General features: G+C 39.7%; 1 protein-coding gene across 5 annotated transcripts; it reads left to right on the forward strand.

Moving 5' to 3' along the window:
- The first annotated feature begins 24,939 nt into the window (after nt 1-24,939).
- Nucleotides 24,940-107,477, forward strand: LOC116040711 (vitamin D3 receptor A). Of its 5 annotated transcripts, none has more exons than XM_031286287.2 (9): nt 24,940-25,066; nt 81,312-81,459; nt 85,560-85,690; nt 94,186-94,370; nt 97,726-97,825; nt 98,961-99,138; nt 101,044-101,195; nt 102,372-102,488; nt 103,957-107,477. In XM_031286287.2, exons 2-9 carry the CDS (start codon nt 81,314-81,316, stop codon nt 104,208-104,210), a joined length of 1,263 nt encoding a protein of 420 aa, XP_031142147.1. In that variant the 5' UTR covers nt 24,940-25,066; nt 81,312-81,313; the 3' UTR covers nt 104,211-107,477. The 5 variants fall into 5 exon arrangements, with proteins under 5 accessions (XP_031142147.1, XP_031142148.1, XP_035863886.1 ...); XM_031286288.2 differs by lacking the exon at nt 24,940-25,066 and adding an exon at nt 25,599-26,150; XM_036007993.1 differs by lacking the exon at nt 24,940-25,066 and adding an exon at nt 26,485-26,795.
- The last annotated feature ends 23,148 nt before the right edge of the window (nt 107,478-130,625 follow it).

Consider the following 130,625-nt stretch of genomic DNA (forward strand, 5'->3'; position numbering starts at 1 on the left):
ATGTTAAAAGCTTTGTTTCAATGTCAGTGGGAATATACAGACTCACAGCTACTAATAAATCAGAAATAGCAAAAAACAACATCTTTTTACTCTCTTATTCTCTTCCTTTCACCTTATTTTGTTTGGTTTACAGCTACCATGATGTTACAGTCAGATACCACATCTTTAACAATGTCTATTGAGAGTGAAAGTAAAGGATAAATGTTCCTAGATGGTATTTAGGCTTTGATTTCAGCGTCCCATCCCATATCGGACCATGGGCACTTGAAACTTGCTTGTGGCCTGTGATCAGGTATGTCATCATTTTCCTTAAAGAGATATAGGTGTGTGCTAATTTGTCTTGTTTTAATCATAGTCGAAAGAAAGTTACCAGTTAACAAGAGAACTTTCTATTTAACTTTACAGGCTACGTGCTTGACAGAAGCGTCTTGCTGTGGTTTGCCTGGTTTGTTTTTAATGGGATGAGATTGACAGGAGGTGGTTCCAGAGTTGACCGCTGAGAATGTTTGTTATTGGTTGAAAGATTTATTTTGGAGATGAAATTGGACACAGAGTGTATCGGAAAGTTTAGCTTAAGCTTGTTTTATTTACCCCTCCAGTCTTTTCTCAGCTTACAGTGTTCCCAAAAGGTCTCTTCAATATGAACCTGTAAATGAAGGTTTTTAGTGAGTGTTTGCTGCCAGGTATTAGCATCAGTGTCGTGCACAGACTATATAAGGGCCAGGGGACTAAAGAAAAATGGGACACCTCTACGTCACACCTGCAGTGGCGGACTGAGGCTGTCTGAAGAGCAGGGGCAACAAAAAAAAAGGGCATTAGCTGCATGCGGTGGGGCACAAGCAGACAGAAAGTTTTCCAGCATGTAGGGCGGCCTATATGGCGCTGCATCACATTCTCTTCACTGAAGAGGCATCCTTGAATGCACCGCGTCGGTCTCGTCTCTGAATTGACCGCATTTTAACTAGGGCTGCACAATTAATCGCAATTGTATCAAAATCGCAATATGGACTAGTGCAATATCCAAATAGCAGGGGGGTGCAATATTTGTTAATGGCAAAAAATGTGTCAAACCATTCTGAATGAAGTATTGTAGTGCTGCAGAGACGTCCTGGGCCTACAAATCGTATCCTACAGATTAAAGAAAAAAATCTTTGTTTGGTACAGATCCTCGCAAAAATCACACTATAATCATTTTAATTTCTTTTAATGTTAATAATGTTCAATGAAAATGAGAATAATGATGCAAAAACGATCATTCCCTCCAATATCGTGAATCATATCGCAATCGCAATATCAGTCAAAATAATCGCAATTAGATATCTTCCTCATATCGTGCAGCCCTAATTCTCAGATAAAGAGGATTTAGGATTTTATTTGAAGACTGGCAAAGACCACAACTGCAGGGATTTGCTAAATTTTCTGGGAAGTATCAGCCAAATCCTCGGTAATACAATTTGACTACCTAAACGAAGTAGTTTATTTCCCAAACAACATCTAAAAGAAAACGGATATTAGCTATACATATTAGTTAGTTGTTTATATTTTGTATGTTATGTCAATAAAATAAGTGAATGAAGAAGAATCCTAATTTGTTTTTTATAGAAATGTGGATCTTTCAGATCAATTTCAGGAGTGCCTATGGTTAGCATTTTCCACATTTTATCGTGTCATGCAGTGTTGGACTCGCACTGGTCTGATCTTGGTCTTGACTCTGTCTCAACCCCTCAATTATTGGTCTTGTCTTGGTCTCGATACACTCTGGTCTTGACAATAACACTGGTGCACTGCATCTCATTCTCTTGTTGTCTCTCTTCTCGGTCATCACTCTGGAAGGCACTTCATCTCATCCACATGTGTGTCCACCAGTGTGTGTCCACCACTGCACACAGGGTTAGGTTCAGGTTTAGATTAAGCTTTCAATTTATGCTAAAGTCACAATTGGGTGGCACTTCAGCTGAACTCAGGAGCATCTTGAGAAGAATAGTGGGGGGTTTTGGCACAACTTTACCAACTAACAAGGTGCATGGAGAGGCGAAAGGAGTCTAAAAAGGTCAAACTCCAGTAACACTTGTAGTATACAGAACAACTTATGTGGTTCTCTCAAATGTCACACTAGGCAGGCATGGAGAATGTAAGTATCCCATTAGGGCGGCGGCTTATTCTGGGTTAAAGGTTTAAAAAATGTCACTTAGAACAAAAAGGCTAGAGGCAGAGCTGAACAAAATGATAGCCTACATGTGTGATGAAAACCGAACAGAAGTGAGGCAGAAGGCATTAAAAATGTAGCCCTCATCTGAACTTAAAATATCTTGGAAAGAACCTCAAACAACCCCCATTTATGTGTCCAAGTGCGCTTAAAATGTTTCTTTAAACTATTTTATATCCATGCGGTCTCTTATCCAACATGACAGCACACTTATCTCTCTGGGCATTACAGGTGAAGTGTGTCCAAATATCAGCCCTCCGAGCCATCATGCGTTTTATCTGCCAATATCTATTATTATCAATTATCTATCAAAATAACGCCAACATTTTCCTATTTATATTTTGTAATTTGTATAGTCACAGCGTGTACAAATAACAAGGTCACATGAGACACAGCTGTCTTCTAACTTTATACAAACTGGGAACTATATTCTCAGAAGGCGAAGCACTGCAACTTTTGCTACTTGGGCGGAGTGATTTGCTCGCAGCAACTGAGCGAACTCCAGGCGAACTCTCTGCTCCTCTCCTCAGGTGCTGCGAGCAAATCACTCCGCCCAAGTAGCAGAAGTAGCAGTGCTTCGCCTTCTGAGAATATAGTTCCCAGTATGTATACCATGGCTTCGTCCAGTGCTTAGCACCACCCAAGACGATTGTGATTGGTTTAAAGAAATGCCAATAAACCAGAGCATGTTTTTCTCCCATCCCGGAATGCAGTGTGGACTAGCCAGACCCTCCTGGTGGTGGAGGAGGGTCTGGCAATGCGATACTACTGTCACTGTGACCACACAAGCTCTGATTGGATCCTGCAACCTCACTTCAACCTGGCAGGAAGGCAGGGATAGTGTTCATATGTAACACACACAGCCTCAGATTAACTCCTTTCACCCTGCCTCCTTCGCTCCTTCCTTATAATCTCCCTTGATCTCATTTTGACACCTCTCTCAATCTCTCTCATTCTAGTGTGCAGGATGTGGTCTCATGGAAACCCACATCTAAGGATTTTTATTCACTTTGACACACCCCCTGCTGATCACTCCAGTTTTCTTATTTTGTCTTATTCTCATGCTTTCTTCTTTTCAAACATCCTGTATGTGCGTCTTAATATTAGCACCCCCTCAGTTCCCCTGGGCAGTGACTGGCCTTTTTTCTCCTCCTCCTCCTCCTCCTCCTCCTCCTGCTCATTCTTTGTTCCCTCCATCATCTCGCTCCCTTGCCTCCCTCTCCCTCCACACTGTTTGGCACGCAAAGCTCCTTCACCGCAGTTCTGCCACATGTGATTTTGTCACCCAGTGTCCTCACTTCACACCTGCCTGGCTCAGTCACCCTGTCCGACCTCCACAAAGGAGACAGTAGTAATGTAAAGCAAACAAAAACCATCAACTGTCATCCTCAGCTCTGGTAGGCTGAGGTGGGGTGGAAGTAGTCTTGCATTGCCAGACCTTCCTCCGCAGTGGAGGGTCTGGCTAGTCCACGCAGAATTCTGGGATGAAAGAAAAACATGCTCTGGTTTATTGGCATTTCTTTAAACCAATCAAAATCGTCTTGAGCGGCGCTAAGTGTATAGCGAAGCCCCGGTGCAGCTGCAAAATAGCCTCTGGAAGGAACTTGTTTTGGTGGAGCGTGTGTACGTTCCATGGTTGTTTTAGTCGTGCAACAGAAAACTCAGATTGGACAGATAGTCTAGCTAGCTGCCTGGATTCAACCTGCAAAGATCTGAGGAGCAGTTAACCATAGTCCTCATAAATCCTCCGGAGTTTAAAATTACAACACAAAGAAAGAGGAAGGTGACGGACATCCGGCCGAAAAGAGTGACATCCGGCAGAACCGTCGTGGATATAGACTAGGGTGGAAGTCACTCCAACAACACTCTGTTAGGGAAATCAAGGATACCCAAAGGAAATCATGACTTCATATTTTGTGTTTGGTCACAGTCAATTTAAGCCCCTTTTACTGAGATCATTTAATTGCTGTTATCTTGAGATTAACAAACATTTTGGGCTTTTTCGCTGCGTTGTTGCTCGAGAGTTTATCCTAGTTTAGTCTAACTGAACTGACTGAACTTTAGTCACAGTCAGACCCAGACACTGTGTCAACAACATATAAAAATGTCACAATTGAGAAGAAAATTGCCAGAAAAAAAGATTGAACGGCATTTTTTTACATGCATTTTATCTTAAGATAATGACATATTTATGAAAATAGTATGCAATATATGGAGATAAGGATAGAAAAATACATTTTTATTCCAGAAATCAAATTCCAGAATAATATTTGTTATCCTGAAACTGATCAAAAATAAATAAAATGAGAATTCTAAGACTTTAATGACTTTTTCCTCTAGTATACTTTATGTTGTGATTCATGTAAAGACAGTTTGAGATTTTTTTTATTGTCAATTGAGAGTGTTCAATATGTTATTTTATTGCTGTTTATTGCTATAACACCTCTATATTCCCTCTCTCTACACTACTGCAATTTTGCTGAGCGCACCACATAGCTGTTTTTATCTAATAATCTAATAAAAACACAATATTGGAAACACAAAAATTCACACGCTTCCACAACAAAATTTGTCCCAGGACTTTCCTTGGTGAATGCCTGCTGTCACACAGCTGCCCTGCATCTCTGCTCTCTTTTATTTCAACTGTCTTATATATTTACTCTCTGTGCCGTAACCAATGCGTTGCAGTGGTACTTTAAAAGGATCATTATTAACTTACCCTGACACTCAGGGCCTGAAATTAACATCTGCCAACCCACTAAATAACATCAGAATCAGAATCAGCTTTATTGGCCAGGTTTGCGTGAGTTAACACTCACTTAACATATAAGAATAAAAACAGAAAGGACAGTAAGAAATATTTTTTTTTAAATAATAAAAAAAAATCAGGAGTTACTAGCAAACGTAACGTGTTCTGAATCAAATTGTAACACACATTTATAATGTTGTGGTGATAATGACATATTGGTCAACTTAAAAGGTAACTACCTCCAATATAACCCTATGGGGTAATTGTGCATCGTCAGTTTGGTACACTAAAAGTGCTTTATTTTGCCACTGAAAGGTTTAGATTATTATTCTAAGTGTCTGGCAACATTATGGAAATAATCCCTACAGAGATAGGTCTTTTTAAAAACCGCTTTAAGACCTTTCTGTTTAACCAGAAACAGCTCTGAGATCGCTAGTGCCAAACCCACCAGACTCCATTTAAAAAAAAAATACTTTTAGCGTGTATAGAGCCAACATATTTTCACATGTAAATTGGTAAGCTATGTGTTTATTTCAACCACAACTAGAGTTATGATGGTTGGAAAAGGGGAAAGACGACCCAAAACGGCTTTTCATAGTTTTATTTGGTTTCTGTCGACTTTGAATGAAGTGTATGTTACGATGCTAAAATTACTGTTTATTTACATGGAGTCTGGTGGCTTTAGCGAATGCAATTTCGCGGATGTTTTTATGTTTAAAAAAAGGATCTTACTCTTTAACAGAAAGGTCGGCCTCCCTAGAAATTCTTTCCTTAATGTTGTCAGACACTGAGAATATTAATCTGAGCCTGTCAGTGGCAAAACAAGCAATTTTGTGATCTTAAATACAAGCTGAACAATTGCCCTATTAACTAACATTGTAGCTTTTTTTGCCGCTGCCAACTGCAGCGATCTGACTTAGTAATGGACCAATGTCAAAGATGGTTGTTTCCATCAGTCACTTAGACACAAAAACATAGGAAAATAGGGTCCAGGTTGAAAAAAACCCGTTACCCTTTAAAGATGTAATCATATCTGCAATTATTGACCATGGAGCACATGAGAACTTACAAATGAAATTAAAAACAGCAAATATGTTATTGTTTTTGCAGGATTAAGTTTAGGCTTTAAGCACCACAAGCCAAGTTCCATCTAATTCCAGTGTGTTAGAGAGAAGGCAGACATGTCTTTGGCCAATAACTACAACACCGGGCAACTCACACCAAAACGATCTAGAAAAAAAAAAAACTACAGGTAAGAGGAAACATGTTTTGAGTTTGGGGTGAACTGTCTCTTTATGTTTTTTGTTAGCATTAAATGAGATGCTTATCAGATTCCTTATCCTAGAATGTTAACATTAGTGGCAAGTGTCTTCATAAAACACTGAAGATAAAGATATATTATGTGCTTGAACCTTCCACTTTCAGCTTGGCTTTCTTGCAGATTGGATTTTGCTTCCCTCCATAATAAAACTATGGACATATCACTAATCATAATAACTGGTATCCTGACTTACTCACCAATATTACATTCAATAAATTTTCAATCGATTTTTCTCTAAGTTTGGATACAGTTATGTACATCAATAATGATATGGCTGATATGAATGATATTCATTATTTGAATTAATATGTTGCAACATGCAATGCAATGAAGATCATTTCAGTCAAACTAAACTGATGGTTGGAATGCTATGCGACAAAGATAGAGATCATAGTTGTTGATGGTATACATTATGCCACAGATCACTTACAATGTGATAGTAAAAAAACAATTGTAAACCTTTTTATTTGATACCTGTCATGGTTGTGTATGTTTTATGCTTCAGTTTCCTGTTTTATTTTGTAGTCTGTTTTCTCCCATGCCATGTCTTGTTTTACTTCCTGCCTTGTGTTTTCCTGCCTTTGTGATTGTCTGCCCCACCCTGATGTGTTCCTGAGCCCTCGTGTCACCTGTCCCTTGTTTCACCCTCGTTACCTTGTGTATTTAGTCTCTGGTTTGTCTTTGTCTGTTGTCAGATCATTGTATTGTGTGTGTGTGTGTGTGTGTGTGTGTGTGTGTGTGTGTGTGTGTGTGTGTGTGTGTGTGGGCTTGTTTAACTATATTCGTGGGGTCCAAAAACCGGGAGTCCAGTATACTTGTGGGGTCCCGACAGCTTTGTGGGGCCAAAATGCTGGACCCCACAAGTTTAAAGGGCAGTTTGAGGGTTAAGACTTGGTTGTAGGATTAGGGATAGAATCAGGTTATGGTTAGGGTTAGGGTAAGGGTAAGGGTTAAGGTTAGGCATTTAGTTGTGATGGTTAAGGTTAGGGTAAGGGGCTAGGGAATGCATTATGTCAATGACGGGTCCCCACAAAGATAGTGCCACAAACCTGTGTGTGTGTGTGTGTGTGTGTGTGTGTGTGTGTGTGTGTGTGTGTGTGTCTGTCTATCTACCCCGGTTGTCTCGGTGTTCCAGTTTATTTTGATTCCTGGTCTTTTGGCTTCCTCAACATTTTTTGGAAAAATGTTTGCCTGCTTACTTCAGGACTCTTTTTGTTGTAACCCTTTTTATTTATTAAATCTTTGAACTTAATCAAATATGTCAAACTTACAGACGTAACCACATGTATTATTATCAAATAATTTAAAAAGTGTAATACAAGTGCTATACATAAACATATTCAATTCTAACCATATGTAAAACATAAAAAAAATTTAATTAAGAAGTTTTTATGAGCTACCTGCTTCAAATTTGGTTTCTTTTTTTAGTCAGCGTGACTTAATCTAATCTGAGTCACACACGGCACCAGGCCCAGAAACAGGCCTGTGCTTTATTCTGGGTCCTAAACTATATTTTAAGAAAACACACTGTTCTAACAGACAGCTGCTGAACACATGGCTGGTCCATCCATATTAATATATATATATATATATATATATATATATATATATATATATATATATATAGCTATAGAGCTCCAATTTATTTTTATTTTTTTTCCGACTCTTAGCCTGACAAGTGCCCTATTTTCACAGCATTAAATGAGGTGCTAAAAACCCAGGAAACAAGAGTTATAAAAAAAGAGCTTGTAGGGAGAGTAATGATGACCAACAGGCCAAAAACATCCTTGTTTTTTGCAAAAATATGTTTCAATGGGGCTTTTATCATTTCTCTTACTCCATTAAAAGCTGGTATTCTGCAAAGAGTACATTGTTGTAGGAATAGGTACATTCTTTGCCACGGAATATTTAACACCAACTTTTGATTGAACATCATTAAAAGAATACGCACAAATCAGTGTCCATCCTGCTGTTTTCTTAAGCCAATTCTGTGTGTTGACATTTTACAGATGCAAGACTTTTACCCAACAGCATCATTATGCATCCTCACACTCCAGGAGCCACTTACCAATGGGAGACTCACTCGAAAAAAGAGCTCTATTCAAACACCATGCAACACAAACACTGCTCATTCATTCCTGTGGAGCAGAAAGAGCTCTAAATCTGTCTGAAGCTGTGTTTTTACTCCCAGACTCCCTCCAGGTGGGACACCTCTGATCAAACCCACAGACTGCATACTGTCCCGAGGAGAACTCCCACAGACAGGCTTATACTGTAAGTGAAGACTGTGTGTGTGTGTGTGTGTGTGTGTGTGTGTGTGAAGAAAGAATAGCGAGACTGTCAGAGAAATAAAACATAAGGAAAAGCATCTAAGGCAAAAAAAAATACCTGTATGTGTGTTACATTCATGAATTTAATGACATATAACAGAATAAATATGTATTACCAAATAAATTTGTGACAAGACAATTTGTAAGATATGTGTTGGTAAAGATGAAGGGATTTGTTGTATTTATGCTTTCAGTTGTTTCAAGAAAATTCTCAGACCAACAGAAAATGGCTGCACGGGTCATAATAATGTAGATTTGCCATTTCCATTGTTGTAAAACAGCAGACTGTGCAGGGTTTGGTCACAGGGGAGAGTGTTGATGAGATTAGTGACAGATGTCACAGAGATGGTCTTGCAAACAGATGTTAACTCAGGAAGCCTTCATGACCTTTGGTTTTCTGGAAAAGGAATGCTAATCAATGTTGCCCTTCTCTAGCTTGTAACCACATCATCACCAATGTGTTCTACAGTGTGCTAATTGCAACAGTGAGGGTTGTGGTGTGTTAGACTTTTTAGTATAACATAGATCTCTGTTGTTGTATTTATGGTGTATATTAAATTTGGTCTATTGTTGTTTTACTGCACTAGCTGTATCTATGTTTTAATGTCTTGTATCGACTTGCCTCCTGTAGCTGCCTCTTGGCCAGGTCGTCATTGTAAATGAGATTTGGTTCTCAATTGACTTATCCTGTAAAATAAAAATGTCTAAAGTAAAGAAAAACATTCAAAGCATTTCAAGGAGGTTTGAAATAAAACATGCATCTGGCTACAGTCCCGGTGAAGGTGATTTTGACTTGTCTTATAAGAGGACAGGCACAGGTGAAACAAATTGCATCAACGATGGCTCAGTTCCATTATGGATACAGGCTATCTGATTGGTCAACAAGACATTTAGAATGTGCACAAATCAGCATGAAACCACAACCTGGGTACATCCCATGTCCCTTATTTGATAGCTCCTCGCTCCTCGCTCCTTGGCTGTAATAAATCATGAACCACACTGGGACACACAGAAGCTCTCCAACATATTTACATAAAGGGATTCATTAGATTAAACAACTTACAATTTAACAACGCTCTGGAGTTTTTATGTTAAAAATAGACTGCTACATGTGAAGTTTGCGGACTTAAGGTAGCTGAATCTGTCGATAGAAAAAAAGAATTCAGCAGATATCTTAGATACAACAAGATTGAGCTACCAAAGCAGTTTTGTGTTTATACTGTAGGTATTTATTCAGTTTGGGAAATTCCACGATCTCTACAAAGCTAACGTTAAGCTTAAGTTGGCTGACTAAACAGGGATGGACTAGAAATCAAACAAATTGCCCCACAATATGAATACAATTTGATTATACAGTATCGTTTATTTTGTTGGTAACCATAATATAATTGCAATATTACACTGTGATTTGTGAGGGTGTGATTTATCGTCATAATATTGGCAGTTCAGTGATGCTTATGGACCTTGGCGCAAACACCTCAGTCTTGGCCGCATCACTATTAGGCCAATAATAACACTAAATCCCACCCTCTCCTGTGATATTGCTTAAAGCTTTAGTGCGTAACTTTTTGATGTTATTGAACGTCCGTTACATTCAAGCCATTGCCAAATGAGTTGCTACAAAGCTAATTAAGAATATCAGCTCCACACAACTCTCTGTATTTCTCAGTATGGCTATGTTCAGAAGATTGTGTCGTCCAGTGACTTTCCCGTACAGAAGCTTGAGTGAAGATAATTACCTTTTCTGAAGAGTCCATCATGTTTTTTTTAATCCTCCGTGTTCTCCTTGGCTACTAGCAACTGCGTGGAGGAGGGGATGGGGCGTGTGCGCGATAGCGGAAGACTGTATCATGTGGATGCGCCGACAGTGTTGTTGTCATTACTTAGAATTCCTCATGGGGGCGATAGAAACTACACACTATAGCTTTAATTACACCTGTGCTTTTCGTGCTATCACATGCCAAAACATAAGTCCCTGTGCAATCATAAATAGTTTTTATTTTACATTTCAGTTTTTGACTGAACAAATTAGATATAATGTGTGTATATTGTATATTAGTGAGTTTAAGAAATGCTACTAGTCGGGTTTTTTGTTTGTCTTTTTACTTTTGGAAAGAGCAGGGCCAACTTTTTCTTTTCAAGTCTTTATGCTAAGCTGCTAGCTTCATATTTAGCGTAGCGACATTAGTGTGGTATTGATATTCTCATCCAAGAAAGCAAATAAGCACGTTTCCCAAAAGGCAAAGTATTCCTTTAACCTGTGGTCATTACAGTAACACAGTTTCACCAGAACATAATTATTTTTGGCCAACAGAAAATCAAATTATGCAGTTTCTTCCGCTAAGAAAGTTATTTCCCAAAGTGTGAAAGTTTATTCCTGACTTTGCAGTATTTGAATAGTACACAGTAAGTTAAATCTTTACCTTTGAGAAAATAATATTTTGTCTAACGCTTTCCCAAAGTTTAAATGATTTCTACTGTTCAATTTACATCACAGCCTCTCAGGGCTTCTACCCTGGATGAACAGTTCTTCCTGGGATTCCTCTTGTCTGATTGGCTTAGAAAGTCTTGGCCTGTAATCCATTCCAGGTTAAGTGGTTTTCTAACAGAGGAACAGTGTTAATGGTCTCATTTTAGCACTTTAAGAGTTGTGCGACCACACACTGGACTTCATGCTCTTTATTTGTAAGAGGTCTGTGGTGACTGAAAGCCCCTGAGTAATGTCAGAATTTTAACCAAGATTAAAGATTTTCTATTTTTATGCCTCCAAATTACAAGAAGTCAGTGTTTCCTGCCAGGGTGGAAAAGCTTTTGGAGCAGCATCATGAGACATTAACTTTCCACTGAAACCCAGACTAATGAGGTTCCTTTGAGGTTGGCAGCTTCTTTAGACAGAGTGGGTGACCCCCTGCAACCATTCAAAGGAAGGGATATTAGATTAGTAACTAATTACTGACTAGCGCCTCAGTCTTGTTTCACCGTTTATAATCAAAATCACTATTGGTGGCTGCCAAATGAAACACACGTGTATACTGTAAAAAAGGTGTTTCATTGTTTGTATACATATACATGTTATTTCATGTTTTGTCAACAAAAACAATTTTTTTGTCCAAGCATTGTTCTGATCTTACAATTGCAAGATGCCAGTTGATATTAGTTGTTATATAAACTTGGAAATTAGTTGGAGGGACAAATTATTTTTGTACCCTCAACTATTATTGTTACGTCGGCAGCAGAATTCAGAAAGAGAGAAAATAATTCATGCAACTAGTTCGCTCGTTATTTTTAGTTGATACAACTAAGCACTTTTTACAGTGTATAGAGGAACCTTTATTGCTTGTGACCCTTTGTCACAGGTTGAATGTCTAGGAGTTGTATTCAGTGCAATCGAAGGATTGTTCCATGTGAGCTGTTTTTTTTTTTATCACCCATAAAAAAGCAAAGAATAAAGAAAAGAGAAAACACTGTTTTATGTAGACGACCTGAAATTCCACAACTTCCGCAAAACAGAAAATGTGTTTTTACCTCAGAATTATGATTAATTACTGCATATATCTACTGTATGTGTCTGTGTTTAATGTCTGTGGCTTTAAATAAATACATAAAAGAGTAAGTGTGTAGTGAGGCGGCGGGTAAGTACATACAGGAGTGATAGAAACCGCATAAGTACATATAACCCCAGTTAATAGGAGTGTATGCACAGTGAGAACAGCTATAGATGAAATTATTACATGGGAAAGTTCAGTTTAGGTTAATTCTGTGCGTGCTTATCCCAGTGTCTGATTTTTTGGTGACAACAGTGTCTCCTCCTCCTTCTTAGGCTTCCTCTGCACACTAGCGTGCAACAAATACAACACGCAGGGAGACTCTTTGTCAAACATTTACCCAAGGCAAGTCAGGGAGCTTACAGCGCTGTGGAGCCCTCACAGACCCTGTTTCTATTCTCTCTTCGAGTCAAAATGCCTGACCAGACATTTAAAATGTAAGCTAAATTAATCGACATCAAACATTTACACACTTATAATTTTCCTGAACTTGACGATTTAGAGATCACCCTAAACATTTATACACGGATTGACTGAGCTTCATCTGTCACTCATGCGCTCAGGCCTACACACACACTCACACACACACAAACATACAACTCCCTTTTCCCCTGTCGCATGAAAAATGTAACTTAGGCATGTCAGGGAGCTTATTGCTTTGCCCCTGGAGCTCCAACAATACTGCTTTTCCTCTTTTACTCCGCAGCTTTTTAAAACTCGACGTTTAAAATATTAAAAGTGAGTCGGCTTGCATTGCATAACAGTTGGGTGGTTATGTAGCAGCAGCAGCAGCGCTTCATCTGCGGTGTAAATATGAAGCCAGAATGTAAAGGGAAAAGTTCTGCTCATAATGATTGGTTTTTGAAAACAGAGAGTCAATAATGTGTGTGTGTGTGTGTGTGTGTGTGTGTGTGTGTGTGTGTGTGTGTGTGTGTACCATTTCATTTTATCTAATGTATGCATCTGTGTGGAGTATGTCTATGTTTGTGTGTGTCTCTTTGTATCCCGGTGTTGCAGACTTGAGTCAGGAGGGGTTGGCACACCAGTGTGTAATTTTCTATGTATAACTCTGGCTCTGAGGCATTACGGTCAGGGTTGCCAGAATATGTTTTTCTTCTCATTTTCTTTGAAAATGAGATCTAAACTCACACACCACACACAAAGCAAAAATACACAAATTCTTGCAAACTGTCAACATATGGATTCAAACATAAATGCTCACGTGACTTCAGTGAACATATTTTGTTCAGCTGGCTATACAGCTGGAGAAATTAACAACACTTTTTTTCAAGTCACTACCTCTCTTAATCCTCTCTCTCTCTCTTTCCCCTCTGGGGAAATTATACAGGATAATGTGGAAAGCAGGTGAGCTTATCTAGATTTGCACCTGTTGTCGTGGAAGGAGAACAACACATATATGACAGTTTGTACTTTACTGTTGTATGAGCAAAAGGAGAAAGGAAATAACCTCAGCAATGTGCAGCAACACACAGACATCCTTAAGACATCCATAACCAAACACATGCAAACTGTGCAAACATGCACTCATGCATCCACCCATCCCAATGTACTTATAGACATGTAGTTGCCATCTGTTTGCATGTATGCAGAGGTCAAAAATCCAAAACAAGTCATAAGGTACTATTAATATGGCTGCATCTAGCGATTATTTAGTTTTATCTATGAATTATTTCTTTATGATTATTTGAATAATTGTGTAGATAAACAAAACAACACAAAATATTGAAAAATACTAATTATAATTTCCCCAGAGACCAAGGTAACTTATTGAAATTGTTCTTTTTTGTCCAACCAACAGTCCAAAACTCAAAGATAATACATTTACAATAATGCACAACAGACAAGAGCAGCAAATCCTCACATTAGAAAAGATGGAACCAGAGAATGTTTGGTATTTTTGCTTCACAAATTACTTAAATTATGCACTAAAAATGACAACACAGCACCAGCCATGGGTTAATTAACATGGAAGAGAGAACCAACTGAGACAAGAGGTTTGTCTGACCCAGTGCTAGTGAAATGATTGTCAAATTATTGTTGTGTTATTTACCCAAGCTAAATGGTGTGGTTGCAGTTTATCTTCCCATCTAGCTCTTTTTTTGACTCATACGTCACTATTTGTTACTGATTTTTAATAAGTGTATCCTCTGAAGTTTATAAATATATATACAGTGCTGCTCATAAGTATTCATACCCATGCTAATGTTGACTAAAAAGAGGAATAAAAAAATCATCTTTTGGAAATTGATCTTAATGCCTTAATTAAAATTTATTATTAATTAAAAAAGTTTTTTGTGAATGAGTAATGTATTGTAAATAAATAAATGTTCTTCCTTAAAATACAGGGGCCATAATTATACATATATATATATATATATATATATATATATATATATATATATATATATATATATATATATATATATATATATATGGTATATATATATATTGACATCTCCACTGTTGAGCAAATAGAAATTTTAAGAGACAAAGAATTTTTCAGCACCAATTTGTGCCTTTTCTGCAACAATTTATCTCTTTATTTATGTAAAAGGAAGTTATAAAAAAAAAATTGGGCCCCCCCCCCCAATTTTTTTTTTGCACTGGCCAGTTTTGATTATAGGGGGGGTTGTAACCCCCTCGGTTCAATGCAGTTGAACTCACTTCGATGTCATACGGACCGCTATAAGAAATCATTCTTCCATGGGCAATAAAACTTTTTAACACTTCATCACTGAGTGTTAGATAAGACTCATATACAGTACCTCACAATTCTGCACTAAGTGCAACTTGCACAAACATAGGTTTTACTTATATCTTTATAAATACTATTTAAGTAGTTGTACCTTTTATTCCCAACTTGTATATACATTTGCACATTCTTTCCTTTGTATTTTCTTTATCTTCATTTTTTGAATATTTAATCTTGTATTCTATCCTATTCATCATATATTATTTCTTGTATATTCTGTATGTATGCTGTGTGTCTGATATTTTGCTGCTGTAGCACGGAAATTTCCCAATTTGGGATCAATGAAAATCTATCTAATCTAATCTAAACTCAATTAATTCCAGTTTAACTCAATTCAGTTAAGATAAATTCAGATTGCTCAATTCAACTCAACCTTAATGGCATAGAACCAAAAGCTAGGTTGTCTATGCAATACAGCCAAATTAAATAAAAATGACTCTCAATATTAACTGATGCTATAGCAAGCAATACATATTACTAATATATCATACATACACATTCAGTGCTCTCTCCTAGAGCTTAGCAGGTGCTTCAGGATGCTGTGATCTGTGTCACATGCGTCTGCTCATGATTAGGACTAATGTTCATGCTGGAGTTATGCATTGCAAACAAAGAAAAGCATTGAGACATCCATATGGCTGCACTGAAGGTGGGCACACTTGTGTGGGCTGTCCTCATGTAAAACTGGGAGTCATTTAACAATTCTGCAGAAATCATTAAAGTCATCAAGAAATAGCTCTGCAGGGGACTAGATCTTAGCAAATAATAGGATCTGTGGTATAATGTGTGTGTTTTGGAGTTCTCTGACAAAAACAAAAACGGGGAGTTAACAAGTAAAAGAAAAAGAAAAAAAATTAAACAATTAAATAGAAATTTAACATGAAGGGAGAAAATTGCCTAAATGTGACAACTGTGATTGATACGTGAAAGTGACTGGTGCTGGTGCTTTTCAGTGCATTCCTGGCAAGAAAATAAACGAGAAAACAAGAAGTACACTGAATAAAGACGAATAAAGAAAATGTTGACACCGCACAGCCGTCAGTGGAAGGAAATGCCGACCAACCTAAACCACTATGCCAACAAACAAACAACAATGGTAGGTTGAGGGTGGACTGGTTAAAGCGAGAATGGCTCCGTTCTCTCCTTTGATACATGCTGACAGTTTCCAGCCGTGTGGAACAAGTGTGGGCTGTGTGGCGAACTACATAAAAACAGAAATCTTAGTGGTAGGAAATTGCCAGTATTGAGTCAAAGTGTATGATTTCATAGTTCGCTGAAATTGAATAAAAAAAGAACAAAAATGCCAAGCAAAAAAATCGAAAATAGGGGCCAAGAAATGCACTCTGAAAACAAAATCCTTACCCTGCTGGGCAGCTCTGCATGCTCTGTGTTATAAAAAGGCAGTCCTCATCTTTTAAATATGAAGTTTATATTATAGCAGCAGTTGTTAAGCTTGTTCTGGCTGGGGATCCTCAAGAGAAAGTGTGTCGTCTGTGGACCTGGGCTAACTAACACTGGCACTGCTGTCATGTGAGGATCCATTTTGGGTTCTGATGCAATGCTGGGGGACATGGGATTTGGGCTTCCTCTTCGATACTAGTGACAAATCCCACTAGGGCAGAGGTCATGAGGGACCAGAGGGAGAGGGAGGGGTGGAATGAACAAGCAGCAAAGCAGGGAAAGAAGGCAGACCCAAATGACTTAAAACTGTGTAAAATAAAATGAGGGGACACGCTGTAGACAACTATTTGAAATCGATGTTATGTTTTTTTTTCCGCTGCAGCAAGAATTGCTCATGCTGTGTGCACTGGGCAGAACGAGGTAGACAGAAAGCATGCGGGGCAGCAAGAAATGACACAAGAAAGGAAGACAAAAGGAAAGGGGGTTTGGTGTTTTGCAACAGCTTGACATTGATCAGGGTTGTCGAATGATGACGCAGCAGTCTGTTGACTCATTTGTCTGCAGTGTGCAGCCTCTCCCAGAAACTTTTCTTTCCCATTTGTCTACATATTTCAGATACACAATGAATACAACTTTGAAACTGTTGCTGCTATAGAGGAAAACGATTTATATTAGCAGCAATTTGATTTCATTTTCATACATCAAACCAGGGGTTCCCAATCTGTTTGGCTTGTGACACTTTACAAAATAGTTACGTCTACTTTGGGCCTCTTGTCACATGCTTCACAAATCCATCAATTGTTAGCATATACAACCCTCTAAACTCCTCACATGGTTTAGTTGTATTTGAGGCACAAAGAGGTCAAATAAAGTAAAGGTATCACTGCAGTATATATCTAATAATATCAGATATAGTAATAATAATAATAATAATAATAATAATAATAATAATAATAATAATAATAATAATCAATGTCACAGGGGACATATTTCTGCTGAGCCAGTAATTTTACTGGTGCTATTTTAATACCTTGAACGTATCAAAACGCTCAATCCACAGAGAAATACACAGAGTTTGTATTCAGAAACTGTGACTTTAAATGAGCCATGAGGACTTCTGTACGGTTGTGATGTCACAACTATACTATATCTAGGTAGAAAGTGCCACTGCAGTGCGGTTACAGTCATTCCCCGGCTGCAATGACGGTGCTGAGATGCAGAGAGCACAGATGCGAAAGACCTGGAAACGCTGACCAATCAGAGCAGACTAGGCTTTTTCAGGTGCTAAAAGGTGCTAAAACGGAGCATTTCAGACAGATGCACAGGTATATTCAGACAGACAGTATGAGAAAAATAATGTCTTTTTTTTAACATGTAAACCTGTTCTAATAGAAACCCAAAAATACAGACAAAGTACATACATAAAAGTATAAGCATAATATGGGACCTTTAAGTGAGATGTTGAATGAAGCACTTTTACTTGTAATGGAGCATTTTTATATTGTTGTATTATTACTTTTACTTAGTAAAGGTCCCTGTGTAGTACTGTTTTATGGTAGTATAGTGTTTTCCACAATGAGGGAACACAAATATTGCTTAAAAAGTTAACATTTGTTCTTCCGTTTCTTTTTTTCTTCTTTTCAGTGCTAGGGACACTGACAGAAGCTATTTTTGCTGACACTTGCCATACACAGGTGGTGGGTTATGATAGGGCTGATAAATGACTGTGTAGTTTTGAGCAATGAGCTGCATTCTGTCTTGCTGGAAGTGTCTGTACTGGGTGTGGATCCTTTTTCCTGCCCAGCCACTTCACATTAAAAGCTTCCTGAAGAGCTGAAATGAGTGGAAATAATCCATCAAATATATTTCCCCCTCGGCCAAGTGGATATAACACAACATGTATTGGATTTTATTTTGGATCAGCAGCAAAGCAAAAAATGAAATACACCCGAATGGCAAAAGCAAGCATTTTTAATTGCTCAGAGGGTGCACAAATAAAATGTGCTTTAGAGGCTTGAAAAACAAACATGGCATTAATGTGCAGTCTGCACAGGTGCTACATTTTAAGCTGCACCACTTCCTCAGGAAATATCAAACGTGTTCTAAAACAGAGACAAAGACATAAGAATGACACCAAAGAAACAATATCTAAAGGGTGCAAGAAAAGAATAACAACGTAATGTATGTAAAGAGCAGCCTACCAGTTATATTGTATAGATAATATGTAAATATGTAAATATTTACAAAACAGGGACTAACACAAAATAAAAAGTAAAGAAAAGTGTGATGAATTAAAACAGACTGGCGTCAGATATTTCATATTCTCGGTGGCCCAAACTCAAATTTTTGGTTATGCATTTATGTTCCCTAAGGTGGACTGCAGAGTCAGTGAAATATTGGTGGTCAAAGGTTTTAGTTTTATTTTTCCATTGGTCTCGTGTGGCTTGTGTCACCTTACACAAGGACAACACTATTCTGAAATTTGCTGATGACACAAAAGTCATTGGTCTGGGGATGACGAAACGCCATACAGGAGTGAGGTGGTCCGGCAACATGGTATGACAACAACAACAACCTCTCTCTCAAAAAATATGAAACCAAGGAGATGATAATGGACATGAGGAGGAAACTTCATCAACTGCTGACAATCCGTGAGTCTCAGGTGGAGTGGGTTAGCAGCTTTAAAGCAACACTAGGTAACTTTTCCGCTTGATGGTGTTTTAAGTCCCCAACGTCTCCTTCCAGGCAGCGCTGCGACAGTTGACTTCAAGGCACCTAACCCTAACCTTAACCCTAACCCTAACCCTAACCCTAACCATAACCATAACCATAACCATAACCATAACCATAACCATAACCATTGCCTAATCCTAGTGCCTTCCAGGCAGCACTGCCTGCTGCGGCCCCCCTACAGGTTGGAAGCAGAATTGTCCATTATATTACATTGTCCAGTTCATTCGAACTACAGATCCGCTACCCGATCTGGCAAACTTGCATAATGTAATGTAATGGACAATTCCGCTTCCCACCTGTAGGGGGACCGAAGCAGGAAAAGTTACCTAGTGTTGCTTTAAACTGCTGGGCGTCCACATCAGTGGTGACCTAGTCTTGCTTTGCCAGACCTTCCTCCACAGCGCTGCAGAGGAGAGTCTGGATTTACCCTGCAGAGATCTGAGGAGCAGTTAACCATAGTCCTCATAAATCCACCAGAGTTTAAAATTCCAACACAAAGAAAGAGGAAGGTTACAGATATCCGACCGGAATTTCAGTCGGCAATGGAGCAATCCCGGAAGTGGAACGTCATTGGTATAGACTAGTGGGGACCTCACCTGGACATGTACAGTAACATAACCCGGCAGCTGGTCAAGAAAGCACAGAAGAAGAACAGTTTTTTGCAATATGTCCTTACTGTAGTGTGTAGTGCAGGACCTCTAGGCTGAGGGACAGCTTTTATCCTTAGGCCATCAGACTGATCAGCATTCTAATCTCTCTCTCTCTCTCTCTCACTCTACCCCTGCCCACACCCTAACCCACCTCACCATACAGGAAGCTTCACTGCTTCCCCCTGCACACACAGTCATTGACATTTACCCGTCTGCATTGAGTTTGGCACAGATATTTCTCTATTACTCTGTATATTGTAAATTAGTTTATTTGTTCCTCATGTTTCCATGAGAATGACATTTTTCTGTGAGGTGCTCTCTTACATGCTGTCTATGTTACATCCCTCTTATATCCACATTCTTGAAACGTGTCCAACACATTTACTGCGTTTTTTATGTATTCCCTCCTGCAAGAGCACATCCAAGACAGAAGAACTGAAGCAGTAGAAGAATGTGTACAAGGAATTTGGGTATTTTAATTACAGAGCCATATAATTGTGATCCTAAACACGTTAACTAAAAAAAGAAATGTTGTTCTACAGTATATTCTCCTAAATGTGTGAAGTCACATCTAGTTCACAAATCACAAACTAGTTTCCTGATTAAATAAAGGGATAAAATCATGCAATACACAACTTGTTATTTCATTCAGTTTCGTATAAATGTTATCTATTACAAAATGTACATGCAATCCACTCTGGAACACTCAATCTTATGGATTTTAATCAAATGGGACTATATCAGCTGAAAACAGGACTCACTGTAGGTACAGTGTACAGTATCTGACTTACTGACCCCATGTTTCAGTTTTGCACAGCTATCAAATTTCCTTATGTCTGATAGGAAAGAATGCAGCAAATCTGTTGTGAATATGGCTCGGGTTTATTGATGTTGGAGGCCTATGATGACATTGTTGAGGAGTGGGAGGTCGAGGCAGACAGAGCTAAGGGGCATGACATTTTAAATGGGGACAGAGGAAAGGCCTGGTTGTTACTGAGAACACTCCTTCCCTGGGCTGTGTGATCCTCTGTGTGGCCATAGCTGCCAAAATATCCCTGAGAAACTTGTGGCACACAAGGGTGACACTGCTACCAATCTTCTCACCGCACACTGCAAAGTTGATCAAAGAGTGTGTTTGCCAACTGCTGCAGCATTCCTTTAGGTTTGTGCAATTGCACTGCTCCTTGTGCTTTTTGACTGCAGCTGAAACATCAGTGTGAGGACTGCATTCATCCAAGTAAAGGTCCAGTCATGTGTGAGAGCCAATGGGCCAGGGCTCGGCCTGCCTGCGACTATTTGCTTTTCCAGCTGTTTCCTAGACTCACCCTGTAAATGTGGGAGAGAAAGTGGTGTGTTGGTTTGGAGGTGGGGAGTGGGGGCGTTGAAGTGAAATGGAGAGATTCTGAGTTCTAGGAAGGAAGATAGTGAGGAAGAGAGAGCTACAAAGAAAGTGTGTGTGTTCAATTTAAGTGAGAGTGTCTCCTGTTCCTATTAAACTGTAGTGAGTTGCACAGTGGAAACACCCCTAGACAAACCAGGTACCTCATACAGTATACTCTGTCTCTGTCTCTCATACACACACAAACACAGAGGAAGATGAAATCCTGTGTGTGCATGCCCCCACACAAACACGCCCATATGCCTAGCTGCCCCTCATATAGACTGATCGGCCTCTCAGACACAAAGCCACAAGGGATGGCCTAGATTCCAGCGCATGCACACACAGGCAGGCTGCAAGGAAAATGATCACACACACACATAGGCTACACATTTGAATGTTAAGTTTATAACCCGTATAATGTATACAGTACCTCTATATTTTCCAGTATATGTGTTTCAAACATGTTGTTTCAACCCTATATTTGTAGGGTGGTGACACAGTTTGATGCATATGCTATAAGAGTAGCGTAATGATGGCGTAGCAAGTGTGTGGTCGTGCGAGAGAGAGAGAGAGAGAGAGAGAGAGAGATAGAGAGTGATGGTGGATGCGCTCAGAGCAGATAGCTGTTCAGGTGTTGGTGATAGGAGCAGAGGAGAAATTAGCAGTAATGTTGTCAAGTGGTAATAGTGGACGCTGAAACAGGACAGTTTTCTGTAAGACCCACATTTGAGGCCGTGGGATGTGATGGGATGTAACTTAGGCCTGGTCTGTTAAACAAAGTAACATTGATTACATAACTAAACTTCAGATGAGAAATTCAGAACAACAAATTGTTAAAAATAGCATGATTATATTTTGGAATTAAAGCAGTCCTCAATTATTTGACTCATTTTATCCAAACAATATGATAGAATTTATAATGTGTATTATTTGCTAGTTTCTGGGCTCCTTTTATCCCCCAGGGTGTCCCATTTCACATAACAGCATTATGTCTTATGATTGTACTTGTCTTTTAACTTTTGTGAATCAACTGAACAGAACTGAACTGAACTGAACTTAAATGTATCTTAACCATGTCATATGATAAGCTACTTCAATACACTTTGAGAACAAATATTACTACTACAGAATTTGTAGAATTGCAGATATTTAGGAATTCCCATTATAGACACCACCACTGACTATCCATGCAAAAATGTGGCCACAATTTAGCTAATTTCTCATCTACATTTACCCGTATACTAGGTTTCTACCAGGTCTTGTTTATATTCAGTTTATGAAAGTAAAAATAAGGTGTCACACACTCTGGCTCTATATGCATTTCTCTTTTTATTCTAATGACGTTTTTCACGCTCAGGCCTTCTTCAAATAAACAATCAAAGCCAACACATGCACTGATACTATATAGGCCACACCCTTGTCACACAGGTGATGATGATTAGATAATCATGCTGTTATTATATATTCAGTTTATAACAATTAGGTAAGTTAACATCGATGTATGCTTAATTACAAAATCCTTGTGATGTTTATTATCACTGGAGGCTTTGAAGAAAAAATATGAGGGGACAGCTGTGAGCTGTACAGAACCATGCTGTTTTAATTGGGATGTATGCATTTATTTGAGCTACAAAGGTTTCTTGTAGCTACAACTGGTGAAACCACATTCATCATTGTATGACCATAACATACTTATAACCATAACCATTTAGCTTTGACATTTATATGTAGCTAAGATTAGCATCATACTGATTGCAGTATGTATGTATGTATGTATGTATGTATGTATGTATGTATGTATGTATAATAGTAGCAGAGAGAGTGCAGGAGATGGAAATGTTAGTCTAGTCTCCTTGTATCATTGATCCTTTATCTGACTGAGGTTTGTGCAAGTTAGAATCTATGGCCCGGTCAACGGCTCTGAAATACAGTATCAGTAGCCTAATTAGCCTACACATGATCAGAAGTAAAATCGCAAACTCAAACTTTGAGCACAGCGCTCGGCTGCAATTTCGAGCGTTGCGCCACTCCAAGGGTAGCGCATTCTCTGAGTTGTCTCCACTGCTCACGCCATAGGAAAATAATGGCACAGCCAACGCAGCAGCTTTTTTCCTTCTGTCAGTTCCGTCCTGGATCTATAATATTCTCTACACTATAGGCTATAGCTTGGGACAGGGACAGGTGGGGTTAACGGGGCGGTTCGCTAGTCATTTGTGAATGACCACCAAATTAAAAATGAACAAATCACCTACTTGCTTTGGTAGGCTATAGTATAGTACTATACTGTGATTTACTGTATAACAGTAGTGTATGGTATAGTATAGCACAGAGTAAAGTAGTACTGTATAACAGAAAAATGTATAGTGTAGTATTGTAGAGTATAGTATGGTAGGCTATAGTATACAGAACTGCGTAGAATAGTAAGTCTAAAAGTAAGAGTCTGCTAGTAATACACAGCATTTGAAGAAAGTTAGATTACAGCAACATGGTTGCCAGTGTAGATGTTACATGCAGCAAACTGTGATAAACTTGTTGATGTAGCCTAACTGTAACAACATCAAACTCCATCCATGATGAATACATCTCCACAGTCGGAGAAGCCACCAAAAAAAGTATATTGCAACAAGTTCTGGACTCATTCACACTGCCTTTAGAAAGTCAAGAGCTTGACCTCCATGATGACAGTTGTTATTTCAACATGCCATATATCACATGGTGAATAAGAAGAATGGCTTTCTAAAAGCCTCCTTTCACACAGCACAGCACACAGCTTTGACATACCCTAATCTGTTCACAGAGAACTCAAAACCACCAATAAGCAAGCTTCAAGTTGCCTTTTTTTTCCATCTGTCAGAAAGGGGATAATATTGCCTGTCTCATTTGTACCATTGCATTACGGCAAGTTATGGATTACTCACTGGAATGTTGTCAACGTGGACCTTTTTGTACTGAAAGGTCATGGGTTGGATTCCTGTGACAGCCACATGGTCTAAAGTCCAGTTACGCACTCGATAAAAAAGACATCATAGTCCAACTTTTCCAGGCTGGCGCTGTATACTACATAGCCCATCAAGAGAAATGGCAAGAGATTTAAGAAGGGAATCACTCCTAATTATAGAGTGGGTAATGTGGTGATTTAAGTGCTATAAAAAAAACTCCCAGGGGTGACATAGTATAGCACCACAGGGCTCTGTCATTCCATTTGAATTCTTCCACCAAGTGGACAAATTAGCCCCTCTCCATATAGGTTATAGGCCTACACTATGGATACAGACCAGCTGGTTAGTGGGTTGGTGAAAATGTTTTTTTTACTGCTCTTGGTATGTGTATACTATCAGTTACCACGAGTTTCCAGGACCGAGAGATCAGAAAGAGAGAGAAGAGGATGCTGGAACGTTCATATATTATGTATAGGTAGACTAAATCATAAATAATTCATGATGAGAAATGTGGAGTTACAAAGTACATGCACCATTCAAAATTCAACATTGTCAAAACACAAATTTGCACACACAAATGTATAAAAGAAAACAATATTGTGACATTTCTCACCATCTCTCCAGTCTCTATGCATGCAAGCAAACGCCCTGAACATCGCATGTGTAGTTCTTTTCATTTATACATTTTTATGATTTAATTTAATTTTTTTTGATTAACTATTCTTTTTTGACGAAATTGTTTACTACCTATCAGGCTGTGTGGTACATCACGACACACCCCTATATGGTAAGGAGACAGCTGGAGACTCGGCTCGAGGCTGACACGCTTCGCGACCAATGGGAGCAGACACTCCTCCAGAGTGGCGAGCTGTGATTGGACACTGTGGGGATATTCTATATGTATAGATATGCCTGTTAAACCGTGGGGGGCGGGTCTATGGAGAAGTGCTGCCCGTGACCAGTCTGTCTATGTTGATACAGATCTAAAAAACTGGACTAACAGAGTGTCTGCTCACGTTGCCCTTCGCATGGACTAATGTAAGTTATTTTGCACTTTCCTGTACCTTTAAGAGTCTTCCGTATAGTGAAAGTGGATGTAACGTTATAATAGCGTTGTAGTTGTGCTTTTTCTCGTCTCGTTTTGCTAAGAAGTGCTTTCAGGCCGAAAGGCACACGCGCTTTTCAGGCCAGTGAAGTGTGCTGCTGTAAGCGTAGTGTTAGCTGTTGTTATTGCTCTCCAGCGTGCTGCAATATTTTGACATACCGCTGACACGAACAATATACTCAGTGAGCCGAGGCGTACTGTCACTGTAGAAAGACAATTTAACACAACACATACTAATATCCACGGTGTGTGAATATTAAAGGACATTTTCGTATTAACTGCTGGCACTGCTGCAATTCTTGTCAGCTAGTGTCCGAGCCCCGTTAACGTTACCGTTCTCTCTGTTCATGTGTGGAGAAAGGGGACAATGAAACCCCTTTTTAAAATGTGGCAATTTAATATGGCCGAATGTACAGAACTAATAACATTATTTCACAGACATATCATAATCCTACCCACAAGCTAGCGCTTCGCTCACTAACATCATCAATAATGGCTCTGCTTTTAGTCCCACGTTTTTCTAACAAAATAGCAAGATTCGGAGGGTAAAAAGCAGTGTGAACAATCATACAACTTGAAAGTTTAGTTTGGATGAACTCGTGCTGCATCATTTGTTGTGTGCCGAATGTCCCAGAAGTCCCGAAATGTTTCGCGAAAGGTTTAAAGTTCTGTTTTCATTAGTGTGTATCTCTGCTTGAGCAAGGCAACTATTACATTGCCAGATGTATTGAATCGTTTATTGGCGTCACAGTGTGTTCATGCCAGAAATAACGAGACGTCATCAGGACTCTAACGTTACCCAATTCCCAGCCCCCCGACTGACCGTTAGATAGCCCTGCCTGATCACTCCTGTTGACAGTGTTGTTTTACACGGAGAAAAAGTTTTTCAGCGTGGGGAAATTGTTAAAAAAAAAAAGCTGCCTTCAACTCCACTGGCTCGGAAATTTGGCGACTTGGCTCCAACATTTGGGGCCCCCTCTGCTACTGCACAAAGTGAAGGTTGATATGCCACATCAGGTAAGAGAGCATTCACTAGCTTGGTTTTGTGACAGGAACGCACTCCAGTTAGCATACGTTATGAGCTAACCGCTGCACATAAGCAAAAAATAAATAAATCCTGCAGCTTTTCTCTTTGTTTCCTCGCTATACCGAGTTTACGTGCGTTGAGGCCACATGGTATTTCACATTGCCGATTAATTTCGCATTTTAGCAAAACTTCTACACCAGCCCTGTCCCGGTTATGTTTTGCGTGGGGTGTTATTGTTATAGGCGGGTGCTTCCCTCCACATTCCACATGTGTATGCCTGCCTGCCTGCCTGCTGCAGGGCCAGTGCGCAAATCCAAAAACGTCGATAGGAAAATAAACGGAATTGGAGGTTATTACACTGCATTGAATTCCTATTATTTCAGAATTTGTCTGTACAGTGACAAGCAGATGCATGTTGTGGATGCGGGTTTACAAGTGCTTCTTCCTGGATGTTGTCAGTCTCTGATGTGGAGGAGGCTACTCCTCTTTGCAGGCGGGGAGGACAAAGGGACAGATCAGCATGGAGCTGAGTGGAGTAGAATGGACCCGGATAGACTTCTGTCGTTTTCACAGTTAGAGAAAATGTTGTTGTGACTATTCGGATTGGAATCATAGACATTACTGGACGTGGAAAAGTGATTATATTTGATTCTCTATTGCATCCTACATGTGTATTGTCAGATAATATCAACGATCAAGTCATCAGAGTACAATATCCAGTGTTATTGTTCATACAGTAGTCTTGCTGTTGTGGAATATGCATGGATATGCCATTCGTGATCTTGAATTATTGCTCCTCAATTAAGTATTATTTGTATTATGCATTTTCAGCTAATACGTTTCACTTTGAGGCTGACGTTTTAAACAAAACCATTCTGCTTTAAATAAAAATAGGTAATTTTTATTTTATTGAAAGAGAAGCATGTATGGGCATAATACATTTCTTTGGGTGTTTCCACTCAGGCTGCGAGTGGTTCCCTTGGCAGAAGAGAAATTAAACTGCATTACAATTATACTTACAATTATACAACAAAAGAAATGTTATGTGTGAATAGATGATTTTTCTTTACCCCACAGCATATAAAACACTATAGCTGTACTGCTGTTTGTAGTGCTGAGCTGGAATTACAGGGTCTGTTCCATTTTTTGTTGTTGTTGCAGCATTGACTCCGTCGGAAATGATGAAAGACAATATACTTTCTGTAAATCTGATGCAATGACAACTAAGAGATTGGAAAGTTAATGTTTTGTTCTTTAAAGAACATATTGTGTTATTTTGCCCAATGTGTTTTTAGTTGCACTATTTGTATGTATGCTTGTTTTCCTCTTGTTTTGGCACAGGCTTGTTGCTCTCCTGCTACACCATACAATAACATGATTCACTGATCACTTACCTCCCATTGGAGCAAAACCTTGTATCTCCAGGAGTCCATGGTATTATGCCTTTAGTAATGTAGCCTTATGTTTCTCAGTGTCACCCGCTCCATGTTGCCAGCGCAAGAGACATACATCATGCTCTAAATCCACCAGGTCGACGTACAGTTTGTCACCGTTTTATGAATCTGGAAAGAGCTGGGAGTTGAGAAGTTTTGTTATGAAAGGGATAATCACTTTGTCACTTTGCTGTGTTGTTTCCTTCATCTAAAGGTTCCTCCCACCTACCTATCACCTCAGTGGGGTACAAAGGGTCTCTTTCTGTAATGAGGTGCTTAGTGAAGCACATTGTTCTCAGGAGGTTTGTACTCTGCTGAGTTACAGGCAGGTTGCAAAATGATAACAGATGCATGGGAGCCTCAAGGTGCAGGCACACTATTTTGAAACATAAGCAAATTCCAGGCAATATGGAATGCATGTGTGCATGCAGGACACATGCGCACACACACACACACACACACACACACACACACACACACACACACACTACTACTTTAGCGATGTTTAACGTTCGCTACATAACGTTAGCAATATATCTTGTGTAAAATCCAGAACCGGCAGAACAGAGGGAAGTGTCAGGGAGCAGAGACAAAGTATTTAGATGAAGTGAGCTGGTTTGACCATGGAGATGGGATATGCTCGCTTAGCTTCACCGCAGTTGTGTGTGGCCGTGCACTAGTACGGGACTGCGGGTAAGAGGTTGAGGGGTGTGGCGATGACATCATCGACACGGACGTATTCGCTGTCCAAACGAAGCCAAAAGAGAGCCGTTTTCAAATTTTTTCACCCTGAGGCCTCAGGTTTCAAAAAAGTGCATTTTCAGGCAGTGCGTTTACAGAATTCGTGTGGACGGTCGGCCCAAACGATGCTAAACGTGCGTTTGCATCAAAAAGCGTCTCCATATGGATGGCCCCTTAGATGATCCAGGTTTAGCTGAAGGATGTTTTTAAACAACGGGTAGGCTAATGTGTAGGGATGTCCCAATCAAGTTAGTTTGGCCCTAATTTCGATCTGAATCCTTTTTTTTAATAACATTATATAATGATTCTGATACGTCTATTCACTTAAATGTTGATGAATTAAGTATCTGACACATTGAAATAACAACTGCAGCTACTAGGCCTACATTTGGCACTCCTTATATTTCATGAGCTAAGTACAAAACTGTTAAGTTTGTAAACTCAATTTATTGATGAGATGATGATGTGAATAAAAGTTTAACTTGGAGAATGCGACTCCTGAAATTGACTTGAAGCGATCCACTAGATAGAAGATGGGCACCGCACCCCCCAGGTAGATTGAGACCCGCCCAGGTAGATAAAACCCGAATTACATTTTTTTCTCTCCAATCAACGATGTATTTTTTTTTCCCAGCGCACACAGACCAGTGGCCTCCAGCCCCTCCCCCCTGTAAAGTCCCCCCCTCCCCCCTCAGAGGCTACCGTTAGTTAGCATGCTGCTGGTGGTCTTGCTGTGGGATAATCTGTACCACACTGCTGTGAAAGCTCCCCGAATGTCATTTTTAGAGTCTGGTTGTTCACCCTCTCCGCAGCACTATCCTCCGCTCCATCTTTATAATGGAGCTATCCACTAATCGGAGCTAATCGTTGCTAACCGAGCCTTCAGTTCCTGTTCTCGTTGCCTGTATTCATTAACTGTATGTATGGACTCGAGCTCGAGATTTCATTAAGTTGGCTGTAAAAGTTTTAAACTACAACTCAGAGTTGTTTGGATGAGAGAAATCTGTTCAGATGAAATCTTAACGAGTGCAACACGGACATGTACTGTACAAAACTGTGTTTAGGATCCCCAAAACAAGGATAACAACACAAAAAACAAACAATGATCTAACAAACAAAATGAGAATTAACTTTAGATAGCCCTAGTCTTATATGATTTAACAGGAGTTAGGAGGAGACAGTGTTGAGATTTATAATAACATGTACCTTTCTGTATGGATCATAGTATATTTTTAAGGTTAAGTTGTTAATACGTATAACATTTGGGCTCCGGGTAATCCAGTATTTTATCTGCTGAACCATAACATTTGACAAACCAACCCGATTTAATTGACAAAGCACATCCTGGCTACACTTCGTCTGTATAATCTTTTAGTCTGATTTGTTTAATATGTAAATAGTTATTTCTTCCTAAATTATCTGTTAATGTCATGTAGCCATTGTTTTCAATAAATAGTTCATAAACCTTCGTTTGACTAGTTTATTACCGAACCCAGCCAGCACGCGCTGCACCGTCACATCCTGCGCCACCCACCACCACAAATAAATTCTCAACCTGTGGGAAACACTGTAGAGTGACGGTAGCAATAATCTCACTCTGACACTTTTTTGTTTTTGCCTCCATCTTTTGTTGTGGCGTGCTGATTGCTGCAGTATTTCTGCTCTGCACTTCTGAGTTCTCCTGTCATTCAAACAGCTCAGTGCTCTGTTGTCTTTTCTCTTGAATTTTCCTATTGTCTGTTAAACCATGGTGTTCGTACTAACCAGTTTCTCTTCTGCTTATTTTTGAAACAACACAAATCACTCCCTTAGGAAAGACCTACTAGACACCAGTTGTGTGCAATGGCAAAGAATCACGGTTGTGCAGAATAAATCGGTAATAGAGAGGAGAAAAAACAGACCTTTGTCTGCTTTGTAGCATTCAGAAAAACGGATTACTCCTACTTTAATAATGCCGTTCTTCCTACAGCCCCAGTCTCCTCCTCTCCTCCTCCCTCTTTAATGTGGATGTGCTAAACAGGGGCTAATGGATTCTTTATGAGAGGTAATTGTATAGCTACAACATAAATGTAATAGAAGCTCTGGTGTTGTGGCTGGTGTGATTAGGTCTTGTTTGAAGCCCCTAGGGGGCTTGGCCTGATAAACGTCAATAGCGCCTACCATACAAGTAGTGCTTACAGAATTGTAAGTTCTCAGGGTTCGACATCTGAATGACTCGACGCTGGTGAACAATAGCAGACCATAGAGATCACAGGGCTTGTGCAGCATGTTGTGGGCAAGGGTAGCTTAACGCAACACAACACAAACACTGCTAGGGTTAGAGGTTCCCACGAGGCAAAAATGTATTCACCATTGTAAATGTAAGGCTATTTGGATTGAATAGTGTCTGCATCAACAGTGTAGCTTACGGAGACATGCAGTTTATTTTCTTGAAATGTTTCTTGTAGTACCATTTTGCCGGATGGGATGGGTTGAATATGAACAACATGTTTAAGACCCATATTAATTCTAGGATTGCATACATTCAATGTGCCAAGGGATAATGATGTATTAAAATGCAAATTTAATTGGCTGTAAGTCTACTGAATATTTGCCATTGTGACCAAGTTATCTCTTCAGTCACAAATCTGAGAACAGTCAGCCCTTCATACTGCCTAATGTTCATCAGCATCCATTTTACCTGTCAGGCTGACTTAAGATAAAGCACAGGCTCACTTTTCTTTTAGCAGGGCCTCATAGGGCTTAATGTGGCCAGAGAGCAGCTTAAATGCTTAACAGGTAAATCACCATCAGTCTGTATTTGCAGAGGTAACTTGGACAGCAGATCTGGATTCATATACCAAGTTCTAAAATAATACATACAAGAAACATATCTTATTGCCCCAGATACTTCTTGAGAGATGCCTGCTTCATAAGCTGTAGACAACATGTGGCCAAGCAAAAAAAGTCGTGGAATCAGGAAACTGTTTCTAACCCTAACAGGGTTTTTTGAAAAGATGCAGTGGATCCCTGAAAGTAAGTCTTTTTCATTCAGTGTAGGACTTTGTGTTGGCACAGACAGTTAGAGAATCAAGACCCACATTGCCTGTTCCCTTGCCACCCCTGTTCTCACACAAATTACGCTTTTAGAGGTTCATTATTTGCATCACATTTTACGGTTTGCATGCTGTGGAGGCTGAAATATAATTTAAGGTATTTAAATTGTCTGTTCACCAGCCATTGAATCAGCCTGCTACTAATGTTTCTATCCCATCTGTACTCCAGTAAGTACAACTAAATATAGATACTCTGTAAAAGTCAGGGATGTTTGTCTGTCATCTCCCATCTGCCTCCCAACGAAAGAAGTTCAATGAGAGATTTCGCCACAGGTTAGCAAAAACAAACCAGTAAAATGTTATTCGTGCAACTTGTGCTGTTAGACATGATGGAATAGTCCTGGGAAAAAAGCTTTGATATTTTAAAAGGTAACAACATTTACAATGTCACACAAACACAGGCCTTTTAAAATCAGTAATCCATGTCTGTATTTGGTTCCAAAAATGCACAGCTTATTCATTGACTTTAATTTGGTTTTTCTGGAATCAGACTACCAAACCCCACACTGAAAATATTTCCATAAGCAGCCAAAAGTCTGTTGCAACCATCACTGCCTTCTGTGTTTCCATTGATTTAAACTGAGGCTTTTTAATTAGACTGATGTGAGAGTTAACTTGGATGTGTTTTACTGCCACACTAAAAAGCACGGCTGGCTCATTAGTGCAGCCACTCATTAAACCTGGGAGAGAGAGAGTGTGTTTGTGTGTGTGTGTGTGGACATGTATGAAGTTAAAGTATGAAGAGTGTCTGTCTGTCCTGCATGGCTGCTGACTGCCCTGTAAGCCGTAGTCACTTTGTTCGCATTTTGTTATAGAGCTTTAGAGGTGCATATTGTCAAACTTGGAGAGAGCCAGGCAAGCTGTTTCCCTCTGCTTCCACACACTTAAAAATGAGATGGGAATTAATTTAATCAAGTAATAATATTCTACAAAAAGTAGGTGTTAACATTTCTGGATATTGCAGGGATTTGCCCCACAGTGAGAAGGCAACATAAAACACAAGCAAATGGAATTCAGCTTCTGTCTCTTTCTTGCTCACTCTTTCTGCGTCTGTCTGTTGAGGCCCAGTGTAAGGGGCTTTCAGTGAGCTACTAACCCTTCTCAACCTTTTTTTTCCCTCTCCATTCCTCATTTTCTCTTTCCTGATGCTACTGTAGCAAAGAGAGGGAGAGACAAGCCCACAGGAAGTGATTGGTTGTAACTCAACAGGCCCCCCACAGAAGGCTCCACCCATCTCATCCTGTTTGTGGGACAATTAGTCATCCTAAAGTGATGTGGCTGACTGGGCAGCATGCTGCATGCACACACACACACGCTCTAAATGCAGTTAAAGTGAATATCCTTTATTACTATTGTCATAAATAGTTCATGCCTCACTGTCTGCCAGCATCTTTTTGACACATGTAAATATACACCATGGATCCAGTGTAAATGCAGAACTGCAGGCCCAAGCCGACAGGACGAAGCATGTTCTTGCATAGAGCTATAACACTTTCGCTTTCTCCCTCTTTCACCCAATGCCAGTACTTAGACTTCAGAATAAAAAAAAAAAAAGAAAATTATAAATTGACATTTACTTTACTTTATTGTGCAAATGTCTCTTTTTATCTCCTTGGCACTTTTAAAACTCAAAATTGTCTCTAAAATGGGTGAAGATGTGACAAATAGGTGGCGGTAAGTAAGTAAGTAAGTAAACTTTATTTATATAGCACCTATCACAGACAGAGTCACAAAGTGCTTTACATGCAGCAAGATTAACAATTTAAAAAAAAAATAATATAAAATAAACATACAAACATAAAAACAATGATATCTCATTCAAGTGAAAGCTTGTCGGAATAGGAGTGTCTTTAGCTGTTTTGTAAAATAAACGATAGAATCGGTCACACGCAGCGAAAGGGGCAGGGCATTCCACAGTTTGGGAGCAACTGCCCGAAAGGAGCGGTCTCCCCGAGTTTTAAGGCGGGTTTTTGGGACCATCAGGAGATTTTGACCTGAGGAACGAAGCGTGCGGAAAGAGGAGTAAGGGGTCAACAAATCAGCGATGTATTTCGGCGTCTGTCCATGTAGTGCTCTAAAAGTTAACACTAGAATTTTATAGTCAATTCTGTATTTTACTGGAAGCCAGTGGAGAGTAAACAAAATCGGGGTGATGTGTGCCCTTCTGTTTGTTCCTGTTAAAAGCCTGGCTGCTGCATTTTGCACCAATTGAAGGCGGCTCAACGAAGATTTATTAAAACAAGTAAAAAGAGAATTACAGTAATCTAACCGTGACGAAATAAAAGCATGAATGATCATCTCCATGGTAGCTTTGGGAAGTATTTTTCTCAATTTAGAGATATTTCTCAAATGATAAAAACAATTTCTGACCAACTGTCTAGAATGACCATCCAAAGACATCGATTGGTCGAACAAAACACCAAGGTTTCTTAGGCTCAGCTGGAAGGAGGAGTCCAGGGAACAGAGGTGTAGTTTGATTTGGGGTAGTATATGTTCTGGAGCAATGATCAATGTTTCAGTCTTTTTTGTATTCAGTTGTAGATAATTGTTGTACAACCAAGTCTTAATGCTTGACAGACATTCCAATAAATCAGCTAATTTACCAAACTCTGATTCTTTGAATGAGCAGTACAACTGAATGTCATCAGCGTAAAAGTGGTAAGACACATTATTAAAATTACGGATTATTTCACTAAGAGGGCTAACATACAATAGAAACAAAAGAGGACCTAAAACCGAACCCTGAGGAACTCCGTATGACAAAGGGGTCATTTCTGACAAGATGTTGTTAACAGACACACAAAATGATCTATCACTCAGGTAAGAGGTGAACGGTCTGGAGATCTGTTAACAATCTTTTAGTCTTTTTTTTTTTTTTCTTACCTGTTTGTTTATAGTTTCATCATGTACTGTAGACAAGCTAGATTTGACAGCTTTATATCTGGTTTTGGATTTATAATTGCTCTTTAAGTCAGACCCCAAACCTGGTTTCTTTATCCTCTTTGTCAATCTATTAAACTAGGAGAAAGCTTGACTCCTCTTTGAGTCTATTTGTGCTTTTATGTATTTTTACCTCTTCTACTCTGCTGGACCTAATACCATTACAAATACAAAACAAATTTATAAATCCTGAAGACTATCTGATATTCTGAAGTTTCCAGAGACGCAAAATATGTGTCGTGTGAATTAAATGATGCATCTGCTACTATCAAATATTGGATATTCTTGATGTCTTGGAACCAGTGATTTCATCGACTCAGTGTCGTCATAAAGTCATCAAAGTGGAATTTGAATTTTCACTCAATTTACACATTATACGGTATAACTTTAAATAAAGTGCCGGAACAATTGTGTGATAATATCAGATGATTGTTGTAACTTTGAAGCTACGGAAATAACAGAAATATAGGGTTCAGGAGGATAAAGTCCTAAAATGTTAATTTAATGTGGCCTAAGTTTAATTTTACACCTTTCCCTCTGCCTCCCATCTTTTTGATCGGTTTCACTTTATAAAAAAAAACCCCAAAAATATTTGTACCTCAAATATTCCCTCTTTTCTCTTTCCCTTCTCTTTCCTTCACATTCTTTCATGTCTCTTCTCTCACTGTGAATTTGTTCATTTAGTGTAGTACACAAACCCAAGCTATGCGTGTGTGGGCTGTGTGATTATTAAAACAGTCCAACCTCCTGCCCCCCATTTTTGGTGAATGCGTCGTATAGGAACAGCATATGAAAAATGCAGAAAAATAAGGCTTTACTGATTTGATAGTGCTTCTGAGATTCATATCCTTGTTGATAGGTATCAGAATACAGTCTGTATATGTACATACTGTCGCGTACGTACAGTTGTCGGGTTGGTTACTAAATTGGTCATTTATTTAAATTCCTGGTAGCTGTAAAATCTTAATTAGCTGTTTTAAACATTTTCTGTCTCGTTATATGGTCTGTCTCTACCTCATTTTGCTTCTTTTGTCATTTGCCCTTCTTCCTCTCCCTCACTGCCAGCATTTTACGCTTGTTATTCTCATTCTCTGACACCCCCCCCTCCCGCTGTCGTTCTATTTGCCTCCTGTGTTTTTTTCCTTGTTATGGTTTTTCTGTGTCGCTCTCACCCATTCCCTTTTCTACCCCTGCTGTGTGCTGTATTATGTAGCGTTTAAGACTCTATTTGCTTTTGGCAGGAGCTGGAATCTGCTTGGGTCAGATTTGTTTTAGTGCTACACTGCTCGTGGCTTGTAGTGTATGCCCCAGAGAAGGAAAAACACTGCTGCACACACACTCGTACGTAGTCTCTCTCTTCAACATACAGTATGCACACTGCAAGCTGCCTTGCCCTTCTGACTGAATCATTCGAGGAAATGACGCAACTTGAAGACCATAAAAGAGATTAAATAGGTCTAGATTGTGTGTGTGTGTGTGTGTGTGTGTGTGTGTGTGTGTGTGTGTGTGTGTGTGTGTGTGTGTGTTTGTGCCCATGTACATGCTTACCTTTAGACTAGACATGGCGTCTTTCACACACCAAGGTAGTTTGAGAGTACATACATGTGTGGTCTATATTTCAACACAATATTCTCTGAATATTTGCAATATTAATTAAAAGCATTCTGCATTTGGCATACACAATGGCCAGAAATGAAAAGCCTTTCGATAATATATTTTATATAATACATTTTAGTATCAATCAGCATTCCGATTGTTTTAGCAGACTGGTGTTGGGTGCCGCTTGTTTCTTGTCTTCTGATTATTGTGAACTGCTTTGAGATAGTTTGTGTGATTGTCTGACTGGTCTGCTCTTTGCTCCTGTGGAGAGTGGCATATAATCTGATGGAATGATATTATGATAATGAAGTGCAACAATGCAATGGATTAGCCTACATTTTGATGAAAGCCTCTATGTGCCAAAATGTGATTTTAAATTACTGTAATGTTACAGACGAAGTGGTTTTAAATACATGGATTTTCTGTGCCAATGTGGCCAAAAATTAAAATAAATAATGAAACATGTTATTTATATAGTAGGCTATATCCTGATCTTGGGTCAACTAATTGGATATTTTTCACAGAATCAAGACCTGTTTTTTGTTCTTTTTATTTATGGAATCCAATGATCAGATATGTTCATTCCACAGGCTAGAAAAACAACAAAAAAGCCCTACAATTTAAAAAAATTAAAAATTAAAATTAAAATTAAAAAGATTGAGCATACAGGATCAGAAAGTAATCGGCACGTCTAATCAACACATCTGACACACATGGGTTGCAGAGTTGTTTTGTTTATTAAGTTGTTTGGCCCGGCTAACAAGGTTGGATAGAGAACATAGCTGCAGAAGCACACACACATACAGACCCATGCAGGGCAGGGAGCGATGCACACCAGTGTTAATAACATGAAGAGTAAAATAAAGCTCAGGCCACCAAGGCTGATCTTATAAACTAAAACTCATACTGATCAACATCATAAAAGTCTACTAAATGCTCTCTTTTAAACAAGCTGATGTGTGCAGTTGTCTTGTGACTTATCATTCCTATTTACTTATTACTTGCAGCTGCAACTGAGCACAATCACTGATCCTCTCTCCTCTGGCATACATAAACAAAGACAAACATGAACAACAAAAAGGAAACCAACTACCACCGATAATTTAATTTACAAGATTCCATTTGATCTTTTACCTGTGCCCAGGGGCCCAACAGGTAAAACCACACGCCCTGCTGCTATCATGGAATCAACTCACACATCTTCGGCTAGAACAGTGACATTACTGGTTTACCTTGCAGGCCACAAGGCAATACAATACATGTGAATAGGTGTGTTGTGTAGATATTAGCAGTATGTTACGAGTAATATTTTGCGACTGTTCTGAAGCAGAAAAGTATAGCTGTTCTAGGCCTATATTTATACATGTGTAACATAGTGCTACCTACCTTCTTTCTACTAAGTATTTGTGTCAGGTCATATCTCTACTGGATAGACTCGCTCATCTCTCTGGCTACTCACAGGAGTTTTGACACCAGTCGTTTTAACTCATTGCCTTTCCAAAATTAGACCCGTGGCAGTGCAGATGGCCTATTTACTGGGCTGGCTCTCACAACACTCACTTTTCAGTCACTCCGGGATTTTGTGGCCTTTTTTTTAGATTGTTGTGGCCCAAAATGCCTGATTTTGTGGGAGCTTTTGTAAAAAAAATTGCGATAAAAGTTGCAATGTCTTTTTTATTTTTGTTGCAATTAAGTTGCTAGAGAGATTTTTTTTTTTGTTGGTATAATTCTTTAAAAATAAAAAGGAAACTTATTTTGGGGAGAAAAAAACTACCCTGGGCTGAGTTTTCCTAGTAACCTTGCCAAAAAGGCTCAGGATGCTGCAAATGTTGGTATAATATGAAACGTATCAGAAACGGAAAAATGTACAGATCCACGGGCCGACAGTTTTGTTAGTTTTTTTTCCCTCTGTTGAGTGTACAAATAAATAAGAATTCAATACATTAAAATTATGTTATTTGTCTTAGTTAGGAAAGTAATGTTTAGTTAAGAAAGTCTGGTTCCTTTAGTCTCTTCCACATGGTGGAAGGAAGGTATAAGGTGGAAGGTATACAGTGTATTATTAATTCAACAACGGTATCGGATCAATATCGGGTATCGACCGATACACAAAGCCCAGGCATCGGTATCGGTATCAGGACTGAAAAAGTCGGATCGGTGCATCCCTAGACAAAAGGCGAGTGTGAGCCGGTTACCAATCAACATGAGGTCGTTTCAGCGGCTGCTCAGTTACGTTTAGCCGACAAAACGTGACCGTCATGCGGCGACGACAGTTGCGTTCAGACACCAAAATGGTGAAGATTACAAACACCCGTTTCCTGGGGGAGACTTGTTAACATTTCCTGGACATGAGCTCCCACGCTTGAAAGCCCTGTGTTTTACTTTTTATAGGGCAACATTTAAAATGTATTTTGTTGGCAAGAGATGCTGATTATTTTCTACTTGTGACATGGCAATATTTAAAATTTATTTTGTTTTAAAAAAATGCAAGTTATTTATTTACAACTTTTTTTTAGGAAACTCGCTTTTTACATTAACATTAAAATGTAACTTTTTTCACAAGACGTCTTTATTTCAAGCAGTGTGTGCTTTGATTTCAAGTGTTGGGGTTATTCAAAATTCAAAAAATAACCATAATTTGTTCATCTGTTTTTCTCAAAGATAAGGTAAGCACTATTTGTGTCTATCCTACTGTCTACTTTATTCCCTTATAATGCCCATATTTAATGCTGTCTTTTTTGTTTTTAAACTTTATCCTTGCATTGCTATAGTTTTTATATTACTCTGTCTACATCATTCTCTTATATTGTCCATATTTAATGCTGGTCTCTAGACTTTATCCTTGCACTATTGGACTTATTTGCATTACCACCATGACACACTCTCATAAAGCACCTTACCATACATACTGAATCACAGGGTCAGTCCCTGCCCTGTCACTGCAAGCGTCTCATGCTTATACATCCCTTGGTACATTCATGTGGATTTTTTTATTTAGTATCTTTTCTTTTATTGTCCATGCTATTCATGTGGATTTGTTATTTTATCATCCTGTTTGTGATATATGTGTATGTTGTGTGTGATGTCTTTAAATTGCTCATATTATGCTTTTTGGCTTTTCCCCTTTATTGTGTTATATATCTTTTTGTGCATGTTATAGGTTTACAAAAAAAAGCCCAAAGTCCACCCCAAAGGGACTTACCATCTTCCAGAGAAAACACTGTTCACAAACTGCTCCAAGCTGCTCTATTGTAGTCCAGCCTTTACTTCCGTGACAAACGTGCGTCACTTTGTAACACGTTATAATGCTCGCCTAGCTGCCAGCGTGGCCGCACTCATACTCTGCAACTGACAAGCTAGCAGTCACACAGGGCGTGCGTGCGTGTGTGTGTGTGTGTGTGTGTGTGTGTGTGTGTGCGCGCGCGCGCGCACATCAGTCACTCTATGCCATGAGTTGTGTATCACAGATAATGCATACATGTTTGACTTGCTGTGTGTGTGTAATGGTGTCCAGTGTGTATGCTGAAAGCTGACACAGCTGTTTCACAGTAACTGCACTGTTTTCTCCACACTATCTGCAGTTTCACTCCCTGGCTCTCCTCCAATCAACTTCTGCCACTTCACTCTATCATTGTTTTTCTCCGTCTCATTTTCTCAGATTTTCTCTTTTAGTCCGTCCTCCCACTCTGTTCCACAGTTTCACCCAGCGAGTGTGTTTGTAGCGAGAAACCAAAACTTGCGCATATTAAATTGGGAAGCGATGATCGGAATTGAAACCAAATCCTCTAAACGATTCCAAACGATTCCATTAAAGAAACTATTCTACTGGAATCGTAATTTTTGAAACGATTCCAAGTAGGAATCGGTTCTCGATGCCCAATCCTAATGGCTGCCCACCAAGAGCCAGGTTCTGTCCGAGGTTTCTGCCTGTTAAAAGGAAGTTTTTCCTCGTCGCTGTCACACCAAATGCATGCTCTTGAGGGAATTGTTGGGTTTCTGTAAATTAAAGAATGTGGTCTAGACCTACGATCTGTTAAAGCAACACTATGTAACTTTTACATAGTTACATAGTGTTGCTTTAAGTGTCCTGAGATAACATCTGTTTTGATTTGACACTATTAAAAAAATTTTTTTTTAATTATTATAGTAACAGCAAAAAACTGTTAATAATAAATGTTTAAAAATTTTAATTATGCATAGTAACAGCAAAAAACTGTTAATAATAAATGTTTTACATTAACCATTTTCTGAATAATAACAAATGTTCTTAGTTAATGGGATAAATAGGATAGGACTTAGTTTTACAACTGAAATAAAAATGTTATTACAGAGAGAAGGTACAGAAAAAAGGCACTGTTGTTGTTTCACGTAGTTGACAGTGATGCTCTTTAAGTGCTCTTTAAGTAATAAATGGAAAGCACAGTTATATTTACTTTGTTTGTTTGCCAATCCGAAAAATTATCCGATATGCGACTCCAAACCTCGAAACGATCCAAACCGTGACTTTTGTAATCCGCGTTACACCCCTTAATTTTAATAGAAATATGACTAAAAATAATAGTATCCGTGAATATAATATAATGCTAAAAATAACAGTAGTATCAGTAATAATAACAGTAATTTATAATTATATAATAATAATCTGATCCAGCCCTACCTATAAGCTTATAAAAGAGGGAAGTCTTAAGCTTACTCTTAAATGTGTGGAGACGGTGACTGCCTCCCGAACCAAAACTAGGAGCTGGTGCCACAGGAAACCAAACTGTAGTCAAAGTCCTAAAACAAACAGGGAGTTAAGATACCTGGCAGAGTGTCACTTGGAAGGATTAACACAGTTCTGAGAGGATGTATTATACAGACTACATCATTACTTTATTTAAAAAAAAGCTTCTTTATCAACAAAAACTCTACAGCAAGCATAAAACTGTTGTCATAAAATATTAGTCAAATGTAAATGTCCATGTTCTTTCTTTATTCCTTTCTTTTTTTAATGTAATGCACCAGAAGAAAAACACAAAAATCCTTCAAAGGAAACCTATTGATACTCAGTCAGGGTAAGATAGAGGCTTTTAGCCCCATCATCCAGGCTAAGAGACCCCTCATCTGGCTGGGAGCCAGGGGTAGAAGGGAGGTGAGGTATTTTAATTCACCGTAGGAAATTGTTTGCACAATGCAGAGTAATTGGTGGAAACAACTTTTGTGACATCAGACAGAGCTAATCTAACAGAGGAAAACTTAAACAATCTGGGTTGTCTCATAAAACCTGTGTGGTCTGAGAAGTTGCAAAGAACACTTAGAAACAGAGTTGAGAAGTAATGGATAGTAAACATTTGGAGAAATAAACTCTCTAATATTGACAGATACCACAGATGCGTTACTATGACCTGTCCAATTGTGTGCACAGGAATAAGGTTTACTGTTGTCGATGGTACCTGGTAGGGATGCTAATGATTAATCAATGATCGATTAATTGGTCGTTAGGAATTGAATCGATACTATCAAGATCTGACAAACAAACGTGTAGTTTCCCATCATATTCTAGCAATGAGTAGAATGGTGTATTCTCAATAAATATATGACAATATCTACAATATATAACTTTTTTTTAATGATGACTCAGCCATGTTGGGGTGCGCGGGGTCAGGAAGAAGAGAGCGGCAACTTTGGAAAATGAAGCGGGAGAAACGAAGTATTGTGTGAGACCATTTTGAATTATTTTCTTATAAGACTGTTAGCGGAGATTATTTTCATGCGCGTACTCCGCATGTTATTTCAACGTGTTTAATACGTCTAGGCCTTTACGTGCTTATGTTTAATAGGCCATGCAATCCTGTCAGAAATGTTGTGGAAATAACGCTTTGATTGAGGAAGAAAACACATTTGGTATTGTTTAAAATACAAGCATAATTGAAGTTTGTTTTAATTACGATTAATCGCTTGATTGATCGTTAATGTTACCAATGAACGATTAAGGAAAGTGCTTACAATTTGCAACCCTAGTACCTGGTACCCCCATCCTCTCTGATATATTTTCTGCCATCTCTTCTCGGCCGATGATTCACATCCTCGATATTTAGGAGGCAGCCCTACTAAAGGCTCTTTAAAACCGGTTTCCCTTCTCACCACGTTTTCACTGATCACTGACCTTTCTAGTTCATTGTATTCTATCTGATTATCATTTCAGTGATGTTATCTATCAAAATATTCACTGAAAAAGTAAAATAAACGTAATTTACACCTGCAGCGATAGTTGTGTCAAATCGATCACAAAAAACCTTTAGTGCTCATGTCAATAATGTGGTTAGGCAAGTTTGGATTTTGTCTGGACGCATGTCTTGTTGTCTGTGCAGTTAAATGTAAAACAAGTTGTGTTTTTGGTAATCTTATAATCATTTAATGTGTGCAGGTATTTAGTGGGAATGCTGTTCAGCAGCATTCCAACTATTGTTATCCTGTTCTTTATTTTTTATGTCTTATTCCGTACGTTTTTTTGGCTTTCCGTAACTTCTGCATACGTTCAGCTATTAAAACCATTCAACTTTTAAAATGTTCAGCTCTTTCAGCTAATGATGGGACTTCTTCAACTTTTTTTCTACTATTTATACTTTTTAAAATATTAAGCTTTTTATGACTTTTTTTTTAACATTGAAGTCAATGAGATCTCATCACAGACTTCAAAGGGTGTTTTCACTGGTCATACGTTACCATGACAACCCTTTCACAGACAGTTGAATTGAATACTACAGGCAGTAATATGAACATTAGTCTACATCTTTAGTGTTCCACTTCTGTCTGACTGTCTCTGTCTCTCTTTGTCTGTCTCTGTCTCTCTGTCTCTGTTTGTCTGTCTGTCTGTCTCTCTCTGTCTCTCTGTCTGTCTCTGTCTCTGTCTGTCTATGTCTCTGTCTGTCTGTCTCTCTGTCTGTCTGTCTCTCTCTGTCTCTGTCTCTCTGTCTGTCTCTGTCTGTCTCTGTCTCTCTCTCTCTCTCTCTCTCTCTGTCTCTCTGTCTCTGTTTCTCCCTGTCTCTGTCTGTCTGTTTCTGTTTCTCCCTGTCTCTGTCTCTCTCTGTCTCTCTGTCTGTCACTGTTTCTCCCTGTCTCTGTCTGTTTCTGTTTCTCCCTGTCTGTCTATGTGTCTCTGTCTCTGTGTCTCTCTGTTTGTCTCTGTCTGTCTCTCTCTGTCTCTCTCTGTCTGTCTATGTCTCTCTGTCTCTCTCTGTCTGTCTCTGTCTCTCTCTGTCTGTCTATGTCTCTGTCTCTCTCTGTCTGTCTCTGTCTCTCTGTCTGTCACTGTTTCTCCCTGTCTCTGTCTGTTTCTGTTTCTCCCTGTCTCTGTCTCTCTGTCTGTCTGTTTGTTTCTCTCTGTCTGTCTGTCTCTGTCTGTTTCTGTTTCTCCCTGTCTCGGTCTCTCTCTGTCTGTCCATGTCTCTCTGTTTGTTTCTCTCTGTCTCGGTCTGTCTGTCTCTGTCTGTTTGTCTGTTTCTGTTTCTTGTTTTTTATTCCCTCTTCCGTACGTTTTTTGGCTCTCTGTAACTTCTGCATACGTTGAGCTATTAAAACCATTCAACTTTTAAAATGTCCAGCTCTTTCAGCTAATGACGGGACGTCTTCAACTTTTTTTCTACTATTTATACTTTTTAAAATATTAAGCTTTTTAACACTTTTTTTTTAACATTGAAGTCAATGAGATCATGCTTCAAATCCTTCAAATTTTCTTCCGCTCCCAACATTTTCAGCCCCTCCATACTTTCACCTACAGTTCTAAATAAAGAACCTATAGGGTTCTCTCCCACTCATTAGCAGGTGTGGTGATCAATGATCAAAGAGAGGCTTTATGAGTGCTAAAGGAACATCTGTGGTCCATACAGATGATAGTGTAGTGGATAGGGCACATGCCTTTGGTGTGGGAGATCCGGTTTGAATCCCACTGGGTTACATCAGTCAATGTGTCCCTGATTGAGATGTCATTCCACTTTTTCAACTATTCTCACTACTTCAACTTATTCTTACGGATTTAAGCTATTCAACCAGTTTAGCTTTAACAATTCAGCTATTCATATTTTATTTTGGCTCTCTCTTTTTCCTCTCCTCTCTTTCTCTCCTCTCTTCTCTCCTTCTCTCTGTCCTCTCTTTCCTTTTGTTCAGCCCCATTCTTTTTACCTAATATATTTCACATCTCATATCAGCTAGATTGATGCTTTTTCGTTCTATGCAGTGTCTGATAATAATACAAAGTATTTCTTCTTTCAGCCGTTTTAGGTAATTCATTTCAAATTTCATCTTTCTGACAGTATTACAGTTCAGCTTCAAGCTTTTCTAACAATGTATTTTAGCTCTTCACTTGGGTAATGCAGTTTAGCTTCCAACTCTAACAATTTTCCTAATTTTTTAGCAGTGTAGTGCATTTGAGCTTTAAGATTTTTCGTACTATTTGTTTCATATTTCTGCATTTGTGAGTGATTATCAGTTAGAAAATATACTCAGACCTCACAATGTTCTACGTCTTTTGTCATTATTCAACTTTTGAAGCCAACAGTTCAGTTTAGCATAAGCTTTTAACTTTTTAATGAAATTCATACGTATTAAAACGATTTCCACTTTTTCAACTATTCTCACTACTTCAACTTCTTCTTACTGATTTAAGCTATTCATCCAGTTTAGCTTTAGCAATTCAGCTATTCAGCATTCCCACGCATTTTCCGCAGGAAATGCATTTTCTAGTTTTCCCTGCAATGCTGCTTTGCAACAGCTATAATGTTGAGTTTATGCTCCTAATGCTGTGCTGACATTAGAGTCAATGGCAAAAAGAGGAATGTGATTATGATTATAGATATGAACACGTTGAAACATTAGTATTTACTGAGATCTGCTACATAAGAGGGGCTCTTCACGTAAGCAATGAGGTCAGACATTTCTTTGGAAAATGTATTCATGTCAATGTCGCAAGGTAGATATGCCAACAAGTGCTAAACTGATGCAAAGATCCGGCTGTTCCGGGCTTACCGTGTTTATGGTTTAGGTATGAAAAGAGAAGTATGCAGAAACTTACAGAATATTGTCAAAGACTGCACACAATAAACCACTTTACTATCCTACACCACAACATGGCATCATGACTTTGCATAAACATACACGCCACTTTCCTAAAGCCAAATGGCGTGTTATCTGTACGCATTTTGAGCTATCCACGTGTATGTCTACGCTGTATACAGCGGATGTAAACATACACACCACGTAGCGTCGCCAAAAAAAAAAAAAAACTGCGCGACCCCGGCTCTCCCAGGTGAAAGTCCTGTCCGCCACCCCAACCAACCTCCGTCCTTTCATACTACTCGCTACGGCGATAATTCACATGTAATGTAGGTCAATAGAGGCCAAACATTGTTGATAAACACGCTAAACAACGATTATGCGTCTTGATAACACGCAAAAATGGCATACGAATTGGCGTGTCATACATACGCCACTTAGTGAGATCAGTCTGTACACCGTATTGTGCTATACTAAAGAGTGGGGACCCTGGTGCAGACAATCTTTTTCAATGGCAATACTTTTATTGTGACCACATGTAGGCCTACAGTATGTATGTATGTATGTCTGTATGTATGTGCAAGTGTAATATGTGTATGATTGACATTTAATTTTTAATTTTTTTTTAAATGGACCCATGACAAAAATAAAGAAAACTGAAGTAAAAAATTAAAACCTTTTGGCCAGGTCTCACCCAACCTCACATTTGTTTTCTCTCCAGCCTCCCTGCTGGCAGCTTTGACTGGATTCAGGATCAGTTACATAACGCTGTCATTCCACGAATACCTTGTAACTTAGCTGATTTTCTTTCCTGCGCATTTTGTCTTTGAATCAAAGATTTAGTCCTTTATTTTGAGGAGTCACTCGGCATTACATGCGTTGATGCCCTGATGTATCATCTTGCTGTCTGTACTGGCTGATGAGTTCATAGTGGTCCTCATCTCAATATATATAGGCTAATATATGTATATATATTTCTACACAATGATCCCTGTTCTTTTTCTTGTACAGTGCCTAACTATATAAAGATACCAGGCAACTGAAAACCCTGTGTTAATATTTATAAGGGGTGTGAGTCATTAACACCAGCACTCATGGCAGTTATACACATTTGTGGGTCTAGTCCAATGCAATTAGCAGATACCTGGTGATGCATATTGTTTTCTCCTTCTGCACCTTTCTGTGCCTATCACCACAGAGCCAAAAGTTTCCAGCTAGTGTGAATTGTAAACAGCTTCCCAAGTCACTCCATCTACTTCATCTTAAAGGGATAGTTTGGATATTTTGAAGTTGTGTTGTATTCAAGATGCAAGATTCAAAATCCTTTATTAATCCCACAACGGGGAAATTAGCACTGTTGCAGCAACAAGTGATAGGGGGAAAAGTACAAGACACTCTAAACATAAACAAACAAATATGAGTAAAGAGAATAAATAGTAAAATGTATTTACAGTTTTGCAGTATTGCACAGTCACATTATTATTGCACAGTTTATCAGTCCTGGTGTGTGTGTGTGTGTGTGTGTGTGTGTGTGTGTGTTTTGTCCCTGTGGTCTACTAGGAGCAGTGCTGATTGTAAAGTCTGACAGCAGCAGGAATGGGTATGATTATGAGGTACTTAATACATACAAATAGTTGGTGTATTACAGTATATGGCGGTTGGCACGCCCCCAGTTAGAAGAAGCAGGCATTAGTAATGTGCTGCTGACGACGGGGGCAGCAGAAAAACATTTTAGCCACCTAAAAACAAAATAATCATGACTCTTCAGAAGAGGTAATTATCTTCACTCGAGTTTCTCCGCGCAAAAGTTGCCGGACGACACCATTTTCTAAACATAGCCATACTGAGAAATACAGAGAGAGTTTTGTGGCGCTGATAGTCTTAATTAGCTTTGTATCAGCTCATTTGGCAATGGCTTGAATTTAACGGACGTCGAACAGGTAACTTTGGCTAGTGATAAAAAGTGACATACTGAGTACTGACTGAATTTAACTGGACAGCAGAATGATGTCAAGAACGGTGTTTTGTTTGTCTGCCACACCAACCCAGTAATCGGCCGTCGGACAGCCTGGCGAGGTCAGTGACTCGAGTCTGTTCGGTGTGTTCCGACCCGTTGTCCATCGGAGGGGCCGTCGCCTTCATTTGGGCCGATTTGACATGTTGAATCGGAGGGCGGGCAGTCGGACTCGATGCTGGGACGAATGACTCTCTCAATCTGATGAAAATCTTTTAAAGTGACCTTTGTCGATCTGAAATGAAGACAGATTCAGTAACTGTATGGCCTATTTCTCGCTTAAAATGTTTTCAGAAACACGTTTCAGTGAACTATTTTCGTGAAATACGAGATTGTATTTCCGAACGAGCCGCCATTATGGCCGGCTGGAGAAGCCAGACCCACGTGACTCGTTCTTCATTTCTGGTTTTCATTTTAGCGCCTCCTGCTGTTATGGAGACGTGTTACGTCTCGCACACACGTAGAACATACGCTCGGCGTCGCTTCGTTGTGTTCCGAGGCACTTTTTTGACCAACTTGGGGAGACTGATCAGTCTGAATGCCTTTTCTGCCAACGGTCGGACGTTGGGTTGGTGTGTCAGAGCCATAAGACAACATGCAGTTTCATTCCAATGAACATAATACTGTGTGTCTGTGTGTACATGGTTGTGTAAATGTGTGCATGTATACACAGCCGCCGAAACCAGGAGAGAGTGGTTATGTTTTTTCCGAGACTTATGCGAGTTTACCCAGAGAGGAAAAACCAAGCAATAAACAATAGCCACAACAAGTCCATACAGAGTTAATGATTTGTACTCTTTCAGCTTCTCTCTCTCTCTCTCTCTCTCTCTCTCTCTCTCTCTCTCTCTCTCTCTCTCTCTGTGCTCTACATATGGTGTTGGTTGGTTGTGGTTTTTGTATTCTGCAATTCTCTGTATGTGGTGATTTGGTGAAGACCTCGAGCCTGGCTGGGAAATGTAGAGCGCTCAGCTTCTTTTGGAACATGCACGTACACATGTGATTACACAGACAAATCCATGAATTCAGACACATTTACATAAGAAAACCGACTAAACGTTTGCACACTTTGCGCTGCCTGATCCCTCCCTTATCCCACTTATTTATAGTCGTTCTGTACACCGCAGAGTTGAAACTGTCACTCAGAATCAGATTCTGCTTTCACATGTGGTGATTCAGACCGCCTGTCTAAAAAAACAGCCATCATGTTTGACAGTCATGTACTTCATGGCTTCACCAGAGACTTGATTCACGGATCCTATTTTGACAGTTGCTTGTACTTGTGATTATGTGTTCCTGTTCCAATAGTGAAAATGTGAACATTTTGGTTGATGAGGCTCTTGTATGACTTTAAGGGTGTGTCACTGTCAGTAATGCCACGTTTTTTTTCCTCTCCGCTTTTCACTCCGTCCCCTTTCAAGAATACCAAAAATGTCAAGAAAACAATCCATAGCAGTGGCAGTCAGGACAACTTCAATGGCTTTTTTCAATTGAAGGAATGCCATTTGAAGATCAAAAGAAACTCCGGTTACCAGTGATGCCAGAGACTTTTCATATACAGGAAATCATTACTTGAAACTAGACAAAGCATTTATTTGAAGATCTTCAAGAGAACAGAGAACTAGAGTAAAATAGAGGCAATCCTACCACATTAAAATAAAATTTCACTTTGCATGAAACATGTTACATGTTTTTGGATGATTTATTTATATTTTGGCATTTTAAGCCTTTATTTGATAGGAGAGCTTAGACATGAAAGGGGAGAGAAAGGGGGACTGACATGCAGCAAAGGGCCGCAGGTTGGCATTGAACCTGCAGCCGCTGTCGCGAGGACTGAGCCTCTGTATAGGGGGCGCACTCTCTACCAGGTGAGCTAACCAGGTGCCCCTTGTTGCATGTTTTTGGCTTGGTTGGCAAGGCATGCTAGGTTTACTGATATCACATTGTAGGATTTCTGGATATTCAAGTTTTAAAAAATTAAAATACCTATGTATCACTGCCATTTTAGTACATTGCATAGTGCATCTTTAAGCACAACTATCCATGGGTTAAGTTAAAGTTGCTGTCAGTAAAGAAGTCAACATTTGCATGAGAGAATTACTCAGGGACTTACTTTTCCAATCAAGCACACAATTCATTTTCTTTGGCCTAAGTTTTTCTTGCCTGGCTTCTATCATGTTCCCTTCAATATTGCCCTGGTCCCAGAGTGATCGAAAAAGCTGTGTCTAGAAATCTATGTAACCCTGCAGGCTGTGGAGCAAATCCTGTTTCTTCTCTACTTTAACAGCTTTTTTTCATCTCTAGAAAATTATGACAATTCTGTCACTTTTTTGTTTCTTAGTTGGGCAACAGGCAAGGGTGCTGACAAGGACAAAGTAGGAGTTGTCAAACCAGCCAAGGCTGGAGTTGGGTTGCTTCTCTACAGGGACTTCTCACACATACAGTACATGCGCTTGTAAACACACACACACACGCAAGCACGCGTGCATGCACGCACACAAGCACACACACACACACACACACACACACACACACACACACACACACACACACACACACACCTTATTCAGCGATGTCCCACAGTTTGCAATCAGCAGGAACTCAAGATGAACAAGCATCTAGCAAGTGTTCTTTACATGCACACTTGAACGTAAAAACAAACACAGACTTACATTTTTCAGTCTGTAGACTCCCTTATAATATTACATCTTGATTTGAAAATACCAATTATGGAGTTAGAGTGGCGTCTATGTCGCCTTCATCGTCTGTTCTCTGAAACAATGAAATGTGATATTTTGTGTGGAAAGCAGAAGCTGATTGGGGAGGGATTTTTTTTTATTAAAGTAATATAATACTGTTCCTCATGCAATAGTCAGTAGACAACACTTGCCAAATAAGTTATACTAATATTATTTAGCTTGTCATAGTTAGGCTATATGATGTGCATTGCCTCCTCTTAATTGTTAGTGGCTCAGTGCCACTTCACTGTTAAAATAACAGCAAACAAATACTGCTTTAAAGATAGGTGGTTGTTTTTATTTAATACCAAAAATGTGTAAAGCAAAACCTGTCTTCAGAACTTGGTACTGTTGAAGGAGCTTCGAAGGAAAACTTAAAGGCAGCATTAGGTAAGCCCCATCAGTTCTGGGAACAGAGGGGTAAACATGTTGTGCACAGTATGATGTCTATGTTCTCATTTGAGTTCAGCTATGTTTATATGTACAGGATGTGCTGGAGCTGGTAACTAGAAAAGAGGAAGGGAGAGAGCGAGAGATGGAGCGATGGAGCGAGAGATGAGTCATTTTCTCTGTCAGACACTGTTGTTTTCCACTAAGCACTGTTATTTTCGCTCATAAATGGATGCCAGGTAGTTTTTTCCATTTCGGTGTAATTTTATAATGGGGGAAGACTGTGGTTAAACTTGAAACATTTGCATGGACTTGTCCCTATGTAACCCTCTTCTCTCTTTTTTAGACCAAACATGTATTGTGAAGTTATCAGAGCCTTTTCTTTGAAAACAGCTGCCTTATGAGCCTAAAAAACGATCCTATTAGAGTGGTAAAAGTGAACCAAAACAGTAAAGTTGCGGGCCACAAACAGAAACAGTGAGCTGAAAGATGCAAGTGACCCCTTTCAAATACAACTTATTTTCTTAGGACTTGGCTCATGCTAATGGTTAGCACAATAAACATCAACTGCACCATTTGTCACTCTGTATAAGGCAACAGTTAAATATCTGCAGTGTAAAATGTGATGAATAAAGTAGTGAGTATTGTTCTTCTGGGCTGTGCTTGATTGGCAGTCTCTGGCATTGAAGATGCCATCCTTGAAACCTCCTTTTAATACTTCTTGACAGCACACGTCGACAGTCTCTGCTGCAGACTGCAACAGTGGTTGCATTTCCTACGTCGTTTGCGAATTCATGGTGTCGATTAAAAAAATGATGTTGATATTTTATCAGGCAGTCCTGGAGAGCCTGGTCAGGTACGGTATTACAGCTTGGTTTGGCAACCTCTCTGTGCAGTTGAAAACTAAACTGTTACGATTGATTCATACTGCATGGAAGATCATTGGTGTTAAAGAGCACTTATCCATGCAAAGTATTTATGAACAGGCTGCTTTGCGACAAGCAAATAGAATTGTTAGCGACACGTCTCACGTTCTGCACGCAGAATATGAGCTGCTGCCATCCGGTAGGAGGTTTAGAGTTTCTTGCTGCAGACTTAACTGTTTCAAAAACTCATTCATCCCAGTGTCTATTAAGCTCCTAAATAGCCGCAAGCAAAAGGCAGAACAGGCCTGCATGACGATGGAGAATTGTAATTCTTGTACTTGTGATCTCTCTTTTTTAATTTATATATTTTGAGCAATGTTTAAGTAATGCATTGCATGACACCATGTTGTTTTTTTTTATACACCATCAGGACCATAGTACGGTCTGTTGTTGGTATTGTACAGTATCTGTTGTTTGTACATGCTGTCTGTGTTGTTTGTTTTTACTATGGCTGCAGCATGGGTTAAGTGCCCAAAACAAATTTCCCACGATGTGGGACAATAAAGTTAATCTTAAATCTTGAATCTTGACTTCTCTGACACTGGACAGGGAAGAATCAAGTAGTATTAGACTAGCGGCAGAATGTATTAAACCAAATCAAAAAACAAATGGGATGGAATTGAGTGGGGTAATAGGCATTCTGTGTTGAATTGGAAGCTTATGTCTGTGCTTGGATCTGAAGGAGCTCTTTCAAGAGGCCATTTGCACTCAGTTAATCTGACTCTTGAGAGTTTCTCCTTTTTCACAGTGGCTAATCTCTGCCCTGCCACTGCACTGCAACCACTTCTTTCCTGCCATGGCTCGTCTAAGATTATCTGCCGGCCTCGTACAGTGGAAGCCATTGTAGAGAATGACATTCATCCTTTATTTGTAGTACTACATTTCTAATACATTTCTCTTGTGTTGTTCTTTCACATAACTAAGACTATTGAAGTGGAAAAAATACGCTATGTCAAATTATTCCAAGGGACATACATGAGGGGATACCCGGTATATTCTTTATCTTGTAAGGGGTCTTTGTCTGAAAAATGATTGAGAACCTCTGCTGTAATGTATGTTTGGATATACGTATAACTCACTCTCACATAACTCATTACTACACGTGCACAGCTTCCCCCCAGCCTATCCTCATGGAGTCAGCCATATTCTACATAGCAAATGATATTGCTTGGCAAGTTACCCACCAGCTGATTCTGTGTTCTTTAATGCTCATCCATGACGCGACACATACACACACATGCATGCCTTAATTTGACAGGACCTCTAAAAAGAAACATTCGCAATGTTAAATCACATCTTAACTTAACTAACTATTTGCCTTTTCATGGCCAACTGAGTTGTCACATTAGTCTTGCTGTTACCTTCACATAGTTCTTTAAGGACGCATCTTTGTTTTGTTTTCTTTGATCAGTTTATAGTCTTGGATCATAGACTGTTTTAGGGCTGATTCTATTTTTTAAATGAAATTTTTTTTTTTCGATTTGTCAACTAATCTAACGATTACTTTTTTGATTAATCTAACGATTAATTTTTCAATTAGCGATTATTTTCCCATTGCTCAATTATTAACAATTTACACAAAACAAATTTCAGTAAGGTTCAAGTTGTTTAACACTGCACTGTTCAATTAAAATGAATTAGTAGTGCAACCTGAAGCCAGATGTAGGCTATCAATCCAACCACAAAATAAAGTCACTTTCAGGAGGAATACACAAATACAAACTTAAAGTAAACAGAGCAAGTGCAAAAAGAGTAGCCTGTATTTGCTTTTTTTAACAGTAGTAGGTAAAATAATGAATAAGCTCTTGTTTAACATCCAAGCTCTTCTCCCTTTAATCTTACAGTAAAAAAAGGTGCAATTTTAGCAACATATGAAATCAGATGTATCAAATAAATCCAACATAAGGCAAGTTGCAGCGTCTAATATAACCGTCTGTAATCGATTGGGTCACTCATGATGATGGTAAACCAAAAAAATAACACTGCCGACTGACAGCGTTTGATGATGCTTAATGTTAAGTCATAGCGGGGCCCGTGCTCGTTGTGTGTTACAAATGGAGGCCTTTGTTGTTATCAATGTTGTCATGTCAGCTGCTGTCTTTTATTTCTGCAACATAGTAAAGAAGCTTCCTTTACATTTGTAGCCACATACCAGCTGATTGTTAATTATTTTTTTATGATTTTATCAAACCTCTTGACAGTTGGTTTGACCTAAAAAAAGTTCTTCGGAGCGTACATTTTGTAACCGGGATTATTATCTATCCTTCCATTGTCACCCACTACATCACAGAATTCTGTCAGTGACGATAAAACTGGAAACAAAATGTTGCTAATACTGGCAACAAACCTAGTCTGGTTCTGCAGTTTGAACTGAAATTATGAGGAAGAGCAGCAGCTGTATACTGTATTTAATTTAAGAGACCCTTCTGCTTCACTGAGTGCCAGGCCCTTCTCCTTCAGAGCTCCTCTCATTTTAACAGCTTGCCAAGCCACATCAGGGAATTTGAAAGAGTTTTCAAGCACAGACTCGCGATCCATCACTTCAGTTTATTATATCCTAACCCCCGCCCTGACCCTGAACCATGTCCGTTATCACAATCGCCTAGTTTTTATGAGGCGGTGCTCTCATGTCTTTCTCTCTATTCTCTCTCTGTGTTATCTATTTGTTTATTTTCTTGTTGAACGGAATGTTTGTTTTGCTGTTGTAAATCTTGCTGAGAGCATCCTGTTAAATGCACTTCAAATTCCAGTGATGTTTAAATGTAAACTTGGTGTGTGTGGGTGTGTGTGTGTGTGTGGGTGTGGGTATGTGTGGGGGGGAGTGGCTGGCTGGCTGGCTGGCTGTGTGGCTGTATTGATTTACACCTGCATACTTGGCAGTCTAGACAGGCTCCCACACAATACTGCAGTGGAAGATCAACTGATACGTGGCTTAATTCTGCTATTAAAACTATTATTACCTGCTCAACAAAGGTGCTGGGCCATCACCGTGCCCAATGTGTCAAGTCTAAGAATGACAGGAAACTGGAATCAAAAGGTTTAGCATGTAGCATACCTTGTGTGTAAATGAATGTGTTTTTATTGTGGTTTTCATAGAGGATTGTCCGTTACATATATGGTTGTGATTAGACTAGTACTGAGTTTGACACCATTTGTGTGTATTACTCTCTCCTCAATCCATTGCATGCTCCCGTTAACACGTGGAAATGATACACACAGGAATTCACCTCTGTCGCTTTAGAGAGGATGAAGGTAGCTATGAACTGTTGCATACCAGGTGGGCTTATCCTGTTCTTTTGGCTGTTAGTGGTTCCTACACAATGGCTTCCCCACACACAAAGCACAGCGCACTAAGCTTTCAACTTTAGAAAGAACAGTGTTGGATTTCCCTCAAGTCCAAGTTAAAAACGGAAAATTAAACAATCCTTCTAGTAAATCCTAATTATGTAATCTGAAACTTGCAAGTAGTGCTCAATAGAGATTGTATTATTTTGATTCCAATAGCAGAGTGATCATTTTTCTTAGACCAGGCTTACTGCGTCCTTGATGTGGTTCTTAAAGGTGATTGTACCGTCACATCAGAGCACCATCCGTTTCTTTTTTTTAACATTAGGAATGTTAAATACAACCAGGCTCATGTAAATCAGAATCATATAAAACATGCCTGCATACCATCAGTCCTGTACTGGCCAACGTTGGACACACTCTCTAGAATAACAGTAGACATACGATGGTCATTCTTTGTCTTATTGATACCGTGAGAAATTTACATTCTCAGGAAAAATGCTGCTTATCAGTTAATCGTTAATCGATCGATAAAGTCAATCAACTAATGATTAATGAATTAATCGATAATTTGCATCCCTAGTTTTTACCTATTTTTTGGGGCCCCTGTCAGTCATGGGCCCTTGGAATTGTCCTAACTTTCCCCCCCTATACGGCGCCCCTGGTCAGCACCCACCCCACCCCAGACCAGGCCCTCTCCCAGTTACAACTTGCTTTTAACAGAATCTTTATGATTTAAAACTTATTTTAAAGTCATGCTTTTTTTAATTTGAAATCCAAACCACCAAACCTGCCTTCAATCCCCACTTCACAGGGTATGAAGATTAAATGGTTTTTTTTTTTTTTAATTTTTGGGCATTTCTGCCTTTTTATTATATAGGAAAGCTGAGATATGAAAGGGGAGCGAGAGGGGGGAAGACATGCAGGAAAACTGCCACAGGTTGGATTCGAACCCTGGACCTTCTTCGTCAAGGAACAAACCTCCGCATATGTGCGCCCGCTGTACCTACTGAGCTAACCGGCCCTGATTGAATGTGTTTCTGAATACAGATGTCTTGGTATTTTAATTGATGTAGAGATGTCCTGATACCAGTATCGGTATCGCCTCCAATACTGTCTAAAATGCTGGTATCGGTATCGGGAAGTACTGGAGTTTATGCACCGATCCGATACCACATAATAAAGCCCTAAAGAAAATCTACGTTAAAGTAGTTTATTTATGTTCTTTTTCCGTTATAACTGACTTTCAAACTGGATAATAAAAGAAAGTCCTGTGGCATTACTTGTTTGTGTTTGTTCATGTTTCACAAAGAGTTTAACCTGAGCCAGGCCGAAAACAAAGATAGAAATCATATCACATCCATACAGGGATAGTAGTATACAGTTGTTAAAACATAATAAAATATATGACACACTGGTATCGGATCAGTACTCGGTATCGGCCAATACACAAGTTCAGGTATCGGGAAGCAAAAAATGGTATCGGACCATCTCTAAATTGATGAATCTCTTTCTTGTAGGGGTGGAACGGTACACAGAAGTCACGGTTCGGTTCATACCTCGGTTCAGACATCATGGTTCGGTTCAATACAATGGAGGGAAAAGCATAACAAAAATGCAGAAGGCAATTTTTTTTTATTGTGCATGTCTCAGGCTGTACCACCTAGTGTCATACAGTCTATCCCCTGAGCTAGCTACAGCAGCCTTTAGTGTGTAAAGTAAGATGTAAACAGTAAACAAAGAGTACCCCACATCATCTCCAGACTCCATCTGTAACTTGTAAACAAAATAAGCCAATCAGCTAAAAAACTGGAAATACAGCATCTCTTATTTATGAAAGTGCAGATTACATATATAAACAATAATAACAACAACAAATATGTGGACGGGATGGCATGTTGTAACGAGGTTCGAGTACATGCAGCAAATACTTGAAGCCCTATTTGTATTTAAAGGCTGGTTAAGCACTGTAGGGAGGAGAAGTTGGACAGTTTTTTATTGTCTCGTTCCAGTGATTGGTACAGCTGGGTGATTGCGTCGGATATGCGTTAGCATGCTAGATGTATTTCCACTCACATACCCAAGAACTGCTGAACAACGCCGACACACAGTCCTCGTCTTATCCACCACTCTCTCACCTGTACTACTGTAACTGACCCGAAGACCGAAGTTTTCGAGGCCGGGACGACACCAGGCAGGAGGGCATGACACGGGAGGCTCCAGGCTTCATCCAAACTTGCAATCTTAAAGTGTCCGGCGGGTCCTCTAACTGTTGTGGGTCGCCACCACTCGTACCGTTTAGGTTCAATACGAATAGGGATGTCCAGATCCGACCATGTGATCGGAAATCGGGCCCGATCACGTGGTTTCAGACTCGATCGGAATCGTAATCATTATTTTTTAACACATCTATAGTTATGCGGTGGCACAGAGTTAGACCCTTTTGACTCCACACTGAAACAGCAACGCATGCGGCATGACATCACTTTGTTGCAGAGACGCTATTGGTTAAATGCCGGCAAAGTAGAACACGGAAGCAGCTTGAAGCGGAAAGCTCGAGTATGTCTGCGGTCTGGAGGTATTATAAAGTTGATGACAACAACATTGCCATAGCAAACTGTGAGATATGTAACAGAAGTGCTCTGTTTGTTAACAGAGTTGTTGAATGCTAAAATAAGGTGAATTAAATAAAAAATAAGGAACATCCTGGATCTGTTTTTTCGCTCTTCTTTATTCTTTTTTTATGTATTATAGAAGTATCGGATCGGGACTCTGTATCAGTAGATACTCAAAATCAAATAACTTGGACTCGGACTTGAGGGCAAAAAAACCTGATCGGGACATCCCTAAATACGAATACATGTACCGTTCCACCCGTACTTTCTTGTACACATCATATTCAGCAGCTAGCAAAAAGATTAAAACTTAAACTAGGTTTTAATTTGAGAATCCAATCCTGCCTTTCGTTCGAATCTTGAAAGAGGCTGGTCGCTGCCACTTTTATGTCTGTACTTGACTCTGGTGATGTTTTATACATGCATGCTTTGTCTCAAAGTTTACATGCACTGGGCACTGTATACCATGGATCTCTGAGGTTCATCACTGGTTTTAAAGCCCTCACTCACCATTGTGAACTGTATGATCGTGTTGGATGGCGTTCACGGAGACTTAAACACTGGCTTATCTTCACATACAATTTTAGGTCTACTTCCATCCTACCTTCTGACAGGGACGGACTGGGGCTAAAAAACAGCCCTGGACTTTCTCCCAAATAGGCCCATCATCCGGCCATTCGCCCCTAGCCGTGCGCTACAGACACTAGCCAGGATGTCCTGATACTATGCCGCAATACTGTAGCCTATCAGACAAGGTATTCACAGCAAGTAACATCTCAAAACCAATGATGATAATTGGGGTTGTGTTTATTAATGAAGCCTCAGCCTTCAAATAAAAACAAAACATGTACAATGCCTTTACATCCGCAGAACATCCTGGGACATCCTGGCACTTCCCTGCACTCTCCCCGTCATCTTTTGTGCTGCAACTATCTTCAGCCTGAACAAATGAATGATTTTAAAGATAGGTTATTAGCTATTATTGATGATATAATATGTGTTGCTTTGTGTTAAAGAATTAGCATTGAATAACCTATTTCATATTTTGTCAATGTCATATTACACTTTTGATTCATATTAAGGCTGTGAAATGATGAAAATGACTAGGCCCTATCAATTTTGTCTGTGAAGCTTTCACAAACAACCACCAGGTCTTTGCCAGTTCCACAATAGTAAACGCAAATATGAAAGGAGGAAAAACTGCACTCTGATGGAAGACAGACAGAAAGTGCAAGCTAGGATTTTTTGGTCAAATTTAATGAATTACTATGTTACAATGAACCATGTTGATAGCTGACTATGCAGTTCGCTAAGATAGGGATAAAGGCAGCCTATTATAATGTGTCCTGCTCCTGGCACTTACCAGTAGCCTACCTCTTGCTGATGTGACTCTGCTGTCTGTCCCTCATCATGACCAGGCTGTGGATGCTCAGGCTCAGCTTCCACTTGGTCCTCTACACTCTGGCTAAGTGATGCAGTGCTGCTTTGGTCATCAGGGACTACAACATTACTGCTGCTGCTGCTGGCAGTTGCACTGCAACCAAAAAGCTCTGTGAGCTGCATCAGTCTGTAGAGTCTTGGCCCTCTTTTCTTTGAATTTTTCTCATCCACCTTTCTCCTTACGTTTTCTACTAGCCATTGTCACGTCTAATGATGTAGGATAGACTGGGTAAACCCAGCCCGATCTGCTGGCGATTGAGCTTGGTCTGGTGATAGCCAGGCTAATAGGCGTACTCAGTTTTTTGTTTTTTTTTACACGTAGCATATAAGTGATCGTATTAGCGGCCCCTGCTGTTGGCTGTTAATATCGCTTTATTAGATTTTTTTTGTGCCGAAGGCCGTCGGTTGGACGGCCGTTCTGGACTTTTCCCGAACGCACAGATTGTCAGTCCGTCCCTGCCTTCTGACCTATACCAGTGTAAATAGTATCGGGACTTATAATCTTCATTCCCAGGATCTTTTCCTTCTGTCTGTTCCAAAGGTTAGAACTCAACTGGGGAAAAAGGCGTTTACGTTTACTGCGCCCTCTACCTGGAACAAGTTATAGAAATCTATGAAACTTAATGAGCTGGTCTCATTGGTCGCTTTTAGGATGTTCATTGACTTGGAGGCAGCCACAGCTGGCTGTAGATGTTTTGCCTTTAATTTAGTTTCTAATGTTTTGCCTTTTTAATTTAGTTTCTAATGACGTTTTACCATTACATGGTACCTGCTCGACTCTACTCGCCGTTTTTGGTTTTTCATTATGAAAAAAAGTCCCTGGTACCTGCAAACAGGTACTTTTTTTAGTATCACCTCGATGTCGAGGTTCCAAGCGAGCTGAGGCGATACCAAAAGGTGACGTAAAAACCTGCAGACTACTGATTGGTCAGAGAGAATCGTCACTCATCACTGCATCATCATTGCTAGCGACAGATGGGGGTGTCCTGAACAAATCTGCCATTTTTAAATAGTTTAGCCAGCGGTGTTTTTTTTTTTTTGCTGCCTCCAGCTTCTTTTGAAACAAAATTTTTCTTGCAGAGAAAAAACAACACACCTTTGACGTTCTGTGTGTGTGTCATGTTAGGTCGCGGTCGAGTAGAGTAGAGCTGGTACTAACAGTGGGTAAGCGCCATAAAAGGAATTTAATTTACTTATTTTATTTCATTTACAATGGCGGACCCAAAAGCACGACTCAGAACAGGAAGTACAAGGTAAGGAGCTTTATTGTCCAGAGAACAATCCAGGCAAAGGTACAAAATCGGCAGGCAGTAGACGTGGTCAAAAATACAAACAAGAGGTCTAAGTAACAACTGGAAAAACAAACACTGGGAAAACTGCTGGAGAGTGAGTACACGAGGTACTACAACAATCTGGCAACTGAAAAGTCACACAAGGGGAGTATATATACACTGGGACTGAGTAAGACGATTACACACAGTTGACACACATTAGGGAAGTGAGGATAATCACACAGGCGGGAAATCAGACAAAGATGGGAAGACAAGTGACCTGAAACAGAGACAGACAGTGGTTAACAAAATAAAACAGGAAGTCAGAGAAAACAAAACACAAACTAAGAGCGGGAACTGGATGTGACAGAGATGGGTTTTACATAATACGGTTATAGGGTTAGCACTACAGGGCTTCGCCTTAGCAGAGCAAGAGACTAAAATTTCAGATATTTTAGGTATGCCACAGAACCTCAGCTAATGGTGCAATAATCATTCGATATCACTGAAAGGAAACTATGTTGTGATGAGTTTGTTTCAGATGCTAAAAGGAGTGTTGCTCTGCCTGTGAAGTGAGAAAAGGTTCCCTCTGAGTGCTGTCTGGCCACATTAAGCACCTTACATTTCACTGAGCTAATATGTTAGTTTTGGACTGTTGCCTTTTTTTCCCTGTGACATAGAGATTTGGCAGAGGGCAAAGAAGGCCTTTTAAAAAAAGTCCCTCTTTTGGGGATTGCAGCGAGGTGATGATTTCACAGGGACTCTGGCTTTGTAGACTTTTCTGCAAGTTTGGTCAGCAAATGGGGTTTGATTTTGCAACACTATAATGGTATATCAATGTAGGAAAAGGGGTTACTTTAGGTTTATGGCTCAATATTTTTAAAAATACAGATATTTCATCCTCTTAAACATGAGCACATTTAAAGTAAATGTGTTCAAGTAAATAAAGTAATAACCATTTAGATTATATATATATATATATATATATGTGTGTGTGTATATATATATATATATATATATATATATATGTATATGTATAAAAAAACACACTTTAAAGTTTGTACTGACTTTCCCGTCATGCCAGTTGTCATCATGTCAGGCTTTGGAATACTTAACCCTTTCATTAACTGATTCACTAGCTTTGTAAAAATTGTGCAGTGTATACTTATTTAATACACAGTGTCAGCATACCATAATGCATACTGTAATAACATGTATTTCTATCAGACTAGTACATCATTGCATCTGGCATGATTTAATACCATTATTCACTGTGGGAGGTCTTGGGCGAGCTGTCCAAAAATTCACTTATTTATATTATATGGGAAACGCTGTTAATATGCTGCTGTCAAATGGGATGGTTGGACTTTGAAAACCTTTGAAATGTTTGAATTTACACCAAAGTAAATTCAGGAGTTGTTGAGGTAGATGCAACCGAGCGTTCTGGTGAAATTGGTCCATTGCCATTAGTTGTACGTAATATATCCAGAGGTATAACTCTCAATTATGTCATCCTCCACATCCCCTTTTATCTTCAGTATGTATTAATTTAAAATGACTAATCTTGGCATGGAGTTCCTCAGGCTGTTTGAGGCTTAAGAAATTTGTCTAAAGTTCATTGCCCTATAGCATTCCAATGTCATGTGGCCTGCACCCTTAGCTTATAGGCCAATTTTACTGACCTAAAGGACTTACCAGACTCATCCAGCTTATTATTATTCAACTTGTCAGAGGTAGTCTCATGTGGGCATGCCGTTATTGCTGCTGTTCACAGGTTATTTCTCAGTATCAGATTGATCTAAGGTTAGCATGGCACTGCGTGACACTGGTGTTCCAAAGCAGCAAGGCTTGGACTGGGGTTAAGTTTGTTTAAACACAATAAATAATGCTTTAAAGCTGCACTAACCAATTTTTGTTAGCACTTATTATTGCTTTAAATCACGCCCCTGAGGAGCTGTATGTTAGAACGCAAATGTCAATCAATTGGACCAGATATTGAACGCACTTTACCCTGCCAGCTCCCTAGTACAAAGACCGTGTAATGTCCAAAGTGTGAATAGAGAAGGCCATTGTTTTTTTTTTTAAGATTATTTTTTGCGCATTTTAGGCCTTTATTTATATAGAACAGCTGAAGACATGAAAGGGGCGAGAGGGGAAATGACATGCAGCAAAGGGCCGCAGGTTTGACACCGCCCTGCGTTGAGGAATAAACCTCTATGGGCGCCTGCTCTACCAGGTGAGCTACCCAGGCACCCACAGAAGGTCATTGTCCGGAGAATTTACAGCGAGCAAGTGGGCGTGTTGATTTATCATGTGTCAGAGGGTGAAGAAGAAGGGTAATGAACACAAAGACACTCAGCGAAAATGTCTAACTGGGGCGATGATAAGATTTGGGAACTTTTTGTTGGTGAGGGCCTGACACTGAAATTGTCAGACAAATTCACAAGAACGGATAGTCGGATGTTTATGACCAAATTACGAACCGGCTCGTTGGCCGCAGTGTAATCCACGTCATGTCCTGCATCCTGCGCGCTTTACCCAGGCGCCACCCCTCGCCTAAACCAAACGGATTATTTCCAGTAAGTGAGAACATGTCTGACGTGGACAATCTGTGTTAAAGAGCTTCAGACAATGATTCGACTTGATTCGTCGGACATTGTCCGGACTTTATATGAGAAAACGGCTATAGTCTACTAATAGGGAATCCTGTTTGATCCTGAATTGGTGTTACGCACTCATGGAAGAGTGCTTCATTTACCCAGTAACATCTTAAAATCTCATGTTAGAGCAAGTTATGTATATGTTGTTTTTTTTTTAAGTTGGTATGATGTTTATGTCCAGTGGAGATCAAACAAAAGATGAGTGTCCTGTTTTATTACCAATCATTATAAACTGGCATTTCCTTCTGGCTTCAATAAACGGGGTATGGTATTGCCAAGATGCAGCAGTTGTTAGCTTATTTACCTAAAAAAAAAATCAAAATGGCTACAATAAATGCTACATCAAAGACCTCCATCTGCATCTAAGTATCTGAATTGAACCATTGTGTTGATGTCTCACACATTTTTCTAATTTTACATTCTTGGAAAATTAACCAAATTGTGGGTTGTAAAACGGAGTTGCCAACAGTCTCATTGAATGTTTTTTTATCACGCTCTCTTGAGTTAATGGCATCCTACAGAATAGTGGTATATTTACTGAGATTATTGTGCAAGTCAAAGTGTAGGGCTGTTTGTCCAGAGGTTATTTGATGTCAGGTTCCCTCAAAGTTCAGGGAATCCTACTTTTTTTCTCTCTCCTTCTTTATGCTCCCTTATTGGCATTTTTGACCCTCCCTCCTTTTCAGGTATGATCTTCTTTTTATTAGTTTTTTCATTACTCTTAACCTTCTACATCAGGGGTCACCAACACAGTGCCCGCGGGCACCAGGTAGCCCCCAAGGACCACATGAGTAGCCCTCAGGCCTGTTCTAAAAATGAAAATTGAATATTGATATTATCTGTTTCCCACCTTGTTAAGTCATTGTTGATAATTATTGATAATGAGAAATCATTAACGTGATCAGTGTCTTCACATAGATGACTATCATTAATCATTAATAATCATATATAACTAAAGGCAAACTGAACAAATTTGTTATTTCAGAAATTTTTATTCAAACTGGTAGCCCTTCGTATGACTCAGTACCCATGAAGTAGCTCTCAGTTTCAAAAAGGTTGGTGACCCCTGTTCTACATTATTTTTCCTGTTTCACACCCCAATTCCCTTCCTTAAACCCTTTACTCATGTCAGTGGTGGCTTGTGCTATATTTGTGAAGTTTGCCCCCAGCCTGCTGACCCCAATTATCAGGTTAACCATTAACTTTCAAGTTTCACCTTGTTGGCCCTTTGCCCCCATTACTCGTCAACACTAGTCTCGCATTGCCAGACCTATCTCCACAGCGCTTGGGAGTAAGGTCTGGCTACTTCACACAATATTCTGGGATAGGAGAAAAAAACACTCCGGGTTGTTTGCATGCGTGAGGGCGGGATGTCAGGCAATTATCCTGGAAATGTACTTCCGTCAATCCAGACTACGTCAACACTGACCTAGCTACAGGCTGCAGTGGTTTTTGCTGCATCAAATTTGAAAGCTTCTGGCAGAAGAGAGAGGGAGAGCAATGAAAGGAAGTTATTGGTGTGGTGGGAGTAGTGGGAGGAAGTAGTCAAGGTGTAAAGGAAAAGGCAAGGCGTGGGAGCGCAGGGAGTATCGATGAATATCCAAATCGTTGAAGCAGCTAGAGAGTTAAACCGGAAGAAGGAAGACGGAGGAAGAGCCTGAAGTGGGAGTCATACTGTAGCCTTGAACCAAGGGAGATTTTGTGTGGAGGAGTGTAGACTGTAAGCTACTGTGTTTGGCTGCTGGGAGAATAATGGAGGAAGCTCTCTCATAGCAGTAAAAGGTCAGTAGGAGCTGCCAATGCTGCTGGGCGTCATATTGTTTCCTTTACATCAAATAGTATTTATCTTTTGTTATTTATTCCCAGCAAGTCTGTGTATTCCTCAGTTTCCACCAAAAGGAAGCTAAAAGTGTGTCAATGTCAGTGTTATTTTGCATTAGGCCTCTGTTATGATTCATAGGTTGGTAATGTAACAAATGTATGCATGCATATATACAACATGGTTTTCATTCTAGGAAGGACATTGGGATGCCACCTGCAATGTAAGAATAGAAATAGTCCAAATGATATGTTAAGAAAAACATTTTTGACACTCGTTTTGTTTTAATAATGGAGTCATAAACCTGTGCTTCATGAGTAATGTATGACTCATGACAGGATATGCCAGCAATTGCATTTTGTGTACTTCAATGGCCATATTCTGGTGTGTTTGGTATGTATGCTTTGTTTTGCAATTAAATAAGCATTCATTTTGAAGAAACAAAACCAGATGAGAAACCAGACAAACAAAACAAAGAAATTGTAGGTGGCTAGAAACAAACAAACAAACAAACAAACAAACAAACAAACAAACAAACAGAAAACACTTCATTTACTTTGTTTTGGATTCAATGTTCAGAATCAGTCAGGTCTACACTGGTACGGTCACAATTGTACTATTCTCTGTTCTTTTCTCCATTTTTGTGGTATAATTTTAGGTTAAATATGGATTTTTTTCTTTTTTTGTAGACATCTTTCTGCTAATTTGATGGGCATTCACGTTTAGTTGTCAACGCAATGATATAATATGTGGTACTTTTGATGGGTTTTATGAAGTCCCCTACAAATGAATTGATTGAGCATGTTAAGTTTGCTATTAAGTGTGTTTGTCCTGAGACTGGTGCTGAGATTCTAATTGGAGTAATAGAGTGTAGTTAGAGTCATTTACATTACTTTGTGTGGTTTGTTATTGGTGGTTGTTCGTCATGAAAAGATAAATACAAGCATCCAGTTGCTTTTGCTGAGCTACACACAGAGACACACACACACACACACACACACACACACACACACACACACACACACACACACACACACACTATGTGAATGCTCAGGTAGCTTCTTTTCTTTCACAAATGAGGCTGTTGCGACCGTTGCCTAACGAGTCGGAGCAGAAGTCTGTGAAATCTTCAGAGAAAACAACTGGTAATTTATCTTAATGTTGTCAAAACATATTTAGCTTGGAGTTAAATGTGTGCTTAGGCAATATTAGTTGTGATGGGAATTTGGCCTTCTAAGAAGCAAAGACAAGGCATATTTGATGTAGAATTTTAATTATTAATTGAATGTGGAGTTTTAATGTTTGTGTATGTCCCCTACTGTATGTGGACATACAAATCTGACATTACCAGCGTGCTGTGTGTCATTGGAGATCTGTCCTGAATTACAGCCTGTATGAATGAGTCATTTGTTTTACTTGGTCCACCTCTGAGTGAAGTCAGAGGCATCTTCAAAATCAGACAGCCATTGTTTCCATGCTAAAATCAAACACAGCGGCTGTGTGATGATATTTTCCCTACTCAACAGCTGGACATTGGCTCCTCTGTGAGGTTTGTAAGTAAAACTGTCAACATGTAGCATTTTAGCTTTGTGAACTAGCAAACCAACAGTGTTTAACATTATGCTAGATACTTTTATTAACCCTACAATAGTCTATATCCACGACCTTCCAATTCCGGGATTGCTCTGTTGCTGATGGAAATTTCGCAACAGAAATTTCGTCTTTTCGGATGTCCATTTTCGGATGTCCCATTACCTTCCGCTTTCTTTGTGGTGTAATTTTGAACTGCGGTTGATTTATGAGGACTATGGTTAACTGCTCCTCAGATCTCTGCAGGGTAAATCAAGTCAGCCCGCTAGACTATCTGTCCAATCTGAGTTTTCTGTTGCACGACTAAAACAACTTTTGAATGTACACGTTAAACCACAACGTTCCTTCCCGAGGCTATTTTGCTGTGGCACCGGGGCTCAGTGCAGTGCTTAGCACCGCCCTGTTTGATTGTGATTGGTTTAAAGAAATGCCAATAAACCAGAGCACGTTTTTCTACCATCCCGGAATGCTGTGTGGACTAGCCAGACTAACCCTACAATGATACAACATTACATATTCTTTTTTAGGGGTGTCAAGATTCTCCAAATCCTCGATTCGATTACATTTTTGATTCTAAAGTCACAGCTCGATTTTTGTTTGTGTTTTTTTTTAAAGCACAGGTTTACCATTTTTAGACTTTTATGCAATATAATATCTGACCTTTGTTTGCAATGTACCACAATACATTGTCAAATTTAAAACATTTATTAACAACATAATGTAACAATAACTTACTATGTATATCTTCAGTCAATTGGAAACTTGACAATTTGTCAATAAAGTAAAAAGGAAAAAAAAGTTTGCCGACAATGCTGAGGGCAGACGCTTCGCAGCCACAGCGGTGTTTGGTGTTTTAAGCCCCCAACGTCGTCTTCCAGACTCGGCAGTCCGCTAACTTGTTGCTCTCTCTAATATAACCAATATAAGCTGCTCTGTTTAGGCTACAAAATGTGCATGCATGCTGAAATTCAACTGTGCGGTTTTGTAGGGATTAAGCTATAAACAGAGGAAAACTCCGCTAGCTGCTAGGCTAATGTGCAATGGTAAACACACAGAATATGGTACACGCACATAGCAGAGCTTGCAAACTGTGGCTTTTTTGTCATCAACGCGAACATTGTCAACATAACTCACTGGAAATCCAAAATACTTCCACACCGGCGACTTCAGTGAAAGAGGAGGGGTTCAAGTTCTATCGAGGAGGTTGACTTGCAGCACACCTGTTTTTTTCCGCTTGACAAAGCCGACCGGACGTGAGATGGGGGCGTGGCAGCATCGACGGTTCCATTTTTTAATTCAAAATTCGAGATTGTGACTTAATTTCGGTGACACCCTTAATATTTTTACATCGCTGTGTTGTTGGATTAGAGGAAAAGTCAATCACCCTACTTGGATTTGCCCTTATTCACATATTCTAGGTCAGCAATTGACAAGAATGTATTGATCAGCCATGATGAGTGAGCTTCAGCTCATCTGTGCATGCATGTAGAGAGACTGAGAGAGGGATTATTCTCTCAGTCTTGTCAAGCTATTGCTTTGTTTTGGAAATGTTACATATATTAAAGACAGTGTAAGCATATACTGCAAATAATGTAAGCAGGTAGGGCTGTCGGCTTTCTAACCTACTCTCTACGGTATTATGTAAACCCTCCTCTGGTTGGACTTCTGCCCAGAACGCTTCATTGTACACTTCACATGCCTCTAGGTTCTGTTAACACTGACAAACAACAACAAAATGAGGTACACTTTGAAGATGAATGGGCTCTGTGCTAGGAATACGCCTCTCACTCAGTGTGTATACTTTGTACTCTGTGATTTACAGCCTCAGTTCTTAAGCCATGACGATTAAGCTGTCAGAAACAGCGCTGGGCATATCACATTTGAAAAAAAGTCCAAGTTCTGTGCAAAACGTGACATTTTGGCCCGAGGGTGGCACTAGAAGAAATGTAGTGTGTAATTGAAAGAGTTTATCATTTTCTTCCAGTCGTTATCAGTTACTTGCCTCTTTATTTTCTTATACCTTTTTTCTTATGCATTTTTTTCAACCACTTGCCAAATTTCTTGTTTCTTTCACCAGCCTTTTTCCCCTTTCTGCCTGTTTTTTTTCTCCCCTCTTACCCCTTCAATCCTTCTCTCTTTCACTTTCTCCTTTCATTCCTCAGTTCCCACCTTATTGTTTTTCATTACTTCATTCCTTTCTTTACAAGCTCCTCTCTGTCTCTCCCTCTCTTCCTCTCGCTCCTCCCTCTTCTGTCTCCTTGTCAGCCTGCCAACAGCCCGACGGCCTGTTCGTTTTCATCCTCTGCAGAGAAAACAAGGTTTAAAGTTCAAAGCTGCTGTTGTGGATTGGCGGCAGGAGAGGATGCCAGCCCTTGGTCAAAACAGATTTAAATACTGTCTTAAATAGATGGAATTTTAATATAATCAGACACCACATTTCAATGTTATATGCAATCACTTGGGAGTTAGATGAGATGGATTACTCATAATTTTACCAGTTTCATGGCAGGAAAGATTATATGTGGATTTTGTTTGTATAAGTGTGGGAATGCACTGCAAATGGTGTGTGTGTGTGTGTGTGTGTGTGTGTGTGTGTGTGTGTCCACCGGGCCACTTTCATCCAATATATATCTTAATGATCAGAGGTGTCCTCAAAGCCTGGTATTTTGGAGCATTTTTAAGATAAGAGATTTGATTAATTCATAATGACATTCTTGTAAAACAGTGTGTTGATAACTGTGTGTTAATAACAACAGCTGGATCAGCAAAGATATGTGACTTTGTTTCTGCAGCTACAATTATCGACCAGTCACGTCTACGTTGGGTCACAAAAGTTCACAAATGGACGATAAATTGAAATTTGGTTTGAAATTTGCATTTCCAGCATGGCTTGGGTCTATAACACCTCCCGAACTTTTTCAACCATCTGGACATTTTACGAAGCACAGACTGAATCTGACAGCTGCTTCTACAAGTCAGTAGGCCTATACGACTTTCTGGATAACTAAAGAGATATTTTTCTGGTTTTATTTTTGAATAGATTAGAAAAAAAAACCTATAGAAGCATCTCATTGGTTTGAAATATTTTGTGTAGATTGCAGACAAAGATCTCACTGAAGTCTGTTTCAAAGGGTTTGATTAGATGTGGATAGTTGTGTGAGACTAAATTGGTTGAATCGAGGACTACTTATTTGTGAGTCTGTGTACGTGTGTGTATTTGTGCATGTGTCAGGGGGTGCGCCACATACCAACCAATCACATCAGTCCCTTTGTGTAGCATACTTCTGCAGCCAATTGGGACTCTAAATTATCTTTCTCTCACACACACACACACACACACACACACACACACACACACACACACACACACACACACACACACACACACATTCAGGCCCCCTTCCTTTTTATGGCCTCAGGCTCATTCGTCGGATGTGCAGGCATCTGCTTGGATAAAACCAGAGCTCTCCCTTCTCTGTACTCTGTATCAATACATTGATAAGTCCACCTCATTATGCACTTCTCAACCTATTACTGTATAATTTTTTTGCACTCACTTTATTCTTCTGTGTAAATATTTGCACTTTTTCATACATTCCTAACGTGTTTACTTCATGTTCCAGTCCTTATAATGTTGTTTGATTATGTAAAAGTATCTACAGTTTATATTGTTTTAACCAGTACAGTTTGCAGTAACGTTTTTTGTTGCGTAATCACTCCAGCTTTAGCAAAAACATTAGCTAGTTTATTTGGTACTTCTAGCTAAAACTAATGCAGTCTAATACAGCAGTCCTGCAATCATTTTTTTACCTTAATGAAGGTTATAATGTTTTGTTTTCGAAGGGTGTTGAATGATGGCGTTTGTGGTGCTGTTGAACTGTATTGCGTTATACAAAGACTGAGGTGATTCTGTTATTTAGCCTTCCTTCGTTGGTATGAATGGGGCTGGAAAAAAATAGAAATTAGTAGTCAAGATTGTTAAACTATATGCAAATTAGAATATTATGTTCAGGTCACCTGAGATTAGTAGGACTGGGGACGGCTTTGCCTGTGGACCCGTTTTAATCTTTCCATAACCCACGGTTGAGTACCAACTTAGAGAAAAAAAAAACCCACTGGCTTTGATCTTTGTGTCCCACATTGAGGTTTAGGCCCAAAGCAGGTTGTTTGGGTTCACATGCCGCTACACCTCTGTGATTTCTTAAATTACCTTTGATCAGGATTTATGGAGCCAAACAGGAATCAAATACCTGGGGAATGACCTTTTTTAAATTGGTCAAACAGAATTCCACTCATTTTACTGTCCAGTATCAATACACAAGTCCAACCCAAAGATGACAGAGCCAGAAGTGTCTGCTTAGGAAACATAAGGAGTGGCCTTTTGGTTTTCGAGTGGTGGGATTTTGCCTGTGCTCTGGCCTGGCTGCTGCTTTGTTGTATTGTACTGGACTGGAGTTCATGGCGGTTAGCTGTTTGTGGGGCCCACTGTGAGGCAGCTAGTGGTAAAAGTAGGCCATGCGCCCTGTTGTGCCGCCTATAGAGTGAGCCCCTCTAGTAACAGATTTCCATTTCCTACCCTCCTATACTGAGCCTTATACAGGACTGGGCTGTACTGGGTTTCTGCTGAGTTTTGAAGACAAACTATGTGGAAGGAGAGAGTGGGAGTATCACAACCTTTTGTAGGAATGAAGTACAACCCACCTGAGGGAGCAGAGAGGAAGAGGAGGCTTGTCTTTCTCCTCTTTACGCCCAGACACTGTGTAACACCGGCTTCTGCAGCAAGCCTAATTTATTGTTGGCCCCCTTTTTTTACTGGACTAAGCATCTCTACCTTGTGTTGTGCATCTTATCAGCAAAATCTCAAAACACAAAATTTCCATAGTCAGTGCAGATGAAACAAAAGTCAACTTCTTCTTTGTAAGCAGACGGCGATTTAAACAAAGAGCGTCCTCCTTCAGACAATGGTGTAACTTTATGGATCCCTGTGAAATCCTCTTTTCTATTGCCACCTCCACTGGGAGGTCAGAGGTCAGGGTCAGCTGCGGGGCAGCAGCCCTGCAGCTCAGGTTCAGTAGTTCAGGGACACTTGTGTAGTGTTGATGCCTGCTGGTATGGTGGTGTGTGGACTCAGGTCCTCAGTTTTAGGGACTATCTCTTTAACCTTTATGCTTCCCTGTCGACAAGTTCAAACCACTTCAGCAGCGCATGGCCACTCTGTAAACATGGGATATAAAAGGCACCAGTCAAACAAGAATGCTAAATATTCCTTTAGTGCGTTTATGATACTAGATACTGGCAAAGAAGCTTCCCGGTAAGTATGTTCATCTTATCCACTCTGCTAGGCATATAGTTTGATAAATATTTGAATTGTAGCAATGTCCCTTTTTGATCAGAGTGGGCTTCCTGAGAGATTTTTTCTTTTCTTTTATATATATATATATATATATATATATAATTTTCACAGTACTGAAATACAGTTTAATTCCCATATGTGGTAGATTATATTGTAAAAAGTGGATGTATCACTCAATGTTTCTGTACACAAACCACCATTTATTCTAATAGAGCAGTTATTGAGACAAAGGAGAAAAAAGGATTGTTCAGCAACTTAAACCCTTCTAAACAAAATCCACAATAATAAAAGTAAGTTTTGTCGGCCTGTGGTTTCTGAAAGCATTTCTCAGATTGTGTAAAACGGCACATTTTGGTCAAGGCCACCAGATGGTCATTGATTCTCAGGCTTGGTCTCAGTGTTGTAGTGACAAAATGCTCAATCATGGTGATGATATTTAATGGTACTGGTGCAGGTTAATCAATACATTGATAAGTCCACCTCATGCTCCCTTTTACTGAAAGCCTCATAAACAGTAACATGTACACAAACTGGTAGGCCAAGCTGACCAAAAATGAATGTATAGTATTTAGAGTACATAGTAATTCTTGATACATACCACTGGACATGTTACTCTTGACTCCTTCCCAGTCAGGTGATCTTGTTTTAGCAGCTCATTGGCTGTGTAGGTTTTGCAAACAGGAACATCAGATATATCATAGGAGGGAAGCCAAACAAACGCAGCACAGAAGTTTGACTGGCCTCTGAGGGGTACAGAAGGGGCTGGACTGAGTGAAAGAGAAAAGAAAAGCAGACAGAAAGTTACAAGAGAGCTAAATGAAGTTTTGAAGGAGGTTACTTTCTACACTGTTGTAAACTGACCTGGGTGGGCTTTGTTAGAGTACCTTTCGTTGCAGTAGGGGGTGTTTATTATCAATGTGGAAATTATTGGTATACATTTTTAAATATTTTTTTAAATATGAACGTTCTCATGCATTATTATTATTAGAGATTTGGTGTTTTTTTTTGTTTTTGTAACATTTTGTCCTGGTTTGTTATTGACACATAGGCCTATCACAAATACGTTTCTAATCGTAAAAGTGTGGATGGATGGGTCAAACAAACACTGGACTTTCACAGAGGAGACCCGTGTGAAACCAAAAGTCAATGTTGACCTATTTTAACCTACGTATGTAAATTAACTTACGCAACACTTAACTTACAAACATACTTAACTTACGTATGTAAGTAACGTAATAAACATACTTATTTTAAAGGAGAATTCCGGTCGATTTCAACACGTAGCCATCTGTGTTGCCTAACGGTGTAGGCAACACAGATTGTTTTGGTTTTTCTCGCTACTGACAGCACTCCAAATTTACAAACAACAGAGCTACGTGTTGAAATCGACCGGAATTCTCCTTTTAACCCAAACCGTGATATTTTCCTAAATCACGTAGTTCTCTTTCAATTCAACCATCTTAACCACGTGTTTTAAACTGCGAGCGTTTCTGGTATGAGGACTTAATAAATAATAATTAATAAATGTAATCCAGGAGAAAATACTTTTCTCTCAAAACGTATTTGAGAATGCAGTTTAGTTGTTTGAAAACATAATTCTTTAGGGGACAGGGTTGATAGTTTCACAATTACAGGCGGTAAAAGCAAAGTTAAATCCTCCTTTGTTAGCATTAGGTAAGATGAATTGGGAACATAGACTGTAAAATAGTTGACGTAGCATCGGTGACATCCTCATTGGTCTGTGGACTGCTGTTTTTGAAACCAGGACTTTGCATTTTGGCCATCACCATCTTGGTATTTGGAGCCAGAAGTGACCATATTTGGACAAAAGGGTGGAGCTCGGGAGGGTGACGTGGCTAAGCCGGTGTTGTGTATGGTTTTAAAGGACAATTCTGGCGCAAAATGAACCTAGGGGTTAATAACAGATGTGTACCCACTCGATCGTTCTCTGGGACATGTTTTCATGCTAATCGAATGTGTTTGTAGCTTGAAAGAAGCTAGCACGGACCGCTGATTAGCTTACAACGCTAGTATTCGGGGCACAGGGAAAGTAAAAACAAATCGCTATTTTGTACCACTAAAAAGGCTCAAAATATCACCAAACTTCAACTGTAGCATAATGAGGGTCCCTAAATGTTAACCGAAGCATTGAGAACTTTGTAAGTTTGTAAGTTGTCCTTTAATGGCGCTAAAGAGGGAAAGTCGCAGATTTTCAACCCCTCTGACGCAAGTCATCCAACGGAGTTTTACTGGCAGGTTAGTCTCGCTTTGCCAGACCTCAAAGTCAAAGTTTAAGATAAAAACATGGACAACACCCAAAAACAAGTTATTTCACGGCTATTTCAATCACGGCCATGGATAAGCATTGCTAAGCTTCTAGCATGATTGACAGGTCGACGTGTAGCCACGCCCCTCTGCTGTATCATTTATTTTTAAATCAATAGGAATATACTCAGTCCCTGCAGAAAAACGCGATTATGCGATTGCATAATTCAATGCATAATCAGCCAAAGTCCGCATATTTATGCGGGGGCCGCATTTTTTCAAATACGTCGCACTTTCGCTGCATAAATTGCCGATTTTCGTACAAAATATGCGGGGCTTGCATGATTTCATAATCCCCGCATTTTCGTTGCAAAAAAGTCACATATATCTTAGCAGAAAGTTGAAAAATGTTGCATTTGCTTCACACAAGAGCAGCCATTTTCCCCTGTTGCCATGGGAACGTTATGAAGTGGCGTAATTACGCGACGTGAACATTAGCGAAAAGCTGCAAACCCTGCGATGAAGCCATGATGAAACTGCAGTTTTTGCAAGTTCCCACAATTTTTGCAAGTTCCCGCAATTTCATCGCATAAAATTGCATAAATATCCCGCATATTCCATTGCATTTTTTAAGAAAACGTGCCGCATAATCAAGGATTTTTGCCCGCGACAATCACAAAAAAACTCATTTTTTGATTTTCATCAAAACATTTTTCTGGAAGGACTGTATACTTTACAAAATGAACATCATGCTGTATTGAAGAGGAAACTAGCGATTGAGGCCATCAACTCGTTTTTCAGTCATTTTCCCATAGACTTCTATAGAAACTGACTTTGTTTTCTGAGACAGTGGAGTCGCCCCTGCTGGAAATTAGATAGAATGCAGGTTTTAGGCAGCTCCGCATTTGCTTCACTTTTTTTAGGCACAGAAATTGCAGCTTGAGTGGAAAGATCTTGTTTTTATGCCAGTTTTCAAGTATATGACGTGTTACATGAATCAGTCAAGAACCCAAAATAACTAAAAGCATGTTTTGACCTAGGGCAACAAGCACCCCTTCAATAACCTTTACAGGTGCACTGCAGCATTGAATTGGCCATTACAGGCTGGTCCTATAATGACTGAATGAATATAACAGAGCTTTGCTGTATTTTGATGCATTTTCTGAATTATATACGTGTCATTTGTGTGTAAACAGAAAAACAAACTATTCTCTCTCTCTCCTTCGACGAGGGAAATAACATCAGCATCAGCAAAAACAGACAGAGCGGCTCTGCTGTATTCCGGCCTGATTATCCCTCTTACTAAATGTTTCATCTGTTGACATTAGATGGCACTTGTAGCCGACTCTGCATAGCTCTCAGAAGCAACATGGACAAATGTGTTTACAGCTGAGGCTGGCGAGTGAAATTAGTGAGAAGGGAGGGAGAGAGAAAAAGCAAAGTGAAACACAAATGGAAAAAAGAAAAACAGATATTTGGGATGGGTTGACGACTGTTGGAATGACACAAGAAATGTGACGTGAGTACCAGTGTTTCATAGATAAAAAGTTGAATATGAATATGACTGCAGTGCATTTGGTTAACAAGAAAAAAAACATTTATGCTCCTGGACTGGAGTCCTGTTAAAAATCAGGAGTGTTTGATACTTTTGTTATGTTTTTTAGTGATTTGATTCTAAATGTTGTAGTACATGTCGTCTAAGATACATATTTTATGTATTTATGTCCAGTCTGCACATATACACCCTCAGGACACAACTTTGAAGTGGGAATTAATCTCATGGATTTCATTTAGGCTAGTCAAAGTTGGTAAAACTCTGACAGTTTACAAAAGTTTGTTTTTAGTGTTCAGTCTTTCGCAACACTATTGACGTAGCATTGGATTGTGTTATTGTGTCAACACCAGCAAGGACTGTAGGTGCAGTGAGTGATAGGAGTCACAAGGCTGTAACAGGGGATACAAGGTGAACAGCGGTGGGCTAGCTTGACAACAACAAGCCAGTTCCACTTCTACAGTATATGGTAAACAACACATCTTGGGACAGTCAGCTGGCTAAAGATAACACCAAGGAGTTCTTCTTTGGTAAGTCAGGAGGATACTGTATGGAGGGACTCTTCTGTAATGTAGGGACTAGTCTATATCCTTCGTGTTCCACTTCCGGGATTGCTCCGGTGCTGCAGGAAATTCCACCGGATGCATGTATTTTCCGTTTCCTTCTGCTTTCTTTGTGTTGGAATTTTAAATTCTGTGGATTTCTGAGGACTATGGTTAACTGCTCTTCAGATCTCTGCAGGGTAAATTGAGACAGCTAGCTAGAATATCTGTCCAATCTGAGTTTTCTCTCGCACGACTATTTTGCAGCAGCTCTGTGCGGAGTTTAGCACTGCCCATGACGATTCTGATTGGTTTAAAGAAATGCCAATAAACCAGGGCACGTTTTCCTCCCATTCCCGAATGCTGTGTGGAGTAGCCAGACCCTCCTTCAGTGCGCTTTGGAGGAGGGTCTGGCAAAGCGAGACTGTAGAGATCCACAAAATCAACACCTTGCCATGACACCTAAATCATGCATTTGTATTAGCGATAGACCGATTATCGGCCTGTTTTTTGGCAGTTTGCAGATTATCTGTATCTGTGTTTTATTTTACCAATAAAGTTCATTCATTTGGCTCAGCTACAGCTCTCTGTCTGTCCCTCTGCTTCGGTTTCACTCACCACTGAGTCTGACTTAATGTCCTGGCCACAACACTATCTGACTATCTTTTACTGTGTATTATGTTGAAAGTTTCTCCTTTATTAAATAATTGCTTAAAGCATTTAAACAAAGTTTTGTGTTGGTCTTTGTAACATTCCAAAATCTTAATTTTGACTTAAAGATTTTCATTTTCATTGTAAATGTATATTGGTTCCAAATATCGGTTACCGGTTTCATCGGTATCGGCCTTGAAAAAACAGTGTCGGTCGATCCCTAATTTGTATGACCTGGTAGTTCTGTAAAATAACTATCATATCACATAGCCTATTTTTTTTTTCTAATATGCCTAATATCTAAATAAAGACACCTTTAAAGTAATCTAGAAAAGTACAGATATATGTGTGAAACCCTATTGTACAATACATATGTATTTACTTATAGTTCTTTCGAGATGAGGATGTAAAAATTCATGACTAAAGTATAGAGTTAGTTATATTTTCACAACAATCTAATTTCTACTTTACTGTAATAACCAGATAATAGAATAGATGTTTTAGGGCAGGGGTTCTATAACAAGATTTTAAATTGAGGTCCGGAATGAGTGGCAATAAGAAAATACCATTTAATCAACTCCCTTTTAACTTTTAAGCAACATAAATTCAAGTTGAGTACTTGATTTTCCAGGTCAACTTTTGTACCTGTACCTGGAACTCTGTGCCAGTACTTTTTTTTTTTTTTTGGTAGCCTACTTTCTCTCTGTAATGCCCAAAAAATATTTTTTCATTGTAAAAAAATGTCCAAACCTATTTATCCTATTTACATTTAATTTATTTAAATAATTTAACACACCACACAAAATAAAACCTCTCCCCTCCTTAACCTGTCCCTACAACCTCCAGCCTGTCAGTCTGTCACCAGGGCATGGAGACTAGAGTGCAGATCGGGCCGCATTTTTCTGTCCAAGCCCGACCCGAGCCCGACACAGTTAAAATCTCATTTTTTTTCTCATACTAATGACACATGTACATTTGTTTGTGTGGAAAGCCCACTTTTATTAAGCAACTGTAGGAAGGCATTCGGAAATGTCAACAGATGAGCGCATCAGCTCACACGGGGCAACACCCGCACGTTAACACAGGCGCGTACATACATAATAAGCTTTTTTAAATTTAAAATGTTCAATGCCTTATCGCGCTGACGTGACCGAGCTCAACCCGAACCCGAACATCATTTCTAAATATCTGTCATAACCCGGCCTGGCCCGCCGGGTACCGTCGAGTCCCGACCGGCTCGGTTCGGGTATCCATCCTCTAATGGAGACGCTGTTGTGTGTGTCTCAGAGGAAGTGCAACGGCTCGCCATTATATTATATCGCAGTGAGCGTAACCACACTTTTATACCTGCTTTGTTTTCACCACAAGCGACCACTTCGTTGGTATTGCCCTGACTCAGTGTGACTTGAACAAGCTGCCAAGGCGACGGCTCTGCTGCGCCCAGTTCACTTAACAGCAGCTGTAAAAACTCTATTACACACTATGATGGTTAAACTTTGCAATTAATCCGCGGTGCGTGCCAAACTGTGGGGAAGGGGGGGAATCCGTACGGATTACGGATTAACTTCAGTCCGTTACACCACTACTGTATATTCAACGTCACTAACAATGTATTGATCAATAGAAAATGTATTAAAAAATAGAAAATGTTACACTTAATAAGGTATTGTATTCATAACACGAGGTATGGCCACGGTCCCGATTGACTCGCCGTTCAGTCCAGATGCGGACCTTGGTCCAGACTTTGAGAAGCCCTACTTTAGGGAATACATAGAATAAAACACATTTTCTATAGTTTGCCAACCATGATGCTTGTTTTCAAAAAAGAAGTAAATAATTTCAAACTACTATTACAATCATAATCAGCTCTGTATATGTGTGTATGCAACCGTGTATGTGCTTATATCTTGTTGTCGTCCTCATACACAGAGATGATCTGACCTTAGTTGTGCAACACGTTTATTAAATCAGTTATCCAGTGTCGATCCATGAATCCATTATACACGGCTGAGGTCTGTTTTGTCTAGCAACATAACCTCTCTTGTCTCTCCCAATTCAATTCAGTCAGTTTGTTTAGTTGTCATAGATGTCATACAGTATTAACTAGTATCTAAGCATCCAAATAAACATGAAAATGTATAAGCTCATAGAAATAATCAGCACAACCTGGGTTTAGTAAGATTAGCTTTAGTAGGATTGGCTCGGGACATCTCTAGTTTTAATGCTTGTATAGACTGTTCTTCTACTACAATTTTGCCCAAATATTGAAAACACATTAATCAAAAGTATGTTATATAAATAAATCAGGACAACCAGGACACTCTCTCCTTATCCGTAATGATCATTTACACCATCATTTCCATACCTGACTGCTGTCTCTGACGATGGTGATGATGAAGATGCTAATTGATTTGTTTTCTTAAAGAAGATATAGGTTGATTGGCAGATCTATAGAAACAAGTGTATACATGAGAAAACAGAGCAGGGATTGTTAAGGTGTTAGGGAAAGTAAGATAAAAAGGAGAGATTGAATTACCTGTCAGCTAAAAAGTCTGCCGCCTTTTTATTACCAACTAATCATGCTCACTATAAATAAATAAGAATGGTAATTATCAAAGCAGCATTACAAATGAGAAACAAGTGAGAGAAAGCACATAAAGAGTAAAAAAAAAGAGTTATAGAGAAGTGATTTAAAGGAGAAATGACACTAGAGTTGTTAATTACAGACCTGGAGCCCACTCGGACTGTTGTTAATCACCACCACTAATGAAACGGCAGGTTGTTTTGGTGGTGTTTTTGCAGATCTGCTTGGATGTTTGACCCGCCGTCTCTCCATTCCACCCTCTCCATCCTTTTCATTATTCACCTGGTGCTGCATCCGGGGGGAAAAAGCTGTTTTTGTTACATGACTAATTGCGTGTCTTGTTTTTGTGTCTGTCAACACGCTCCTCACCCACCCCTCAACACACACTGTAGCCTGAAATCACTTGTATGTTTTTGAATGAGACAAGCCCCAGTGCTGGTCAACATGCATTAAAGTGATACTCCGCCTGCACTGAAGTGCGTGTGTGTGCGCGTGTGCGTGTGCGTTACAGTGTGTCCTGCTTTCCCGGTGCGGTGCTTTCTGGGTAATGGGACTGATGCGTCTGTGTACGCATGTTAGTGTTTTCCTGGGAACCGGTGCTGAAGCTTCAACTAGCCAAGTTGTAATGAGAGCTAATGGAGTCTGACTATGTTTGTCTCCATCCTTCACTTGTGCTCTCACCTGCCTCCCCCTCTTTCATTATTTCTCTTTGGCCATCGGTTGCTCTGCCTCGGCAGTTCCTCCAATCTCTTTGTCCTCATTTTACACTGTCTGAGTCCTACTTCTATGCACGTCAGCTCCCCACAGGCTATATTCTGCAGCCTGCACCCCTCCTTTTTTGTCCTCATTTGGTTGTCTTCCCCTTACATGACCTCTCCTTCTCTCACCCATTGGATTTCTCCATAGTGTTTATCTACAGGTCCAGATCTCTCTGTTTAAGCATTACAAAACCAAAAACCTACTGACCATATGTTTGTTGCATTGGACTTTTCCATCGTTTTGTTACATTTTGAGTCTTTTCCTTGAATCTTCTGCAGTGTTTTGTTTTGACTTTCCCTCTTTCTTTAACCCTCGGACCTTTTCCTTAAATTTAAACACAATTTCCATTTTACACGTTTCAGATTTTAGCATTAGCATCGAACCGAACCAATCAGCCTCGGGGAGGAGCTACTGGCAGGTTCTTGGCATGGTTTAGGCGTGTGTGACAACCACGACTCTTTGTTCTAAACAAAAATGGCAGACATAGTAGACAGGTGATATACAGATCCAATCAACTGCCAGGTATTTTTTGAAAAAGCCTGCCTTTTTCCCCAACAGTTTCTAATGATGGCTTCTCAGATGGTTCTGTGTAACAAACTATCTGGTGCGTCAGGTTAGCATAAAGGGACTACAACTTGCATTTTGTTGTGCAACCCTGTGTTGTACAATGATGATAAATAAACCTTCAACCTTAAAAGGACAATAACCTGGTCACCTGTTTGTCTTTTGTCTTCATTAGCTTTATTCAATCAAAACAATGAATACTATTAAAATAACGAATGGTGCCTATCATACCCCTCTCCCCTCGTTTCTGTATTTTCACATCAACTATCTAATCATTTTGAGTAGATAAATAAAAGATAAATCTTCTGTCAGTACATTCAAAAACTAACTTTAGGCCACTAAATCTACTTGGATTTAATATGTTTTTGTGCGTCTCTGACTAACTTCTTTTCTTGAAAAGGGCCTTTGCGGTTTGGTCAGTTTAGCTGAAACATATTGGTCACATCAGAATATGTATTACAATTTAATTGAAGACCCTGCTCAGACCCTGAGCATTTGTCAGTCATGTTTGAAACCCACTCACCAAAACTACAATATACAGTGTTCATTTGCTCCTGCATATTTTCGCCTCGCCTTTTGACCTCCTTAAAGTATCCTTATCACTTCAATCAGACTTCAAACAGAGGATCTTTCTGTACCGATTGATATGGATTAGTAAGCTCACAGTTGGCCGGTCGGTGTGTGTTACTCTACTGCTTCACAGTTGACCAGTCAGTGTGTGTTACTCTACTGCTGTTTATTTCATAGGGGACGGCCAGCCAGATGGTTTGAGTGTGAAAAAATGAGCACTTTCATCTTGGCAGAATTAAATGTATCAGTCATTTCTTAGCCTATGGCAAATATCCCTCTTTCTGTCATTAATTTGCTTTCCCATTAATATTGTAATTTCACAATCTTGTGTGTGTGTGTGTGTGTGTGTGTGTGTGTGTGTGTGTGTGTGTGTGTGTGTGTGTGTGTGTGTGTGTGTGTGTGTGGCTCCTGAGTCATTCAGCCAATAGCTGCGAGAGTCTGAGTGTGGCTGTCAATGCCTTTTGCTAAATATGCTAATAGCCTGACACCTGTTTGTATAAGAAGAGGAAAAACACACCTCCCCATCAAACACTCCCACACAACACACAAGCAGAGGAAACAAACTGATTTTTAAGCTTTGGGCGAGGTTGGTGAAATTCATGGATGCACACAGACATCCCTCACCTTTTTATATCTTTGTACGTTTGTGTTTCATTCGTAAACTAGGAGCAGGCGAGCAGTGTCAACTAGGCTCTAATGTCTTCTCTTTTTTGTTGTTTTCTCTGCAGTGATGGAGCCCATGACGGTGACGACGTCGGTGGCCGGGCCGGACGAGTTTGACCGCAATGCCCCGCGGATCTGCGGTGTGTGCGGTGACAAGGCCACCGGCTTTCACTTCAACGCCATGACGTGTGAGGGCTGCAAGGGATTCTTCAGGTGGGTGCTGTCCCTTGAGAACCGTGTGTTCATCTTGTCTATTTTGCAGTTTTTAAATGGGTGGGATGATGAAGTTTGTGAAGTGTGTGCGTCTCTGTTGTGTTATTAGCTGCCTGTCCATGTGGAGCAGGTGTCTTCAGTTTGCATCTTATTTGCTTTATAATTGCGCATCATGTATTTAAACAATGATTTTTCTGCCGAACTTTAACTGAATCTGTACATTTCATTATCATGTCATTAGTTACGTTCAGTTACACATAATCAAGTCTTATCCTTAATATCCTATATAAAGGTTGTAGAAATTAGGCTTATTTTTGCTTTTAGGCAGCACTGACAGCCATTGAACTTGTCTGTTAGAAAACCTACAGGTACTTGTAGGTGGTCTTTTCAGTTTCCCGTAAATTTGAATAGATCCTGCATTACGTATGAAACGAATGGTCACCAATTGTTTTTGTACTTCCCAAATTATTTCTGAATTAAAGAGAGAAATGTTTTTTGATAAATATCGGCAATATACATTTATATAGTTGTTTTAGTACACTGGCTGCCGTGCTCCTCCTTAACACGTTGCCATTGTATGACAGCCTTATGTCAGTATACTGTACACTGTGTTTGATGTTATGGTACAGTAAGTGTTTTTTCAGTGCACAACTTTTCTGTTGTTTTTCGTATTTTCCCCTTGCTCTCACTTGCTCTCTCACATTCACTCAAATACACAAACACAACACACTTTTTCATATATCAAGGTTTCTTAATAGGATTCACTAATGAAGTATTGTAATTAATTTAAATCCCACCAGCCGAAGGGAGAAGACGCCATTCCTTCAAACAAACAGTGTTTTTATTATCAATGGAATAGGTAGAATTTAATTAGTAATCATTAAAAAATTTTATGTAAAATACGTGTACAATATATAAATTAGACATTACTTAGGCTGTGATGCTCGGTTCCTAAATCTTATGGTACTGTATATAAAATAGTCATTCGAAGGAGCATTCCGGACTGCTTATTTTAGTAAGTATGGAAGTTGATTTCAGTAATTTCCAGGTCTGGATAAGTATGGAAAAAAGAAAAGAGTATGGAAAAGTATTTGTTTCTTGCCCCTATTCTGTTTTCTAAAAACTAAAATTCTGAATTTATAAAAATAAATAGATCATACAAGCAGAGTGTTTTTAATGGTGTTTGGAGCAGGCAGCCAGCACAGCTAAAATGTTAACCACTGTGTGAGAGAGTGCATGCCAGAGCGAGCTTGATGTCATCGGAAGCAAGGCAAGAAGTATGGCGTGCAACTGAAAGCACACTCCTAAGCAGAGCTGCCTGAACGTCACAGCCTGCAAAACAGCTCTGCCCCAAGTGTCTTATAACTGTACCAAATCTGGACATCAGCGACCAAATTAGTTTGAAAGTAAATGCCGCAATATCTTTGAATTGCATGCCATATACACATAGCATCACCAATAACCAAATATTATGCTTGCCTGAACATTTATGAGTTCAGAATCAGAATCAGAATCAGAATCAGAAAGGGCTTTATTGCCAAGTACGTTGCACATACGAGGAATTTGTCATGGTGTTGTTGGAGCATGTCACACATACAAATATAAGAAGGATAAAAAGAATATAAACAATATAAGTATAAACATATACACACAGTATGTATTAATAACGATAAAATAAAATTAAATAAATAGTAAAATAAGTTAAACAGTTTAAAAAGGAACGCTACAGCAGAGTAGGTACAGAGTAGGTACAGTAGGTACAGAGTATTTACAGTGGGGTGTGGAGAGAGTCAGGATGGATTCCGGGCCTTGTTAATAAGGCTAGTGGCGGAGGGGAAAAAACTGTTTATGTGGCGTGAGGTTTTGGTCCTGATGGACCTCATCCTCCTGCCAGAGGGGAGTGACTCAAAGAGCTTGTGTCCGGGGTGGGAGGGGTCAGCCACAATCTTTCCAGCATGCTTCAGAGTCCTGGTGGCGTATAGGTCCTGGAGCGGCGGCAGATTGCAGCCAATCACCTTCTCAGCTGACCGAATGACACGCTGCAGCCTGCCCTTGTCCTTGGCAGTGGCAGCAGCGTACCAGATGGTGATGGAGGATGTGAGGATGGACTCAATGATGGCTGTGTAGAAGTGCACCATCATTGTCTTTGGCAGGTTGAATTTCTTCAGCTGCCGCAGGAAGTACATCCTCTGTTGTGCTTTCTTGACGAGGGAGCTGATGGTCAGCTCCCACTTGAGGTCTTGGGAGATGGTAGTTCCCAGGAAGCGGAAAGACTCCACAGTGTCAATTGTGGAACCACAGAGGGTGATGGGGGCAGGTGAGGCTGGGTTCTTTCTGAAGTCCACAACCATCTCCACTGTCTTTAGAGCGTTGAGCTCTAGGTTGTTTTGCTTGCACCAGGTCACCAGGTGGTCAGCCTCCCACCTATAGGCGGACTCGTCTCCATCAGAGATGAGTCCGATGAGGGAGGTGTCGTCCGCAAACTTCAGAAGCTTGATGGACTGGTGACTGGAGGTGCAGCTGTTGGTGTACAGGGAGAAGAGCAGAGGAGAAAGAACGCAGCCCTGGGGGGATCCGGTGCTGATGGTCTGTGAGTCGGAGACGTGTTTCCCCAGCTTCACATGCTGCTTCCTGTCAGACAGGAAGTCAGTGATCCACCTGCAGGTGGAGTCAGGCACACCAAGCTGGGAGAGTTTCTCCTGAAGCAGAGCCGGGATGATGGTATTGAAGGCAGAGCTGAAGTCCACAAACAGGATCCTGGCGTAGGTTCCTGCGGAGTCCAGGAGGATGTAGTGGAGGGCCAAATTGACTGCATCGTCTACAGACCTATTGGCTCTGTAGGCAAACTGCAGGGGGTCCAGGAGGGGGTCGGTGATGGCTTTGAGGTGTGAAAGCACAAGGCGCTCAAAGGACTTCATAACCACAGAGGTCAGGGCGACGGGTCTGAAGTCATTAAGTCCTGTGGTCCTTGGCTTCTTGGGGACAGGGATTATGGTTGAGGTCTTGAAGCAGGCTGGCACGTGACATGTCTCCAGTGAGGTGTTAAAAATGTCTGTGAACACTGGAGACAGCTGGTCAGCGCAGTGCTTCAAGCTGGATGGGGAGACAGCATCCGGTCCAGCAGCTTTCCTGGGATTCTGTCTCCTGAACAGTCTGTTGACGTCCCTCTCGTGAATGGAGAGAGTCGTCACTGAGGTGGGAGGGGGGGTGGAGGTGGAGGGGACCTTTAAGGAGGGCATTGGTGGGGGGGCCCAGGACCCTGCTGAGGTGGGCGAGGTGGAGGTGATGCACAGTGGCTGTAGCTGTAGGGAGGTGTCGTGGGGGATGGTGTCAGGACTGTCCTTTTGTCTTTCAAATCGACAGTAGTACTCGTTCAGGTCGTTGGCTAGGTGTCGGTCATTGAAGGAGTGGGGGGTTTTAGGCTTGTAGTTGGTGATCTGCCTAAGTCCTTTCCAGACAGTCGCAGAGTCATTAGCTGAGAACTGGCGTTGGAGCTTCTCAGAGTACCGTCGTTTAGCCTCCTTCACTGCCTTGCTAAACTTGTACTTCGACTCTTTAAATTTGTCTTTGTCCCCACTCCTGAGTTATGCAGTGATGTAGTTATCAGAAAAGTGAAGTTAACATTCTATCTTTTCTGTATAAGGAAAACATACCTTTATTCATCATCATTTCCATAGACGCAGTGAATAAACAAAGCTGCACAGACGCCATGAAAGCTTTATTTAACTTTTTCAACTTATTTTCTGTTCTTATTTATAAAAAGAGACTAAAATAGAGAGAGAGAAAATAAAATGTTATGGGAAAATAAAAAGGGTATCAATGGATAGCAATTCTTCTTTGAGGACAGAAGTTTTACAGTGGAACGTCTTCCAACTTTCTGCGTGGGAGTGTGGACTGAAGAGCCACGATGGGTAAATGCAAGTTTTTGGAGGGCTGGCTTTTTGTACCTGGATGTCAAATATGGTCTGATTTGAAAATTGAAATTTGAGTCTGGAAAAGTATGGAATTTTAAAAATGGCAAGTGTGTAAGAACCCTGAATGGAATATTTGAACCACCACAGAGAATAAACAAAATGAGTAATCGATTTTCTCTCCTATAGGCGCAGCATGAAGCGTAAAGCCTCCTTCACCTGTCCATTCAACGGGAGCTGCACCATCACCAAGGACAACCGGCGTCACTGCCAGGCCTGTCGTCTCAAACGCTGCATTGATATTGGCATGATGAAAGAGTGTGAGTAGATTATTTTCTGATCTCTGACATTCTAGCAATGCTGCTGATTTCATAAAGTCATAGCTTGAGATGGAGGTGTGACGTTGAGCTGCAGATATTTTAGTTTTGACCATTTTTCATGGTGGTCTGTGATTCACTGTTTTGGTTTTTTATTGTAATGGGTTGTTAGCTGTGCATCAATTAGCTCAAACCTAGAACTGATGAAATTATTTCACCTATTTCTAATGCAGTTTTACTTTGACAGTTTTCTTGAGGCAAATGACACTACTTAAGACAGATCCAGTACTATCTAGGTCACATTAAATTACCCTATAGACAGATATTTTAAATTGTTCAAAGGAACTTTAGATTTAAAGACCATAACCAGATTAAATGTCTAGTTAAGACATATTAATGTCCTGCAATTGCCACATACAGCAGATAATCTAATACTTAAAGACATTCAGGAAGAACAGTCAGCAGACACTAGAATCACTGTAAATGTGTAAATTGATCTGATTTGAAACAAGGAGACAGTCAATGGTGGATATACATAAGACTTCGTTCAAATAGAAGCTGCAAATAATAGTGTACTTAATCCTGCTTTTATCCTACTAGACTGGGCTTTCATCATCAGTGCGGTTAAGATGGTATTAATCAAAGTGTACAGTAGTAATTTATCTTAACTGGATGGAAAGTGCATTGTCTAATATTTTTAAAAGGTTGTTTGACACAGTTAACCATGTTTGTTATGCATACAGTACCAGGATGTAATACTAGTAGAAGGCGGTGCAAAGGGAGAATGAGACCTCCCCTCACAGCATGTTAACACAACATCACACCTTGTCGCAACTGATTCATAATTACTAACACAGACGGGTCTTTATTCTGCATGTTTACAAATGATCACATTATTATTGGTAGTAATTACTTCATCAGTCATGCCTCGAGATTATTTACATGTAAAAGAGCGAAGAAGCGCTGTGTTTCTTCACAACAGGGTTGCAAGTCAGGATACACTGAATTCCAACAAACCAATAGGAAGTAGCACCAACAACACTGCAACATGCAACATAACCATGACAAGTAGTGGATGACAAGAGGAGAATGAAAGAGAGGGAAAGAAGGAAGAAAGGAAGAAAGGAAGGAAGGAAGGAAGCTGGGGAGGTTATAGTCCTGTTCAACAATGGCTCTCTTTCTTCAAAGAGACACACAATGGTCTGGCACACATTTCCATTCACAAACAGACTGTGTGTATGTTTGTGTGAAACAGCGAGGATGCAGGGCAGGGTTCAGACTGCTGATAACCACTGTGTTGACCACAAATAGCCACATGACACTGGAGTGTCTGTATTCCATTGAGAAAAGATGAGAGAAGAGCGAGCGGGAGGAGCGAGACTTATTAGTATAAAATGGTCTCTTTGTTTCTCACAGCTAGCATTCAAGTTTGTGGGGTGAAGGAAGTCCCCTGTACTCACTGCTGAGTATTACAGCTGCTCTGCTGGTCTCTACAGTGTCTGCTGGACACTGTGCAGCCAAATTTCTTTTCCACTTAGAGAACTTCAAGGCAGCAGCGTTATCATATTCTGTACTGCCGGTACAAAACCTGACCTTCTGCAAGATCAGGCTGTTTCAAGAATGTTGCATTCATGCTAACTGCAGAATCGCTTCAGGGTGGCGCTGAAAAGAAAGCAGGATGATATGTTTGCAATAAGTGCTTGACATTAAAAACACATTTTAAACTCTAGCTAATTCCCATCGTTGTCATCTGAAGGTCGCATGTATGTTTGGACTGACGTGCATTATCAAAATGTTATGATGCAGTACAGATCTACAGGTTGCACCAGGCAGCTTCAAAATAACCACACATACTTCTGCACTCTTGTGCACATGTAACTAATCATTTGTATCCTGGTGGTGTTCTACTTTATACAGTGCAAGCCAGTATTTGTTTTAGTTTAAATTTGCTGGCATGACTGTGGTGAAGTTGGCGCACACATTCATTAAATATGGCTTTGCCCTGATGTAAAATTTATTTACTTTCCTCCATGATAAATGTACAGATCCCCTTCTGTCCAGTAATATGTATTTGGAAAACGACTTTGTCTGTAAAGCAGAAGCAATCACAGTCCCTTATTAGAGCTACATTCTTAGCTTTAAAAATGGCAATCTTTATGAACTGGAAAATACAGAAATGGACTGTTACACTGTGGATAACTGGCACAAAAAAACGTATGTGTGCGTCTCCAGTCACAAAAATATAAAACGTGCTCTTCCACTCCTCCTGTGTAGATGTGGACTTGTGCTTCTGATCATGACCTGACCTATGTTAGGTCACAGTGGATGTACCATCTTTGCCTCATTTTGAGCCTGTGTATCCACGTCACATAATCAAAGACACAAACAAAACAAGAATGCGCACACACCATGTTCCCTGAAAATGAATATACATGCTAGGGCCAGAATGAAGGTGTGGCACTGAGCGTTGATTGGTGGAACGTTGACATAAAGGATGCACACATGGGTGCACGCACACACAAATGCATACCAGCATGTGGACTTACTAAAAAAAGACACTTATACAGGTTACAGGACCAAAGGCATACTCTACAAAACAAACACAAACAACAACATGGAGATCAATTATGACCGTACACAAGTTGCTCATCTGACAGACTACTGACGGTGAGGAAAATACATAAATGCGTTGTGCATATCTCTACACTTAGTCTTATGAGCAATGAGCATGCTCCTAACAATGACTTATTTGTGCATTTCATCAATCCATCTCACTGTTAGTCTTGTGATGTAACTTAATAATTATAATAACCCAGTATAACTCTTCATTTTTAATGGGAGATGGTATACTATGTTCTTGAATGCATCTTTGAGGATTAATTACAATTCAGTTACCCTCTGTTTTTGTGGGTATGTGTTTGTCTGCCTTTATACAATCCTCTTTTTATTGGCAGCTTTTTCTAAGCTTCACCACCCTTCAGTTAAAACTGTGTGTATGTGTTTGTTTGTGTGCCCGATGTAAGCTGTGCCAGCTGAGTTTGTAGTAAACACCCCTATGCTGTCCTTGTTTGACAGAGGTGAGGTACATGCCAGGAAAAAAATCTCCCCGCTTGTATGTGGGAGCGAATGTATTTGCATGCCTGCTGTGTTTGTCTGTTTGCAGGGGTGTGTATTCGTAAAAGGATTAGAATCACAGTAGAGTTTCTGAGATGTTTTAGCCTAGATGATTGAATTCCCACCCTCACTGTTTTTCAGTAGCAAAGCTTATCCTGTGGTGCTGCCCTCCGTTTGCCTCCCTAATTTACATTCTTCATCGTCTCTCTGAGGATTTTGTATTCTGTCTCTTTAACAACCTTTACACCTGCATTACCATAAGTGCCAGATGCTTAATTTATAGTTGGATAGACATGTCGATTAAGCTTATCTTTTTTTTTTTTTCAAAGGTCCAGTGTGTAACGTGTTTAGTTGTTCATTATCAAAATCTGTGTTGCCCGTTCACAAACTTTTTGTGTCCTTTTTCATGAATATTTACAACCACCATCAATTCCAAGTATTCATTTTGGCTTGAAATTTTACATTTGCTTTCGCATAAACTGGGGTAGACGCTCCATATTCATTCTTCTTCTTCGTCCAGAAAAAGCTCATCACATTAAGCTCATCTTTTAAAGCATTTCCACCAATATACAGTATATTTGTGTGATGTGCTATCCAAAGATAGTTGAGAATGAAATGTTGTGTGCAATATAGCACATTTGTTTTAGCAGTAACTCAACCAGCAAATACATTGCAAATGAAGGAAAGAGGACTGAAGTCCACATAAAGACATATTAAAATTGCAAAGTAGATACAGTCAAGTATCACCGAATGTGTTTATAACCCATTTCTTTCTACCACCGTGTACACTTCCATTGTGAACTATTGGTAAGCCATTTTCCGAGACACTCGGCATGTGTGGGTGCCCTGACGCCTGACTGACCTGAATTCACCTCCTGGAACATCACACTCCCAGGGCAGCAGTGGAAAAACATTGGCCCCACACACCAAATCCAGCTTGACATAATATCACACCGAATGGGAGTGTTAGCAGCATCCATTGTGTTTAACTGGTCTGTCGGCTGTTTAATGAGTAAGCCCGCTGTGAACCTCTGGCCTCCACTACAAGGAGACGCTGCCTTTCCCTTTTTGTCAATGTCTCTGGCATTACCCGCTCTCTCTCAGTTTGCCTTTCTTTTTTGCCTTTCTTTCTCTGCTCGTCTCTGCCATGCAGGGCACTTCACCACATCCAATCAGTCGCTTTCCAAACAGCAAACCTTCTTTTTGGTAAACTGCTGTGCGTCTGCCAAGAGCTGTGGGGTGGTCAAGATGTTCCTTTGATGGTCTGTTGTTTTTGTGGACTCCTGCCTTAATGATGCCATCTAAGGCTCAAACTTGGCTGGGGACTGACTGATTCAATCATGTCCCAGCCTTAGAATAGCTTCTTTGACGACCTATGCCAAACTTTGACCAAACTGTGCCTATTCACGGCTTTGTGCTGCATACTTGGATGTCCTCACCACAAGGAGTGGTTCGAGGCAGTCTGCTTGGACTGGATGGACATTGGAGCGTTGCCAAAGTAGCCTAATTAATGACGGTGGGTTAAAAGAGATGAAAGCCAAGTAAATCCTTTGGTTAGCTAAGCAGTCAGATTCATTCAGTTGCCTTTTTAAGCCTGTGTAGCCAAACTGTTGTTGTTGTTGTTGTCGTCGTCTGCATCACCACAATATGCTGTTATGTAACACCGCTTCTGTGGTTGCAATCCAGGGTGCAGTCTACTTGAAATATAGTTGTTTACAGCTTCCAGGAAAACAGCCAGTATTTAGTATGAGGTGCATGAGGTGCATGATCTGAGCTCTATTTAATTTAGAGTCATTTGTGCCATCTCATTGGCCTCTTAAATAAGCAGTTACTGTAAAGAATGTATTTATTTGGTTTTATTCCATTGATCCAAATATGCACTTAAAATTGTCAAGGCTAAAAGCTTTAGCCACATATTTTATTGACATTTTTAGGAATGGGTAGATAAACCATTTACAAATTGCTGAATTAACAGACGGAAGACATTAACACAGTTTAAGCAGTTAAAAGCAAATTTAGAGGTTACTACAGCTGACAAACACAATAGTGTAAGGAGCTATTATCCTGCATTCAGCCGACATGGACAAGGTCTCTATCTCTTAAAAACGGTACATGCCTATAAACCTTCACTAACGGCATCATTTGATAGAGCTACATTTAATGTCAGTTAAGTAGAAGTAGAAGAGTGTCTCTGGGCCTGTCTCTCTTTGGCCATCATGCTGTCTGTCTATCTGCACAGTTGAGCGCATCATGGGTAATCAGTCACTGTGGCAGAGAGTCAAAAGGATAATATGGGCAGAGGCATTTAGGGGTCAGTACATTACTCCAGCAGTGACTTACAGAGCCAGGCTTAAAACCTGGATGACAAAAATACTAGATGACAGTGGTAAAATACCACTGAAGTAGTACATTGTCAGTTACTATATGTTATTCAGCAGTATTTCTATATTCTGTGCTGTTTCTTTGTTCCATGTGTGCTATTTTTAGGGTGCCAGAAGAATACTGAAGAAGAAAAGCAGTTTGCAATTAACTTTCTAGGTATTGCGATCGAGATATGAAATTTGGTTTAGGAAATATTGTGCATCCTTGTTTTTTGGTTTAGTGGTTTTGCTCTGGATATATAATAATTGTAAAGTTCTGCTTGTGGGTTATGTGCTTATGTGTTATGTTATGTGCTGGAAAACCTTCAAGGTGTTCTTATGTACGTCAGCAACATCAAATAATGATAGTTTGAGTGACATAACGCTCTTCGTACTTTTCTTCTCTGGGCACAAAAGAAACCGAACAAAAAGACAAACCCATACCTGAATAGAGTATGTTAAAGTTTAATACATAGTAGTTATGTGCGTATATACAGTGTATTTGGGTGTGTCCAATTACTTTGTTTATAATGAGCATTTACATGCACATATGACATCTATAATCTGATAACTCAATTATAACAATGGCGGTGATATAGTGTTAAAATGTGTTTTGATTTAAGTAATTAACCTGCTGTTTTTACAAAGTAGTGCAATATAACAGAAGGATTTTCTTCAGACCTCATTACAGACGTCACAGCCACACATGGAACATTTAAGCCGCCTGTTATTCATCTTTTATAAAATCTCTTCAGGCACAGCTTGTATTCCAGGGTTTCCTGTTTCACACCACGAGTGGCTACTCTGCAACCCACATCCAGATGTTGGTCATTCTGTCAGTTGCTGAGAGGCGTCTTTAAAAGAAAAATATTGTACTGCAGGAATTGTGTGTTGGGTTAGGGTTAGGGCATTCTCCCTCGAGTGTTGAAAATAGCCTTTCCACAACAACAATTTAAACTGGAGCCGTCAGACTAACGGCAGCTCCAGAGACTCGGTCTGCAGTGCGAGTTAAAATTGAAATTTTAGGACGCAAATAGACTGAGGTGCTGTTGCTAGTGTGACTAACTCAGTGTTACGCTATATTCATCCACTAATGGTGGCTAGATCTGGGTATCGGTAAAAAATGGGGGTAGTGGGCCAGTAAGATGTCGCATTGTATTGAAGAACGCTTGCAGTGATTGGCTGCGAACAAAATTATACAAATAGTCATTTTTTTCTAGTTCTTTGTACAAAGAGGATTGATTGCAGGTATTGTTTGACTGTAGAAGTTCCGATACTACTTGGTATATGGAGTTGTTTTGGTTGATCGATACCTTTTTAAAGGTATTGAGTACCGATACTCAGTCCAAATGGTGGCCCACCACAGCTTAATTTTCAGTACTCAATGCATAATATTATCTAACACATCTTAGCAACAGTCATTCTGTCATTCACAGTATTTTCACAGCAGAGAAGTGCCAGTGTTTTCACTTCTGCTCTGTACTGTTCTGTTATTTGCTGCAATAAGCTGAAATTGATGCGTAAAGCTACAGGATGAGTTGACACTAATTCAGCCCCTCCGGCATTCTTCCCAATAACAGAATTTTAATTTGAAGGCCTATACTGTGATGCCACTTTAGGAAATGTTGACAACAGCTAAAAGTTGGAGAAAAAAACGTTATTGAAAAGTATAAAAAACACTTGGGTGTTGGTTGTTAAATCTGTTGCAATAGATATAAATCTGTAATAAATAATGAATATTAAAGTAATGTAATGCTCTAAGACATGTAGAAGTGGCATGCAAACCCATGAATTCCCAAAAGATACTCTCATCTAGTCAAACCTAAGATATTCATTATAAACAGTATGTGTAACCCATTCTGCACCACTGTTCCACTCTGCCTGCAGTCTCTACTCCTGCAGCATGAATAAGGCAAAAGGCACTTTAATATCCAACGCCCGCCGCATCAGCCGTATGAAAAGGCAGCAGACATGACAGGCCTTTTCTGCGTGCCAAGCTCATGAGATGAATGGTTCATGGAACCTGGGGTGGAAATATTTTGAGCTTACATTACAGCTCCTTCACCTATTTTTATAAGCTAACTTTGTTTAACTGCTAACAAGTAGCACTTTTTTCTCTTAAAGCCACAATCCATCCTAAAACTGTATTCATTATTCCTGTTATCATAGCCACTTCAGGCAATATTTTTGGATATGAACACAGATATTATGTATGAACATCCCTCCTTACACGCTATGAGTGAGCAGACACTTAATGATATTGCTTTTGTAATTGTCTTGACATCAACCAAAGTGTTGTTAAGGTACAACATAAGATCTGCTTCTCTTTCAGTGTGGGTCATCATAACTTCATTTTCCGTGTTTCCTTTTTTTCTTGAAACTCATCATAATAAGGTGAAAAAAACAACCCCATTAAACCCAAACCCTTAAATTAACAAGATGTTCAAGTACCCGGATTGATTAAAAAAATGTCCTGTGTGTAACAACATTGTGATGCAGATAGTGTAATGAGAGTGTGGTGTCACTACTACACTGTGTGTGTGTGTGTGTGTGTGTGTGTGTGTGTGTGTGTGTGTGTGTGTGTGTGTGTGTGTGTGTGTGTGTGTGTGTGTGTGTGTGTGTGTAAACCTGCGTCTGTGTTTACTTTCACTAGATTAGACCCAATGAGAAGAGCCCAGATCAGTTACACCTTGTGATACTTGGGGTGTTAATGGAGTTACCTCTTGATTAAATCACAAGACCTGTTTGCAGCTTTCTGTCTTTTGGTGAATTTCAAAATATCTCTTTCCAAAATACATATTATCAATGTTTGCATTGACATGAATGAAAGCCATTAGTATGAGGAATTTAATTTATGATGTAGGAACAGTTAAATGAATGTGGGAAGGTGTGTAAAATGCTAAGCTTTACTGATCTGGGCAGCTTCAACATCCATGTTTGTGAATGTGTATTTGCTGGGGATTTCATTTTGTCAGTTCATTGCAAGATATTTGAATATATCTTCTATTCCATCCTCTATTGCAGTCATCCTGACAGACGAGGAGGTTCAGAGGAAGAAGGACATGATATTGAAGAGGAAAGAGGAGGAGGCAGCCCGGGAGGCGATGAGGCCACGTCTGAATGAGGAGCAGGCCCGGATCATCTCCAGTCTGGTGGAAGCTCACCACAAGACCTACGATGCCTCCTATTCTGACTTCTCCCGCTTCAGGGTTAGTCCAGTACAAAGCAAAACCACATTCACATTATCATCCGTGCAGCCAAAGTCACTATGTTATCCACCATAACTATGGGTGGAGCAGGTCATGATGTCATGCAGCGGAAGGGAGGGTTGGCTGATGCACGGCATCAGGCCATAACGCTACATGTTCCAGTAAAAAGCTAATTGATAGAGAAGCAACGTTTTCTTTTTTCAACATGAGCTGTATACAACGCTGTGTTCTGGATATGCATTTTCTAAGTAAGCAGCCTGCCACCATAGAAACTAAATTCCTTAGATGCTAAAGAACTGTTCGAACAACAAGAGATGTAATAATAGTATATGGACCCATCTGCTCTGGTTCACCACAACACTACAGACCTTGGCATTCTCTCTTTTATAACAGTAATTGGCTAAAGTAGGCTACAATTATAGCTAAAACACTAGGAAAGGCTGCTACTTCTTTGTTTGATCTTCAACAGTAAGCATGTAACTGTACTAAGTTACTTTAGACCATGGCCACATTCTCAATTTGGTTTGGCTGGATTAACTTTTAGTAATCAGACAATACATGGGCCGACCTCTAGCTCCTAGTCCTTGGCAGCGGCACAGGTTGAAATCCGACCCGCGGCCCTTGGCTGCATGTCGTCCCCCCTCTCTCTCCCCTTTCCTTTCTTCAAGCTGTCCTGTCAATTAAAGGCCATAAAAGCCCAAAAAATACTAAATAAAAGAAAAACCAGACAGTACACACGGTCTTGTTTGTAGTTCTAAATTAATGCACCAGTATTTAACTTTAGGCAAAGACAGCACCAGTGAGGCTTAGCTCTTGGAGCTAACGTTATTTGTTTGTTTGGTGTTTCTGTAAATCTGGACGTCCAATCCAACTAAATATAAGAAGAGACTTAAATAGAGGACCTAAATGACGTTAGCCATGGTGAAGTTGATAGCCTGAGGCTGAAGTCAGAAGAAAACAGACAGTATACAAGAATACATTGGACCTGTTACTGTAGACAGCAGTACTCCTGGATTCAAAACGTGTCAGGATTTTAAAACAGCTGGTTCAGCCTTGTGAACCCCTTCCTCTTTGGCTAAATGTTGCTTAGCAATACAAAGACCCTGAGGCTCAGGAACTGTATTAAATGTGTTAATGTAATTTTTTTTTAGATTATTTCTTGGGCATTTTTAAGGCCTTTATGTGTATAGGACAGCTTAGACCCGAAAGGAGAAAGAGAGGGGGAATGACATGCAGAAAAGGGCCGGAGGTCAGAGACGAACCTGCGGCCGCTGCATTGAGGAGTAAACCTCTATACACGGGCGCCCTGATATTTTTTAATATGATTACATATGGCATTTTGTTGGCAAGTGGCTATGGTATTAAGTATAATGATAATTACGTAATGCATACTCAAGGGTGCAATCACATCTACGTTTTGGTTTCTTTGGTCAAAACCAGAATCAGAATGGAGTTTGTTACCAAGTAGGTTTTCACATACAAGGATAATTTAAGGAAACTTTAAGGAAAGTTAATTTGGCTGATTGGACCTGTTCCCAGAACTGTGTGGGTGTGTATAGACTGATTGATTGACATCTTCCCGTGTCTCCTGTTAGCTTTTTTTTGCACCTGTTAGGACAGGACAAATGACACCTTTATCATTCTTATTGGTAGATGAAATTTGTGACGTAATAAATTCCCATTAAAGCTCCGACCTACCTTCAACCTTAGCAGAGGTCTAATCAGCCAGAACAACTGAAATCACCTGTTTTTATTTTTTTAAAAAAGGATCTCACTCTTTAACAGAAAGGTCGACCACCTTAGAAATCCTTTCCATAATGTTGTCAGACACTTAGAATATTAATCTGAATGGCAAAACAAGCACTTTTGTGAAGGTAAATACAAGCTGGAAAATAACCCTATTACATTGTAGCTTGTTTCACCGCTGCCGACTGCAGTAATCTTGCTTAATGCTGGACCAATTTCAAAGATCGTTGTTCCCATCAGTCACTTAGACACAAAAACATAGGAAAATAGGGTCCAGGTTGAAAAGAAATGGTAGTTACCCTTTAATGTAACGACCATTGTATAAGATTACCCTTTGTTGCATTTTTGTGTACTTGTACTGTGCTCTCCTGAATTATCTTCTCAGGTCTTCATACCAGTTCAAACCACACGAGGAACATACACATGTGAGGAGGTGGTGACAGCCAGATTTATTAATGAGCGGTGTAAAATGACTACACTGTGTATGAAAGTAATGGGATTCAGCGCCGCTCCTGTGATCTTGAGATAGCTGTGAAAAGTCTGTAACCGCAGTCCTGTTTACTTGAGACCAGCATGTCAGCTGCCATGGCCTGTGTGTGTTTTCAGTTTACTTGACACCCGTAACGCGAGTCACCAAAGGCATTTCTCCTCCCGTCGTATTTTCTCCCTCCCATATCATGAGCTTGATACTTTCAGACGACATTCTCTCTGCGAACCACAACAATTGGGTCTTCCAGAGTAAATGAGATGGAGGATGCAGATAGTCTCAAAACACTTTTGCCGTTGGTCTGTGATTTATTAGTGCAAAGAGTGATTCCAGCACACGCTGTGCAGACAGCAATAACCATCATCTGGACGGGTGTCACTTTGAACTGTGTGTTACCAGATGAAGCACTCAATCACCTCCCAAAAAAAATGCAATTCACAATTGCTTTCATCAAGATTAATAAAGTGGATGCATACTTAATAAGCATTGCATTAACCCTCATGTTGTCCCTGGGTCATATTTGACCCGTTTTCAATGTTTTTGTATATCAGAAATATGGGACGTCGAAATAAGGGATGTTGAAGTGTTTATTGGTGTTTTTTACCCCCAACGGCTCCTTCCAGGCAACGCTGCACTAGGATTAGGCACTGGTTATGGTTAAGGTTAGGGTTAAGGTTAGGGTTAGGTGCCTTGAAATCAACGGTCGCAGCGCTGCCTGGAAGGAGCTGTTGGGGGCAAAAAACACCATCGAGCTGTTGAAGTAAGCGCCAAAAATGTCGACAGACAGACAACTGCTTTGGGAAAAGCGTAAAAAAAATGTTGAAAAAAGCGACCAAAACAACGATGAAAACTTCAAAAACACCGGAAGAAAATATCAAAAATGTTGGAAAAAAAGCAACAAAAACGTCAGAAAAAGCGTATTTAAAAAAAAAAAAAAAAAGTGACCAAAACGTTGAAAAAGAACCCACCAAATCGTAAAAAAAAAAAAGACTGAAAAAATCAACAAAAATGTTAAGAAGGGACAAGAAAAGTGTTTTTTCATGGTTGACAGGAAGGCAACACAAAGGTTAAGTTGTGAATGTATTACAGCGATATATTATTTGTTTCTCTGTGTATTCGCAGCCTCCAGTGCGTGAAGGCCCAGTAACGCGCAGTGCCAGCAGAGCTGCCTCCCTTCATTCCTTGTCTGAGGCCTCCTCTGACTCATTCAACCACTCACCTGGTGAGAGTCATTCTCCTCCTGTCTTCGTTCGCTTTCATACTTCAGGGTTCACTTCACCAAGGACACGGCAGTCGTAAAGAGTTCTCTTGATTTAAAAATGCCTCTGCCAATGTCTACCTCTGCTTTCATACTGAGTTTTAGTGTGCCAATGAAAGCCCATCTATCATCTACAGTTGTACATCTACTCTTTTACCCAGCAAGGCTCCTCACTGGAGAAACTAGCACATATCAAATGTATGCCTGTTTGTTAACCTCATGACATACTATTTATTAGTTAGTATAGTATTTATTATTAGTATATTTATTAGTAACACGACTTGTTTGTATTTATCTCTCTACAATGTTGTCCTTGTTCCTGCTATACATCACTATCAAATAGTTTGCAGTCAGATATCCATAGTGTGTTAGTTTGCACGAAAATGCCAGGATGGGGAGTTATTAGTGCAATTTGAAAATACGGAATGGTTTTGTTCTTATTTTATGTTGTTTGATGTTGATATAACAGCATATTCACAGGTCTTTAAATGTCTGAAAAGGTCTGTAGTTACCAAAACAATGACTTTTAATTTGCCTTTCATACAAACAAATCACATTTTATATGTTATGTATGAATATTTTAGCTCATCTAAGTTTTGTTGTGATGTAGATTTTCCTTGCTCTTATGTTGCTCATTTTAGCCTCAAAACTGTAGCTTCCTTAAAGTTAGTTGACCCAAGGCAGAAGCTAATGGGAATGCTAATAAAGAAATAAACTACTTGCTCACACTATGAGCTTGAAAAAAAAAATTGCCAGCTTTTTGTTTGTTTAGTTATTTATTTGTATTTTGTGTTTCATCAAGTATTATTGATGTAGTATTATTAAGTAGAAGAAATCAAACATGTTTTTTAAAATGTGTTTCCACATAGTAGTATACAAACTGCAGTCAGTATTCAATATGGCATGTGGTTTATTTAATTTCTTTTGCAGCGCCACTGTGTTCTCACAGCAGTGTCTTGCCTTGTTTTAACCTCTTACTGGCATTTGATATTTCTGTGTCTAAAATGCTTCCTTTTAATCACTTCCTTACCCTGCTCCTGTCCTCTTTTTGCTTTCTTCCTCTGTACTCCCCTTGCCTCCTAATCCCCTCCTCAAACAGAGTCTGTTGACACCAAGATGAACTTCAGCAACCTGTTAATGATGTACCAGGACGGCGCTAGCAGTCCAGACTCTAGTGAGGAGGACACAAAGCTTTCCATGCTGCCCCACCTGGCGGACCTGGTCTCCTACAGCATCCAGAAAGTCATCGGCTTTGCCAAGATGATCCCAGGCTTCAGGTAAAAAACTATGTACACTACAACGATTGCTGGTAGATTGTGCGGTATCATTACAGGGTAGCAGCATAGATTGCTGTCTACACAGTGTCTTTTCATGCCTCTGCGCCGGCTAGCTGGAGGCTTTATGTTTTCGAGTAGTCTATCCGTCCGTCCCATTCTTGTGAATGCGTTATCTCAGGACCGTTATCTTTGATTGGCTCAGTAGGGCTCTGATATTAATGCAATATATGTTATTATCCTCAGATGCCATGAATCACATTCTGGCTATGTTGAACATTAAATGTTATTACCCCTGCAGGTATCTGTTGCTTTATTGGAGTTCTGGTAATGATTTGTTGACTAGTAAAATGCTGCTGCTGCATCGAACCAACCAGTAGCACGTACAGACACGAAGGTTAGCAGCCTGAACGAGCTCCCCACCCATACGCAGAGCACATTGATTAGCTGCCCACATGTATGAAGGACATCATTGGGTAAAGTGAGATGTTATTATCACAAACAAACAAGCTCTTCCAGGAAAACCCCGGAATAGGCTGTAGCTTTATGAATGCATGCTGAGCTAAAAGATAAGTTTATAAATGTATGCACATACAGAGACCACGTAATAAAAAGAATAGAGAAGACCCATATGGGTATACATAATGGAAGCGTTTGTGTTTGCATGATATGAATCATAAATGGAAACCTAACAGTAATTGTTTACATGCAGCTGGCTTTATTTTCACATACATTTATTCCTACTGCCTGCCTTGTTGTGGAGCTGAGTCTCAGCTGTGTGTGTGTGTGTGTAGTTCAGGGGATTTCCTATGGGAATGTAAGAGAGTCTGTGATCTCTTTGTTCAACTAAAATATCATTCTGGACCGCCTTTTGTGAGGTTTGTAAAGCACTTCTTGAAACTGTTCAGCTTAATGTGGGTTCCATCTTACCTTGCCAGGTAATAAATTCTAGGGGAATTGTATCGTTCAATAGTATTTGAGTTGGAAATTCAGACCTTAATATCAACAAGTTTTCTTTCAAAAGAATTGTCAAAATGTCGCTCTCTATTCAGTCAGGTCTTAGTCCTCCACAAATACAGTACTGTTTGAAACTGACTTAGCTACTTTCTATCTATGTCTCATATACTGAAACACTGCAGTGATTCCGTCTATTCAGTTCTTCCCTGGAATAACTCTGGTGCAACTTCTGTAATTTGTTTACGTAAAAGAAACAAAACGGCGTGTTCAGTCAGTGTTTATTTGCCACACACTGCCAATGGACATTTGCTGTAGGTAGCTAATGGCACACACTGACTCCATTTGTGTGATAGAAACTGAGAAAAATTACAGAAACTACATTTGTTTCTGTCATGTTTCTCTGTTTCTGTCTGCTTTTCTGTTCAGTCAGTACAGTATGTACAAAACTTTTTTGCTCGAGTTGAAAATGTTTTTAGTTTTGTCTTGCAGAGGCAGACGTCTCATTTATAATTTTTAACATAAACAAAAAACATAAAAACCTGTTTTCGATAAGGATAAGATGACCAATATATAATATATTTAGTAAAAGATTTTACAGTTGAATTGTGTAATGGTTACACTGTTGCAAAACTATCTCAAATATATCTTTGGCATTTCTGTACTGCAATGTCTTGTTATATTTACTGTATACACAATACAGTCATATGTGCGATAAACTGATATGGGCCAATTTATCGGTCTACCTAAAAGATTTGCAGTGACTATGCAGTTCCTATATAACTCAAGTAAAATGAATAAGAGATTTTTTTGAGAAGTTGATACAGTACAAGTTGAAGTTAAAAAGCAAAATGAAGAAATAAAAAGAAGTTGAAGCTTGTGTCCAACTGTCAACATTTATACAGTAAGAATCATAGTAATAATGGTAACAGTATCTGTGACTGTGTGTTCCAGAGAGCTGACAGCAGAAGACCAGATCGCTCTGTTGAAGTCGAGTGCCATTGAGATCATCATGCTGCGTTCAAACCAGTCGTTCAGTCTGGAGGACATGTCCTGGAGCTGCGGAGGACCTGACTTCAAATACTGCATCAATGACGTTACAAAGGGTTGGTTGCATCTCACTGTCATAGTACCACAGTGAGACTAATGAAACTGGATTAGGGGCTCCGTTTCATGTGTTTTAAAGAGCCCCTATTATGCTTTTTGGGGATTTTTCCCATCTATTAGTGTGTTATATAATTTTTTTGTGTATGTAATTAGATGTATAAAGTGAAAAAAAAAAAAAAAACACATTTCACCCCAAATGGTGCTTTCTCTCCCACAGCACTTTTTCTCAACTGCCTAAAAACGGCTCGCCCACATTCCTGTTTGAAATTCCTCAATTAGTGATGTCACTGATTGAGAATGCCAGCCCAGTTTTTCACATGTGCTGCCCATAGGTGCTGCCTGAGCAAGCACAGCCCACCCGGTGGCTTGTTTGAATTTGGTTGACCAATCACAACAGAGTGGGCCAGCTGACCGGGCCTTTCGGGAAGGCGGGCCAAGAGCTCAAACAGAGTGTTTCAGGCAAAGGAGCTGCAGCAATGAGCAGTATGAGAAACATGTATTTTTTGAACATCAAAGCATGTAAACCTATTCTAGTAGAACCCAAGACTGCAAATATGATGCTGAAAAGGAGTATAATAGGGGCTCTTTAACTGCAGAATCAGTACATAAGCAGCATATGTTGGACTGCACACAGAGCATGTCAGAGACCTTGCTTATTGATCAATACACACACTCCTCTTCTTCCTCGCGTACCCAATGCTCTGAAAGTTTCCATGATGGCCGCAACATCAAGCACTGCATTGATAAAATGTGCCTGTGCACACAAGTACACAGAGAAAAGTGTCCATTGTTGGAGCTGATGACACAGCTGTGACTTTCTTTTCTTTTTTCTCCTACCTTATATAACGGAGCCTTACAAGCAGGGTTCAAGGTTTACCAACGCACTGCCTATCTACGCACACTTGCACATTACTATGAGGTTTTGACTTCAGGTATTTTCATGGAAGCAATAAAGCAGCCACAAACAAACACACACTCTGTTCTTATTCACTGACACATGCAGGGCCATCTCTGTCCGCAATGTAAATAGACACAGATGCATAGAGAGTAATGATTCTACTTTGAAGCACACTGCTGCACAAAGTGTGTTTTGATTTATAAATCGATAGAAAAGCACAATATAATGTGTCCGTGCCGCGGACTCTGTATAAACGTGTTTGTGTCGTCTTCCATAGCTGGTCACTCTCTGGATCTGTTGGAGCCGCTGGTGAAGTTCCAGGTTGGTTTGAAGAAACTCAACCTGCACGAGGAGGAACATGTGCTGCTCATGGCCATCTGCCTGCTCTCCCCAGGTACTGCTTGTGTTTGTGTGTTAATTTGAGTGTTCACAGTGTAGGTGTATTCCCAGCAGAGGCGTTGTTTTAAGAGTGAGATTGTTAGTAGATTGGCTTACTAACAACGCCACGTCAGGAAAGTACAAACAGTGTAGCACAGGGTATGTGTTGCTTGCTGAACAAAATTCCCCCAATAATTAGTGTGTTTTTGATGCTGCCAGTAACGCATGAAAAAACATGAAGTTACCACACAACGTAAGAAATGAATGTTGGTACGCCTTTAGTGACAAGTTGACAACAGCGAATGAACATAAGCACTGATTGAGGTCATCAAACAGCAAGGCCATTTCAAGACTAGATGACTCATTCGCCCTCTAAAACATTTCAATTTGTCTGTTTCCACTATTTAACACCATTGTGAGTTAAAGAGTTTTAATGAATGTGATATTCAAATTTCTGTTCATGGCCTTTTTCAAAATGTAAACGCATATAGAAAAAATAAATAAAGATATATTCATCCCATAAGAGACAGGAAAAACAAGAGCAGTGATGGAATCCCTAAAATGGTGGATTTGCTTTTATACAATCAGTATATTTTTTAGTAGTAAGGTAAAATGTTTTATATCCCTATATCCCTATCCCCCTATATAACAATGGCCCTCTCCTCTGTCCATTAATAAGCCAACATTTCTTTTCTGTTCTAGAAACTGTTCTCGAGCATGTACCACTCATGCCAACTGATGTCATTTCTGAGTAACCAAACTTATCTTGAAAAAACAACCTATGTATAAAGGGGAAGTTTTGCTTGGGCAATAGTCCTACACATAGCTGCAATCAAATTTTAACTTAAAACAATACTTAGCCACAAGACAGAACAGTGGTACACAAAAGACACAGTAAATACATTACATACACCAAGGATATGTAAGATATTGCGCATATGTAAAGGGATATGTAAGATATTGCGCATGCCCTGTGAGATAAAAGATATCAATACATAGGCCTAATAAAATGTATGTGAAAAGCCTGTAAATAAACAGAGTAAATATATGGGTTCAAAAGTTTAGGCCAGAGTTAAACACTTGCTAAAATTAAGAACATGTTGTGAGCATGATAACTAATTAACTAACTAAATAGGAAAGTGCAAAGTAGTTGTATTGTATTTTGTGCTGGAAGTGTAGTGTACATTAAAATACCGTTTAATTTGCCGTAGCCAGCCAATATGATAATAAAGTGCATGTTATGGGAGGAAGTAACTACATTAACAATGTAAACATGTCTATAGACCATGATTACAGTCCACTACAACAAAACAACCAACTGATGTTCACCCTCCATCAATCCATCTCCCCACCTCAACCTTACTCTCCTCTACCTTCTCTCTGTGCCCCTCCCTCTCTCCACCTGCCTCCCTCCTCTGCTCTGTGACCTCCCTCGGGCATGCGCACATTCCTTCCACTGCGCCCTCTCCGTTACCCAATGGCAGATCGTCCTGGTGTCCAAGACCACAGCCGCATCGAGCAGCTCCAGGACCATCTGTCGGAGACACTGCAGGCCTACATCCAGGTCAACCACCCAGGCGGACGCCTCCTCTACGCCAAGATGATCCAGAAGTTGGCCGACCTGCGCAGCCTGAACGAGGAGCACTCCAAGCAGTATCGTTCACTCTCCTTCCAGCCCGAGCACAGCATGCAGCTCACCCCGCTGGTGCTGGAAGTGTTTGGCAGCGAGGTGTCATAGCAGAGAAGGAGGCACGCTTGCATACATACACACACTCATCACACATCACAGGACACATAGGACGACCAACCAACCCTTACCGCCTTTTCCCCAAGAGAACCCCAGCCCTGATTATACCTGGACATGAGGGAGAAAGATGGATCATCAGATAGGTAGACAGTAACCTTCAACCCCTTCAACATCTGTCCATCCTCCTGACCTCAAGCAGCAAGGCTCAGATGCCTGGACCTCTGAATTTATAGATTTTAAGACATCTTAATATGCTCTGGATTTTTGCAGCACCTGGAAAACCAGATAATATTTTAACCTCTGGATTTGCAAACACAGCACCGTATTAAATGTCATTACGTCAGGCAGATATCCTGACTCGTAGACATCTGGAACAGACGGACCCCTGATCCTCTCCAAATTTAGAAACTCCAAAAGGAAGATCGCCTTTTCTCATCAAGAAGAATTTCTTCTTATTTCTTTTTTTTTTTTTACAGTGAAGACATCTTGATGGATATGAATGTCGCATCCCTTCTACCATCATCCTCATAACATTGTTCACATCATTGCGATGACGGACAGAAATAGATACACAGATTTACATCGTTTAACCAATGCTGGCACTTGTGAGGTACAGACACATTGCTAGCAATGTTACTACACTCGTGTTAGGTAGCTATAAACTATTGTTGATTTACAGTTTGTTGACAGCAAAGACATCCAAATATATTAAATGTCAACATAGTCAGCGTTTAAAAATACTTGGTTAAGATGGGCTGCTTAGCCCTGTGTATCTGTAGGTCTCAGATGGTCTGCTGAAGCGAAGAAAGGAAGTATCGGTAGGAATGTTTCAGTATAGGAACGGTGAGAAGAGAGGTGCCATTTGGAGGAATGAGTAAAGGAGGTTGGATAGATGGAGGGATATGCTACAGTTAGAATTCCCTGTTCACAAGACAAAAGGGAATTTCACAAAACAAGAATGTATGTATAATGCTATATAAATATAAATGATACGTATAAGCTGATATATATGAATATATATATATATATATATATATATATATATATATATATATTTAAGAGAGCGAAACATGGTTACTTCCAAGGAAGCAAGCAAGCAATTCAGAGTGTTGTATAAAGTAGAGGATTTGAAGGCCCCTTCTCAGTTGTGTGTGTGTGTGTGTGTGTGTGTGTGTGTGTGTGTGTGTGTGTGTGTGTGTGCGCGCGCGTGTGTGTGTGTGTGTGCGTGCGCGTGTGCGCCGTCTTTCAAAAGACAATTGTAGACACACACAAGAAAGTGCTGAGAAGTGTGTGAGGAGTCCTTCTATTTTTGTGATGTGTGTACAGTATATGAGAATATTGATGAACCACAAGGGGGTGTGTACAGGCTCTGACCGAGGGATTAGTGCAGGGAAGCACTTCTCTGTTGGATGTCGTCGTTTTTTTTGGACCTGTGAAGTTTGTAGACAGACACACACAAACACTACGTCATGTTTCCTGGATAGTGGTTATCCAAAAATATTTGTTCGGCTGGTTAGATTGCTGCTAAGACAGTTCGAGCTAGATAGTTGGACAGAAGCCAACTACTGGCTGTTGCCTCAGGGAAAAGTTTGTCTGATGATATTGTGTACTTAGTGTTCATGGTGTGTGTGGCGTAAGCTTACAATCATAAGACAGAGATTGTTTTTGAAGCTCTAGGCATCACTGTGATTTCTAATCATACTAAATACTAAATAACAGCATAAGTAAGCTAAAATAAATAAAAAATTATTTTGAAATAAATGGTGACTACAAGATTTCCATTACTAAACTTTATCTGTTCAGTTAAAAAATGACTTATGAAATTGTTTGCATAGTCCTACAATCCATTAGAGATCATTGTTAAAGTAGACCTTCCCATTAAATGGCTACATTTTAAAATACAGAGCCATCTGTGTTAAAACATTGAGTGATTAATATCAGCCTTAAGGTTATTTTTTCAGGGCAAAGTGAATAATCTACAGAAGGTAGCAATGTATAGTAGTTAAACAATGTATAGCCTGTAGTGTTTTTGGAATGAAATCCTTCAGATGCTCTAAACAGCTAGGCAGAATTATAAAACCCGAGACAGAGAAAGACTTTTTTTATATTAAACAAAAATCAAGCCTCATACATTTTTGTCACATCTATATCATTTCAACACCAGCCACATAAGCGAGGTTTAGGATGTTACTTTTCAGCATCACTACATATCATATCACGTTTCAGTCGACACAATGCATGCTCACCCCTCATGCAGGCCTGGATCACCCCCTTGTGGACAAACTTTGTAAATACCACTTGCTAAGTCTGTACATAGTTAGAGATTAATGTAGGCAAAATACTAAGAGAATTCAATTGTTGATGATGGCAAGATGCTCTGGAGATAACAGCACTACTGTGCAATTAGGAGATGGACTCTTATGTTCTATTCAACTAGAATCGGCAGAGGGGGCAATCCTGGTCAAGTTATTGAGTTGTTTCAGGGTGCGCTGAAGAAGACTGTCTGATGTGGTTGTGACCAGTATGGATTTTTTTTAAAAGCTGATGTTTGGCAATCAACATTTAGCAAATTCAGATTTAACCAATTTCATAACCATAAAGTAAAGATATTCGGCTTTTCACAGATCAACACACCTGAAAAAACAAAAGGAAAGAACGTATATCATACCAACCTGGCCAATAGAGTCCCTAATAAAGGGCCAGCATTGGTCCAACCCTGTTTTGGTTGATGCTCGTACTAGTGTAGTACGTGTAATGATGGGACTCGGAATTCTGAAAGGCTTCATGTGACTGAACATTCCCAGTGGTGGTTGTGTTGATCATTCCAACTGGCTGAGTCTCATGCACTAGCTACACTCTGAACATCAGCGTGAGCATCTTTAACTCTCTGGCAGCCTTTTAAAGGCACCCAACAACTCAGTATGTTAGTCACCAGGAAGTGTCCTCTCTGTCCATTCCAAGCTTATGGATGTACACCTTTTCTCTCTTTCTAAAGTCTATCAATAAGCTTTTGACAATTATACAGTATATCCATAATATTCATTTTGGTGAAAACGTTATATTTTTTTCTCTATTTTCTTTTGTTCTTTTCAAGATTGTCAATTTTAATGTGTGTCCGAGTTTTGCTGTCTAGCTAGCGCTTGGCTTGTTGCGCTGGGACCTTGTTATAATGAAGCAGAGGTGAGCCTGGTGGAGCCCTGGAGCCTTTTCCAATTGCAAAATGAACAAGCTCCACTTCCCTTGTTCCCTCGATTTCAAGTGAGTGAATACGGAATAGCCCCTTTTTTTAACTAAAGATGTGGCTTCACTTTCTTGTTCGGACAGGGATAGGCCGCTGGCACTCATTCTTCTTTCTTTATCTCATGGAATAAAAAAAGACTCGCCAGTGCAGCCGTGATACACCTGGAGCTGTACCCTGAGGTGAAGGATAACAGTGGAGCTAAACATTTTTCATTGTCAATGGAAAGGCAGTCCCCAGCTCTGAAAAACAAAATCAGCTACATCTGCTTTTTCCAGAAGCAGGACATCAAAACACAATCAAGTGATCATGAACTACCACTGCCTCAACTGACTGACACAGGATTTAGCCAATGGCAGCAGCATCAGCGTGGGCGTGCCTCTTCATTAACCACCCAACCATGTAACCGCCTCTATTTCTGCAATAGCCAATTACAGCAGGATTACTCTTCATAGCTTTAACTCAGCAGCCAGTCAGGCTCTGCTTTCGGACAACTGTGGCGCACCAAGGGCTGATGAGAGTCTGAAATGTAATGGAACAGCTGCTGTGGAATTGGATGTGTCACTTTACTGTGAAAAAGACAATGCAGAAATTGGCTCCTTTGTCCCATTTGACCCAGACAACCATTGGATTGGACCTCCATAAGACTGTAGAATCTGTATAGAGGATTTTAGGAGAAAGTATTTTTTAAATGAGAATTGCCACAGGCAGATGTAGTGACGTGCTCTATAGGCAAAGTGTGCAGTGACTGACGAGATGTCGCCTCCTGAACCCAAAGTGTGACATTACCTTTCTCACTATGTCTCGCATCGCATCTCTTGGAATTTTAGATTTGTAAAAATCATCATTTGTTAAGAATAGTTGTTAAAATACATAAAAAAGTGGACTTTTTGTTTCTGTTTCAAAAGGAATGCAGGGCAGGGTTATGGGGTGAGAGTGTGCTCAGTTTGAAGAGTTCTGAGCATGAAACATCAATTATTTAACGTTGCTATGCTGCTGTGTGATATAACGCTGCATAAATAAAGGTGCTGTAGGTAGGATTGCAAAGATCCAGGACTTAGCCAAAACATTTGAACATCGACAACTTCTCAGTCCCTCCCCCCTTTCTGCTAAAGCCCAAAACGGTCTCCTAAGCCCCTGATGAATGTGTGTGCATGAGCAGTGATTGACACGCAGTTAGACCCCCCCTCCCTGAACAGGGAGCTGTGGATTGTAAATAGCACTACAGGCTGTTGGTGGTGCCAGAGGAGCCAGATTTCTTTTTAAATGACCTGCTTCATGTAGTTCTACTTGAACATAGGGTCAGTTTCAGCAAATATGACAGAAAGTTAGTTTTATAAGTCTTACCTACTGCACCTTTAAGTTTCCATTATTAATTGTTGCATTTGTGGGTTGTACATGGAGGACATTATGCCTGCAAGACAGATCTGGATTACGATATTTTCACTAATGGCTAACATTAGTATTCTAGCTGATGCTACTAGGGCCATTAGCGCTCAAATGAACCCAAACAAGGCCGCACTCTCTAAACCCTCCTCCCCTCAACCCAGGTCAGCAGCTCCACCTCAGTAGCCTTACTTACAGAAACCTCACTCAGCTGGAAACATTTAACAGATACCTCAATATTTTACAGGATGACTTTTCACAATAGCCTTCAAGGGAACAACACATACACCCATACAACACATACACCCACACAGACACACCACAACTCTCCTCAGCAAACTTTACAGTGCTTTTTTTAATCAAACGTACAGTAAACTAGTTGCCAGTTGTGTAAAATATAAGGTTGCCCAGTAGAATCCTCTTGCCAGTAGACCAGTCAGTATATGAGTGGATCCCAATATTTTTGACATGTTAACTGTCACTCTTTTTCTGCTTTACTCACTTGATCCTCATCTCTGCCTCATTATGTATTTTCTGTCTTTACAAACAGATGACATGCCGCTAAGCTTTGGCGCTGGGTTTAACCAAACATACTACCTCTCCCTTCCCCACACACACACACACACACACACACACACACACGCACACACACACACACACACACACACACATATATATGTATGTATATATATACATGTGTGTGTATATATATACATGGGTGTGTATATATATATATATATATATATATATATATATATATATATATATATATATATATATATGTCGCAGCATGATTGTCTAGCATACATTACATATTATAACACTAATTTAGAATTTTTGTGTACGTGTACAGTAAATTCTTTTTAATCTATATTCAATTGCTGGATGAATTTTTTTTTTACCTCAAATCTCAATATAGGCCAACAAATCTTAAAGTCAGTAGATCAGAGGCCTCTCTAGCCTCCGAAGTGTGTAAATGCATGTTAAGCCTACTTTCACATAGCGGCTGAAAGTGCACACATTTTTTTTATTCTTTTACATGTGACACAGATTTTCTAATTATTTTGAGCATCATTTTTAATATAACGTGTTAACAAGTGAGCTTTTTGAGGCACTGGAAGGCAGATTTATTTTCTTTCAGACAGAGCCCGGCTAGCTGTTTTCCCCTGATTCTAGTCTTTATGCTAAGCTAAGCTCACTGCCTCCTGGCTGTAGCTTTATATTTAGAAAACGGATATGAGAGCATTATCGCTTTCCTCAGCTAACACTCAGCAAGAAAGCGAATCGAATATTTCCCAAAATGTCAAACAATCCCTTTTAAATAGCAAAGCTATTAAAACAACAAAATAACTGAAGTAGTATTACTGGACATTAGTACCAGTCTGTGAAAACAAAATGACGAAGCAAAATCTGAATCATAGCACACTTGGAAAAGAAAATAGCATTTTTATTATTAATGGAAAATAAATGCAGTTTAACCAAAACAGGCTAATTTTGAGAATCCATGATCAACAAATTAAAGATATGATCAGCAAATGGGAATTGGGCCTGAAAGCCTGCTATGTGAATGTAGCATGATGAGTGGATGTGCGTCTGCTCATCAGTGGACACTTCAGAGGCAAACGGTGCACCCGGAGAATTTGGACTTGAAGCCGCTCCTCCTTGAGTCTAGTGACACCTTCCTAACCGTTGTTGTTGTTGTTGTAGCAAAATGCCACCTGAGTCGGCCAGAAGACTTGTCTGTCTGATGGGACTCCACAGAGCTGCCAGTTGTAGGCCTACTCTTTTTTTTTTTTTTTTCTTTTTTTTAAATATATATAGAGTTAAAAGTGCTGGATTAACATTTGAAAAACCTCTCAATCAGGCTTGTGCAGACGCTTTTCAGCTTCATACTAGAGTGACTCGGATAAGGGGAGCGGTAGTTAATCTTTGACAACCACTCTGTCCTAACAACTAAAATGTAAAAAGTAGCAGCTGCGGCCTGGTTTAAAACCCAACACAGTGTTGTCCCTCAGTCTGCTTCGCTTTGGTATTGCACGTTTCCTGTGTTTGTTTGTCTCTAGCTTTCCTTAAGCGTATGATAAGGGTTTGTAACATTGGGATCCCATATAAGCTATTCTAGATACAAATAGTGCTAATTTTTTTTTACTCAGTAACCTGCCAAGTCTCACAACCCCGCTCCGACCCAACCTCCGCACTCTGCCTGTCTTCTTCTACTCCTTCTAACTCTGCTTCTGAATCCTTTGTTTATTTGCTGTTTATTATTCACTCAGCTTTCAGGAAACCAGGCCTTCAAAATATATGCTGTGAACGACACACCACGCCTTTAGGGATCACTCTTAGTACTATATCGACTAATGAATCACGTTTCATGTAGAAGTTTAAAAGCTTTGGGCCGATATGGAAATTCACTCTGATTGAGTTGATTCAGTTCTTTAAAAAGCATGAGATACTTAGGGATGCAATTATTTGATTGCATCAACATGTTATCTGTTTCATGTCCTTTAGGGAAAACAGATATTAGGAAGCTTATTTGTTGAGTAAATGGTTAAATATAATGCAAATCAACAGATGTGTGAGTAAATCTCAGTTTGGAGTGGCCACAGTAAAGGTCTGTGGCTCAGACTGAAATATTGTCGCTCATGTTGGAACATGAGAAGAGCAGGTAGATAGAAAGTCGGCTTTTCTACTGTCGTAACAGATGGATGGTTGTCACTCAAGACCGATTGTCATCTGTTGCTCTGATCGCATTTCTCTGCTACCTCTTTAAATATGTGCTTGCTCATACACAAATGCACTTAAACAACTGCACTCACAGGCAAACATATACTCATACTGACTGAAAAAGACAGACACTGAACACAGTACACACACACACACACACACACACACACACACACACACACACACACACACACACAATGCACATTTCTGTGCACTCCTTTATCCTTCACCAGCAGTTTTTGCCAATGATGCACTTGTGTTTTTGTCTCTAAATGCTCTGCAAAATGTGTGACGTCTAAAACTGATTTGTTCTCATCATCTTTGTTTTTTCTTCTTTTAAAATAAAACAAACTCTAATTTCTATAGCAGGTCCTGGGCTAGCCAGGTGGTTTGAAATAAATTGAACATTAATGAATCCAGAACATACAGAAAGTTACATGTCTTTTAAAAAAAAGAAAAACATAAATGCACATATTGCTCAGCTCAGTTGTACCTCGGTGTGCCTAGAACCCACAGCCTTATTTTGGGACAATATCAGGTGTTTTAAACCAGAATACAGGGACGATCTGTCCTTGTATTGCTGACAGTTTCATTCAGTTTCAGTGGTTGATCGTTCCTCTCTTCATATCCACACATTTGTTAGTTTCTTTAATTGTATCGGTTTTATGAGTCAACAGTAGCTTGTGGGAGATGCATGTCCTGATGTGCTGCGTCATTGTTTTTCTGCTGGTTGTTCTTTTTGTTTCATTCAGTACTTACAGTAATTTATTCCCCTTGGCTGATTTGTCAGTGACAGTTAGTTCTTGTAAAGCCTAACCATAGATAATAGAAAAAAAATATTTATATGTCAGGTCAAAATCTTTCCTCGATGTGCTGACGCAACAGTCTAATGTAACTTCTTGATTTGATTTTATTTAAGTTTTAGACTTAATTTAAGCTTATTTTTTTAAAGAATGTCCAGCAGACAGTGACCTCCCATAGCATTAACTCATCATTCGGACAAAAGAAAAAAAAAAAAGTTTATAATTGTAGTTGATCTCAGCAGAGTCCCAAGATAAGTACCTTTACCTTCACACATGCACACCACCATGCAGTAATACTCACCCGACCTCAGTGCATATACCGTTGCCATGACATCGTTGTTGATGGCACCATCAATCGCCCTATATATAAAAGAAATAGTGTTATACATACAGTACCTTAACCAATGTCTCTCTTCATGGTCAAAGTCACCGCCTGGTTTTTGTGTTGCTCTTTTCTTTTTGCTCTTCTCGTCTTTAAAGTTGATCCATTGTACTTTGATTACATGCATTGTATGTAGTAAAATACTGATAATGTTTTGGGGAAATCACAAATAAAACAGCTGTACATAATTATGCAAAACATCCCTCGTGTTCCTGTTTTCTTTTAAGGCTTGTGTTTCTGTGAAGGAGACATGCATTTCAGAGAATAAGGTTAAATCTTAAAACCTGGTTTTATTTTTATTTTAGTTTTGAGATCGCTCTCAAAATGGAGACTAATTTAATTTCTATTGTGATGTTTACAGCATTAAAAACAAACATTTAAGGCAATGTCTTTCAGGAAAGAAAGTCCCTGTTTGTCTTAATAATACACAGAAACATTTTTGGGACTCTTTATTTAGTAGAAAGCAGTTCTGATAAAAACACGTCTGGGTTATTCAGACTAATTGGGACTGTTGGGAATTGGGAATTATTCTTTTCTAACACATTGTTGTTCAAATATTTAAATGCCATTTTGCTATGGTGTGAGCACAACACATTACATTTCTAGCAAAGCCAAAAGGTAAAAATGGGGATTTTCTTCTTTGTACATTTCCACTCGCAGTGATGCAAGTTGTAGTTTAAACATGGTCCACATACATATCTTTGGTCAGTAGAGGGCGCTAAGATGCTGCTGCTGTTGTAGTCAGCAGCTAAACGCCTTCTAGAAGGTGTGTGTGTGTGTGTGTGTGTGTGTGTGTGTGTGTGTGTGTGTGTGTGTGTGTACGCATGTTTAACTATATTCGTGGGGTCCAAAAACTGGGAGTCCAGTATACTTGTGGGGTCCCTACAGCTTTGTGGGGCCAAAATGCTGGACCCCACAAGTTTAAAGGGCAGTTTGAGGGTTAAGACTTTGTTGTAGGATTAGGGATAGAATCAGGTTATGGTCTGGCTGTCCAGATAGCTCAGTTGGTAGAGCGGGTTCCCATATATCGAGGTTTATTCCTCAGCGCAGCGGGCCCGGGTTCGACTCCGACCTGTGGCCCTATGCTGCATGTCATTCTCCCTCTCTCTCCCCTTTCATTTCTTCAGCTGTCCTGTCAATAAAGGCCTAAAAATGCCCAAAAAAGAATTAGGTTATGGTCAGGGTTAAGGTTAGGCATTTAGTTGTGATGGTTAGGGTAAGGGGCTAGGGAATGCATTATGTCAATGACGGGTCCCCACAAAAATAGTGAAACGCACTGTGTGTGTGTGTGTGTGTGTGTGTGTGTGTGTGTGTGTGTGTGTGTGTGTGTGTGTGTGTGCATATTTTAGCATAATACAATCATTACTTTCTGTTAAATGGTGTATTATAATTTGACTGACCTGTCACTAAAAATCTAACATTTCATTGGTTTACACATGCAAAATAAAAATATCCCTTTTTTTTACTTTTTGACTGTAAAGAAACCATAAAATAGGAAATTGGGTAGTGTATCTTTTTTTGTATGGACGTGTGTATCAAATCAAATTATAATACACCATTTCACAGAAACTAATGATTGTGTTACGCTAAAATATGCAAAAAATAGTGTCAATGTTTAATATGAAATACTCAGCAAAGAAGAGCAGGAATGCAGAAAAGTTAGCCAAATTACACTAAATATGTGCACAAATGCAGGCACCTAACGGCATGAAGAAAAGGAAGGAAAGGATTTGGACTGGCAGCGACACTGGGCTGTTTCAAAGCTTGGCACTCTTCCTCAGGCAGAATCCTGATGCCAACAGCTCTTTATCTTTATTTTGTATGTTATGGCAGTGGTTCCTAACCTCGGGGTAGGGATTCCTCCAGGGGATCCCAAGCTAAAACTAAGAAGTCGCATGATTAGGGAGGAAAAACAAAACTATTGACAGTACAAATCACGGTTGTTAGACCTTCAACAACAGACAGTGTGACATTGCTTGTTTGTGAAGGCTGTTACATTTCACTTTCCTCCTGATGTTTGATTCCCCCCCTTCTAATGATAAGACAGCAGCTGCAGCATGATGAAAGGAAAGAAAGACAGTCTGTTTGACATGATGTACAGTATAAGAGAGATGGGGCTTAACATACAATAATTCAACAAGAGCTGAAAAGCGGAGACGTGAAATTCTAATAACCATCTCAGACCTCTCTTTCATTGCAGACAAATCTGACACTTTCCTAATTTGCTCATGTTATGACAAACCCCACCCGCCCGGCCCTTTCCAGCAGGATGAAACAAACGCTCAAGAGTTATTTGCGAAACCCTACATGACCCAGGTCTGGCGAGCAGGAGGATAACAGAGTGCTTGGCCTGTCTGTGATGAGAGTCATCCAAACATCATTAGGACCATTTTCTCCATGTGACCCTGAAGGAGACGCCTCACACACACAGATCTGTGGACTTCCTGGAAAGAGCGACAAACAAGCAGAGATAGTAAGTAAGCAGAGAATGGGGAGACAAAGAATGGGAGAAATAGGAGGAGAAATGGCCAACCGTGTTTTAAGGAGGAGAACCTCATTGATTGACTAATGGAGGTTTTGAAAGCAGATTGCTGACTGAGTAGCTTTCAATTGGACCATTCTCATGACAAAAAGGTTTGACTGCTGTCAGTTTAGTGAGTATTTCCCTTTGTTTATGTCCATGACGCAGCTCCTCGTGGTTGGATGACTGTGTTCTTGCTTGAAATAAACTAGGCCTACAGCGAAGCCGCCATCAGCACTTCTATATTGCACTCATTGCGGTTTTCATAATAACTGCTTCTCCCATTTTTAGTGCTTCTAAGACTGCCAACCAGATGCTAATGGCCCATGCTGCAGTGTTGATTGACTATTATCTCACAGGCTTTCACGGCTCATATAAAGAGAGTTACACTTATGGATGAGGCAGCAAAGCCAAGCGTCTGAAGTGTTTCTACAGTCACATTCCTGCATAATTACTGCACCCAGCAGTGTCGGGAAACGGCTCTGACAGTGATCTTACAGTATGTCGTAACAGTTCAACGAATCAGGACTTTAATAGTTTTAAAAGACACATGAGAAATGGGAGTGCTGTGTTCTTGAAACAATTACTCTAAAAGTTATGCATTTTTAGAATTCCACTATTTACACATAAAGTACCACCCAAAAAGGGTCACACATGTTGGCTGACAGAAATATGAAATCCAATTACATGCTTTAATGTTCAAAAAACAAAATTATTTCTTTCATGCTGTCTGTCGGAATATACCCGTAATCACCTTTCTGTTTTTTATTTTCCTGAAACGCTTTGTTTAAGCGCCTGTCTCTTTAAGCAGTCTGCTGTGAGTAGTCAGCGCTTCGCATCTGCGCTCTCTGAGTCTCTGCACCATCATTGCAGCCGGGGAATGACTGTAACAGCACTCTAGCGGTACTTTCGACCTAGATATAGTATAGTTGTAACATTACAACCGAACAGAAGTCCTGATGGCTCGTTTAAAGGCACAGTTTCTGAATACAGGCTGTGTCTGTGTCTATCTCTTAATACTTCCCTACCCTGACTGTGGCACTTAATGACACAATCCCATTAAGTCCTAATAAAGACATAAATCTTTTAAAAACATGTCCTGAGTCTATTGTTTCATTTTTAGAAAAGGCTCAATCATTTCCTTTAACAGCTGGTCACTGTAGTTTTTGTCACTAAGGCAGGAGTAAATCGTGCATTTGTTAGGGACTATTTTCAGCAGCGGATTCATACACATTTGGTGCACTAGTATTTCTGGCCCCAGAACAGTGTATGTAGATTTGTCCATCCCCATGAAGAGAGTCACCTCCCATGTTTCTTACTTGTCTTATATTCACATCACCATTTCCCAGTGCTGTGCAGCTTTTCCCAGTGGAGGAGTGTTTTAGTGAATAAGGTTCTTGTTTCTCTAGCCAAGCATCCGACATCCACAGCTGTTGCGGCAGACAAATGGAGGAGTTCAGTCTTCAATATTACTTTTATATTTTATGCCTCCTGTTTCTCACAGTTAATCAGGCTCGTACTCACATAGCCTGCCATCTTTACACAATAAATATAACCTAGTGTAACAAACAGCGGCTGCCCTGCTTATATCACACACACACACACACACACACACACACACACACACACACACATACACACACACTCAGGACTCCCTCTTGCCTGCTCTCATTCCTCATGTTGCTCTGCTGGTGTGGTTTCAAACAGACCATTCACTGAAGCCGTGGAACAGAGCGCTGTATGTGTTGCATGATCAAAAACTGCTTGCAAATAGAAGATAGCCCTTCTAAGTCGCTGTTAAATTGTAACCACAAGTATAACCAGCTGAGCAGATGTCAGTTGTTGCTGTTTTTTATTTTTTTATTTTCATAGTATAGACTTAGTATAAATGTTAATCTCTATCAGCTGCAGTAAAAATGTGGTGTAACAAGTCTCTGTGATTCCAAATTCCCTAAACTTCCATTTAATGGAACAATGGAAAAGGTTTTAATGAATTGTTTTAACTTTAGGAATTGACATATTATCACCTTATAAAGTGAGTTGTGGTGTTAGCAAACAGTTGCCTATTTACAGATCCTGCAATCATGAAGCAACAATTAATTTGGAGTCGTGTTTGTGACCCTCTTGCAAATGTCCAATATTTATTCTTTAGCTTAGCTTTGGTCCCCACCAACTCTCCAGGAGATTGGTTGTTTGGTGCTAGGCAGGTGGTGCACAGTGGACTCGTTAGTACTTTTTTGCTGAACACCAAAGAGTAGTGTAAAACCTAAACAATAAGCTGAAGGATGCCAAAATGCTTTGTACAGCTGAGGGGAGTCACAGAGTTGGGTGGTAATTATCTGTAGGTGACCCATTGTTAACATTAAGATGTTATAATAATATAGTTCAGCTTCAAAAGTAAGTAGACTACGACAACATATATATATATATATATATATATATATATTTCCAACATCTGATTCCAGCTATATAATGATGTTATTATGGCTGCACAAGTACATGAAAATGAAATATTTTAGATGTCTTGGCAATATGTATAAAGTATTTCCCCGTTCAACGTAAGCAGATGTGCTACTTTCGGAAACTCAAATAAAGTTCTGTGGGTTTGAACAGTTGTTGGCTGTACAACATGTGCTGGTTTTGATGGACTCACTGGTGGGTTTATGAAGATTTAGACATCTTATTTGATTTTTTTTTTACATGGTTGTTGAGAATTGTTCCATGTCTAAACTCACTGTATGTCAGTCTGAATAATAGCATCAGCAAAATGTTATGAATATAAAACAGAAAGTTGGGGGGGGGGAAGGGGAAAAAAGAGAGATAGACTGTGAAAGAGGTGTCGGGTGAAAACAAGAGGGTGGGGTGTCAAACAAGGAGATCATGGGGTTACAGAGAGGGAGAGAGAGGGAGGGAGGACGAGAGAAGCTGCGGTTACATTGCTGACGCACACGTGAAACATGGAGGGGAGGGAGGGATGGAAAGGAATCTCTGGCAGGGATCGCCAAACCTCGAGACGAGGTCAGAAAGCCACTGGCGACATGATGAATACACACAATGCACACATACATACACACACACACACACACACACACACACACACACACACACACACACACACACACACACATACACACACACACACACACACACACACACACACACACACACCACTAGAGTCAGGGTAGTAATAATAACAGTACATAGTAGTTTAATAGGTGATAATCATCGATGGGGTATGATTGTGAAAACCATGAGGAGCGAGGGAACGGAGTGGTGAACCCAAAACCTCTTTCTCTCGCTCTCTCTCTCTCTCTCTCTCTCACAGAGAGTGTCAGTTTCCCTCTGTCACCACTCCTCTGTCCCTGTTTGTGTGTGTGTATGTGTGTGTGTGTGTGTGTGTGTGTGTGTGTGTGTTTATGTATACATGCATTTTGACATTAGCCAGTGTGTTGAATGGTTTATGTTTTGGTTGTTTGTGTAGCTGTGTTTGACGGTTTAGCTGAGCATTTCTGTTGTGCAGCTTTTTACTATAAACGTCACACACACACACACACGTACACACACACACACACACACACACACACACACACACACACAGTTTTATGTTGTGTATGTTTCCTGATTTGTCCAACAGCATGTGCACACACAAGTGCAAATGCATATGAATGTGTGTAAGTGTGTGGGTGTGCCTCTCTGTGTCTGCAAATGCTTGCGTGACCCTACCAGTGTTTTTATTTTAGTACCAGTATGTGAATACATGCATCTGTGTGTTTGTGTGTACAGTATTCGTGCAAGTGAGACAGATAGAAAGTCTCATCGGTATGTATACAGGGTACATATGTGTGTGTGTGTGGTTGCATGCTTATGTGAACATGTGTGTGTGTGCTTTCTGGCCAGTCGGAGCGTGGGAATGTGGTGAAGGATTTCTGCGGTATTTTTAATGTTTGTTATTAAATATTACCACAAGGGACCACGACCAAACCCCAAACACTCCTCTGCTCCTCCTCCTTCTTTCTCTCCTCCTCCTCCTTCTCTACAACAAAGTGTGAATTTCAACTGGTTGACATGAGATCACTAATCAAAATCTAATTACAAAAAGTGTGAATTCAACCAAAAAGGTTTTGCAAAGTTTTTCCTTTCCAAATAGAGAAACAAAGACTTATAGTGACGACTATATTTTAAAATAAAAGTACTTTTTCCATGCCAGAATGGGTGGCAAACAGAGTAAGACACACATCCCAGGGGGACCAATAGTGGAATGTAAAAGGAGAGTAAAAGTAATCTCGTATTTTACCTGCTTTTATATGTTTAACTGTTTTTAACTGCTCTTCAGTGTTTAATTTCTTATACTGCACTGTAACTTTTATTCTCGTATTTTATCTGAAAAAAAATCATTTTTATGTAAAGCACTTTGAATTGCCCTGTTGCTGAAATGTGCTATACAAATAAAGCTGCCTTGCCTTGCCTTCTGTAGTAACAACGAAAGCAAAAGACTCACTGCTCGTTTTAAATAAATCACACACTTAAGGAAAACAAACTAAGCCAGAACCACACTATGACAGAGGTAAAATAACCAGGGAGGGTAACACAAGAAGTAAAGCAAAAGTATGGAAAACCGAGTGACACACAGCAGCAGGTGGAGACATTAGAATGGGAATAATGACAACACATCAGTTCTCTCACAAGTTATGAAGGAGTGATGTGACGACATGTGTCATGCACTCATTGAGACTGGCGGTGAAGACCCACTGGAAGCAAACAAATCATGCAATATAGGGTAATTAAGTCAGATTCCAATTAATTTCCCCCATAAATAGTGTAACGTAACTCACAGTTGAAGCACTTCTATAGCGTGGATGGATAAGAACCTCTCCCGGTTCAATCATCAGTACAAAATATCAGCAACTGCATGAGAAAGTATCTGGTTCTTTGATTAAACAGTTGAAGGTACAAGCCTGTTGACAAAAGCACTTTAGAGGAGAACTTACCGATTTCTAACGTATATTTTGGCAAGAAACATCCAGTCACAGAGATTAGAATTTAGTTATGTGCGTGCGCTCATGGGTGAAAGCTAAAGATTACACTGTTGAGAAAACAGAGTGTGCATGCAGCTTAAGAAAATGTACTTTTGGCTTCTGAGTTTGAATTATCTCCCTCTCTGATTGACTCCTCTGATTGGCTTCTTTTCCAACATCAACAGTGGCCAATTGTCCTGAGTTTTGTATTTATAAAGTTGACCGCCATGCCAAAGTAATGGACAAAACATTATTTTTCCTTATTGTATTACAGTAATATGTCCCAGTGGTCACTCACAGTATTGCAAAGAACAATTTCCCTTCGTCCCATAAAACAGTCTGATGATGTGTTGGTCTAGTTGTCTAGTCATCATAAAAACAAAACAGGAGTACTAAGAACAGTCAGAGCAGTTTTTACAATGATAAGCAGAGTAAACACTGGGAGTGTTTATCTTATCCTCCCTGCTAGTGGATGTGTCTACAAGATACCAAAATGTTGTAATATCAGGTTGTTGAGTCACTCCAGCTGAGAGGATCATCATCTTCTAGTTCTGGCCTCATCTATCTATCTATCTATCTATCTATCTATCTATCTATCTATCTATCTCAAAAGTTAACCGGAAATATTAGTGAAATTGTTTGACTGAAAATGACGATGATCCCCATAGATTCTTACAGTATGTCCCACCTACTCTGGAATCAAACAAAAAAAAAAAAAAACTTTCTCATGAGAGTCAAAATCTTACCAAGTTTGACTTATGTATTTAGGTTTGATATTACAAAGTTAGTGTAAACCATATATCCATTTAAAAAAAATTTTTTTACTGCCTTAGTATAGCGCTTCATTGCTCTGACTGCAGTTGGAATCGCCTGGCATATAAACTACATTATGCTCTTTTGTCAGGGTAGAGAAGTTCAAGTTTTGGGTGGAGCTGACAGATGGAGGGATTCATACCATTCAGTAAACATCTTTTTTTACTTACCAAATGTATTTTCCCTGTTCCTCAGCAGTGTGCTTTCATCCTTCAAAACTCTCACACCAACTAAATTCAGTTTTTATAGCTTTAGAATAGAATAGAATAGAATAGAATAAATCTTTATTGTCCACCAGGGTGGAAATTTGTCTTTGGCTCACCAGACATATAAGACAGATAAACATACAGACAACATCTCAGACATGACAGTTGAGTATAAAAAATTATATTTTTTCTTTCCCCCTTCAATCTACATTTTGAATCACAAATTCAACCCAGCTCTTCCTCTTGTCATAACCGGTTAATATGTGTGTCATTGTGCTAAAACACAAGGTTGATTTCCTGCCATGGCAGATATATACAGCAGATTAGAGGTCATGTAAACAGGAATTCAGAAATAAACTGCAGGATGGCTTATTTTTAGTTAATATGATGACTTACATTTTTCTTGTTTCCCAGAAATGGGTAATGGATATCTTCCAATGGCATTAGTTAACCTCTCTTGTTTTGGCACAATTATTGAAAAAAGGCAGGGTACTTTCTATGTCACCAAATAGTCCAGTAAATTATTTTACTTCCTATGTCACAGTTTTCTTTAACTTGTCAATATCTAGACACTTAAAGGGTAACTACCGTTTTTTTCAACCTGGACCCTATTTTCCTATGTTTTTGTGTCTAAGTGACTGATGGGAACAACAATGTTTGAAATTGGTCCAGTATTAAGCAAGCTCGCTGCAGTTGGCAGCAGCAAAACAAGCTACAATGTAAGTTAATAGGGCAATTGTCCAGCTTGTATTTACCTTCACAAAAGTGCTTGTTTTGCCACTGACAGGCTCAGATTAATATTCTAAGTATCTGACAACATTATGGAAAGAATTTCTAGGGAGGTCGACCTTTCTGTTAAAGAGTAAGATCCTTTTTTTAAACATAAAAACATCCGCAAAATCACGTTCGCTAAACCCACCAGACTCCATGTAAATAAACAGTAATTTGAGCATCGTAAAATAGACTTCATTCAAAGTCGACAGAAACAAAATAAAACTATGAAAAGGTGTTTTAGGTTGTCTTTCCCCTTTTCCAAGAATCACAACTCTAGTTTTGGTTGAAATAAACACATAGTTTACCAATTTACATGTGAAAATATGTTGGCTCTATACACGCTAAAAGTATTGCTTTTTTAAATGGAGTCTGGTGGGTTTAGCGCTAGCGATCTCAGAGCTGTTTCTGCTTAAACAGAGAGGTTTCAAAGAGGTTATAAAGGTTATAACTATTATATTAGAATATTAATCTGAGCCTGTCAGTAGCAAAACAAGCACTTTCGTAAAGGTAAATACAAGCTGGACAATTGCCCTATTCATTTACATTGTAGCTTATTTCACCGCTGCCACGAACGCTGTGCAACCAGTAGCCAGTAACATAGCTCAAACACAGCGTTCGTGGTTCGACTGCTCATGACTGTTTTCTAAGATGGCGGCCAAATGTAAACACGAACGCTACTGTCTTTATAATCTGTCTTTTTAATAAACTGTCTGTGCACTTACAAAGTTCTCAATGCTTTGGTTTGCATGTAGGGACCCTCATTATGCTACCGTTTAAGTGTGGTGCTATTTTGAGCCTTGTTAGTGGTAGAAAATAATGATTTACCCTCTGCCCCGAAAGCTAGCATTACAAGCTAATCACCGGTTTTGCGGTAGCTTGTTTAAAGCTAGAGACGCATTCAATTAGCATGAAAACAGATCCCAGAGAATGTTTGACTAGGTACACATATGTTATTAACCCCTAGGTTCATTTTACGCTGGAATTGTCCTTTAATACTGGACCAATGTCAAAGATTGTTGTTCCCATCAGTCACTTAGACACAACAACGTAGAAAACTAGGTTGAAAAAACGGTAGTTACCCTTTAAAGCATGTTTCATGTGATGTTCCGGACGTGTTTCAGCCTCAGAGTATAGTTTTTGGAAAGTCATAAGTGTATTACTGTTGATAATTTTTATATCGCAGTCTTAAGTGTACTTTACCAGTGTTCATTCTGTATGTGTTTACAGTGTAGACTTGTGTTGTAAACTTTTGACAGGAGTCCTCATATTCCCCCATCAGCCCCTGTTTTCCTTTTTATGTCATCCATCTGTTCCCAACTTTCTCCATTCCTGTGTTTGTTCTTCTCATCTCCGACTCGCTGCCTCTGAGCTGTCGTTCTTTTTTTCTTTCTTTTGAGAAGTATGTGAGAGCGCAATCAAGGAGACTCCAAGCTTTTCCGCACAAGCAGCCAAATTTATCCTCGTGGTTTTCCGCATGTTTATTTTGGGTTTTCTTGAGGGACGACATATCTGCGGGAAAACCAAATGGCCCGGAGCGGGTGCTTTCCCTCTGGGGATCATCACGGCGCAGGGTAAAAATAGGAAAGTCTTTTTTGGGAAATGGAATTAAGGATTGGTGAGCGCCTCCCGAGGGTCCCGCTCCCTCAAAGCTGAGACAGGACGGGAGACATCATCACTCATTTATTCCTTTGTTCTATTTTTCTAATTCCTCTTTTTCTATTCTGCAGAGCATGTGAAAACAACAATTTGCGTCTGGTTTTAGACACAATAGAAAGTACCACAGCCATTTTTAATATCACTGTAATTTCCCAGAACAATTAGCACCAAAACATCACATAATTATTTTACACAAAACCCTTTTTTAACAGATTAAAACAAATCACTCCCTGTCTCCTCCTCCACTTATCTCTTTTTTCCTCTTTCTGCCTCTGTATGTAAATCCACTCCAGAGGAGGATTAATCTCTTTCATCCCTTTCAAAACCTTTTCTGCACTTTCCCTTATGCCCCTCCCCCCCTGTCAGCTGAACTCAATGGCTGTCATTGGAATATGTGTGTGTGTGGGTTGGGAGGAATTCTGGAATAGGAAAAAAACTCCTCCGCTCTGACTTCTTGCTTTGACCTGTGTTTAACATGCTGTCTGCTATGGCAATCTACTACTACTACTACTACTACTGGTGCTGCTGCTGCATTTATGGAAATTGTCCTTCTGCAGGGTGGGCGACCTGCTCAGATTGCATCAGGAGGGATGGTGGGCGAGTAAATTGTCTTGTTCACCCGGATTTTTACTGCAGCTAACCTGCTATGGTCTTTAAGATACCTTATCCTATCCTATGCTGACATTGGCCTTCATCTAGCAACTGCCGTACATATGATGGAGGTTCTCCCCTGCAAAACCTTTAACCTCTGATCATTTTTTCTTCACTGAAAGTCAGTGAATGGGTATGGAAGCTCGCTTTGCAATGAGCTGTCACACACCAGAAAAGATTTGTCACTTCAGCTTTCCGTGGAGAGTTAATCCTGCAGCTAAACACTGAATATTTGCAATTATTCAACAAAAAAATCAAATTACATCTCCAATATCTTATCCCCCTTTACTTCATGTTTTTACTGTACCTTGATTTAATTTGTTGAACAGGAACAGGCAAACTCTTTTTATCCATTGTGCTTTGTGCATACCATGGCTACAGAAATTTTGGCCTTACAATATATCACGCACCTCAAGGATAGAATTGGATCATACAGTATGCACATGGCTGTTATGCTCATTAATGGAGCTTTTATTTTTAGAAACTTTTTAATACATTCTATTCATTTTTAATATTAAAGGGGCACTCCACCGGAGTGCACATGCTAGGGAGCAGTCAGTATCTATTGCATACGTTTTTATTTGTGGAGAATAATATTGTGTGAAGGCGAAACAGCCATGTCCAGTAACAGTAGTGCTAAAGGGATCACTTCCTATTTCATATTGCCTTGTCCTGTGATTGCCACTCACAATTGCATAGGCAGATATGCAAGTGTAAACAGAAATTTTGTTGGAAACAAAAAGGGGATGTGTGTGGTTTGCAGCTGTTGTCCTGTTAGTTTAATGCAGAGAGATATGTGTTGAACTAAGGGAGAAGTGTGATGCAGTGCCAGCCCGTCCTCACCCAGAAAACAACCATATGGGTTGATTCTGCAAGCAGCTCTTAATGACCGTCAATTACTTTTCTTGTTAGGCGGCGAACTCTCGTGGCTGTAGTATTATCACGAAAGCAAACAAGGAAGTAAGGTGACAAATTAAAAGAGTTCAAATTCCAGAAAGGAGGCAGGTTGGGTCTTGTCCCGTGTGAAAACTAAAAGTCAAATTTAACTTTTTGAAATTAACCGATTTTTACGGATTTACGGATTTTGCAGTATGCAAGCCAGCGTGCTTCTATGGCTATTCTGACCCACAATCCTTCGCGCAGCATACCTGTATATGAGCAAGAGTGTCAAAGTTGAAGGCGCCATGTTATGAAGAAGTAGTATGTCACAATTGTATGCATATTGCATGCAACAGTACCTACTTAATAAGAGCAGCTGCAGCACATACTAAAAGTAAAACAAAAAAGTGTGCGTTGTGGAACTCAACTAGGATTTTTGTTGCCTAAACTTAACTGGTTCCATTTCACAACGCTTTCTATGTGTTTAAAACTAGGGCCGTTACATTAATTAGAACAGTCACATGACTACGGTCACCTAGTTATACCACAACCGTGCATTGTATGTGTCATTTTGGGAGTCTTTGGAAATCAACCTGTTTTTAGTTTAGTTTAGTTTATTTCGATCACATAGATACACATCACATAGATAACATAAATGGTTAAACAAAAAAAATGTCACCTTAATTCATACAGTGTCATCTTAACTCTAATCAGTACTGACCGAAAAGGTGTAGGTTGATGCATGTACGCATTACAACTACCCTTTTTACATTCTATTTTATTTATATTTTGTTCTCAGGTTCCTGTAGAATCTTATTACATTCATTATATTTTGTATGTTATATACATATATATTAACACACATATATTTTGTTTCATATCTTGTGCACATACATGCACAAGATATGAAACAAAACAAAATAAACAAAACAAAATACATTCCCATTCATGCGCACATTGCCATACATGCCTCACTTTTATATTTGTTTAGCATGTTGTTTTTTTAATATTTTTTTTTTTAAATCTTTGTAATGTGTTACACATTTTCATTACCTCAGCTAAATGATATGTATGTCGTTTAGGTATGAGGATGTGTTATTCAGTGAATAAACTGCAATTTAATTGTACAAACCCTAGGAACATAACTTTACTTTTAAGGTGAACAACATGTAACTAACTACATGAAATATGCTTGTTATTTCATCACAGTGAATCGCAGGACTTGTTACCAAATATACGATTGTCAGTTTGTCAAATTGACAATTTAGACAATTATTTTGAAAGACATGTTTGAAAAAGGGTCAGACAAAACACAAATCAACTTGACAACTGAGCAGACTCCATCTGATGACGATGACAATGATGAAGATGAATCAGATTAAAGCAATTGCTGAATTTGGGACATAGTTAGATTAGAAGATTGATGCCACTCTCATGTCTGTTCAAAATTAACTGAAGCAAGATGAAGGTTAGCTTAGTTTAGCATTCTCACTCTCTAAAAAAATAATTTTGTCTTGTTGTCCCTGTGAGGTTGCCAGGCAACCAGCGAAGACCCTAGGAAGCCACACACATAACCACCTGTAAAACCACAACATTTTTAATCTTTGATTGTAGAACAGATGGATTAAAAGATATATAATGTGTCAGTTAATGAGCTTTAAAAGGAGCTGGGAGAATCTTTTTTTTTTTTTTTACATTTGGACAGAGCCAGGCTATCTGTTTCCCCTTGTTTGTCTTTATGCTAAGCTAAGCTAACCAGATACTGTTACACATTTCCATTTCCTCATCTAAAAGATATGTATGTCGTTTAGGTATGAGGATGTGTTGTTCAGTGAATAAACTGCCATTTAATTGTACAAACCCTAGGAACATAACTTTACCTTTAGGGTGAACAATATGTAACTTAATGCTTACGTCAAGTACTGTCTAGCACCCAGTTATTCAAATATTGTATCAACTGTGATATGATGACTGCTCTTACTCACTTTTCTATAGTAAGTAGCCTGTAAGCAGCGTTATGTCCACGTCGGCACTGACCCCAGCTTTCATGACTCAGTCGGTCACTTGGGTGTGGTTGGGGCTTAGCAAGCTGCTTTCACTGTGACTAATGAGATAAATGTGGATGTACACAAATATAAGATAAATGTATACTGCACGAGAACACATTCACACATATAAAACTCCTTAAAGAGGAGGCTGCACAGTAATTAATGGCTTGTTAGTGACAATTTATTATACTTACGGTAAGATTATTGTCTGACATTTGATTAGGATTTTAAGTAATAAATGGCTTGTTAGTGACAATTTATTATACTTACGGTAAGATTATTGTCTGACATTTGATTAGGATTTTAAAATAATCTAACTACATGAAATATGCTTGTTATTTCATCACAGTGAATCGCAAGACTTGTCACCAAATATACGATTGTCAGTTTGTCAAATTGACAATTTAGTTCACCAAATTTCACAATTATTTTGAAAGATGTTTGAAAAAGGGCCAGACAAAACACAAATCAACTTGAAAACTGAGCAGACTCCATCTGACGACGACAATGATGAAGATGAATCAGATTAAAGCAATTGCTGAATTTGGGACATAGTTAGATTAGAAGATCGATGCCACTCTCATGTCTGTTCAAAATTAACTGAAGCAAGATGGTTAGCTTAGCTTAGCATTCTCACTCTGTGAGGTTGCCAGGCAACCAGCGAAGACCCTAGGAAGCCACACACATAACCCCCTGTAAAACCACAACATTTTTAATCTTTGGTTGTAGAACAGATGGATTAAACATCTGCAGGAAGTCACATCTGCGCGCTGCTCTCGTGTCCGGTGTAGCCAGTTTCATTGATTATAATGGAAGTGTAGTTTTGGAACGTCCACTCCACTTATGTTACGCATGTAGCCAACCCGTAAGTCTATGTTCACACTTGGCGTCTTTTTTAAAGCTGCCAGCGTCTGTTTTACATTATAATTCTATGGAGTAAACCGTTTTTTCAAAAAAGTCCTGAGCCCTTTTTAAGACTCCAACACCAACGTTTTTTTTCTGCAGCTCAGTGCATCTTTTTAAAGTTGAAAAAAGTTAAACTTTACAACAACAACAAAAAAGCCCTACGTAAAGCGCTTTTTTGACAGCTGACCAATGACAAGCGGAGCAGCAAGACCTGTCAGTTCCATAACAACAAGAAAAAATGGAGAAGGTGTCGATTGTTAAAGACTTGCGAGTTAGGCCTAATCATATGACTGGATGCTTCCTGTTCAGGACACTCACTTTGTTTTATCTAACGTTAGCAGTAGCACCGCTGCCTCTCTCTGTTCATTCCCTAGTTCGCTCGGCTGCTTTGTTTTATCTAGCACTGCTCCACATAGCACTCTTGGATACTCTTGGATGTAGCAGTCAAGGGGGTAAATCTCTCTCCTCAACCCGTACCTCCTATGGCGCCATTTTGATGCTAACAAGTAGGGATGTCCCGATCAGGTTTTTTTTGCCCTCGAGTCCGAGTCCGAGTCATTTGATTTTGAGTATCTACCGATACCGAGTCCTGATCCGATACTTCTATAATAATTCAACTTTATAATACCTCCAGACCGCAGACATACTCGCGCTTTCCGCTTCAAGCTGCTTCCGTGTTCTACTTTGCCGGCATTTAACCAGTAGCGTCTCTGCAACAAAGTGATGTCATGCCGCACACGTTGCTGTTTCTGTGTGGAGTCAAAAGGGTCTAACTCTGTGCTACCGCATAACTATAGATGTGTTAAAAAATAATGAGAATATATATACATATATATCCGAGTCCTGATCGGGAGGTAACGTCCGATTCCGATTGAGTCTGAAACCACATGATCGGGCCCGATTTCCAATCACGTGATCGGATCTGGACATCCCTACTAACAAGCCATCACCCGCCGTTAGCATTCCATTGACTGCCATTCATTTTGACGTCACTTTGACATCACAAGCGTTTAAAGACTTTATTTGTCCATTGTTTATTTCTAAAGAAACACAACAATGTATAAAAGGCTCCATTACCTTGTATCTCACGTTATGGCTCCGTAGCAGACGTTTTTGTAAAAATAGGCTAACGATTGTGTCATAACCACGCAACTTACTGTCGCATAGTAGAGGAATTACCGTATAGTACAGGAGAAGCTCGCAGGCAGTTTCGACTTACATTAGCTATTTAAGTTTAATTACTAATGTTAACTAGCATTTTAGTTAGCAATAATTAGCCTGTGCCTATGTTATCTCCTAACATATACCTACGCTCTCCGTCTCTGCAAGATTGGGAATGATTGAGATTTCTCTTGGCACAGCTACCAGAAGACTTCCAACTTTCAGACAGGTTGCTCACGTCACATCTACGTCGTCAAGCTCAGTTTGAGGCTGCTCAGTAACACTCAGCCATCACCGGAAAAGTGCTTCTAATATCCTTCACTGGTCTCCGTCCAGAGCAACGGGATCTGTTGGTCTATTTTCTTTAACTGTCTATGGTAGCAGTAGCTGTTGTTATAGCAACAAAAGACACTCTCGGCTGCTTTTTGGAACCAAAACGCTGCCAGTGTTTTATTTAACTACAAAAGCGCCCTACTCAACTTTTTCTTGTCAAAAAAGACACCAAGTGAGATCATGGTCCTGTCATTCTGAGGAATATATAGATAAGAATTTAACAAGTTGAGATAAATTTGTATGTACTTGAATCGCTTGAATCACTGGCTTTGAAAATTATCTCACCCAATTTTTTCCCTTTAAGAAAAATAGGATTCAATATAATGGTTATCCACAGTTTCTCCAATCACTGAATTATTTGTTCAGCTGTTTTCACTATCTGTAATTGAGTGGAGAGCATTCTTGGCGTTACTTTTTTTCGCAGGTCAGGACAAGGTCTCTGCCCTCCGACCTAGTCAGAGGGTGAATGTTTTTTGAAAAAGCACCTCAGATACTTAGTGTTTTGGTTAGACCTACTGCTGGACAGATTTGTTTTTGAGGACGGCTATCTTACCAATTGTAATTTACCTTTAAATGTTATTCTTGTCAGAGTGGCAGATTAATAGAGTACTAATGGATTCTACAGTCTACAGTTTGTTATCGATCTAACGGCATCAAATCCATCATTTCAGAGGTGACGATTGGACCAGATGTGAATTCGGGCTCCCTGGTCTGTATTGGTCTTATACTACTCAGTGAATCCTGGCCTAGAGGACTGTAATTCTGTGTGTGTGCACAGCCACAGAGTCAAGGTCCCCCATCAAAAAGGAAATTACTTCATGAGACTCAGAGGCCTCTGCAGTGCCTAGGGGGGAGGGCTGGTATGCGACACACACACACACACACACACACACACACATACACACACACA

This window comes from Sander lucioperca, chromosome 12 (genome assembly GCF_008315115.2).
Source record: "Sander lucioperca isolate FBNREF2018 chromosome 12, SLUC_FBN_1.2, whole genome shotgun sequence".
Taxonomy (NCBI): Eukaryota; Metazoa; Chordata; class Actinopteri; order Perciformes; family Percidae; genus Sander; species Sander lucioperca.

Bases quoted from the DNA above. Each gene is read 5' to 3' on its own strand.
- LOC116040711 (XM_036007993.1), top strand. The intron at 99,139-101,043 runs GTAAAAAACTAT...TGTGTGTTCCAG, and splicing joins AAGATGATCCCAGGCTTCAG to AGAGCTGACAGCAGAAGACC. The intron at 102,489-103,956 runs GTACTGCTTGTG...ACCCAATGGCAG, and splicing joins CATCTGCCTGCTCTCCCCAG to ATCGTCCTGGTGTCCAAGAC.